This window comes from Cyrtonyx montezumae, unplaced genomic scaffold (assembly GCF_038088225.1).
Source record: "Cyrtonyx montezumae isolate F1298 unplaced genomic scaffold, pur_monq_1.0 scaffold_16, whole genome shotgun sequence".
Taxonomy (NCBI): domain Eukaryota; kingdom Metazoa; phylum Chordata; class Aves; order Galliformes; family Odontophoridae; genus Cyrtonyx; species Cyrtonyx montezumae.
Window position 1 is genome coordinate 6,268,231 of NW_027071892.1, and position 138,454 is coordinate 6,406,684.

At 56.3% G+C, this 138,454-nt stretch overlaps 2 protein-coding genes across 7 annotated transcripts; both read left to right on the plus strand.

The window, feature by feature from the left end:
* The first annotated feature begins 16,028 nt into the window (after positions 1-16,028).
* On the plus strand, positions 16,029-104,402 carry LOC136046154 (ankyrin repeat and fibronectin type-III domain-containing protein 1-like). 6 transcript variants are annotated; one of them, XM_065732537.1, is made up of 22 exons: positions 16,029-16,168; positions 18,536-18,765; positions 60,945-60,985; positions 80,931-81,059; positions 93,840-94,041; positions 94,295-94,502; positions 94,940-95,134; positions 95,314-95,427; positions 96,226-96,323; positions 96,737-96,827; positions 97,990-98,097; positions 98,291-98,390; positions 98,813-98,945; positions 99,403-99,522; positions 99,835-100,050; positions 100,202-100,368; positions 100,662-100,812; positions 100,898-101,066; positions 101,298-101,464; positions 101,901-102,111; positions 102,190-102,779; positions 103,635-104,402. In XM_065732537.1, exons 1-22 carry the CDS (start codon positions 16,096-16,098, stop codon positions 103,920-103,922), a joined length of 3,801 nt encoding a protein of 1,266 aa, XP_065588609.1. In that variant the 5' UTR covers positions 16,029-16,095; the 3' UTR covers positions 103,923-104,402. The 6 variants fall into 6 exon arrangements, with proteins under 6 accessions (XP_065588609.1, XP_065588614.1, XP_065588610.1 ...); XM_065732542.1 differs by lacking the exons at positions 16,029-16,168; positions 18,536-18,765 and adding an exon at positions 60,199-60,242; XM_065732541.1 differs by lacking the exons at positions 16,029-16,168; positions 18,536-18,765; positions 60,945-60,985 and adding an exon at positions 77,768-77,901.
* A 29,382-nt stretch (positions 104,403-133,784) lies between these two features.
* Positions 133,785-135,457, plus strand: LOC136046438 (noggin-2-like). Its single transcript, XM_065733024.1, has one exon. It carries the CDS (start codon positions 134,750-134,752, stop codon positions 135,371-135,373), a length of 624 nt encoding a protein of 207 aa, XP_065589096.1. The 5' UTR covers positions 133,785-134,749; the 3' UTR covers positions 135,374-135,457.
* Positions 135,458-138,454: the final 2,997 nt, after the last annotated feature.

A 138,454-nucleotide genomic window follows, 5' to 3' on the forward strand; every position in this document is an offset into this window, starting at 1 on the left:
GCCAGCAGCAACCGTGCGGCATAGGGCTGTGCACTCTGTGCTTTGGGGCTGGAGCTGCCTCCCCGTTCATCGGTGAGGTTTTGCTGCGAGCATGGGGCCGTGTGCCCCATAGCCCTGTGCTTGTGCAGGGCGGCTCTGCTGCTGTGTGCTCCCTCGCACAGGGGCTGTTGCTCACCATCATCTTCGTGCACATGTCACCACTGTGCTGGGAGCAGCCCGGGCTGTGCACGGGGTCACTGTACACCGTGTTTTCAGAAGGCATTGCAAATAGCTGGCCTGCAGCGAGCCGGTGGTGTTGCTGGCAGTAAGAGTTGTGCTTTTTTTTTTTTTTTTTGGCCTTGTGTTTTAGCAGAATCATAGCAATAAGCAGTAAATGATTTCATTAATAACCTGCAAAGAGCTGCTCACCAGCTGAGCTGTGGGATCTGTCTGTGCGCTCGCTCCTGGACTGAAGGGAGCTGCCAACAAAGTGCCAGTGCTGGAGCTGAGTGTTCAGCTGATGAGCGCCGTGCTGTTGGCATTGGCTGTGGTCAGCAGAGCCAGCTGTGGTGCTGAGAAGGGCTTTGATCCCAGCAGGGTGTTGCTGGGGTGTAGGTGAGCAATTGCTGTCCCCCCAAACCCAAAGTCCTGCTTCAGTGCCTGCCTGTGGGCTGCCCTGTCCCCCACGCAAGGATCAGTGTGCCTTAGGTATCTCCAGCCCTTCTGCCTTTTCTTGCTATAGGAGATCAGAGGAGTGTCTATGGAGCAGAGCTGAGACTCTTCAGTGCCCTTCCAGGGTGCCAAGCACCACAGCCCCAGAAGTGTGGGGGTCTCAGCTTGAGTTTTGAAGGGAAAACAGCGCCAGGCAAGTCATGCATGGATGGTTTTGCTACGCAACAAGCTCTGCAGATACAAACATAAGCTTTACCACCAGCTCTTCGGTCAAGTTGGATGTTTTACAGATCGGGTTCAGCTGCAGAGAATGCTCTCTGGGGATGTCGAAGCAGGATTTAATGCAGGCAGTGTGCTGCTGCAGTACACAGAGCAACACAGAGCTTGCCAGAAAGAAGGCACCCTGAAGAAGGCTATTAAACCTCAGGTATCTGTGGCATATAACAAGATGCTTGAGCGTAGGATGTCCCATTGGCCCTGAGTGAGCGTGCTGGGATTAATTCTTGCCTATCAGGAGAAGTGCTAGCTCATGCCTTGACTTCCTGAGCTCCTCAGGCACTGACATCCTCCCCTTCCCCCCTCTCACCCCGTGCTCTTTTCTGCCAGCCAGGGCCCCATGAGATATTGGAGGTTGGGGCTGGGAGGGCCCCTGGGTGCTCCACTCCTTCGGTGGGAGCAGGGCTGTCTTGCTCTCTGCAAACATGGCTGTGTCTGCACATACGTGTTCCTGCTAATGGAGCTGCTGCTTTACCCATTGGTTCCTCTCCCTGGAAAGGGCTCACGAGAGCAACTGCAGCTTTCCCTTTGCTCTACAGAGCCCATTTAGTTTGCACATATTGCTGCAATGATTGCGAGATTTCATCAGCTGAGCAGCGCATCTTTCTTAATAGCCTATATAATTTCTTCCAGAGGGACGCACTGCATTAAATCTTTAATCCAGCAATCTGCTAGGGGAGCACGCTGAGGTGCCCTGCGTTGCTACTGAGCTCATCCACGGCCCTGACGCCGTTTCGGAGGCTTTGCCGTATGCAGCAGCTGTGGCCGTGGCTGTGAGGGCCTTGATGGTGAAGGGCCACGTTGTTCCTGTGCTGGCAGTCACCTTTGGTATCTCTTTATGGGGACGGTGACCAGTAAAAGAGTGAAGCAAAGGCAAGAAGCCAGTGCCCATGGCCCAGCCCAGCACTGCGGGTTGGGCTGCTGCAGTGCTCGCTGACCCTGTGAGAGGCAGAGGGTTGGGGGTGCACAGCAGTTGTGGTGGGCTCTGGAGAGTGGTGGGGGTGTGACAGAGCTGCAGGGAGGTGACGTGGCTGCAGAGCCCTTGTCTTGGCCCCAAAGTAGGGGCAGCCTGTCCCGAGGTTGGGGAGCAGCCCCCTATAACTGTAGGGCTGCAGGGTGGGCCCACAGCAGGGAAGGAGCCCACAGAGACTCGTGCATGGGAGAGCAGTACGTGTATCCAGCCCCAATTGGAGATTGCATAACTGAGCACGTGTTGAGCTCTGCTTGCTTGGCTTTGATGTTCAGGGCCATCCCCGGGGCTCAGGCTCTGCCCTGTGTGGGGTTGGGAAGCACAGAGCTTGATGGGGAGCTGTGTTTACTGCTGTTCTCAGCCATGATGCTCCCTATGACCCCCACTTTCTGCCTTCACAAGCATCGGGTGACAAGGGACCAGCACGTCCTGCCTGGGGCAAGGGAGGCACTGTTGATGCTGAGGATGCCTTGCTGCTGCTTCAGGACCCTCCAGCTGTGCCAGCTGCTGCCCCACAGGTACCACTGCTGCCTTTTAGCTCCTGAGGACATGGAGTTGTGTCATGCAGCTCCTTGGTGCCCTTGTGCATCCTCTGGTCACCCTCAAGACATCTCTCTCCGGTCTGTGCCCGGTGGGGGCTTTTATTCTTCCTCATACTGGGGAGGGGGGTTTGGTGTGACCGGCTTTGGCCTGAATTAGTATGAGTGTATCTTTTCCCTTGGATGTTATTTGGGTTCTGTGCTCTGTTTGGCAGTCCTGCAGGTTTTAATTGCACGACGAGCGTTTGGAAGTTTTAGAGGTTTGTTTTTACTTTATTTTAATTAAATTGCTGGAACCTGGGGGGAAATCTCCCAGCTTAATTTAAACGAGCAGCCGTATGCCGAGTAAATCCAACATCCGTCTGATGACTGCGCCGCTCTGAGTTCCGACAAGAGAAGTTAAAATTTCACTCCGGGCCCTGAGAGTTCACAGTCCTCATCTGTGGAGGGCATGGCTGCGTCCATCCACCATTTGGCAGAGAAGCTGAGGTTTTAACAGTTGGGATGCAGAAATGATCCGTGTGTGAAAGGGAAGAGCTGCAGTGTCCTTCCCTCGCGTGGCCCAGCACCCTGAGATGAAGGTGCTGGGTGATGAGCAGGCTCAGCCCGGCTCTGAGCAGTGCTTGGCAGTGGCCCAGAGATGCTGGCAGGGAGGGGATGGGCTGTGGGGACTGCTCCTCACCAGACAGCACAGTGCTTGTCCCTGGGCTCAGCCGACCCCGTGGAATTCAGCCCTGCTGCTCTCCAGAGCCTTGCTCGATACAGATTGTTATTGTAAAGGGAGTTGGTGTTAGCTGGGCTGTAATTACCAGAAATAGACTCCATTTTCTGAGATCTTTGATTGTGTTTTATGATTTTTGAGCTGTCTGTTCCCAGGCTGGCTGAGGAAGGGGAGATGATGTGTCACCAGCTTGCCCCAGTTGGGCAGAGTCTGGGGCTTTGCATGAAGGCATGGGGCAGAGCCGTGGTGCCCACGTGTGCCCCTGCAAGCTATGGCCTCCTCTGGTTCTTCTGCCTCTGCTTCTCCTTTTGCTGTTTCCTCCCGTCACATCACTGCTGGTGTTTGATGCTTTCTCTCATCCTTTTGAACTCAGCAAACTATCTTGCTGGGGAAGGACTGGCTAATTTTCTCTTTTTTTCCGTAGCAAACCCCCGCTGCTCCTTCCGCCACGTCCTGCCCTTATCTTTCCCTGCAAGCTTCAGCAAGGTGTCTGTGCCATCTCCAAGGAGCAGGCTCTAGGGCAGGGCTCCAGCAGGCTGCAGGCAGGGCAGCTTCAGCTGCAGGGCACTGCGCTACATCTGCATTCCCTGATGTGGCTAATGCCCTCTCTTCTGTGCTTTGTGCGCAGGAAAGTGGCCCAAATTATGAGGAAAGCTGTGTCTTTGGAGCTTCTCTCTTCGGTGCTGTTCTCAGGAAGGAGGATGTTGCAACTGCAGCTTGTGCAACACATCTGGATTTGCTGCTGGAACTGGGGGAGTTGTGCTGAATGAGTTGCATGCGCCAGGCAAAGGAGTAAATTGACGCGGTGGTTGACATGAGGTATGGGCCCTGAGATTTGTGTGCAGTGCCATAGAACTGACAATTAAAGCAAAGTGCCTAGTTAGACTGAAATTATAGTGCCTCTTATACTCTGCTTTCTATTACAAGTGTATTAAAATGCAGCACTGCCATAGGGCTGTAGCTGCGCCGTATGTGTGCTGGGCCTGGGGCTGTGGCACTTGGCTGGGAGTGGCTGTCCCTGTGTCACAGCCCTGTCCTGCTGCACACACCACAGATGGGGGCAGTGCCTGGCACAGCAAGGTGCTAGGGGGGCTGGGCCCCTTGGGATGGAGGTTCCCCTTGGGGTTTTATGTCTTCTTTGTGCATTGTTTCTGCATGACATGCTGTGGTGTGCTGATGCTGCCAGTCCAGCTGCATGTAGGATGCTCACAGAGTTACTTTGACCCCCTCCTCCCTCCCCACTAAATGACTTTGGGACCCCAGAGCTACTGGAGGACTTTGCAAGGTGATGTTTTAATAGGGATAAGTGTGAGTGTACATTCAGTACAGAGATGTTTAGTAGTTGCCCGTAGTCTCCCGTGCACTCCTTAGCAACCCTAGGAGCAACCTTCATACTTTAATGTGCTTCTTCTGCTCTTGTGCTGCTTGGCTTTCTCATCTCATGGGTTCGTGTTCTGCCCCTTTCTCTGACTGTTCTGCAGCATATGATGCAGCCCCTGATCCCGTTGGCTTTAGGGCTGCGAGGGCACACTGCTGCCTCGTGTCCAGCTGCCATCCACCAGTACCCCCAGTCCTTTCCAGCAGGGCTGTGCTCCATCCTTACATCCCCCTGCTTGTACCACTAGCGGGGGTTGCCATGACCCACGTGCAGACCTTGCACTTGGCTTTGTTGGACCTCATGTGGTTCTCCTGGGTGCACTGCTCACCCTGTCCGGGTCTCTCTGGATGGCATCCCGTCCCTCGGGTGCACAGCTCAGTGTCACCTGCAAATGCTGAGGGTGCACTCGATCCCAGTGTCAGTGTCACTGATGAAGATGCTCAGGAGCACCAATCCCAGCACTGACCCTGAGGGACACCGCTCATCACCGACCTCCATGCGGACACCGTCGACCACCGCTCTCCAGGTGTGATCTCATAACCGGTCACACATCCCTCAAACAGTGCACCCATCAAATCCATCAGCCATCCTTGGGCTTTGGGGGCTGCAGCTCTTGGAGAGACTGAGGGGTGTGCAGCTCAGTTCTTGGCATGGGGAACCAAAAGCAAAGCCCCGCAGGAATGGTGCTGGCATCCTCCAGCGCCGCAGGAGCAGATGAAGCTGTCAGCTCTGTCTGAGCAATGCCCTTTCCCTCCTTCCCTAGCTGCTGTGGAGAAGAGATGTTGGAATAAAAGTTGCCCAGGGAAACAACAGAGCATCCAGCTGTGGGTTGCTCAGCAGCACAGGAATGGGGCTGTGAGGAGACCCCTGGGGCTGAGGCTGGAGCCATCTCCAGCACCAGGGATGGTTTCCAAGCCGGGCACCTGGGCACCCAGCGTGGGGCTGTTTCAGGCTGCTGGGAGGGAGCTTATAATGCTTCTGCCTGGCAAATGGGCTGTGGTTGGTTGCAAGCTGGGACCCGTGTCGCTTCCCAGGTCTGTGCTGCCTTCACCTTGTTGGAAGTGGGAGCTTTGAAATGAAAAGTGCTGGTCTGTTGCCCTGGCGTGCACGTGCACAGGAATGTGATGGGCTCAAATGTGGAGGCAAGCTTGTGGCTTTTTTTTTTACCCCTCCAGACACAGGTGTGAGATGCTGGTGCCGGTGTTTTGCAGGTTTTGAGGTATGCGTGTGGCTGAGCTCAACATCACCAAGACCCAGCCCCTACGGGCCTTCATTTCTGCTTTACCCACTGTCTTCTCTGCAGCTCTTCTTTAAAAGAATTGCAATACAGAATGAGAACTAAACGACCGATGCCCCCCCACAAACTTAACTACGATTTCACTTGAAGTTTCTCATTCTGCTGTTAAGTGGCAGTGGGAAGCTGCCTCTCGCATCACTGAGTACATGGCTGCACCCCCAGTGCAGCATTTTGCTAATGTGAAATGAGAGAGGATTCAGGCAGCATCTCAGCAGACTGTCTCTGCTTCATAAAAGGAGCAGCACTCGTCTGAGAGCAGGTGGCTGTGACTGCCCTGTCCCCAAGGGCTGACCCCACTGTGCCCTGAGTGGGGCCTGGGGGTGCTCCTCTGCCTCGGGGAGAAGGAAACGGCCTTCCCTCGGCCTGAGGCATTGGGGTGGAGGGGGAGCTCGAAAGGTGGAGGAGAGGTGGGGCTGCAGCTGGTCCCTCCTGGGCAGGGCAGTGGGACACGGCAGCAGGGGCTGCATGGAGCAATTCCCTCTGGTATCAGTTGTCAATTGCACCTGGAGAAGTTTATAGCTGTCCTGCTCTGAACTTTGCAACATCAGCCCCTTGCCCTCGCAGAACTGTGGGGTCCCAGGGCTGACTGCCCTCGCTCATCCTGCTCTCTTCACATTCCTCCACATTGTCCCCCCCGAAAACGACGCTCCTTTTGGCCTTTGCGAAGCAAAAACGCGATGCCATTTGCCAAGCAACGCAAAGCACAGCGGCTGGAGGAGCGGCTCCCCGGCAGCATCGCTCCGTCCGCAGGGAGAGGGGACGGCATCGCGCCCGGACCTCGCTCCGCTTTTATCCTCCGGCAGCGCTGGGATCTGCGGTGACCGCTCCCCCCATACCGGCGTTCCCCGTTCGGTTCGGAGCGATCAGTGCCCGGTCCGTCCCGCACCGCTCCCCCCTCCCCCCCCGCTGCCCTCCTTCGGCGTCTCGCCTTTCATCGCGAATAGTAATGGGGAGCCGATAGGAGCCGGGGGGGTGCGGGGCTGAGTGCTGTGCCTCTCCCCCCCCCCCCTTCTCCGCCGACTCGTAGATTTTTGGGGAGCCCCCGGCAGCGCTGGAGCCCCTCGGGGCGGGCAGGTGGGCGGTGCGGGCGGGAGGTTCCCCCCCCACCCCGGCGGGGCGTACCCTGCTGCGGGCGGCATCGAACTCGGAGCGGGGAGGCGAGGGAGAGGAGGAGAAGCGGGGAGGAAGGCGACGGGGCGGGGAAGCGGGCTGCCGGCGGCCGATGGCTCAGAGCGGGGAGAAGACGATGAACGATTTTTGTTGTTTATTTACTGGTTTATTTTAACATGGCATCATCCACGACGCGGGGATCTAGAGGATGTGAAGGCAGAAGGATTTGTCGCCTCGGTTAGCGCTGCTTGTCTTGGCTGCTTCCCCGAGGGTCTGCGCTGGCACGGCTGGGGGTTTCCGTCAGCCACCCCTGGATGCACCTCGCTGACTCGACCTGGTTTTGCTCTGCAGGGCTGGAGTGGTATTTTGAAGCCTTTTTTTCTTTCCCTCTGCCCAGGCTGCACCAGGCACTGAGGATGCAGAGCTCCCAACGGGGGAGCTTTGGGAGCAGGATTTCCCTCCAAGTCCGCAGCATCCCTCTGCCTGCTGCCAGCGGGAGAGATGCTTTGTGCTGGAGCTCGGGGAGCAGAGCCCAGAGGTGACCTCTAGATGGATCAGAGCTGCTTGTTTTAAATGTCTGTGCCTCTCCTCGTGCTCAGGTGTTTGGTGACGAGCTGGAAAATCGTGTTGGGTAGGTGCTGCTGGAGGCAAAGGGTTGGCTTCTGCGTTGGAAAACAGGGAGGGAGGAGAACTGGAAAACTCTGAACAGCCGCAAGAAGAGCAAGCGGGGATGCTCTGCCTCCTGTGCTGATCTCTGTGCCATAAGAACAGACCCTCTGGAAATCTGTCCGACCAGCTGATGTCCCAGGCATTCACTCTGCTGCTGCTGACCTGGCTGGTATCCGTCCTGTCACCTGGCTGAGGACTGGATCCCTCATCTTGGGTGCATGCTGAGCATCCACTTGCCACGGGGACATGCAGGCTTGTGCCACCTCAACCCAGGGATCCTTTCCAGAGGGCATTATTATTATTTTTTCTTAACTCAGCTCTGCAGCGGCTGCTACGTTACAACAGAGAAGCACGCAGCCCCGAGCTGCTGCCGTGCAGCCTGGTGCCCGTGGACGGCTCAGGCGTGCAGATCGACCTCAGCTCCCAGCTCCAGGGCTCGCTGTGACTCCTGCCTTGAGCTCGCTTCTGGACCTGCAGAGCTCCTTTCCTGGTCCCACACCTGATGGAGCGTGCAGGGCCGTGTGCTGGGGCATAGCATGCGGGAGCGTGGCGGGACCGGTGCCCACGGCTGCAGGCAGGCGTGCTCTGGGAGCTGGAGGGGAGCATGGCTTCGTTTGGGAAGCTGACGGAGTACTTCAGCCTGAGGAAGTCGAGGACAGAGCTGCGCTCCGAGCGACGGGGCCGGCGCAGCGGGAGCTGCTGCTGTAGTGTCACCGAGTGCAGGTACGGGGTGGTGGTGGCCCCTCTGTCCCGGTGTGGCTGCAGGGAGGGAGATGTGGTCCTTGGTGCTTTGCTTCCTTGTGCCCTCTCCTGTCACCAGGGGCTGGGGAATGAGCCGAGAGCTTTGTGAGCAGCATGTCAGTGCTGCCTGGGGTGCTGCAGCCTCGGGATGTCTGGTGTCCTGTGTCTCTGCCCAGGGCACGTCCGAGGTGTCGGCGGTGCATCTCGGGTGTCTGCCATGTGACTGCCTGCACATATACCTGCCTGCTTCTGTCTCCTGCTTTGTGCTGTGCCTCCTCGCCCAGTCCCTTGTTACAATACGTGCTGCAATTGTCCTTCTCTCTGTCTGCCCCTTGCCCTGTTGCACGCAAAACCCACAGCTACAGGGCCAGCAACAGGTTGCTCCATGGGTGGAGGTGGAAGCCTGTGTGCTGGGTGCCCTGCCTAAGCCCCTGCGTTGTGCAGGGAGGGGTGTGATCCCATGGTGCATGGGAACACCTCGCTGTTGTGGTTGTTTGTGGGGTAGGGCTGGTGCTTGAGCTGGCATTCAGCCTTTGTTTTCGCTGTCCCCGTGTGCCCAGGCAGAGCTGAGCCTGTGCCAGGTAGGGCTGACATGGAAAAACAGCACTGAGATATCCATTCACCTTCTTTGCTGGTGTCTGAGCCTCCTGGGCTCTGCTAATGATATTAAGGAGTTGGTGATCTGTTGCTGGGGGCCCTCCTGCTCTCTCCACACTACACCAAGCTGTCGAGACACACTGTGCTAGTGCTGCTCCCTTCTTCGCTCCACAATCCCAGGGACATCACCTCTTCCCTGCTCACTCACAGTGTTGCACGTTCTCTCCAGAAGCCTGGAGATGCTCGTGGCTGAGCTGAGAGCTTTGTTCTACTCTTCCCAGGCAGCGCAGTGACTGACATGGAAACAGTGAACCCTGGCTTTGGCTGTGCCTGTGTGGACTGTATGTGGGGATGGTGCGGGTGCTGCTGAGCACACACATCCCCGGGGTTTGCTGACATGTAGATGAGCACCTCGTGGGCAGCAAACGTGTGCCATATACCTGCTTGTGCCAGTGAGAGGGTGGCAAGGTGACGCTCCTGGGTCCCTGCACTGTGCCACCACCCATGCACAGGGTGCTGTGTTCCCGGATCTGGCTTCCCATGTGAAGGGAGATGCTGCAGTACATTGCTCTCTCAGGAGCATAAAGTGGCATTGCTGGTGTGTGATTCATGTACCAAACTTCCTGGGGTGTTGCTGGGTACAGATGTGCTAGTACTTCCCCAGCACGTGAGTGTGGGGCTTCCTGACGGAGCTCTGCCCCATGGTTCCTGTGAGTAGAAGTTTCCCCACGCAGCCCAGCATCCCCATGGCTCGGTGCTCTGCCCACTCCATGTGCTCTGCGTGGCCAGGCTGGCTCCAAGCACAGAGCTGCTCCTGCTGCTGCTGCGTCTGTGCCCCAATGACATGCAACTGCAGGTGGAAATCAAAATAAGCGCTGATCGAATCATGGGATGCTCTTGAAATCAGTGTTGCTCCCCTGGGTTGCCCAGGGTTGGAGTGGCTCAGGGTGATGGGCTCTGTCTGCTGTCGGGACACAGCAAGCAACTGCTGGCACATGGGGTGCGCTGCTTGGAGTTATTAAATTCTAAATATAGTGATCCCACTCATTCTCAGAGGATCTAAGAGATATTAGCAGCGTGTAGTTGTGGTATTAAGTAATATGCCTGCGTTTTTAAATGACACCCACAGAAAAAGCAGGGAGTAAGAGGCGGGTTGAGTAAGTCTGCTGGGTCTGGGAATTTGTGCTGTAAGCCAGCAGGGCTCCAACTTGTGCACAGACAGCTAACACAGCAATAGCACTTTCTTGCTCCATGCTGCTGGCCTAACCCAGTGCTGGCAGGTGTTGCTCAGCCTCCCAGTGCTCGTGCCCTCCTGTGTTATGTCAGCAAGTGCTCCTTCACCTTGAGAGATGCTCTGCTGTGGCATAGGTGCCCACTTCACTAAGCTGAATGGGCTGGCATGAAGCAGGCAGCATCTCCCAGTGCTTGTGATGGACAGAAAAAGTCAGCCAGAGCCACAATCCCCTCAAACAAGCGATTTATTCGCCGTGACTTTTTGCAGCCTAGGAGGAGTTCTATGGCAGAGCTGAACAGCTGTGGGGCTGTGCTGGTTTTGGTAAGGTGAGGGCCTGTGTTGTTGCAGAGGTGCATTTCTTGAGGCTGCAGTGCTGGGCACAGACACAAGCCCAGACAGAAGGGACCATGAGCTGCTGTGCAGGGCTATATCCTCTGCTTGGTCTGGTGCCAGCATTGGTGTGCTCACACCTGGCATGGAGGAGCAACGAAAGGAAAAGACACACGTCACACAAAATAGCTAACTTTCATTTCGGACTGGACAACCCCTGTCAAGTTCATGCTGCTTTCAGAAGTGGATCAAGAAGGAGGGAAGGCACAACCATAACTGGGACTCACTGTAAGTGCAAGGTAAAGGCATCTCTTGGGCTCTGTCTCAGCCCAGGTTCCTGGCTGGAGTCCCTGGGTGCTTCTGGCCCTCCTGGGAGGGAGTGGATCCAGCAGCATTTCACAGAGATAATGGGTTTTGGATGGTTTCTCAGCAACTGCCGAGGTTGGTCTGGACCTGAGAGCAGTGCTGCCAGGCAGGGAGGGGGGCAGTCAGTGTTCTGCTGGCAGGATTGTGCTTGGTTGCTTTGGGGTATGTAAAAATATCTCTGCAGCTCTGGCAGCATGTCTGTGCTCAGGCATGTGGTCGTGTTGGGGAGGAGGAGGAACTGGCACGTTTTGGGGCTGGAAAACCACACCAAAGGCACAAACCCTGTGTGAGCAGCATGGTAAAAATGGAAGTGGGCTTCCCACTTCTGCTTTACAGCCTTGAGAATCCCCTCGGACGTCATGACTGAGTCCTGCCAAGTTCCAGTCCCGTGCCCTTCCGTCAGTGCTGGCCGCCGCTGGCAGCGGTGGAGCTGCAGTTTGAAAGATGAAGTAAGTACAGCACTGGGAATTTCTTGAGTCTGAGTGAGAAGTTTCCACCCTGACACTGCTCGGAAGAAGTGTTTGTGGCAGCTGTATGTGAGATGTGGCTGCTCCCCAGCTGTGGGGGTGTGCATCTGCATTACTGCCGCAACGGATCGGTGTCACCTATGCAAGGAACAAATAGTAATAAAAAGAAGTGACGGACGTGTCCACTGCTGATGCGTGGAAGCTCTCCGTGCTGATGCTGAACCAAGCCAAGCTGGAAATAGCCCTAAATCCCGTGCCAGTGACTCAGCCACAGCCTGCTCGGCATAACTTAATCCTGTTGAAGTTCCTGCAGCAAACATCGGCGTCTTTAGGGCTCAGCCCCTCTCACTTGTGCCTGCGTAAGGCGTGGGTGCTGCCTGCGGTGCCTGCGTGGTGGCAGTATGCAGGGAGCTGTGGGGCCGTGCTCCCATGGCTGTCCTGTGCCTTTCCCACGTGGCAGTGGGTGAGCAGATCCTTCCTGCCTCCATCGCTGTGCTGTATGGCTGCCCCCTCCTGTGCCCAGGCACTGTGTGCGTGTCCCCAAGGTGCTGGGAAGGATTGCTGGGTTGGAAAAGCACTCAGGTGCTCTTAGTGTCATCCTTTTGGGTCTGGGGGTGTGTTACGTCTCAACCCAAGCAATGGTGGGGTGTGCAGTGGCTTTCTTCCTCTCTGCCCAGCTCCTGACCTCCTCTTGGAGCTAATTGTTGGGGCGGGGATGGGGTTGGGAGCTGGCTGTGTTCTGCATGAGCTGAAGCTCTTCTTAGCCTGGGTTAGGCATAAACCCAATTGTCATCCTTTCTTTTGGCATGACAGCTGGATGGGCTAGCAGGAAGGGGAAGTTACGCTGGCATTAAGGAGAATTACATATGTAGCATGACTGCAGCAAACTTCTCCGGCAGCGAACCCTGGCCTGTGAGTCACACTTGCTAGAAAGACTGCTTGGTGCCTCATTCACCCACTGTGTTGGCACTGAGTCACAACTGGGTGGGTGGGCAGGTAGGAAACAGGGCCCCAGCCATACACACCGGGGCAAGTGGCTCAGTGTGTCGGATGTGAATGCCGACGGCTTCTAATTAAAGCAGCGGTTGACGAGGGGGAGGTTTCTGAGTGGAGCAGGGGGCCGGGCTCTGTCCCCGTCTCACCCCTTGGCTGGGCTCACATGTCTGTGCTTTGGGAGCAGGGGGCTGGGGGGGCTCCGAGCAGGTTTGTTCAGTTTGCTTTTAGTTCTCGCTGCTCCGGTCCGTTGGCAATAGGTGATAAATTACATTAATCTCCCTCTGCTGAGGCTGCTCTGCCTGTGATGGTAATTGGCAAGTGATCTCCCTGTCCTTATCTTAACCCTGGAGCCCTTTTCCATTATATTTTCTCCCCCTCTTCCTTCAAGGAGGGGCAGTGGGACCTCTGCAGTGGGGATCAGCTGTCCTTTGGGATGGCGCAGATATCAGTATGTCTCGCTTTCCATCGGGAAGGAACATTAACAGAGCCCGAGAGCATTGTTCTGCTCGAGGTGCTGCTGACCCTTCGTGGCACTCTCTGTGATTATGTACAAAGGGCTGCACAGAGGAGAAGAGGCAACACAGCCTCAGTGGGTTTCCTTTCTTGTTGTTCTGTGCATTTCCTTCTCATCCGTTTGGTGGGAAACTCACAGCCCAATGCTGCCAGCCCCATGGGATGGGGGCAGTGCCATCCAGGGAGCACTGACCTCGACCTGTATCCACCCCCCTTCATTACAGAGCACTTGTTAGGGATGTTACTGCAGCATGTTGGGAGCATAAATCCACCCCTTTGGCCAGGCTCCTGGTCCACCTGGCCTCCGTGGGAATGCTACTGGTGCTCCTGGTGTTTCAGAGCGAAACCCAGCCCAGCTCAGGAGGAGAGGAGGGTTTGAAACAACAACACACTGTCCAAGACTGTGGTCAGGGTTATTTTTTCAGATAAAATATGAAATGATTACTTTTTGCTGGGGCTTAGCAGAGTTAGGGCAGCCCTGCTAATGCTGACCTCAAGGGGTGGAATGCTTGCTCGTGCTGCAGAAATGATGGGATTTAAAGCAAACCAAGCTTTCTGCACCAGAGCTTTCAGAGTTCCTGCCTCGCACACGTCACCCACACCTGCGAGGATCTGCAGTGCCCTGCATGAGGTGGGCTCAGCTCCATTTGCCTCCTTTGCCCAGAACAAAGCACAGCCCTGCCCCAAATCTTCATTGCCACAACTGGGGATGAGGCCATGGGGTGCTGGGCTGGGGGCCATGTGAGTCTGCCCTGCATGTGTGAGCAGGGCCGACTTGCCCTGCCACAGGTTTTGGCAGGTCATGGGATGTTTTATCTCAGCTCTCCCTGCCTCTCAGCATAAGCTGTTACGTGTCTGACTGAGAGGTTCATGGCTTAAAACAAAGAGCTTTGTGCTGGTTTGCTCTCCCCGTGAGGCTTTCCTGTTCTCCTGCTGAGCATTCCAGCTGCCTTCAGCATCCTCACTGCTGTGTGGAAACCGGGGGAGGAGGCAGGGGTGGGCAGCAGCTCTGTGTCCCACCATGGTTTGCTGGGGACGGTCCCAGCTGCCTCTTGTCATTGCCCAGGTGATGATCCCCACTGTGTGATGCTCATCAGCCCAGAGCAATGGCAGGAGAGGAGCTCTGCGAACCAGCTGGTGGAAATCATGATATTTACTAGCTCAAAGCAGAGCTTTGGGGGAGGTATTTTTATAGCTTTACATGTTGGCTGTGGTTTTATCTGTTGGGTTTTTTGTTGTTGTTATTTTTCCCCTGAACTTGTGAGCTGAATGCTGTTTTGTTGGGTTTTTTTTGTTGTTTTTGTTGTTTGTTTTGAATCCATTTCACAGCCAGCTAAAGGCTGCTCTGTTTTAAGCTCTTACCCTCTGCTCCTCAGCCCCTGGTAGCACCTAGCAGCACAAAAGCAGTTTGGTGGAGGCTCAGCTTGGACTGGGGAGGGATGCTCACTGCCTGCAGCTCAGCCCCAGCTCTGCTGACAGCGGTGTGGGGCTTGGAGTGAGCTGCAGTGATTTCTGAACACCTCTGTGCCCCATGGGGGCTGAGCTACTGCTGCTACATTGGGGAGGGTCACCTGGGTGCTGTACAGTTAACAGAATGAATAATGCCAAATAGTATTGTAGCTGAGATATTTTACAGGTGGTATAGTTAGAAAGATTATCGTGATAGAAAGAGGCAATCAAAATAAAGGAAAATGTTCACCTGTGTTCTAGGCTCACAGTAGGAAACTCCAAAGGAGTGATTTCCAGAAAGAGATCTTTCCTCAGTGTTGGTCAGCCCTTAAATGGGGTCTGGGGGAGGTGGAGCCGGACTTCACCCCTTCTGCTCACACAGTGCTTTACCTTCACCTGTGCTCCTGCAGCTGACTCAGTGCTCGCCTCAGGTGATCAATCAGTGGTTCAGGCCGTGATTCAACAGTTCCCATACAATCACATGGATTTAGAACTCCTGATTCACAGCAGATTTAGGGAGTGGATGGATGGAGGGTGTGATGAGCAATGGACAGAGCAGGCACTGTCTTTCCCTTGCCACGGTGGCTGCTTTGGCTGGGTAGTTTGCTTTCAATAAACACTGGAGAAAGCAGCACTTGTGCCCTGGGAGGTGCACGATAGGCAATGCTGGAGCAATCTGTGCTGTGCCACCAGCTTGGTGCCACCCGCCTGCACCCTCTGGCCATCCCAGAGCTGGAGGCAGGGACCTGGCAGTGATGGGGCTGGCAAAACTTGAGTATGTGCTCTTCTTTCCACCAAGCACTGAACAGCTGCTGTTTATGGGCTGTAACTGCGTTGATGATGGCTTTTCTAATTAAGTTGTACACTCCCATCAAGACTCTTTACTAATGGGATGTGGCATCCTTGGTAACGCACGGTGCTGGGGCCAGCTCACAAAGCACACGGTGCTGCACGGCATCCCAGCAGCAGTGCTGGCTGCTGGCTGTGGCACACAGCGAGGTGTGTCCCCAGCACTGGCTTTGCTTGGGGATTCAAGTCAGCTTCCAGATGGAAACAGGTTTGGGAGTCAAATACAAAGCTCCAAAGGTCTCCAATGGCACAAGTTCACCCCTTTGACCCTTGTGCAGTCCACATGAACAGCACAGTAGGTATGAAGTGACGTTAGTGTCCCGCAGGCTGATGGTGCTCGGCAGCAAACAGAGATGTGTGCAGGCACATTTGGAGAAGCACTGAGATTTACGTGCAAGAAGGAAGGCAATGCTTTGAGGCCTGATGGAGCGGCGTGCTGGCAATGGGCTAAGACACGGAGAGTGGGCAGAGCTTTCATTCTCTTGTTCACAATATATATCACTTCAGTCCTGATGCCTCTGGTTTGTTTATTTGCTGATTTCTGATTATCTGTGTATTTTGAGGTGGGCTGGCTTGGAGGTGCTGAGTGCTTGGTGTGCTGTTGGTACTGACTGTGGCTTGCAGCTTAATTAAAATGCAAAGGGAAAAGGCTTTGCCCAGACGGCTGCAGCCTTGATAACCAAGGGGAAGAACCTTTGGGAAGAACCGTGTGTTGCTGTTCCAGGGGCAGCACATGACGAAGTGTCCTGCAGAGAAGAAGGATGTGGCTCAAAGCAGCCATGCCAGGGTCTGCAGTGAGCCCTGTGTTCTCTCCCCTGCAGGTCCCTGGACAGAAAGTTGCAGAGGCCGCTCCTGGGGAAGTCCCGGACGCTGCCCAGCATCCCGCAGTCCCCAGTGCTGAGCAGGATTCCCCTCCTCGACTCAGCAGCGTTCCGGGAGGCGATGCCGGAGCAGAAGCCGTACCAGAAGCACTCAGCCCCCGACGGCCAGAAGGGCTGCACGGTCCCATCTGCCGGTGAGTGCACAGGGGCCTGCAAACCCCTGCCAAATGCTACCTGGTTCTCCAGGATCACCGCCAACCAGGCAGGTCCAGCACCAGCCTTTGCAGGGTTGTCCTGCCCCCAAATCTGACATTCTCAATGATTTTTTCTGTGTCCATTTCCAAACCCTTCCTTGAGGCCGCCGTTTAAATTTTTCCATCCTTCATGACCCTGGTGGTAAAGCTGAAGTGGGTTCAGGAGAGCACCCCTGGCATGGAGATGGTGCTCAGTTCCAGCTGAGCAAGCTGCTGCCCCGGGTTCCTTCGACCTGTGCAGGGGGCTGAGGTCCCTCTCTCCTCTGGCATACAGTGGGACACAGCTGGCTGCCCTCCCTGGGGGGCAGGGGCACAGTGGCACTGCTCTGCCTTCCTGTGCTCCTGCCCCAGGGATGCACTGTGATGGATGCTCCCCAGCCAGGGGCTGTGGGTTGGCCTTTTTGGCATCCGAGGGTTTTATCGTGTTCTGCTCTTGTGCTGATCCTGATGAAATACAAATACGGTTGGCCCAGCTGCTCTGAGCAAGTTTATTGGCAAAACCACTGATGGGCAAAGTGTTTCACGCTTCTGGTGCCAGCAGAGTCACGCTGGGGCCATAGGAGTGATAGGGAAGGTGATTAGCACTGAAACAGAGATAAGGCTCGTGAGCCAGGGCTGGCAATCCAGTGCAAAATAAACCCCCTACACAGCAGCTGCCTCTACCCAACACCCTTTGACTTTTTTAAAATTTTTATTATTACTATTTTTTTAATCTCACGCCCTCACTGTCAGATTGCTGGGAGCTACCCAGCAGCTGGCCAAGCCCTGGATTAATTTTAATGCTCTGCAGACTGTGCTTGGTTTCTTGGTGCTCCTCATTCTGACGCAGCAGGTCTGGGTGTGGGATGGAGGGCTGCTGGTGGCTGCCGTGCCCGTGGGGACACAGGGGACAGGACGGGATGGGCAGGTGGCAGTGGCTGAGCAGAGTCAGGGCTGCTCCCTCAGGAGCTCTAGGCCCACCGAGGAAGGGTGGGCAAGGACAGTCCTGGATGCACAGTGGAGATCTGAATCCTGGTAGAGAGCAAAGCCCCCGACACTCCCTGGGCAGCCCATGCCAGTGCATCACGGCTCGTTCGGAGAAGAAATGTTTCCTAATATCCAACCTGAACCTGGCAGAGATTAAGGTTATTCCCTCTTGTCCTCGTTTTGGAGGAGGTAAGGTCCTGACCTCCTCTATGTCTCCTCCCTACACCCACTGTACCCTTACACCTGAGCAGAGGACAGTTCCAGGGCAGCTCAGCGTGCTCCCAGCCATCCCACTGCAGGACATTGTGGGGTGAGGGGTGGATGGGACCATGGGATGTATGATGTCCATGCACTGGGAGCTGCCCCAGCCCTGCAGTCCAATCTGTGTGGGGCTGCTGTGTGCCAGCAGCTGGGACTGGTGCAGATTGACGTGTTTGTGCCTGGAGTAATCGCAGCTTTCAAACAGCCGCTCCTGTGTTGTACGAGCTGACATTTGGAGAGGAGCAGCACAGCTGATTGCATTCAAAGCAGGGGTAAAGAAAAAAAAAAGAAAATAGCTCCTAGGTATTGCACTGCTCCGGGTAGCCTCTGTTGGCAGCCGTAGCCTCTTCCTTTCTCTTCTTCACTCTCCTATTTCTGGTTGTTTTTCTCCTTAAGGCTTTTATCTGCTTTCAAACTCTGAAGGACTTTGCTCACCAGCCCTGGCTGTGGTATCATGCCCCCCAGTGCCAGGCTGCTCAGAAAGCCAACAAAGCAGTGCAGCCACAGGAGCAGGCAGCAGCAGCAGCCCCGCACTGCTCCCTTTGTGCTGCAGGACCAGCAGTTGGCCCGGGTTTAGCAGGGTTGAGCACGGGGTTGCTTTGTTTGTTCTCACTACTGAGAAGGGGTTGGGGCTGCAGGGGATGGAAGCAGGGGAGCTTGCTGTCTGCCAGGCAACAAGAAGCACGCAATATCCATACCCGGGATATGATGCTATGGAGATGTCACCTGTGGGAAATCTTTTGGTGCAGGGAGGGGGGCTGGGTGCTGTCCCCACATCCTGTGTGCTGTAGTGCTCTGTGAGATGGAGGCAGTGGCCTCAGCTCCTGAAGAGAGGTGGATGGGCAGCAACGGTTGGGAGGAGTTTGGTTCATTGGGTCCTAACGGGCTGACAGCTGCTGAATGAGGAGGGAACGTGTGGGGCTTGTGGGAGGGACATGAACCCCCACAGGGCAGCTCCTGTCCCTCATGCCCGGTGGTGGGATGGATGGAAGCAGTCTGGGTGGGTGCACCTGCATGGTGCACTCAACCAGGGGGTGAGCACAGCTGTGACGGGCTGTCCCTCTGTCCCTCTGTCCCCAGGGGACGCCTGGCGGCTGGAGGACGACGGCATGGACCCCCCCGGGGGTGCCCCACTGCAGCCTCAGCTCCGCACGGCGGTGGAGGACGCCCCGTTCAGCCACTTTCGCATGCGCTCCTTCTACATGAGGAAGAGCCTCTCTGTTGACAACCACTTGGGCTCGCTGGGCTACGCCGTGCACCCCGCAGAGACGAAGGCTGAGCGCGTCCGGACCCGACTGCGGCGGCAGTTTGTGAGTACTGGGGACGATGCGACCCAACCGCGTGGCTTTGCGAAACACTGTCACAGACAGAGGGTTGGCTGTGAGTACAGCGTGACGAAACAAGAAGATGTGTCATGCTCTAGCTTGGTGCTGCTCCGTTTGCCCACGCCGTGCCAGGATCCCATTTGCCATGCTGGGCATGTGGCTCCTGGTCACAGCTTTGTTGTAGGGTTGGGTGGCTGCTGCTCGTTGGGTGATGCGCAGTGTGGGCATCTCATCACCGCACCCCTGGGCACTGCTGCTCAGAACAAAGTGGGGCTCAAGGCAGAAAGGAGTGGAGAGCAGTGCTCTGCCTCAACACACAGCACTTGGGCCTTTCCAAGGGCTCGGGGCAGCCGTCCTCCAGCTGCTCTGCGGGTGCCGCGTGCTCCCCACTCAATGTTTAATGGGCTCTACGTCTTCGCTTTCCCAGAGACACCTGATACAGGGCTTTGTGTGGCCTTCCTCCCGCCTCGTTACTGGCTTGGGGTTGTAATGAGGGCTCGGGTGTCCCCACACTGAAAGGCACCTGGTGTTGGTTGGAAATGGATGAGGGCTTCATGACAATGGGAGCAGAGCAGGCGCTGTGTGCCCGTGCAACCTGAAGTGCTGTCAGGCGATCAGCCCAGGCCGGCCAGGCTCACCTGCTGTGGGGTTTGGGCAGGTGTAATGTGTCTTCATAAACCCATTGCTCATGAGTCCCTTCCCCCCCAGCCTTGAGGCTGCTGGCCTCAAGTTCCAGCCCCTCACACCCCATGGAACCCTGAAGGTAGCAGCTTGTGTGCTCCCCGCTGCTGATCCTGCCCGTAGCAGGGACTTTACAGGAGCTGTTTGGGATCCAGTGCTGTGAGCGGGGTCCTGGAGCTGCTCCCTGTGCTGGGGAAGGAGGTGACAGCATTGGGAATGGCACTGAGCAGCAGCAGCAGGATGCAGCATCTGAGGGTCTACAGGGCACAGCTGGGGCGGTCCTGCTGTGGGGTAAGGAGCGGGCACCGTGCTCTCTTCCAGCTCTCTGTGCTCTGTGCATAGTTCTCTTTGGCCTCTGACTCTGTGAGGGCTTTTGCCCATCGGTTTTGGGGACCTAGAGCTCTCCATGGTGCACCCATGGGGCTGCTATTTCCTTGCTGTGTTATGGTTGTGCAGCTGAAAGGTGTTGTTGCTGTGGGTGCAGGTGGAGCAGGGCCCCCATTCTTGGGCTCTGCCCGATGGAGGCTTCATGTTGCATCTATGCTTCTCTGTGAGAGGACTTTGTGGAGCATGCGTGGCAGTGCCTGGGGCCTGCACCCTGTGCCTGCAGGGCTGTGGGAGCTTTACCCTTCTGTACCAGTGCTGAGGGACCCCTGGGTCCTGCTTGGGGCCCCGTGCTGTCTGCAGAGCTGATGAAGGATGGATCTCTGTGAGCCGCAGCCAGTGGCATGTCTGCCATCCCACTGCTGGCGTGTGATGGATCCACACGTAGGGATTACTGGAATTTGCATAATTTGAATTTTAAATGAATTCCGATTCCTGTGATTGTCAGAATGAATTTTCTTTCTGACGAGCCTTCTTCCTCTGCACTGCTCTCAGGCTGCTGACGTTGGCACAGTCCCTGTCTTTGAGAGCTGGGAGCGTTTGGTCGCTGCTGTGCCGCTGTCACAGCTGCACATGTCCCTTGGCACAGGGCACGTGTAGGGCCAGGGGTATGTGGGGACCCACACAGTGTGGGGCACAACATGGGACTGCAGTTTCTGCATGGTGAGACTCATCCCTTCTCCATCCCAGTGTTACCTCCACCTCTGGATCTCGTTCCTAGGCATGCAGGGATCTGTGGGATGTCCACAGTCAGCCCTGCCCTGTTCCCATCTGCTGCCCAGAGCTTTGGGTGCCCCATCCCTGGAGGTGTCTGTGGCTGTGGATGGGCTCTGGGCAGCCCAAGCTGTGGGGGACAGCCATCCCACAGGGCTGGGTTGGAACTGGGAGATCTTTGGGGTCCTTTCCAACCCGATCATTCTGTGATTCTTGTTTGCGAGAGAACAGAAGGAAACAGAAGGGTTGGAGGCATTCAGCAGGAGGTCACCATGCACAGAAGGACTGAAGAAGGCAGCGAAGGCACTGCACACCCTGCAGAGCTCAGAGCTCAGTGGCAGTGTGCATGTCTCAAGGAGGCACGCGTTGAGGTGGATGAGCTGCATCATCCCATTGTGCAGGTCCGCCCTCGGCACACCGCTCACTTGCTGACTGTCGTTCATTGATGAGCATTCCAATAATAATTACAAACATAATCAATGATGCAATGCTTTGTGCTGGGGAGAGGCTCATTCAGTGCGTATCCAACAGAGAACAATCCTGGGGAGGGGGAGCGTGAATCACTCGGTGTTGCAGACCAGTGTGATGCGTCACAGCCAGCAAACAGGAGCAGGACCGGCTGGGCACAGCTGCCTCCTGCTCGGGCTGGCATGGGCTGAACTGCAGCAGCAGCTCGTGGTGCCCCAGTGCTGCAGGAGGTGCGGGGAAGCCCTGGGAAGTGGCAAACAACCTGCTGGGCTGCTCTGCCATCCTGAGCGGAGGGAAATGTCTCCCAAACCCAACTGTGGGTCATGTTGTGCTCCAGGAGGATGGTGCAGATGTGGAGCAGATGGAGCCTACCTCAGTGTGCGGCCACAGCTCCTTCCTTTGTGTTACTGGTTGCATGGAAGGATGGGTCTGTGCACCCTGGGGTGCTTCACTGTGTGCTGAACACCCACCTCTGAAGTGGAGCAGCACAGAACATTGCATGTGCATCCTGTGCACTGAGCAGCAGCACAGGCGGGCTGTGCTGCAGGCACTTTGGTCTCCTGCATATGCAAACACAGCTCGGAGCTTTGTGAGGAGAGGTCTGCTCAGTGGTGCCAGCCCACACACTGTGCTCATCAGTTGCTTACACACTTTGGTTTGGGGACTGTCATTCTGCAGGTGGGGTGTTGCTGGGATCAGTGCTTAGGGCTCCTACAAGGGCAAGGACAGGTTGGATTTGCTCCTCATTTGTAAAATGCTGGGCGTGGTCTTTAGGTCCCAAATGTCCCAGCCCCAAGAACAAATCACTCCATCTTCCGTGAGCCCATGCTGTTTGCTCCCTCTGCTGGCTTGGTGCTGTGCAGGAGCAGTGGGATTGCGGGGTGCCGGGGGGCATCAGGGACACCCAGCAGAGTGCACTGACAGGAGGTGGACGGGTTGGGGGAAGCTGAGCCCTTTGCCAGCTTTTTTTTACAGCACGTTTCCAGGCTGGACTTGCTAGGCAGGGCTGGGGGCTCTTGCATGAAGCTGGCAGTGCTGGGCTCCTGCTGGAGCTGGGTTTGCCTCAGGCTGCCCAGCACTGCACATGCAGGTGCTGCACTGCTCTGCCTGCAGGCATGCTGCTCTGAAGTGTCCCTGTGCTCGGGGTGGCTTGTCCTTGCTGAGCCCATGGGTACTGTGCTGGCGGGGCTGGAGCGGGAACAGGATCGGGTCATGATGAGGAGGTCCTGGCGTGCCCCCACTGCCTGTCCTTTCTCAGTGACTGTGCAATGGTGGCTGTGGTTGTGCACCTACCACCTGGGTCCCTCTGATGTCTGCTCCTGTGGTCCCGAAGGGCACAGCCGGGTATCTTTTGCCATCCTGCTTTCTTCTCATTTCTTGCTTTGGCAGCAGGAATGGCTCTGGGTTTGCACATCTAGGCATCCCAGCCTGCTCACTGCTCAGGCCAGGTGTAGTAGGCTGCAACTGCTGCTTGTCACAGGGTTTCTCTTGTTCCTCCTGTGGCACTCCCTCATGTCTACCTTGGTGGATGTGCTGATTCTTCCTCTCCAACCCCCATGCTGTTTCTCCTCCAGGCACTGGACAGCACACCTGACTGCTGCGCTGTCTTCACGCAGCTCAGAGCTCACAGTCTGCAGATTTGGGGCTCTGAGCACTGCCCCACATCCTTGATGAAATGGGGCAGCGCTCTGCAAAGCACTTTCCCTGCGAGCAGCTTCCCGCAGTGAGATGCTTGCGACCCTTCTGCACATCGCCGTGGTTTCAAGGATCAAGCCTCGAGTGTCTGCCAGGTGGATGGGCGGCAGAACTAGCAGCCGTTCAGGGCAGTGGCCATCCACAGGTGGCACTTTGTGTGTGCTGGATGAGCCAGGTACAGCAGCAGAGGAGCAGAGTGCTGCTTTCCCACGGCACCAGGCGGTGCCGGGCTGCTTGCGGGCGTGCAGTAGCAGCACTATGCTGCAAGAGGTCTCTGCAGCACTGCACTTCAGGGTGCTGCTGCACTCCTAACAGCAGCTCTCGGGCTGCCCGGACCCTTCCTTGCCCAGATCTGGAGGAAGGAGGTTTGTTTTCCTCATCCGTTTCCTCGCTGGAGATATCTGAGTTCTCCCTGCCTTCACACCTTCATGTTCCTGTGTCTGAGAGCAGCGAGGAGGGCAGGGATCGTGTGTGAACATTCCTGAGAGCCGTCAGGCTCTGCAGGGCTGTGTCTGCTCTTCCTTGCAGCTGTGCCTGGAGCAGAGCTGTGCCCTCTGCTGCTGTCTTCCAGCAGAGCTGTGGAGGTGGGACTGCAGCCACACAGCCTCGGTGCCCCCAGGAGCATCCATCTGCTGCTGCCCTCAGTCAGCCCTGCTCGGAGCCAAGTGGCTTTGGGGATGTTGTAGACAGAATCTCCAGCTGAACAGGGGGTTTCATTGCAAAATCACCAACTTAACTGTGCCTCCTCTGTTTGCTGAGCAGCAGCAGAGCTGGTTTCAGCCCCAGCTTTTGGCTGTCCTGCAGCATGATGGCAGGACAGCCATCACCATGCTGCACTGGCTGCTCGCGCTGCTGGCGACTCTGATTTGTACTGCTGTGCAGTGCTGTGCACCTGTACCCTGGCACGTGGGCACACTCTGGGCAGTGCAAAGTCTCTCTGGGTGCAGACCAGGGTCGGGTCAGCTCCCTGGGCAGAGGTGGCTTGCTGGGGACACCTCCCCAGCCTGCTGGACAGGACAGCGCAGTGTGCTCTCTGCAGCCCCTGCTCTTGCTGGGAGGTTGCCCCTGGGGAGCACAGGGACGTGGGGCTCTGAGAGTCCTAGAACCACAGGACATCCCAAGCTGGAGAGACAGATAATGGTCATTGGGTCCTGCAGATTCCTCCAAGGGGACATCGGAGAGTGGAGATTAGCGGAGCGTTTCCGGTGGGCACAGGACGATGTCTGGGGTCGGGTGTCACCTCGCTCTGACGGCAACAGCAGCCCTGCCCTGTTGGGAAGGGTGGAAAAAGAAAGGATCCTGAAACCTAAGAGCTGTTTTGCTATTTACTTTGGTTCTGTTTTTCCTCCAAGAATAGAAACAAAGACGGTGGATTTGCATCACCAGGAGCAACTTGAGGAGGAAGGAGGAAGCAGCGGGGCCTCATTAGCAGCAGGAATGTGCTGGCGAGGAGGGCTCGGTGACAGGGGAGGTGGTTTGACCCGGGGCTCCCATTAGCATTTCGGTCATCTCACTTTTCTGCTCTCACGTTTTATTTTTTTAATGACCCGTCTGCAGGCTTCAGAAGGAAGAGGCTGTTTCTACAAGGGAATGTTTGGAGAGGCAGAAATAGCTCAGGCTTCAGCAGCTGATGACAATGTTCAGCTTGTAGATCTTCACACTTCTTAGCAGTGGCTGTATCCTACATGGTAAGGGTTTTCCGAGCTCTTCTGGATACTCAGAGAAGGTGATATGAAAGCTGCTGTCCCAGAGCGACCCTGCGTTTGCCTGGTTCCCCCATGTGTTGGTGCTTCTGGTGGAGCCCCTGGGAGAGGAGGAGAAATGTTCCAGAGGGTCCACGTTGTGGAGATGTGCATAGGGCACTGTAGGGCTGCACTGAACCTGTGTCCTTGTTCAGCTCATCCCACATTCGACTACAGCAGTGATGGCATCACCAGGGGAAGAGGCACACATGTGTGGTCTGTGGGGCAGGGGTGGGGCAGAGCACAGCTGAGCCTGGCTTTGGTTCATGCTGCATCCCCTCAGGCAGGGGTCTTTCCCTTTTGAGAGCAGGTCTCTCTGTTTCATGGTTGGTTTCTTCTTTCAGACTCAAAAGGCTCCAGCAGCTCCAGCCCGTGGCTCAGCTCTTTCATTCAGGTTTTTGTTCATGGTGTCTAAATTTACTGTTCCTTGTGGCCACTGAAGGTACTTCCAGGGAGCATCTGCGGCATCAGCTGTGGAGCAGTAGGTCCTGCAGGCTGCTCAGGTGGTAGGACACAGAGTGTGGCCACTGAAATGTGGAAGCACTGCCTGGTGCTCAGTGCTGACCTGGGAGGGAGCTCCTGCTGCATGCAGACCTTTGTGTTTGGTACAAAGACACAGCTCCTTGGCATCAGAGTGGAGCTTGGGATGCTCAGATAGACACAGCCCTTTCTGCTGCCCTCCCACCTCCCTGGGGCCACCACTGGCACTTTTCCTCCAGCACTGAGAGATATTGGACACCCTGAAATATTGCCCCGAGGGCTCTGCCTGCACCGCCAGCCCTGCTGGAAGCAGAGCCTACCACTGCCAAGCACTCAGCCCTGCATGGGGCTGTGCTGCAGCTCATGGCAATGTTTTTCATTGCCCCACACTGGGACCCAGCAGCAAGCTGCCTCTTTCTGCTGCCACAGTCTGTGCAGAGTGCATTTAGATCAGCAGCAAAGTCCAATGATGTTGGACTGTGGACATGAGTGGCTTTATCAGCAGGTTCTCTTGGCGTAGGCTCCATCTTTGTGTATTCTTGGTTTTGTTCAGTGGTTCCCATCACGCATGAGCTCTGGCACTGTTGGGGCGGGGACATGGCTCCTTTCTCCAGGAACATCCAACGCTCATCACTCCACCCCCACCCCCCCCCCAAAAAAAAAGTGATTGTTCCTCGAAAGCAGAGCAGTGCTGCTGGAATGTTAATTGGGACCCTGAATACCCGTGGCCCCCTTCGCCTCTTAACGAGCAAATTGAATTTATTTGGGCACTGACAGCCGCTCGCCCCCTCCCCCTGGGCAAGACTGAAACGTCCATTGTGCACTCTGCATCGGGATTTGCTGCTATTTGTTTCAGGGACCTTTATTTAAGAAAGGCGATTTAAGGGGCTGAGGGGGGGGGGGGGATGGGACCCTTTCTCATACCGTGGGCCATGCAGCATGGGGGTGGGCAGGCAGCGAGGCTGCCACTGCTGTGGTGATGTGGGCATGGCAGCCCACGCAGGCACGAACCTTGCTGTTTTTCCAGCCCCTTCAGTTCTACGGGGTTCCCCATCACAGGGAGCCCCACCGTGGCCTGCGGCCGTCCTGCTGACCCCCAGCCCTTGGCACACCCTCCTCGTGCCTCCTGCCCTCCACCGTGCCGGACCACCAGCAGTGTGAGTGCTGTGTTTGGGTTGGATGCTGTGAGTGTGAGCACAACGAGGGGATCAGCTGGCGGAGCCTCTTCGGAGCTGTTTATTTTGACACTGAATTTGTCATACATGCTCTGGGCGCTGCAGTGGCCCCACAGTGCCCTGCTGCTGGTGCAGGGTCCCAGGCGGGCTAACCATGTCTCATCTGCTCCCTGGGAGCTGAGGAGCTGCACTGTGACCATCCTCACACCCACCCTGCTTTTCGTTGCACAAGTGAAATCGTCCCTTCTGCAAAGCAGCCCTCTAGCAAGCTCTGCTAGGTCCTGTTTCCCCTCCAAGAGGCACGAGGTGCTTTGCACTGCTCTGCCTCTATTCCTGCTGTGTGCCAGCTCCTCAGTGTGCCCACCCTGCTGTGTGTGAAGGGGCATTTGGCAGCAGCCACTACAGCCCTGTGGGAATGGGGTTTGTGCATGAAGGGGCTGCCCAGACCCCAGCAGCAGCCACCCCTATTCCCTCTGCCCACACTGCATTGTTGTCTTGTTGTTTGTTTGTATATTCGTGCCTGAACCTGTAGCTGTCCAGCGCCAGGAGGATTTAGAGTGGATTAGAATGACAAGAGATGTGGTCTTTATAAATAAAGAAATCATTTTCCCCCGTGCTTAGCATTCATCCCTTTTCAAAGGGTCTCAGTGTGACGCAGATTTGGGCTGGATCGTGCAGCCCCCTTTATTTCGATGGCAGACACGGCTGCGATGACGTGGGAGGAAGGGGCAGTGTGTTAAACGCTCTGAAAGTTTCCAATGGTGTCAAAGCCTGCCATTTAAATTGGGACTTTCATGCTAGAGAAGAATTGAAAAAGGGAAGATGGGCGTGAAAATCGGTGCTGCGGGCCTCTGTCCCTCCGCGACGTCCCTGTCACAGCACTTCTCCTCCTTCCCCGGGCGCTGCTTCTCGTCCTGTCAGCATCTAATCCTCAGCGATGGCATCCGGGTGTTGCCATGGAAACCGCGATCCCGCTCGGGAGCTGCGTGCATCGCTCCCGCGCCCCAGGGGCTGTGCAGCCTGTGTTCCCGGAGCTGTGTCCCTGAGGTTGGGTTCATTCAACAAATGATCCCCACGGATGGAGCCCCTGAAGTGGCTCCAACTGTGTCGAGTTCCAGAGAGGGAGACGCCCCGCAGAGCCCAGGGATGCTCAGGGCTGCTCCTCTGGGTGCTTTGCTGGCTCCTGGTCCTTCCCCGAGGCGGTGATCGGATGGCAGTGCAGCTTTGGGGTTGGGATGATGCTGTGTGGAGCCGGGGCTGGACTGCATGGTTTTCATGGATGCCTTCCCACTGAGGATGCCGTGATCCTAAAGGTGCTGTGCATCAGTGCCTTATGGGGGGAATAAATCTGTTTGCCTGATCCGATGATAAAGCAAACTACTGGATAGAAAGGCAAGCCACAGGGGAGGTGGGACAGCCTGGAATTGCACCTTGTAGTTGGAAACCAAGCGGGCAATGGCTGTGCATTCATCCACCTGATCTACGTGAAACCATAACACGTCAACATTTCACAATAAGAACTGTTGACAAAGCGTCTGCTAAGCCCTCAGAAGCAAAAACATCCCTTGAATTAAGATGCAGGGCATGCATTTTGGCAAAGGCGCGCTGAGTAATCCTATAAACTGATTTCCCACCTCCCCCCATCCTCCTTAAGTAGCACATATAGAAGGTAAAGTGGAAGAGGTGATCCTTGCTGCAGGTCTGCTTCTGGAGGCATGGGATGTGATGTCTCTGTGTGGGGCTGGGGAGCTCTGTGCCCACTTTGCTTGGTGAGGATTGCGTGCCCCACATGCACAGGAGCTGCAGGCAGAGCAAAGTTGGCTTAATTGCCGATCCAGATGAGATAAAGTCGTTTTTACAGAGATTTATGGGTATAATAAACTGTTCAGGGAGATTTATGACACGTCTAGCTGTGATCAGTGAACCTTTAAAAGGTTTATTGGACACGGATATTGCCTGCCACGGACGAGTCCTGAGTGGTGTTGGAGCAGTTGCATTCGTTCTGCTGCTGGTTTGGGATATTTGGGTTTGATCCTTTCGTTTGCCAGCTGTGCACCCAACCTAAATTTCCCCTCTTGTACTTTAAAGCCATTCTCCCTCATCCTATCACAATCAGACTGTGTAAACGCTGGTCCCCCTCCTGTTCATAAGCTCCTTTTAAGTACTGGAAGGCTGCAATGAGGTCTTCCTGGATCCTGCTCTTCTCCAGGCTGCACACCCCCAGCTCCTCAGCCTGTCTGCATAGCAGAGGTGCTCCGACCTCTGAGCATCCTCTTGCCTTCCTCTGGCCGTACTCCAACAGCTCCCATCCTTCCTGTGCTGGGGCCCCAGGCCTGGATGCAGGTGGGGGCTCCCAAGAGCAGAGCAGAGGGGAAACTTGCCCTACAAGAGCATTTTTCTCCTTGCAACAAGCAGTGAGTGTACGAGATGCTGAGCGTCTGGTGGGCTCTGCTGAGGTCCCAGCATGTGCCTTGTAAGGAAACATTGTGGTGGTTTGCTTTTCTCATGCTGTCACGTCTTCCTTCAGTTACAGGATAGATGCTAATCCCACACACACCCCGCAGCCAGGCGCTGCCTGCCATGTCCTATCTCCTGTCTCTGCACCCTTGGAACAAGCATACAACACCCTCAAGCTTAAAACACATGCAGGCAGAAAACGGTCCCTGTGGATGTATTAGAGCTGACCAGCAAATGTGCATTTCATTACCCAAAGTATGCTGCTAGACCCAGAGAAGGGTGCAAGCCAAGGGGAAGCGGACCTGCACGAAGCTCTGGTACATGATAAAATGGGATAAGTGGTTCTTGCCAGCCCTCCCCTTGCTCTCTGGATTCCTCCTGCCTCAAATTCCTGGGTAAGGACGCACATAGCTGAGGGAAGCCCAGGCGCCAGGGAAGGGTTGGTTGACATGCTGCTCCTCTCTGCTCAGTGCTTGGATATGAGTGCTGGGATGGGTGGGTGCTGTGCATGGCCATGCTGCACGGTCTGGATCCAGCGGAGGTCCCAGCACAGCGGAAACACAGCATTCCTCCCTTTGGATCCAGGGGAGAGGAGGAGGAAGGCTCACAGCACAGGGCTCCTGGAAGAAGGCAGAACTCGGTGGTGCAGGGGAGCAGTGGTGGTGGGGCTGTGCTGGAGGTGACCCTCTGCCACCCACGATCCCCAGTGGCAGCCCTACGTTCTGGGGTACAGCTCCTGGTCAGTCTGTCCGTGTGGCTGTGTCTCAGAGGACTGGGGGCGGCCAGAGCTCTGTTCACATGCTGCTGGGGCTGAGTTACATGCAGCAGGGCTCCCTCCCCATCCCTTCCTGGTGGGCTTGGCAGCTGCACTGCTCGCCTTTCCCAGTGGGATTTTGGAGGCGTCCGCCAGTTCGTGGTGTTGATGCTATCTCCTGGTGCCTGGCAGCATTCTGCTGGCCGAGTCCAAGCCCTGTGCTGGCCTTTGATGTGCAGAGCTGATCTCTGTGGGCTTCAAAGATCCACACAGCAAAGAGGTGTGTGAAGAGCTGTCTTCATTTATTTTTGTTCTTGTTAGAGAAAGGCCGGGTTAGCGGTAGGGTTTGGTCATAGGGAAAAACAAAACCAGGGAGCAGGCAGGGGAGCAGCGACTTGCTGGGCTTCAGGGAAGGCAGAGCTGAAGGAAAGCCCCAGTGCAGGTGTCTGCACATAGAGGGGTGAAAGCAAGTTGTGCCCCAGTCCCTTCCTGTGTCACTGCACTGAAGCCCCACTGCTGATGGCAGTGCCAGCCTACATCCACATGCACTCCTCTCTCTGCATCCATGTCCCCATGCTGAAGGGTGATGGGGGACACGGTGCTGTTTCCCTGCCTTCCCAGGAAGTGTTTCCCTCCAGGCAGGTCTCAGCATGACCTTGGCATCTGCCCCAACATCTGCAGGGACCCAGTGACCTGGGGCTGTGGGGCAGGGGTGCATCGGGCTGTGCTGGAGTTGATTTCTAGGTCCCAAGGGTGCTGCACACTGCTGAGCACCAAGAGCTGCATGTGGGGCACACATCGATGCTGTTGGACCATGAATGGGGATGTGCTTCATCTGCTCAACCTTCATTTACAGTGGGCCTGAGGTTTCTCTGTGCTAGTTCCCTGCTGCAGGTGGCTTTCAGCTCAAGTCGCTGGGAACTGGGTCACTTTTGGCCGCGTATAAACCGATTTGTGAATCCCGTGCATCAGCACAAACCCCATTGCTCCCCATTGGTGGCAGGCAGCGAGCGGTCCCACATCCAGCAGTTGTTAAACTGAACATTCGTCATGCAGGGTGCAGAGCTCTTGCCGAAGCACTTCTTAGTGCTCATCTGCAGAAAGCGATAAGGAGGCGATCTGCATTCCTTAGCAGTTTTATTCCAAGTCATTTAACTTCAGATTCATTGCGTATTTAAGTATATACCTCAGTGTATGCCTGTACTGCCCCCCTCAACTCCCATCACGTCCCCACCTGCACACACAGCGGTGCCGCTCTTGCTGGGAGCCTGGCAGTGCCAGCAGGAGGTGCTGTGCTCTTGCTTTTGCTTTTGCTTTTGCAAGGAGGTTTCCTGCCCAGGGGTGCTCAAAAGCAGAGTTTCTGGTTACTTTTCTGCTGTGCGTGAGTCAGTTGTGCCAAAATATGTAGGATAGGAATAGGAGGAAGAGGAAGGATGGGTTGCTTTCCCTTCAGTGGAGAGCAGAGCTGGAGGAGGGAGGTGCCCGGTGTGCTGGGGACTAAATGTGATGGTGGGAGCAGAGTGAGGTAGTGGGGCACTGAGGGCAGTAGGGCGAGCAGATGGCTTGTGGGGTCTGGTGAGGGTCCCACTGGCTTGTGCTGGGGAGGTGCAGCACCCCCGCTGCTGCTCTGGACATGTTGTACCTGCTGCTTCTTGTGCTGCCATGCCAGGGCCAACCTGCGCGATGTGGGTGCATCCCCAGGGGCTTTTCTATGGGCTCTCACTGTACTCCTGCATGCCTCGATGGAAAGAGGAAGGTGTAACCACTGAACTGGTCTGGGGAATATGCAACAAGCATCCTTCCTTCTTCTCCCTGTTTCCTCCTTCCCCATCTTCCAGGCCATCCCATCTCACTGGGGGACAACACTGAAATCACTGCAGGTCAGCACAGACTGCCTGGACTAATGGCAAACAGGGGCTGGTAGTCTGGTTCCTCCTATCCACCACCCCACAATATGGGCAATGCCACTGCAGCACAGCACAGAGCTCACCTTTCCTAAAGGTTTGTGATGAGGGCACAGCAGTGGCTGAGCCCTTTGTGGGCTGAACCAAGGTGTCCGTGCCTGCATGTGGGGAGGTCTTAGCACACTCTCCCTGGCTCTGATTCCCAAAGGCCCTCATTCCTCATGTTTTAATCCTTTTGCCTCCCTCTGCACCTCCTGCCATCTGCCCCTCCTTGCTCTGGGCAGAAAAGTGAACACAGAGGTTCAGCCACAGCAAGGAGAGGCAGAGGCCCCATGCCAGCTTGGGGTCCTGCCCATTGCCTGGAGTTTCCCCCCATGAATACGCTGCGCTCAGGTTCCCTAATGCGGTGCGAAGCTGGGGCAGGGTAGAAAAGGGATTTCTTCAAGGGACACCGGTGGCAAAGGCAGTCCTGGAGGCTCCATGTGTGCTGGCATCCCATGGGGAAGTGAGCTCAGTGTCCTGCCCAGACCACACGGACAGTGCTCGCAGACGCTGAGGCTCCAGGTGCTGCGAGCCCGGCTTTGACTCACCCGTCTGCGCTGCCGGCGGGGAGCTCCCTCTGCGAGTCTGTGTTGGTTTTAATTCATCATCCTCCCTTCGAAAGTTTGTACATAGCTGCCTGTGCTACAAGGCGGTGTTTGAGCAAGGGAAGCTGCGTCTCGCTGGGTGTGTTATCCTACAGAAATATCTTTCTATAAATAAACAGATAAAGGGATTGCTGCTGCGGGGTGGCCATGCAAACGGGCTCTTGGTGTCTGCAGGGCCTCTTGCATAAATGCCTCCATTCAACAGCTGAAGTGCCCGTCTGGGCTGTGTGTGCCCACGGGTTGGGGTGGGTGGTGCTGGCTTTGTCCCCAGTGTCAGGGACAGGGCTGGCACCAGAGCTCAGGCAGAGTGGAGCAGTGAGTGATAGCACGGTGCAGGGGGAAGGACATGTGCTGGCGTGTTCTGGTACACGAGGAGCTGTTCCGCTGCTGTTTTCCCCACCCCAGTTTGCAGAGATTTGCAGGCTGTGGTTTAGGGATTTGGACTGCCTGGGTCTGGTTGGAGGGAGCCCAGTGGTGATTCTGCCTGGCCCGTGGCTTGAGTGCAGTCGTGTCCCAGAGATACAAGGATGTCGTATTTGCTTTGTGGCCCAGTGGATGAAGGAGCGTGAGTACAGTGCTCTGTGCTCATCACTGCTGGTGGGTTGGAGCACACAGAGGGAAATCCAGTTCTGCACGGAGAAACAGCAGCATGGGGTTGGTTCTGAGAGGCAAAATGAAGACATTTCTTCTGGAGGTGCCCGAGCCAGTTCTGCTTCTCCATCTGTTCAGTGTTGGAGCTTGTGCTGCTGCAAAATGGAAGAGGTGCCCCCAACTCTGCCTGCAGCAGAGCCTGCACACTGGTATGGGGCAGCTCTGAGCCTGGAGAGCGGAGAGCTCCTGATCTGTCCTCACACCTATTCGTGTGGCTGTCTGTCTGTCCATGGGGCAGCACTCACATCTCACTGTTGGTGCTCAGGGTCAGTGCTGTGCCACGCTCATCCCACCCCAGCACATTCTGTCCTCATAGAGTCACCTCCCCGTGGGGTGGCATCGAGGACAGCTCTCCTCCTGCATCCTCCTCTGGAAGCAGCCATGTGGACAGACTGGATTATCAGTCTGTAACCACCGCCCCTCCATGGCTTCGTGGGCTGGAGTGGTTCCATCAGGTGCTCTTCCTCAGCTGAACATCTTTGGTTTGGGGCAGGGAGAAGAGGGCACATGGGGTGCTTGTGCTGCTCCTTTTTGTGTGATCCCAAGCACACTTGCATGCTCTTCAAGCAGTGGGGAGGGGAATATGAGTTTTTTTCTCATGTCAGTGTCATGTGGGGCAGGAGGGAGCAAGTTCTGAGCTCACTGCTGGTGCCAACAGTGCAGAGGAGCTGAGCTCACTGCCCTCTAGCTCACAGAGCTTTGGCAATTCCTAAAGGCAGAGGGGGCAAAGAGGGTGTGCTCCAGGGGCAGCTGGCCCCAGCCACTCACCTGCAGCCATGGGATGGGACAGGGGGAACCTTCTTGTCACCATCATTGAGTGGAGTAAAGGGAAAGTCAGCACTCCCCCCACCCCAGTCCCTTCCCAACGATTTAAACTCAGGCTTTAAAAGAGGAATAAAAAATAATGAGGACATGGGTAGATGGTTTCTTTTTATCTCTACAGCTGAAGAGATAAATGTGACATTAATTATGTGACATGGCTTTGAAAATCATTATATATCTTTTTTTTTTTTTTTTTTTTATGAAGGAGGGTTTCGGATTTCTGTCTGGGATTAATAAAGAGGGACAATTTCAAAAACAATAACAACAATGCGAGAGATGATCTGCAGGGAGACATCCTCCATCCATCCCGCCCTCTTAATCTGCACCTACCACCAAAATTTCCCACTAAACCATGTCCCTCAGTGCAACGTCAAAACGTTTCTCACACACATCCAGCGGTGGTGACCCCTCCACCTGGGCAGCCCACTGCAGCCCCTGACCACTGTCTTGGGGAAGTATTTCCTAACATCCAACCTGAACATCCCCTGGCACAACTTGTTGAACCTCTTGTTTTGTTGAACCTCATTCCATTGGCTCAGCCCAGGGATCCATCCTGTCCAGGTTGTTCTGTAGGGCTTTCCTACCCCCAGGCTGATCGACACTTCCTCCAGCTTGCTGTCACTTACAAACTTACTAAGGGTGCGCTCAGTGTCCTCATCCAGGTCATCAATAAGTGTATCAAACAGGAAAGACCCCAGTACTGACCCCTGGGGACCATCATTTGTGACTGGTCTCCATCTGGATGTAACTCCATTCACCACCACTCTCTGGGCCCAGCCCTCCTGCCAGTTTTTTGCCCAGCAAGGATTGTACCTGTCTAAGCCATGGGCTGCCAGCTTCTCCAGGAGAATACAGTGGGAGAGTTCTAAAGGCTTTGCTAAAGTCCAGGTAGACCACACCAACAGCCTTTCCCTCATCCACCAGGCAGGTCACTCAACCATAGAAGGAGATCAGGAGCAGGACCTGCCCTTCATGAACCCATGCTGGCTAGGCCTGATCCCCTGGTTGTCCCACACATGTAGTGTGATCTCCCTCAAGATGATCTGCAAGGAAAGTGCTACCAGGAAGCAGCTCAAAGAAAAGGAATATTTTCCACCTGCCTGTAGCTCCTGCAGTCACTGCCTGATCCCTTTTGCAGAATGAATGGAAGGTTCCTAGAGGATGCCTAGAGGATGTCTAGGGACTGACAAGCCCAAGAACCGTATTGGAGCCGTTGTCCCTGGCTGGGTTAGTGTGTGCACAAACCCCGGAGCTGGGAGCAGCTCGGCCCTGTCCATCAGTGAGCACCAGGTGGTGGGGCACACAGGGAGGCAGGGGTGCGTGCTTGGGGTGGGGGCAGCAGTGGGGAAGAAATCCACCCCCATCTGCAGTGAAACCGTCGTTCTCAGGGTGCCAGCCAGGCACAGTGTTGCAGCAGGGATGGCAGAGGGGACACAGGGGCTCTGTGCTGAGATCTGAGTGCTCATGCAGCCCTGGGCACGTGAGCAACTCCGTGTGGCCGCATGCAGTAGCAGTGGGAGGACCAGAGGATGCTGGCAGCAGCAGCAGCAGTGAGGAATGTCCTTGAGGGAAAGGAGGGGAGGGAGGTTCCCCACATGCAGGGTGCCTTCCCCCTGTTGTTGGCAAGAGGTGTGGAGAGACACTGTGCTGAGCTGGGGTGGGATGCTGGCTGGAACACATGGGGGCTTTGGGGGTTTATGACATCTATCTGCATGCTCGGTGACAAAACGCTTGATAGCTCCTGCATGGGACACCTCGAGGGGACTGCAGCTTGACTGCAGGGGTTGCAGGGAGAAGCAGCTTCAAGACCTCCAGCAGAAGGGTCTCTCCCAGAGCCTGGCACGGCCCAAACCTGTGTGAGCTGCAGGATGCCCGCAGTGGCACTGGGGGGTGCTGAGCTGTGTCCTGCTGCAGGGTGGCCCCGCTGGCAGCACCCACCCACTGGGACTCAGAGCAATGTTTGCTTTCTGACACACCTTTGATAATGTTTTGTGTGCTCCTGGCCCAGGCCCTGTAACTCAGCGGGGCCGTTTCAGCCAGCATAATTCGAGACCAACAATAACAAAAATAAATCCCTCCACACTTTCCATAAAGTATATATTTAGACGTTGCTGTACACGAGCCGCCACCAGAAGATGAGGCGTTGACTTGGCCCCCCCCCAGCCCTGGCTGCAGCCCCGGGTTCACCCCTCGGTGCTGGGCTGGGCACTCAGCTCCCCATGCCCTCACCCCGTGGTACCCCACAGCCCACCCAGAAGGGTCTGGGTATTCACGGGGACCACCTTTCAGCTGCAGAGTAAATAGGAGCGTGGGGTGCATTCATGCAGAGGCTGCACCCCATGGATGGTGGGTTGAGGTTGTGGATGTGCTCCTCTGGGCACTGGAGCTGGGCTGCCCTGCCCCTGCGGGCTTTGTCCCAGCCCCAGAGGTGAGCAGAGCCACTAGAAGCCAACATAAAGATTTCTTTTGGCATCAGGGGATTTCGGATAAGAACTGTAATTGCTGCTCAGTGCTGCGAAGCCAATCTCTTTGCTCCCGAGCCTGGCCTTGCCTGCCTCACAATGTCAGCAGTCTGTGGTGTAAAGCCTATGCCCAGTGCGATGGCTGTGGGACTGATCCTGAGCATGTACAATCAAATACCATTAGATCAGGGCAGATCATAGCCTGCCATCAGTGGAGCTGTTCAGCTTTGGAAATTACACTGCCCTGGGGTCTGTGCAACCACTTATATTCAGTAAAAGCTCCTCTCAAGCGGCTCTTTGCACCTCAGCATCTCTGGCTGGGTAGAGCCAGAGCCCTGCAGCAGAGGACAGGCTTCAGATCCGCATCGGTTGTGCAGGAGTGCTGCACTGGAGGAGCTCCATGCTTCAGCACCGAGCACATGGGCTCCCTCCTGGCATCAGAGCCCAGTGCAGAGGGAGCTGCTCCATCCTCCCCAGTCTGCGCTTCTGGAAAGAGCCAAGGCTGCACGCACAGCCCCAGAGGGTGCCCAGTATCTGGGCTCCTTGTAAAAATAACCTCTGGGGAGTTCCCTTCCCATACTGTCCCTGGGAGAGGAATTTATTTCGGATGTGCCTATAAAATTAGCAGAGAGGCCTTTTTTCCCTCTCATTCATACGAATGGGGCAATGACAAGTGGGGGGGGATGCTGCTCCCCTGGGGGGAGAGTTCACACAGGGGTCCACAGTACCTTTCCCATGGCAGCAGTGCAAGAAATAGACAGCTGCAGTTGTGCCTCTCCGGGAGGAAATAGATGCATTTCTGCCTCCAACACAGCATCTGAACCCCCTGGTGTGCAGTGAGGGGCTGTGCTCGGTGGTGTGCAGCAGTGGCTGCAGGGCAGCGTGTGTGTTATACACTCCAGACGTGGACTTTGATCTTCTGGGGTGATGAGAAAGAGCCAGGGGAATCCCCTTTTGATTCTAAATTTAAGGAATGCAAGGTTTTGAAAGTTTTCTTCCTAAGACTGGATTCATTGGGTCTGTTGGGATCAGACCTCTCCTGCCTACTGGTGACTGCCTTTCATTGCCATTGCTGTGTTGCATCCCTAGGTTCTTGGGAAACAGCACTTTTCTGCTGGGCTCCATGGCCTGTTTCTGTTGTTTCTACCAGGTTTGGATGTGTGGCTCTCCACAGATGGCAGTGAAATCTATGGGAGATGGAGACGTTTAAGGGGCTCTGATGGTTGCTTTGTGTCGAGGCACAGCACGATGGGTCCCAGCCAAGCTCCTGGTGTCGAGGTTTATGTGTCACAGTTTGTTTGAGAGGTGGATTTGTATATTTAATAGGTGCGTGATTGATCCCAGTGCCTGCAAGTTTTGCTCATTTTGCTGGATCGTTTCTTATTTATAACTGGAGCAGCTGGAGGTCTCCTCTGGGAGACACCGGTGCAATGATGGGGATGGGCCCCTCTACACTCCTGGCCCGGCCCCCTTGGGCCAAGCCTTCCCCACCCATCTGTCAGCCCCAAACCAGCTTCTGGGGCCCTCCAGACAGAGGAGGGCTGTGCAGGCTGTGGCTGAGGCAGGGCAGGACGGTTCAGTGAGCTGCACGGTGTCGGCCGTGGCCACTCTCAGCCAAGCCCTCGTCAGCTATCTCTTTAATGAAGCTGCCTCATGCCTTGCTCAGCTAATTAAGGAGCCCATGCAGTAAGCTGAGGCACTGAGCTGCTGGTGGGAAGCTTTTCTGAGCAGGATGTGAAGAGAAGAGGGATCACGCTGGCAGCAGCTGCTTGGCCGGAGCCCCGGACATTGAGCTCACCCCACGGAGCTACTGGAAATGGAATATCGGGTTTTAGGACCAGTTATAAATACGGGTGCAGGGGCTGATGCAACCCTGGCATACGAAGGCGAGCTGTTTGGAAATGGGAGCCCGGGCTGGGCTGCTTCCCTGTGTAACCCAAGGCGGCCGCAGGGCACTGGGCATGGCATGGAGCTGAGGTCAGGCATGGCGCTCGCTCCTCTCCTCCAGGTGATGAGATAGAATGTGGCAACGTTTCCTTTTAGTTGGTGTGGTTTGGTTTGGTTTCCCCTGCTCAGATGGGAGCACAGAGGCCGTGGTTTCTCTGCCCATGGGAAGGTTTCCAGATGGCAGTGCAGGAGCAATGCTGCCCCATTGCACAGCAGCTGCCAGGCACCCCAGAGCCTACAGCTGCTCCCAAAGTCCCATTGCATTCATAGAAATAACGTCTTGCACAGAGTGCCACACTCCCCAGGTCCCTGTGGATTTACATGGGCTGAGGCTCCTATGCAGTAACCTCTCCCACTTGGTTTAAAAAAAAACACAAAAAAAACCCACAAAAAAATCCAAACATCCCAGCTGTATTACTAATAGATCTTTGTTTGGAATTCAGTAAAGACATTTGCACCTGCCAAAGGATATTCCAGGCTGCTGTAGATGAAACACAGACAAAACCCTCCAGTGAATAAACTCTGTAGGTCTCAAAGCAATTTGTTGAGCAGCCCATTACTTGGACACCTGCGAGGTTCTGGGTGGGACTTTCCCACCAAGCACTCATCAGAGCACAGTGCAGCTTCTCACTGAGGGCCTGAGCAAGGAGGGACTGCTCCTGCTGTGCTCAGGGACACCTTGGCAGTGCTCAGGCAGCTCATGGTGTCATAAGGAGCTCAACTTGTGCCCGTGTGTCAGACCCTGCGGGCAGCCTGAGTGCTGGCAGGTTCAGTGCCCCCTGGCCCATCTCATCCTGGTGCTGCAGAGCTCTGGTAGAGCTGCAGAATCCTCAGCCCTGCACCAGTACAGAGCTGGTGGCAGCATCCCCTGCCCAGCTGCACTGCTAGCAGGGCCAGCAGGTGTGCCAATGCAGGTGATGCCTCTGGCATTTTAAGCCCAGCATCACCCAAATCTCAGGTGTTAATTGAGGTGAGCAGTGTCCCTCCTCTTCCTCTCACCTCTCTCCCATCTCTGAGGATGCAGAGCTGGATGCCAGGGGAGCAGCTGATACAGCCCCAGCCCATGAGAGCAGGCTGGATTCTGGTGGTGATGTGGTTCTGGGACCTGCAGGTCTGCCTGGTAAATCTGTTGCTTTACCTCTCAGCTTTTCGTTCTCACGAGCCAGCTTTTCACCTTCTCAGTCCTTTCTCCTCCTGCCCCTTCCCATCCCTGCCCCGTGCTTTGTGATGCCCAACAGCCACAGAGCCCTGGGCTGTGGAGCAGGGTGCTGCTATCAAGGCTGATGCATGAAATCTCTCCTCCTGCCTTCCTGCTCCTGGGTCTGCCCAGCCACCGTGTTAGGGACCCGGCCTTGCAGGCACAAGCTGCACCTTTGTCCTGGCTCAGCTATTTTCTGAGCTCGTTTGTTCTGGCATTGCTGGGTGAGGGCCATGGGAGGTTCGCCATGGAGCCACCGAAGGGGATTTGGTTGTGGGGCACTTCCTGAAGGATTGGATTGGGCAGTCTGGAGGTGAGGAGTGCTTCTGCTCCGAAGGCAGCCCAAAGAGCTCAGAGCTACATCCAAACCCTGACTATCTGTCTGACGTCTGTCATTAGTGCTGTGCCCCTCTGTGATGACGCACTGTCCTCTTCCCCATAGGCTCAGCACTTGGCAGAGAGCTCATCTCCAGGACCCATCCGGTGACTGGGAGCTGCGTGACATGGCCGGGGCTGATGACCTTGGTCCCCCTGACCCTTTCTTGGCCCCTGACCCGTCCATTGGCACTCCCTGGATGGGAGCAGCAACCTGATGCCGTGGCCCCTTTGCCTGTGGCTGTCCCCAGGTCCCCTCCCACATGTGCCCCATGTTCCTGGGCTCCGTGGGAAGCACACAGGCTGATGAAGGAGAGCCATGGGGATGAGCATGGCATGTGCCCCTTTAGAAGGTCCCCCCCAGCCATGTCCACAGTTGTGATGCTCAGGGGAGATCCCAGCAGGGCTGCCCTCACTGTCTCAAATCCAGTGCCACGCTTCCTCTTGGTTCCCCCAATCCCTGAGGGCAACAAACACCCTATAAACCCCTGCATGCCCCCCTCCCCTCCCCTTGGCACCAGCAGCCCCACGTCACCCAAATGCTGGCTCTGTGAAGCCCTGCCTTTGCTTGTGGTGGCATTGCTGAGCTTCAGTTCATGCCAGAAGGCAGATGTGGGACAGCTGCTGCCAGAGGCAGCACACGGGGCGTGCAAGGGACAGGCAGGTCCAGTTCGACTTTGCTGTTTTCTTCTATCCCCTCCCTAAAAGAGCTGCCATCAGCAGGACGTGCTGACACTTGAGAGGTGCCCGGCGAGCGTGGCTGGTCACAGCAGCTCTTGCTCCACGCAGTTCTCACCACCAGTGGGAGTGGGTCTGGGCTGGTTTCGTTAGGAGGAATGGAATAGGGCAGTAATGCTGCTCTGCGCATCCCTGCTGTATGGTGTCATGGTTTTGGGGCTTTCGGCCCCTTTCTGTAAGGCAGAAAATAACAAGAGAGGAAGGCGAGGCTGTGTGCGACCTGTGGGAAACGGGGGGGGGGGTGGGGGGACAGGGCAGGTGGGTGTCCCCCCTCGTCCCCCTGGCCCCAAGAGCGCGGCGCATTCCTGCAGGCTGGGCTCATGGAGGGTATTAGCCCCGCGATGAGCTCATGCCGCAGGCGCGCGGTCAGCGCTGCCGCTCCGGGAACGGGGGCACCGTTGCAGATTCTCCGGAGTTATGCGCAGTTGTCATTTCCACGCATTCCAGGGTTAACAGCCGATCGGGTTTCGCTGCTGCCAACCTCGTGGAGCACTCAGAGCGATGGCAAAGCGGAGCAAAATTCCCTGGCTGTCTGGCTCCCGCTTTCCCAAACTCTCTGACCCCCTCCTCCTCTCTCCCACGGAGCCGGACCCGTTGCAGGTCCTGTTTCCCTTCCTCCTAGCACGCTGTGAGGCCTGAGGATGGTTGTTGCAGTGTGCTGATGCTGGGAGGAGTGATCTTGGGGCTGTCCTGAGGGACCCGTGCAGATTGGGATGGAGAGGGGTCGCTGTGCCACTGCTCAGCTTGGAATTCGGCCTCCAGCAAGTTGCTGCTGGCTCCAGCCCCATGAGCAGGGGTTGCTTGTAGGATGTTAGCATCCCCTCCTCCCTCCCAGCCCCACATAGGATGTGTTGGTTCAGAAGCATCAGGCTCTGGTTTGGGGCTCTTGCTGTCTTCTTGCGGTGTGTTTTCGGTTGCTGTCAAAGGGTTAGAAAATAGGCTTAAAAATAATATATATATATATATATATGCAAAAAAGAAGTCACGTCATTAAGAGGAGTACAGGAAATAGAGTGGGAGCTGCATGGAAACACCCAGTGATGTAAGGGCTGTGCCAGCACTGTGTTGCTCTTTGAGGACATTTCACATGAGACGTGTACTGAGCGGAGTGGAAGTTAAGAGGAATGCTTTGGCATTTCTGTGCCCTCACCCCACCATGAGAGCTCGGGGCTCTGCCCTGTGGTTCCTCACTCAGGGGCACCCAGAAGTGTGTTAGTACATTGGGTGTGCTCGGGGGTCGGCAGGTGACATCCTGCCTCGTGTTGACCTGAATGCACGTCCCCAAGACCTGAACATTGGGAACAACACCTGAGCAACAGGAACCTGAACATCCATGAGTCTGTGGGTCCTCATGAGATGCATCCCAGAGTCCTGGGGGAGTTGGCTCATGTAGTTGCCAAGCCACCCTTGATGATGCTTGGATGTGGCCAGCTGCAGATCCTGGTGCCTGAGAGAGAGAGGGAGGTGAGATGGGGCAACCAGCATGGCTGCACTGAGGGCAGGTCCACCTGATCAACCATGTGCCTTTGTATGGTGGCCGAACTGCATCAAAGAGGGGAAGATCCACTGATGTCGTCTGTCTGTACTTTGGTATGGCCTTTGAGACCATCCGCCATAGCATCACTCTCACCAAATTGGAAGGATTTGATGGGTGCACTGTTTGAGGGATGTGTGACTGGCTATGAGATCACACCTGGAGAGCGGTGGTCGATGGTGTCTGCATGGAGGTCGGTGACGAGTGGTGTCCCTCAGGGTCAGTGCTGGGATTGGTGCTCCTGAGCATCTTCATCAGTGACACTGACACTGGGATCGAGTGCACCCTCAGCATTTGCAGGTGACACTGAGCTGTGCACCCGAGGGACGGGATGCCATCCAGAGAGACCCGGACAGGGTGAGCAGTGCACCCAGGAGAACCACATGAGGTCCAACAAAGCCAAGTGCAAGGTCTGCACCTGGGTCATGGCAACCCCCGCTAGTGGTACAAGCAGGGGGATGTAAGGATGGAGCACAGCCCTGCTGGAAAGGACTGGGGGTACTGGTGGATGGCAGCTGGACACGAGGCAGCAGTGTGCCCTCGCAGCCCTAAAGCCAACAGGATCAGGGGCTGCATCAGAAGGAGTTGTGTCCCCTGGTGTGGGACTGTTTCCTGGCGGGGGGATGCTAGCTGTGTTGTGCCCAGGGATGGAGTGACACAGCTCACAGGCACTGCACAGGAAAGTCCCTGCATGGGACGGGGTGAGCTGTGACCTCAGCTCTGTGCCGTGGCGTCACGGCAAGCCGGGAGGAGGAGGGGGCCGCAGGGGGAACCCACTGAACTCGGTCATCGTGGAGCGACGTCAAAACCTTAGGCGGCGTTCAAGATAAACTGCTGTAAATGTAATGGTTTTAAGTGTTTGCTTTTATGTGACAGCTGCTGTCAGAGGCTGGCGGGCAGCCAGGCGGTGCGGGCGGCAGAGCTCCCCGGCAGCGCAGCGTGCCCTTCGCAGGGAGGCTCTGCAGCACGGGGATGCATTTCTGTGGTTCCTGCGGTTCCTGGGGCTTTCTGGGGGAGGGGAGGGGAACCAGGAGAGCCCACGCTGCTTTGCTGCAGCCACAGGTGCTGGCTGGAGCCCGGCACGCGCTGCCAACAGCGCATTGCTCGGTGTCCGCTCATTGCAAGCACCAGTGTGCTCTGCCCCACGTGGCCAAGGTGTGCCAGAGGAGCACTGGGAGTCTGCCACAGCCACAGTGCTGGCCACTTTGGCAAGGGGTTGCATGAAGGCATCCTTCACCCTACCAGCAAGCCCATGGTGACAGCTACCGTGAGGGGCCGGATTGAAACCAGATGAACCCCTGTTTCTGCAGTGTGAGAGGAGCCAGACTGCCCTCTGGGGACAGATCGGGCATGGAGGGCGAGAGGGGCTGCGGTGTGGGACCTGTTGTGCAGCCCCACCACCCCGCTCGCTGGGAAAGGCGTCGCTAATTAGAAAAAGGAGCGCGTCCTGTGTTTGGCGCCGGCTTCTAAAGGGCTTCGCGTGTTGTCTTCGTTCTGGATGTGAGAATGCAGCTCGCCCTCTTTTTCTTTCAGGACAAATTAAGGACACATTTCGCCCATCAGGGGATGAAATAAAATACAAGCAGGGAGCTCGGTGGCTGGCGAGCAGCGGTCCCAGCAGCCTGGCCCCAGCCCTTACTCCGGGCAGGTGCTGCCGTCCGCTCTGAGCACCCTGCTGCCCCTGCAGTCCCTGGGCATGGCCTCGGGGTCCCACTCAGGAGCCCTCCCTGCAGGGTTTGGCCCCGGGCACTGGTGTCAGCCACAGAGCATCAGAGCTGCTGGAGCCTGAGAACAGCCTGCGGCCACCGTGCCCCCTTCCCCCGGGTAATCCCTCCTGTGAACGGGATTTGGGGATTCACAGCGGCATTAAGCGACGGGTGGGTTGTGCACCAAATGGGAGAGGTGGGGGAGGAATCCAAGTCTGGGAAAGGAGTTTGTGTGCAGCAACATAACCGTAGCGCGGAGGGGCCCACAGCTCGCGGTGTGTGTCTTGCTCTGCATGCCTCTGTTTTCCTCTTAATACTCGTGGACTGCTGGATTGTAACGTGACGACTTTTCAACGTCAATAATGTATTGAATAACAGCGTACGAGCTGAGCTGGGGGAAGCGTTAACTCTTTCCCCTGTCGGCAGCTCGCTGCCACAAGCCCGGAGGGGCCCCTTGGTTAGTGGCTGGGGCTGGGAGGTGAATGGCAACGTGTGCCCAAGTGTGAGCTCTAACCCCGTGCAGAGGGGCAGCCCAGAGGGCTCAGATGCTGAATGCACTCACAAAGCACACGGGGGCTTCTTGGTGCTTCACACCTGGATGTTGCCACCCAGTCCGCTGTATGGCCAAGCCAAAGCCAACCCTGCTTGGGGATGGGGTGGGCAGCAGCTAGGAGAGTGAACTCCTGCTGACAGATGGGATGGGGTGCTATGGGATGGCACATCAGGGGCTCAGGACCCCCTCCTGGTACCATGCCCCATGTGGGCACTGTGGGTAGCAGAAGCCTTCCCATAAACACACTAAAGATTTTATGAGATGGTAGGGGAGAGGGTGGACCCTTGAAGCTGTAGTGGGTGGAGGTGTCACTGTGGGGGGACACTCAGGCTGGGCTGTGTGTCACTGGGAACAGCGCTGGGAGCTGGCAGAGCTGAGCTGGGTCCCAGCCAGTGGGACTTGGGCTGAGTGCTGCACGGGTGCCCCCTCCTCCTGTTTGGCCTCAAGGAAAGGGGAAAAAAAAAAAAAAAGGAAAATGTTGGTTTTGTTTTGGCTGGGGAGCTGGAGCCACAAGGAATGTAGGGTAGACCGCAGCTCGAGTTACCCTCTTCCATCGCACGGCGTGACGCTCCTCTCATCTCTCCTCTGCACTCTCCCCACCATGCAGAGCACAAAGCAAACCCTGGGCTGTGCTGCAGGAGCGCTGCTAGAAGGGGGAATCCTGCCCCAGGCACGTCAGGGCTGCGTGCTGCAGGTGGCACACGGGGCTCCTGGGAGCTGGGGGGGCATTGGGACACTGCTGCGCTCACCCCTGTGCCGTGCATCTCCAAAAGTGCCCCCAGGTCAGCTTTGAGGGATCTGCTTGCAGATGGAACCCCAGAGGGGAGCAGAGCTATGGGGTGGGGCCAGGAGGCAGTGGGTGCAGTGCATGGCCCCGCCAGCCCCTCAAGTCCCTGTTGGTGGCAGCGAGGTGACAGCTTTTCTGCTCCGAGCTGTGAGTTCTTATCCCTCCGCAACCTCCATCCCCTGCTCAGTGGGGGGTTGAGGACTGGCACCTCGAGGGTTCAGTGTTTGTGCTTCAGAGACTTCAGCTTAGGGACCGTCTCAATGGCACAAAAGGATTTAAAGCTTGAGCTTTTCCATTGTGGAAACTTAATCCACACCTGTAGTACCTTACTGGTGTGGGCGTGATGATGAGGCCATGGTGGCTACACTTCTATGAATGAGACCTCACCTGCTGCTGCCCTTGTTGCCACATGGGATGGTGCGAGCTGGGTCCTGGCTTGGTTGCTCCCTTCCACAATGGTCAGGAGGATGCTCGGCCCCATGCCAGGGCACAACAGGGTTGAGGGAGGTGTCCTGAGCTGAGGGATGTGGCACCCACTTGGGCACGTCTGTCCCTGACCCTTGGGTGCCATGGAACCCTGAACTCTGTTGGAGAGAGCAGCAGTGAATCATGTTATTCCTCAGTCTCCAAAACCACTGACTTGAGATGGACAGTTAAGAGGAAGGAAGGAAAACATGAAACTGGAGCAGGAAGTTGAAATGTGAGAGCAGCCCTCATCCCAATGTGCTGCCCCTCTCCTCTCGTAACACTTTTGGCTATGCTCTGCATGGTATTAAATCCAACTCCAAGCTGTCCCAGGGAGTTTGAAGTTCACATCTTCCTGTGTCTGATAATTACCCTGACAATAGGTCCAACCATGGCAGTTGTTGAGCTCCTGGTGGGCAGGACATGGACTTTCTGAGTTTTCCACATCGTCTCGTGCTTAATTTTGGTTCTGTTCTGACTCCACATCACTTCAGAGCTCCACCAGGCACTAAGCAGAGCAGGACAAGTCCTGGTTCCTGGGTGCAGGGTGCAGGCACCACCCCACGAGTGAGACAATGTCTGGAGGTGCCTCGGCTGAGCACAGATGCAGAACCTGGGCACAAGCACTTGGTGCAACCACTGGGTGGGCTGCAGGGCAGCAGTGCGGGGCAGCAGGGCTCGAGTCGCCCACCCTGGGAGTGCTGGTCAATGCAGCCTGGTCCCAGCCCGTCCAGTTAGGCTGTTGCTGGCTTTGCTCTGTGCGGGCGCTCCCAGGCGTCTGCCCCAGTATTTCCCATGGCCGGAGCTACTGGCGGTGAGTGACTGTGGAATTAAAGTATCATTTGCAATTTTCTACATTCCGGCGTGGTGTCAGGTTCTGGCGGAGGGCAGGCTCGCTGCTTGCTCCCCGGATGTCTCGGGGGCCGCACGCAGTGCTGCTGTCCCTGCACACTCGTGCTGTGGAGGGCAGGGGTTGGCCGGACATCACATCACCACCAAAGTGAAACCAATTTTCCAAACAAAAGCTTCACCCCGGCAACATAGCTTCATTTTCCCAGGATTTGGAATGATTGGAAGATTGGAACCGAAGTAAACACAACTGGTTTCAGACATCTCGCTCTCACCCAGCATCAGGCGGGTGGTTGTCTCCAGAAAGGCGGGCCACAAAACGTAACCGAAATCTCAGCCTAAAACCCCAGCTAACTTGAGCAAAAAGAAAGAAGGAAGTTGTTGTTTCGCAGCAGCCAATCCATCTGCTGCTGCTCCGTGGGGCCGGGGCCGGCTGAAGCAGCCTGTGCTGCTGTGGCTTTGGGTGCCTGCCCCGTCTGCTCAGCGGGGTTAAGCAAATAGCAGCCCTGGGGTTGTATAGCAGAGGAGGATCTCAAGGCGGTTTGCAGGCTGTAATGAATTAAGCCGTGCTATGCTGCTGTGGTTGGGTCAGGATGGAGCTCTCAGCGTGCACTGGTGTCTGGGCTGTATGTCTGGGCTTTCTGCATGGGGGATGAAGAGAAGTGGGCATCTCCAGTGTGACGTAGGCTGCTGTGGGTGTAGGTGCATAAAGCAGCGGAGGAATTGTGGCTGCGGAGATGACTGGAGCCAATGCCTCCATTGCAGGCAGCTAATGGAGGAAGATGTGAAACCTGTGACCCAAGGGATGTAAGAAAGCTGCAGCAGGCGTGGAAGTGGGGCTTGGCTCTGCCATGACCCCTCTGGTGCTGTCTGCCCAACCCCCAAGGCCTTGGCTGGCCTGCCCTAGGCCTTGGCCTTGTTGCTGTCATGCTGCCATGGAGGCAGAGGAGCAGAGGGGCTGCTTCAGCCCTGTTCTGTTGTCCCACACATCTATGGTGCCCCCCAGACCTTTAAAGCACGTGGCCTGGAGCCTCAGATGAAGGCATCCATGCAACCCTATTTCTGTTGGTGGAAGAGGTACTCCTGAGTCATTTTTCATGGGAATCAGAGTGTGGCAAGGATACCAAGAGGTGAACTGAAGCAAGCAAACCCTTGTGCTTGTGCAGGTGCAGCTCTTGAGGTTTCCCATGCCTCATAGGAGTCATTCACAGATACCAACATTCACTATTGGCTTGTTGACTTCAGCATGGCTCTTGGATCCTTATGCAGAATCATTCAAACAGAGATGGACCCTCTGTAAAATGAACAGAGCTCCTTGAGTGTACATAAGGGAAGCAGACAGGATGAACGTGTCTGCAGCAGGCTTTTTTTTCCTTTGCTCATCCAGGGAGGCATCCCTGGAGCTGCTCCTGATTCTTCCCATCCACTGACTTTTCTTGAATGAGATGGGATGGATTGGGTGCTACATTCCTTGCCCTGCATCTTGGGGCAGCGCTCCACGTCGCAGCAGGTCCCCAAGGCTGATCTGGAGATGGAGACGTCCTTCATCACCATATTCCTCAGACAGACACCTCTGCTATTTGCTTAATGTGTTGCGTGGCTTTGAAGTAACGCAGATGGTATCTGCCATGGATTGCTTACCGTTGTGGTATGGCTAGTTCATGGGAGGGCTGTTGTGAAGCGTAAATAGGCACTCTGTGCATTTATGTATACATATAAATCAGTACTTGGAGAAGGAAGTAAAGAAAGACCAAGTGGACTTACCTCCTGGTGCTGAGATCTGGGAGGTGAATAGCTTCAGTGACATGGTTACCACCAGCATCCTCCCACAGGATCCTTCTCATTCCCATCCTGTCCCTGGAGCACCTGGAGAGGCAGCTGCCAGCCTGGCAGCCACGAGGCAGAGACAGGCACCCAGCTCACTTTGTGATGCTTCCCTCAGGGTATGCTGCTGGGACTCCCAGGATCCCTTGAGGTGTCAGTAGCACTTAATTATCTCGACGTTTTCCTCCAGAGGTGCCTGCTCAATATGGATATTAGCACTTGCCTCGACTCAGTGCACAGCACGATGCTTTGTCAGACACCAGTGATGGCTCTTATTCCTTTGGAATGACATTCATGGCAGGCTGATGAGTCGCTCTTGGGACATGATTTGGGGCAGAGCTTTGCTTGTGTCAGCCCCAGCCAACTTCCCAGGGCTGACACTTGCTTGAGACATCTCACTAAAACCCCCCACTGTGGTCCAATTCCTCCAGCAGCATGGTGAGCTCACAGCGTGCTTCTGTTGGGTTTGCCTGGTGCTGAGCTGGAGGTCTGAGCTCTTAACTCACATCCCAGGATTGCAGCACGCAGCCTGCTGCCTAACCCTGATGCCACCACATACCTGAGGTTAGGAGGGAACTGCAGGAGGAGAGGACCCTTGGGATTTCCATTCTTGAACTTCTCTTCTGCATTCATTTTTGTTCTCACTGTTTCTATTTTTAAATTTGTTTTCTTGTGCAATCTGTGTGGGTATGCACTGCTCTACTTAATTCTTTGCTAGTATCAGATTTTGCTTTGAAGGGCTTTCAGAATGAGAACAACAAGAATCAAATCCTCTTGCAGGAGGTCACTGAGGTGGAATGGCTTTATCCCAAGTGCTGACATGCTTTGAACTTCTCCCTGCTCCCTGTTCCAACTTCTTTCCCCCAGTTGAGAGGCCCCTGTCCCCACAGCTGTCCCTGTGCCCAGTGATGCCGATGTTGAGTGGAGCAGAGAGGGCAGGGCTTAGGCCATCGTAGCAAATCCAGCTCCAGCTCCTTCCTGGCACTGCTGGTTCCTGCTGGAGGATCTGCCCTAGGTGACAAACCACAGAGCCAGACTGATGGCAGTCACAAGCCACTGGCAATCCCAACCACTGGCAATCCCAACCATTGGAAATCCCAACCATTGGCAACCCCAAGTCATTGGCAATCTCAAACGGCCACTGGAGTTTCTGCAGCAGAGCTGGGACAGGGCTGAGCAGGATGGGTCCTGTGAGTGTCCCAGCCCATGGGGTCCCTGCATGTGGGGCACTGTGTCCAAGCTCCCCACTTGGCTGTGCAGGCATTGTGCACGTGGCCATGCTGAATGTTGAATTTTCCAAACTGGGTTACGCCGGGCTGAGGCTCCCACTGCCCTGCTATGTTTCTGTTAGTCAGACTATTCAACCAGCAGAATTGTTTGCAGAAGTAAAGAACTTTTGTCCTTGAGTCTCGGAGCTTCTGGCTTCCACTCACTCTCAGTCAGACAGCAATCGTGCTAAATCCCAATTAATCATTAAGAAGATATTTGAGGTTTAGCAGCTGTGTTATAAGATACAGTTTTTACTGGTTTTGACCTCAGTTAAATATGTTTTTAATAGTGGACGGTATTTAATTAAACATAAAATAACAGAGGCTTATTAAATCTAGAGAGACCTTCCTTAGCAATGGATATTGAATGTTAAGTAAATAGCAGTTGGTCATTAGGAGTGCATTCAGTGTGGTTTCACAGCTATGTAATAGGTGGGTATCTTCTTACACGTTTACTCAGCCCTGATGAATGCGCTCTTAATAATCGATTGCCTTTCATTCAATATATAATAACTGTCCTCTTAGGGCTGAATTGGATCCTTGTTGGAGAAAATGCGTCCTCTAGAGCTCGCCAGTTTGTTGAGCAGATTTTGTTTTGTTTTCAGTTGATGGCTCCTTCAGATTAGCTTCTTCTGGGACTGCTGGGTGGGATGGAGCAGTGCATGACACGTCGTGTTCCTCACCCCCAGCCCTGCAGTGACAAAGGTGCTGGTAGTGGGTGGGAGCTGCCCTGGGGTCCCAGCGCAGCGTGGGGTGGCACCATGAGTCACAGCATCCTTGGAGATGTTTTGGTCTTTCTCTCAGGCCTAAATCCATTAGCCAGGGCTGCAAGGAAGCGAGTGGAGCGCTGCCGTGGGGAAGTGCTTTCTTGTAGCAGATGGGGTAACCTGCAGAACTTGCTGCTGCACGGTATCTTCAAAGCTGATCTATCAGCTGGTGTTGGAGAAGGATGAGAGTCGTTGGTGGCTGATACAATCAGAAGGGATCACTTAAGGCACAGTGCATGTTTCCAGGGTATGCTCATGCTCTTGTACCAGGGCAGCCCAGCAGCTGACCCTATTTCCCAAACTGGGTGTCTCCTCTCTCTCTCTGTCTGCTCCACGAAGTCAAGTTCTGCTCCCCGCTCCCGAGTGCAATAGAGCCTATATTGGTGTACTCAGTACCTGCCAGGTAGCAAAGCATGAGGGCTGTCGAAGGTGAGGACATCAAGAGCACTCCAAGGTGCTCCACAGCAGTCATTCCTCAACAACAACAAGAACTCTGCCTGCAGGAGTCTCTTGCTCTATGCTGAGGTTGCGATGTACTTTCTAGACGTAGTTGCTATTTGCACTGATGATGCACCACTGTACTGCAGGAGCTGTTTTGGGTGGGAAATGGGGGCAGCTGCTCTTGGCAAGAGCAGACGGGGCTTTTGATGGCCCCCACCCGTGAGACACTCACTGCTCACTTAGGGCTCTTCCCCCAGCCGGGGCTGCACATGTCAGGTGCCCAGTGCAGAGGTGGTGGCCATGGAGTGCTGCCCCTTGCCTTGGGGCACTGAGGGGCACTGAGGGCACTGGGGGGCATGGCTGCAAAGAGGCAGCTGATGAGAAGCTGGAGCCCAGATCGTGCCTTTTCTGGGGCTCTGTGGGCAGTCCCATTAGCTTTCTTATAGTGGCACTGCCTTACAATTTCTCAGCGCTGTTGCATTTCGTAGGCCATCACTTTTAATTTCTGCCCTTGCTAACCTGCACAGCAGTACTGACTCAGTGCCGAACAATGCGTTGGACAGGCAGGCAGAGCCGTGATTCATGCTGCTGGTGGAGGGATGAGCCTTCTCCTGTGCGTGCTTATTAATTTCTCCCAGCATGTGAGTCACCCCCCACCCCACCCCCCCAGGCAGAGTGGCAGCCCCAGGGCTATGGAGTGCAGAGCTGGGGTGTGCAGGCAGCTCTAGGGTCAACAGAGGCTCCGGGATGGGTTTCTCCCACCTGCCTAGCATGTGGAGCTGGCAGACCTCCTGCAGAAGGGTGCTGGGAGTGTGGCTGCTGGGTGCCCTCAGCGTGTGCACCCCATGCAGACCCCGGGAGGATGCAGACCCCTGCAGGACCAGGAGCTGTGTGGCTTGGCTGCCTGCCCGGCCCAGAGATCCCCCCCCCCAGAGCCGCCCTGGCTACAGAGGTGCCCTGCTGCCCTCTAGATCTCTGTCTCTGCTGTTTCTCACTCCTTGGCTCGGTTTGTCAGGAGCATCCGACACCTTTTTTTGCAGAACAGGGTCTTCAGGACTCACAGTGTGTGCATCAATCGGGGAACCGATAGAACGGCAATGCCCCTTCCCACGCACCCAGCCCCACACCACCGCTGTCCCCTCTCTGCCGGCCCCAGGGCCGTCCTGGTGAGGGCAGCTCCCAGCACAGCTCCCAACGCAGTGCCTGTGCCCCACGCTGCAGCTCGGAGCTGTTTTGGAAAGGGCTGCGGCGCGGTATGATGTCACGCGGCACGGTAGTATCTCTGTCTCCAGCCTCGTTAGGCGCTTCCTGTGCTCTGGCTCTGGCTCTGGCGCGCCCGCCGTGTCTGCGCGCTTTCTTCTTTTCCACAATTCCCCAAGGATTTATTTTCAACTTCTCTTTCATTTATTTTTTTCCCCTTTTTATTTTTTTTCCTTCCTACATCCCTTACCCAGCAGCTTTTTTGTCTCTGTTCCTCGTTTCTCTTTTCCTGAGCCCCTTACTCCCCCCTGCTCCCCAGAGACCCCAAAGTGGCCTCTCCCCATTGAACCACTCTCGTCCCAACTCCCTTCTCTCTCCCTATCCCCACTGAAGCCTTCTCACTACAGACGTGTGGCGGTGCCATCCTCCTCTCTGTCCCTGTCCCCATCCCCATCCCTGTCTCCATGCCAGCCCCGGGCTCCCCATGCCCTGCAGCCACCGTGCTAACCAGCACGGCAGCTTCCTGCTGGAGAGGAGCAGATGCAAGGCTGAATCATGACTCTCGCTGCAAATGTTTACTGAGCACGAACAAAATATGATTTATTTCTTTAATTTCTTCCCTCGCAGCAGCCCAAATGCTGCCTGAATGCGGGTGGGCTTCCCCAGGGTCTGGGCACGAGGTGATGCACTTCCCCTGGAAGCCGCTCTGCTTCCAGAGCAGACACTGTGTGTGTATCACAGCTCAGTGTGTCATTTCTGGGGGGCTGTGGCTGTGCTTCTCACAGCCCCTGTAGAGGTGGGTACACTGTGCGTGCATGGATACTACATGGTGTCATGGTGAGACTCATGACTTGCCAGGTCATCTCATCCTTGGTGCATTTGTGTTTCTGTGCTATTGCTGTGAATCCTGTCACAATGCCCCATGGAGGCTGCTGTGCTGGAGCCTGCAGGGATGGGGCTGTTCACGGGGCCAGGCTTTGGGGTCCAAGCTTGCTCTCATCTTCATCCCAGCACTGATAAATGCCCATTGCATCTCTTTCTCCCACTGAAGTCTTTGCCCTTATCACCCCACATGGAGACAGATGTGTGCTTTTCTCTTGAAGCAGCTCTGCTCATTGACGGCTTGGGGCTGGGGCTTGGGGACCCTGTGGGGACCCAGTGGCATGGGGCTGATGCTTCTGGTCAGGACTGGGAGCTGCGGGGCCAGCAATGGAGGAGGTGAGTCCCTGGGCTGCCTTGGGACAGAGGGAGGAAAGGAAAGAATACGTGGTTTGTTGCTTGTGAGGCATTGCTGCATCCTGGGATGGCAAGGCACAGGTCAGGCACTGCAGCGTGCTGGTGTGGGATGCTCCTCCCAGGCAGATAAACCCACGTCTGAGCTGGGAGGGGACATTTCCATGGAAATTGCCTCCAGGTCTGTGATTGCCACCGCACCTGGGGTGGCTGTGCTGCCCTGTAATCGTGGGGAGAGACTGTAGAATGGAGCCGGAACGGGCGGCTGCTGTGCAGCCAGGGAGGGGACAAGGAGGAGGAGGAGAAGGAGGAAGAAGCTGGAGCCCCTGTGAAGACCAGAGCATAGCAGAGATGGTGAGCGGTGCACCTTGCAGAGCTGGGGTACTCTGGGATATCATTTGGGAGAAGCCTAATGTGAACCAAAGCGTCTGGCTGTGACGGAGGCCAGGAGGGTAAAGGGTCTCAGGGAGGTATGAGGTGAAGGGCTGGGCTGCAGCTGCTGCCAGGTGCTGTGGGGGCACTGGGCACTGCCCCATTCTTGGTAGGGTCAATGTGCCTGATGGGGCACAGGATGGAGCAAGCCTGAGAACACGGTGAGCCAGGGTGGGGGCTGTGGTGCAGTCTGTGTCTCATCTCCTAGAGATGTGTGGGGTTTGTTCTGGGGACATCCACAGGGGTTCTGAGGGCTCAGCTCTGGGGGTTAGGGCTCTCGCATCCCCATGGCCCCGAGGAGGTTCGGTAAGCTTGTTTGATGATGGGCTGAGAGCAGTCTGCAGGATGAGAGCTGCAGGAGCAGGGCTTGGGGCGGGTGGTGTGCGGGGTGGTTTGCAGCTCTGCTGTGTGCCCTGTGGCATTGCACCTGGTGTGGTGGGAATGCAGGAGCTGTGGGCTTTGCAGGGCTGCATGTTTACCAACTAAGAGAAAGCACAGGGCTTTTGTAAGAGAAGATCTGCCTATTTATCCTCTGTGTTCTGTGCAAGGATCCACCAGGGTGATATCATGTCATAAATGTATGTTTTGTTCTGCTTTGGCTTCCTGAGGCCTGCCTGAAGCTTGGTTGTTAGCAGAATCTCAATGCCATCTCAGAGGCAGCAGGTCCATTTCGAGCAGGTGTGAATGGGGGGGAGAACACTCTGTGGAGCACGTAGTGGGACCCCACCATGCCCCAGGCTCAGGGGGAGGCAGCAGGGGAGCACCAGGCTCCCCACGTACAGCTGGGATGTGCTGGTGCGTGATGCAGGCTCTTGGCTGATGGCTCTCGAGAGCACTGTCTTCTGAAGGCACAAATAAAAGGACCATCGCCGCAGGTCCCATGACATCACCAATCCCATCTGTGGTGTCTGAGCTGAGCAACATGTGCTGCACCTCAAGGGAGCTCAGAGGAGCCCCCAAGTGCTGCTGGGTGCAGCTCGTGCATGCAGTGACATTGGATCCAGAAGGGGTGGAAGGTGGACACTCTGTGTGCCATGCTCTTTCCTCCCCTGTGCTGACAGCTGTAACGCCAATAAAACAAATGTTTGTTTTCTTATTTGTTTGATGTGTGGCAGTGGCAGCACGAGGAGATGAGCCCCCACCTCCCACAGCCCTGCGGGTGGGTGACATGAGCTCTTGCCACCAGTAAATGGCATTCAGGGAGGAAAAGGGATAAAGGAAAGGTTAGTGCATTGCTCTTTGTGATGGATGAAAGGACTGTCAGCTCTGTCCTGCAGGCATGGATCCCCGGGTATTCCTGGGACAGCAGGGAGGAATGCATCTTGCAGGAGTTCTCCTCTTGGAACGACTGTTTGGCTCTTGTGGGGCTGAAAAATTTCACTGAGTAACAAATTAATGGAGTTATTAGTCACTGTCTGGCTTGAATGGAAACACTTAGCTGACCCGGTCTGTCCGTGCCTCCATGCCTGGGCCAGGCAGTCTCCCTGTGGGGGCTGTGTGCCATCCCATGCTGCCGCTGCCGTGCCCCACATTGCAGGAGCACCCCTGTCAGGAGCAGGGTCCTGCTGCAGGCTGCCAGGAAGGGCTCAGCACAGGACAGGGCTCATTGCAGCCATGATGCACCTGCAGAAATACAGGAAAGTTGTGCGTTCTGCCCCGCTGGGATGTAACACTGCTTGTGGGGTGAGGGGCAGGGCAGTGTGGGGCAGCCAGTGAGCGCTGCCCCCTCTGGCTCCATCCATGTCACAGAGGGCACCCAGAGCCCCGACACCCCCAAAACAGCAGCTCTGGAGTGGCCCTGTTCCCCACTGTGCACAGGGGAGAGCCCGAGTGGGACGGGCTAGGAGGATGCACACAGGCACAGAGAGCTGGGAAACTCCCGACCCTGAGCCGCTTTCTTCCCAGCGCCGGCCAAGAAACGTGATGCTGAGCAAACAGGAGAAAATAAAAGGCAAAACAAAACTCACACTGGATTCAGAGATGGCCCTTCTAACTGGCAGATTCGACGCTGTCTGCGTGCAGAAATCTTCATTTCGGATCCGGTCTTTAAATGCAAATGTCACTTTAAATAGCTGTTCCTGCGCACACGTTCTGGTGCCTTCTGCCACGGAGCTAATGGATTGTGCTCTCTGTCAGTACATTCTTGTCTCGTTTTGTATCCCCATACATTAAATTGATAGTTTGGGGGATTGGAGCTCGTTCCAAGATTACATGGGTGGAGTCCCCTTTATATGGCCATGCTGGTATGTAGTGAATTTGAATTGGCACAGCAGAAAACTCGAAAATTTGGAACAGATAACTGTCTCCTATCTTTATATGGGAACATCAGAGTTCTTAGCTTTATTCTGGGGTTCCTGCCATTCCAAATATAATTTATTCTTTTACATAACTGTTTTCATATGATACACTCTTCAGAATGGATAATGATTTGGGAAGGAATATAATCTTTTTTTTTTCCCCTCCAAGGCTGTCTTCCCAATTAATGAGATTGAGAACATGTTCCAAAAAGCTTTTTTCCCCCTCTGGGCTTTTTAAAACGCTTTCCAATTATTCTGCAGTGTGTCTCGCGCTTCCTTGATGGGGTTTGGTGCCTCAGCACTTAGTGGTGGTCGGGCAGAGCTGTGCGGGGCCACGCGTGGGGCAGCAGTGGTGTGGCATGGGGGGGCCTGGAGGAAACCATGTGTCCTTTGCTGCAGGGCTGCTGGGGGAGGGATGCTCCTGGAGACGTGTGCAGCACCTGGGGGGGTTTCCTGCAGGCTCTTCCGACGCACAGCCTCACAGTGATGGTTTGGGACAGTCTTCTCTTCCCCATGCTGCACAGCCCCAGCTCTCAGCCTGTCCTGTAGGAGAGCTGTTCCATCCCTCGGATCATTTTTGTGGCCAACAGCTCCGTGTTTCTCCTGTACTGAGCACTCCACATCTGGACACGGCGCTCCAGGTGAGGTCTCACAGTGCAGAACAGAGGAACAGATCCTTTCTCTTGCATTGATGGCTGTACTGCTTTTGTGTACCCAGGAGCCGGTTGGCTTTAGGACTACGAGGGCTCAGTGCTGGCTCACACCCAGCTGCCACCCACCAGCACCCCTAGGTCCTTTCCAGCAGGGCTGTGCTCCACCCTTACATCCCCCAGCATGGGTTGCAATAACCCACGTGCCATTGCGTCCCAGCAGAGGAGAACAGCAGGGAGAAGCTGCCTTGTGCCTTCCTTGCGTGCTGAACTCAGCCAGGCTGGGCACCAAGGGCTGGGCCCCTGGTGGAGGAATGTGGTCTCCAGTGGTACCTGCATTCTGGGCTCTGTGTGCACACAGTGCTGTGTATGGCTGCACAGCACAGCCCCAGCTCCTCCAGCACTTTCCCTGCGTGCTCAAAGTTGCAGTAACAGTTTGCAGGCTGCCACTGAGAAGGAAGAAATGAAGGTGGAAAACAGCACGTGCACAGCAGCACGCTGCTTGTGAGAGCCCCTGCCTGCTGCTGCCTATGGAGCTATCCCCCTGCCTGCCTGAGGCTGTGCTAAATGCAGACAGGGACAGGAGGCGCCCATTCTGGGGGCAGGTTTGGGTGGTGGGCTTCGATTGGCATCAGCCCACAAATTTGTTTTGCGGAGTGTCCTTCCAGCATGGAAAAAATAACCTCCCTCAGTTTTTGTCTCTCCTTTTGTTTGTGTGGGCATCAGTTATTCTGGGAGTACTGAGCCAGATTTTATTGGAATGACTGAGAAAGCTGCCACCTGCGAGCAGCTGCTTGTCTTTGGGGATCGTTTTGGTGTCGTTTCTAAACAATTGCATGAGGCTTCTTCTGCCCCGCTCATAATGTGGTTCTCCCAGGGACACTGCCCAGAAAAAAAAAAAAAAGATGAGCTCAGATCATGCTTGGCAACATTTCAGGGAGTAAAAAGTGCAGTGGTACTGATGTGTGTTGGTGGGAATAAATGGATCATGCAGAACTGCCTCGGCCCCCCTGTGCAGCCTGGTTCCCAGCCCTGTGGCTCTTCTTTCCCAGTGCTGCTCAACATCAGAGCTCAGCACTGTCCTTTCCAATGGTTTCATGTTTGATGCTGGCCTAAGTCCTGTCATCGGGCACCTTTTTCTCTCTTGGTGCTTCTGGTGATGCTGCACTTCCAGGCAGGCTCAGAGCATCATGTGGGGCGGTGCTCATTTCAGAGCAAGGGCAGCAGCAGCAGCACCAGCCCAGCTCTGTGATGCTGATGTGGGGAGAGAAGGAGAGTCCTGGTGGTAACGGCCTTGGCTGTACTCAGGACAGCACTTAGTCAAATTGGCCAGCAGTCCAAAAATGGAAGAGATTTAGGTCAGATGTTAGGGGGAAATCCTTCACTCAGAGGGCAGCGAGGCTCTGGCACTGCTGCCCAGAGCTGTGGGTGCCCCATCCCTGGAGGTGCCTATGGACATGGATGGGTCCTGGGCAGCCTGAGCTGGGGGGCAGCCTGCCCATGGCAGAGCTGAGCCTGGGGGCTGGGAGGGCCCTTCAACCCAGTCATGCTGGGATTCAGCCCTCCCATCTCATCCAGGCAGCATCCTCATTCCCAGCCACCATCTCCACTGGGATGTGCCATGTGCAGGGGCTGCTCCTTGCCCCGACGGTGCCCCGGGCTCTGTCCTGAAGCTGGAGCTAGGCACAAACCTCACTCAACGATTTGTTTTAAAAATACATGCCGATAAAAATGACTATCTCCATTATTTCATTAAGGGATTTCGAACGTGCTTCCTAAGCCCTGAGTCATCAATGAAATGAGCAAGCAGCAGGCAGCACGGCGGCCCCGTGGAACGTGACTCACGCTGCGGTGTGGGGGATGCTCTGAGCGCAGGGATGCTCGCACCTCTCTGTCCCCCACCACGATCAGGCTCTCCCTGTAGCATCAGCAGAGCCCTTCCAGAGCCTCTGTGGCTCTGAGTTTGTTTTGCCTGTGGATCTGCAGCTCCCAGAGCTCCTCACGTGGCATCGGTGTGCCTGAGCTGCCAGCATGCAGCTCTGTTGGCAGCCAGCAGATCCCAATCTCAATGCGTGTGAGACGGCCGGCATTCAGTTTTGTGTTGTGTAACTGCAGAGATAGAAACTTCCATAAGCTGTATCAATGCAGGAGAGGTTGATCTTTCCTCCCAGAATGCAGAGGAATATGATGGGCCGTCTTCTGCTCTGCTTTGGGAACTCTCTGCCTCTCTCAGGTCCATGGCACAGGCTGGGGAAGCAGAGCAGGTTGTTGGTACTGCTGCTGTTGGTAAAATGGGGCTGGGGCTGTTAGTACAGCAAGGGACTGGGGTTGTCACTGCCCTGGGGCGATGCTGTTCCTCACCAAGGGGCTTCCTATTGCATCCCACATAGAGGTGTCCAAGAGCACATCCTCACACTCTGTGCGTCCTGAGGAGAAAGAAATGAAATGTGGGGGGAGATGTGGCTGTGTGCTGTGCACAGACCCTCTTTCTTCTGGGAAGAGAGCGAGGAGGGCTGCATGGGGGCTCTGGGAAGGCACGGGGCGGGTGGGGGTCAGCCAGCAGGGTGCAGGGCAGCCAGGAGCTGAGCCTTGGCTGCTGGCCCCTCTCCAGGCCCAACTCCTTGGACATGGTGCTGGAATTCTGCTGTCCCTCCTCAACTGCTGTTTTCTTAATAAGGCTCCAAATGAGATGTTTTGGCTAGTCATTGTTACCGCGCTCCCCGCTTTCTTGTTTTGTTTTTCCTCTCTCCAAAGCTAGTGCCTCGTCCTTCTATTCCAGCTAATACCCCCTGAGTTTTCCATGACTCTTAAAAACCAGCTGCTCAGTGTGCTCGCATTAACCCATTCCCTGCCCCCTAGGGCTCCTGCTGACAGCTGTGGGGCTCCCAGTGCCAGCCATGGCAGACCCAGTGATAGCCATTGGGCTCTCAGTGCCAGCTGTGGGGCTCCCAGTGCCAGCTTTGCTCATGCCAACTTTGTGCTAGGCCACCCTGGGCTCTGAGCTGCCTTGGGACAGTGGTAGCCATCCTGAAGAGCTCTGCTGAGGCCAGGCTGTGGCTATTGGTGTGGAGTCCCCATGTGTAGGGTGGTGGTGCTGCCACCAGTTTTCCATGATCCTCGCTGGCATGGATAGCGGATGAAACTGAATTTTTCATGGCTTTAGAACCGCGCTGTAACCATAGTTCTGGATCCAGCACCCTGGGGTTTAGGTGTCAAGTTTTAAGGAAGTAATGACATATCCAGTGGGAGTGCTGTGCCCAGTGGACAGGTGGTGTTCCCAGGATGAGGACTCACTTTTGCCACAGCATCGATGAGTTGGTGTGCTTTGGTGATGGAATGGGGTGAGGAGGAGGCATGTGTTGGTTGGGGATGGTACAAGGAAGTTTCCCACGAGGGCGGTGCCCACAGAGGCTGCAAAGGAGACTCTGCCTGTGGGAGGCAGGAGGAAGGCTCAGTGAGGAGGAGCACTGCAACGTGGAGAAGAGGTTTTAGAGAAACCCACCTCATTTCAGGGAGCTGCTTGGTGCAGCTGTTGGCTGCAGTGCAGCTCCCATCACATTGCCTTGCGCTGTTCCTGCCCCATTCACTGTTCCTGCCCCATCATGCTGGGCTCCCGCTGTCTCCCCTCTCTGCCTCTGTGCCCCCTGAGCTCTGCCCAGACCAGGGCACATCCCTGTCTGCAGGGCAGCGTGAGGGCAACGCAGCCCCATCCCCATGCTCCCGGTGCTGTAGGTTTGGCTGCAACGTCAGGGCTGGGAACGGGTCAGTGCCCCCAGCCCCAGGGAAATGTGGCCAGAGCACGGACACCTGCGCTGGGTCATTGTGGCACAGTGCTGCCCTGCGTGCTGAGCACCCCTGGGCCTTCCTTGGGGCTGGGCAGGGATTGCTCCCAGTCCCCATTAGCATTCGGCCCCGCTGCTGCTTCGGCGCTCGCCTTCGCGATTGCCTGGCAACCACGGAGCAAAACTACAACAGCTGCCGGGCCCAGCGTGCCTCCCGCCAGCCGGCATACGCCCGTGGTGACGGGGACAAGGAGAGGACGGTGGCAAGGCCACCAAGTGCCACTGCCCGGGGCCCCCGTGCTGGTGGGCTGCGAGGAGAGGGCTGTCCCTGGGAGCAGGAGCAGGAGGAGGTGCGGTGGCCGTGCTGCTGCCTTGACTTGGTGGGTCTGTCTGTCTGTCTGTCTGTCTGTCTGTCCACCTGTTTGCTGTCTGCCCAAACACCTATCTGCCTGTCCATCCATTCATCAATCCATCCGTCCGCCTGTCTGTCTCACCGTGAGCATCACGCTGCACCCAACGCATCCCTCTGGTGGTTGGGGGTCTTCCCGTGCTCATCCCATCCCTTCATCCCCCAGGGCTGGGACGGCACTGGGCTTCCAGCAGGACACACTGGTGGCAGTGGTGGCATTTGTGCAGGCGTGGGTGCGTGGGAACCTCACGAGCGTCGGGCTGTCCTCGCTTTGCACGTTGTTGGGGTTTTTCTGGACAGAAGAGCTTTGTGGACCTGTCCCCACACCTGTGGGTCTCTCCATTGGCCCCACGCTCTGTCCTGCTTCCAGCCTGCCCTGATGTGTGGTACTACACTGCTGTGAGCAGTGGCAGATATGGATGTGCCAGGCTCAGACCCAATGCATCCTCGTGCTGCTGCCGTGATCCTTTCTCAGCACACCACTGGTGACTGCAGGCTGTGTCTGCACTGTGTTAGGGGCCAGAGGTACTGAACTGACAGCCTGGTGTGCCCCCAGCCTGCCTGGCCATACACACAGCCCAGGCATGGCCCTCCCTGCTCACATATCTTCCATCAATGCCACTGCTCGGCCATGGGTTAAAGGAACGTAACCGTTTTGTCTTCTGTCTTGCAGAGCCTGGGGTCAGCAGACAAGAAGGACTTCTACCAGCCCAAGTAAGTGCCAGTGGTGTTGGTGAGTAATTGCCTGGAAATTCCTGGTTGGTCCGTATCATCAGGCAGCTCTGGCTTGCTAAGATTAGACATTTCGGAGTACAGGAATAGCTGCAGCAATTACATGAGCAAGGATGAGAGTGAAGGGCTGTCAGTCACCTTGGCTTCGGGGCATACGCAGATCATTAAATCGGGTCAGGAGAAGCTGACAGCATGGCTGAGCATTGCTGGGACCCTGTGGGGCTGTGCTTCGAGTGCGCATAGCAAAGCTCACACTCTTGGGCTGCATTCCCAGAGCCTTGCTGCAGCGTGGCATCCTCCAGGCAGGAAGGTGGTCTCTGCTGGAGAGATGCCTGGCAGCACCATGAGCTGCATGGGGGCAGAGTCCAGTAAAACCCATAGTGAGAGCTTCGGTGCTGGCCCTGAGCACAGAGCAGCTGTGCGTTGTGATGCTGAGCATGTTCTCTGCAAGGACCCTGCAGTGCTCCTGCACGGTTTGGGAGAAGTGAAACATCCTTCTGTTATCATCTTTTTTTGTACTGGAGAAAACAATGCCATTGGCGTTTTGGAAACTGCGGAATAGCGTGCAGGACTGTCACTGGGAGGGGGTTTTTTGGAAGATGCAGAAGGGATTGGGTTGAGAGCATCTTTTCTCCTCCATAGTTCAGTGTATTTGCTCTTGTTCTTTCCTTGCTGCATTGCAATCCATTCCTGCAGTGCTGCTCCCAGCAGTGCCGAGCCCACAGGGAGCACAAGGCAGCATCCTTTGCCTCCTGGTCCCATTTACACTTAACATCACAGAGATACACCTGGGTGCCCAGGATGCTGAGGTGTCCCCAACCCTTACAGAGCTGCTGGGATGAGGAGTGCCAGTGCTGGTGTATGTGTCTGGGGTTAGCTATGGGCTCCTTTCTCCTTATGCCACTGGAGGCTTTTGACAACCCAGCATGAGTCTCATGGGTCCCAGCTGAAAGGCCTAATTCAGGGCTGCTCTGTCTGCTCTCCTGAAGGCAGGGCTGGCTACCAGCTTTCCAACACCACCAGCAGCAGGAGCCTGCTGAAAACTCAGCCAGAGACATTTCCTAGGCTGCTGCATTCCACCGAGCCTTCAGAGAGACCAGAGGAGCATCCCAGGGGGCTCATCATGCATGCAATGACACTCATTTGGCAAAGGATTTTAATGTTTGTGACCTCTGCTGACCGCAGTCCCAGATTTCCGTGCTCTGCTGTGTGCTTATGCAGTGGGAGCTTTTGTCCACCATGCTCAACAAAGACCAAAGCAGCTCTGGTGTCCAGAGATTGCTGAAGGTGGTGATGGCCATTCCAGCTCCTGCCCTATGTCAGAATTGTGTCCAGGAGGCAGCGTCCCCTGTTGTGCATTATGTGCAGGAATGCTGCTTGCATCAGGAAGGCTTAACCTTAAACAGTTGCATCACCTGAGAACTGAAGGAGCTGGAAAACACCTCGGGAAGAGCAGCACACAGAAAGCTCCAGAGCTGACATTCCCAAGAGAGGAATTGTGGCCATGAGCCCAGCACCTACCAGTTTTACCACCTGAGTTGGCTGTGCCAGCCATACTCTGCATCCCATGAGAGCAGCAGCAACCCCTTCACGCTGCTCTTCTGAGCATCCTGACCAAATCCCATCCAATCCTGTCTGGGGATGCAGCTCCCACCCGCCTTGCCTGCAGCCCCAAAGCTTGCTGCCCCCGTGTCCCCCAGCACAGAGAGCTGCAGGGTGGGCTGTGATGTTGGATGTGTGCTGGGACATCCAGAGCCCCTTCCACAGTTCTGATAGAGGCCCCATGTGTGCACTGTGGAGCTGCAGGACAGGCTCTGTCCACCGGGCACTGCGGGTGAGTTGGGACCAGGGAAGGCTGCTGCTTCCTGGAGGTGTTTCAGCATCGGGCACGGACTGGTTTCTTCAAACCAAGAGAAATGTTGGCTGTAATAACGATCATAAAGCCCCGTGCTAGTGCAGTGCAGACCGAAATACCTGGATTTAATTAAAGTGGCACTGATTTGCTGCGGGAGCTGCTCACTGCCTGTGTGTCAGGAGCAGCTTCGCTGGGAGCAGCTCATGTTTGCAGGCACTCGAGGTGTCAGCACCGACACTGCCCTTGTCGCCGTGTGTGCTCAGCTACTGCGGAGACGTAGCCGTGCTCAGAGCTCGCTCCTGTGCCCCTGGAGATCCTTCAGCCCTCCTGCGGGCGCTCCTCAGTGCTCTGTCTCTGTTCCAGATTCAAGGCTGCTGCCCACCTTCCGTGTGAAGCCTCGGAGGTGGAAACACACCACCAACCTCTGAAACCTCCTTATGTAACTGCAGCATCTCGTGTTTGTTTTGTCTTGCGGTATTCATTAAGGCAAGAGCGTCTGCAGCTAATTTGTTATCACCCTGCTCTTAAGGTGGATGGTCTTACACTGAGACCTCTCTGTGCCAGCCCAGGGATGAAAGTGAGTGTTTCATCGCTGAGTCATTATCTTGTAACTCCTTGGCATCTTTAAGGATCTGGAAACTGGTATTTACACCTCAGAAGCATTAAGGGCCATCACAATAATGTGCTCCTAAGCAGGGCGTTCATTTCGCTGCCTCCTTAAGTCAGACGTTACCATTGCAATAGTAATACCAGCAGTACACCTGAGTGCTGGGTTTGACTTCTTGGCAGTGCCTGAGAACCAGAGCTGGGATGCTGCAAGGAGCAGCTGCACTGCAAGGAGTCAGGCAGCAGGAGGAGGAAGCCCAGGGGAACGGAGGGATGGTACAGATCGGGATAGGGGAGGCAGTGCCCTCACCACATTGCCTTCGCTGAGCTGGAGGATGCATCAGCCTGCCTTTAGGAAGGGCTCTGAAGGCATGAGGGGCAGCTGAGGGGCAGCAGAGCCCAACCCTGGTGTTACAGCCTGGGAGTTAACTCCTCCACGTGCAGCATAATAAGGTGCAGAAGATTTCACTGCTGGGCAGGGTATCCTAGCAGTAGGGACTGAGCCACTGGAACTTTAAAAATGTACTTCCCCTGGGGGTTTGGACAGTGGATACAGAGCCTACATTGTGGGCAGGTGGAGAGCTCTGAGCCTCTCCAAGTGCTGGCAAAGGAAGGGAATCCTTTGGAGATAATTCTGAGAAATGTTCAACAAATGTCACTCCGGGGATGGAGAGCAGAGCAAGACTGGAGTTGATGGAAGAGGAAGGCTAGCAGGAGTGGGTGTGAATGGCAGGAGATAGGGATTGCCTTGGATGTCTGCTGAGAGCAAAGACAGGGGAGAAGATGGGACACAGCCTGGGGAAGAAGCAGGGCTGGTGCAGCTGAGGAAGGCACAGCTGTGCTGCTCTGCCCTGGGGTTTCCATGCTGTCTGCCCAGCCCGATGCTGCCGTTTGCTTCTGAAGCTGGGGAAGCTGGTGCCTGTTCTGTGTGCAGTAGTGCTGTTACGTAGCACATATTCTGCCAAAGACCACAGTTGGTATAAAGTGAGAGTTAATGCAGTTTGTACTCACGTTATTTTCTATTGCTTGTTGCATGGGGATGCTGTACTCCATGTCCCAGGGCAGAGTTCCCTCCTCTCACTGTGCCTGGATGGCACCAGCATCAGTGGTACCCGGCCTGAGACCAGGAATGAGGACCTGCTCCCAAATGTCCCAGCCCAGGGGACAAAGAGCTGTTCAGCTGCAGCCCACGGGACAGGAAGAGCAATGCTCCGTGCTGGCTCAGTGCTGCTGCCAGCTCTGGCAGAACAAAGTTTGGGGTTTAGTTATTTCTGTACAGCTTTCAATGTGTTAAGTGAGCTTTCGATGCAGGCTCTTGCTGTGCCGGTTGTCATAGAAACTTGAAGGGCTTTTTTCTCCTATCCCCCCAGCCCCTTTCTTTAAACCAAAGCCGTTTTTTTCCCTTCATAATTTCTTTTCCAATCCAATTAAACCTGCTCGGCTCCAGCTCCACCACTGCCACACCAGGAACTGGTGTCTTGTGCTGTGTCTCTTTTTGTCCTCACCCAGGGGTGTGTGTTCCCATGTGCTGGCACACTTTGGTAGTCCTGGGTCCCAGATCAGGGAGTCCAACACACCTGGGGTCCCATGCCATGCCCCAGGCCACGCAGGGGAACCCAAGCCCTGAGGGCAGCAGCAAGGCTCACTGGGCTGCTCTTGGACCAACTGGGAGCCCCCCGTGCACCCGCTGCAGCCCTTCCACATCTACCACGGCTGGTGTTAATCATGGCTGAGGAAGCAGGCGTAGGAAGACTGACGTTTTTTAACAAAATAACCAAGCCTGCACTCTCCAAGCAGCAGAGCAACTGCTTGTGGCTGTGAGCCTGCACCAGGACACCCATGGCACGAAGGATGCTCCGAGGTGGCAGAGAAGGCTACAGCTTAGTGCAGCCACTCCGTGCCCAGTGCTGCAGGCCCCTTCCTTCTCATGGGCTCCCCACAGCCTGGCACTCTGGCTCCCAACCTGCTGGGGCCAGCCCTGCTCGCTGCCTCCTGCCCTCCTCCTGCAGGGCTCTGCTCCCTGGGCACCCAACTCAGGGCTCCAGGGACCCTCTGGAACAGCCAGAGTGGGTTTGGTAGAAAGGGGATGTCATATCGTACCGTGTGGGCTGTGGATGCTCTCTGAGCAGCATCCCTTCCTCCCATCTGCTTGGAGAGGTCTGATGTGGCTCCATCCCTGTGCCAGCCTGCTGGCTTTGCCCCTCTGCATGGAGTAGGGCATTTTGTGGCCTTAAGTTGTGCCATGGGAGGTTTAGATTGGATAGAAGGAAAAACTTTACAGGAAGGGTCGTTAAGCACTGCAACAGGCTCCCCAGGGAGGTAGTTGAGTCACCATCCCCAAATGTGTTTGAAAACCATCTGGATGTGGTGCTCGGTGGGTTGTTAGAGGTAGGGCAGTATGCTTTGGTCGCGGTTGGACTCGATCATCTTGAAGGTCTTTTCCAACCTGAGCCATTCCTTGATTCTGTGTGCTGCTTTCTGCCTGACACGTGCTCTGGTCTAGGGGAACAGGGGCAGGATTTCTGTCAATGAGTACAGCTCAGGCTTTTAGAAGCAGGATGCTTTTCCAGCCCTTGGATTAATTTTAATTAATTAATAATAATTAATATGCTCCGGGACCCTCCGGCCCCTCTGGTTTTAGTGTCCCGCTTTAAGCATGGCGTCCTAATGGAAGGAGCACTCCCCTGCCACCCTCAGCAGCATCCATATGTATCTCCCCTCTCCCACAAGAATCACATCAGCCCTTTTTGCCACAGCACCACATCAGGGCCTTGTGCCGGGCTGTTCACCCGTGGTGACCTCTCTCTCTGGGACAAGCCCCTGTCCCTGGACACAGCTGGGATCCGTCCCATGGTGCTGGGCAGTCTTAGCATGCTTAGCTCAGCTCTACCAGGCAGCCCACATTTCTCTCTTTGCTCCTCAATATTTACCATCGTATCCATTTTTCTGTCATCCACTCATTTTCTCAGCGAGGGTTTTGTTTTCTCCCTGCTCACGGATGAAGCCATCACCAAACACACTCCCCCAGAGCTCACTGCTGAGAACACCTCTCTGCAGTTCCCCTCTCTGTTTGGGATGTGCCAGCCAGCTCCCAGCCTGATGGGGTGTTTTACTGGGATGGAGTAGTACTATCTTTTAAAATCAGAATGTCACGAAGCACTCAGCGCTCCGACTGTGCAGGCTGTCTGCGCACACAGTGCTTTTACAACTCAGCCTGTGTTCACTAAAGAGCAAAATCAGGTTCGTTTGACAAGACCTCTTTCCCATAAAGACCTGCCGGCAGGTTTTAATTACAGCCTGTGTCCTTCCATCATTTCTTAATTTCACTCTAGATGAGCTCAGGCTCTGGGTCTCAGCCCTGGCTGCTCTGCAGCTGACTGTGTCACCCTCCTCCAGGCTCTGCACTCCTCAGTGGGGCTGTCTGCCCCCTGGCCCCACAGCCTGAGCCGTGCCCAGGGCACGGTGGGACCCAGCGGTGGCTGTGCCGCTTTGCCTGTCCCAGCTGTGCATTTTCCTCATCAAGTTTCCACACATTGTAACTCTCCATTTAGACTGGCCTCTCTTTGTTGCACATTCCATTTCCACGCTGAGCCCTCAGTTGGCAAACAGGGCTTCAGGCCAGTTGCTCATTTTCCTACCTATGGAACTGGACTTTGCAGACATCCAACAAACTCCCCAAAAGGAATTCTGCATTTTTCCCCTGACTTTTTCAAAGCCTTTCCTGGCGGCGGGTTTGTCCCATCTTCCCAGGCTCTGGGAACAGCCATTCTGCAGCCCCAAGCGTGCCCAGCCAGCTGCCACCATCCCTCGTTGGTCTGCAAGGGTTGCAAGCAGCCTTGTGTGTGCCCAGCCCCGGCCTTGCATGATGAGGAGTTGGGCCCAGGAATGTTTGGAGATGCATATGCTGTCATGCTGCTGGCTGTGAGTGTCCTAGTGTGTGATTTGCAAGCCCCCCACTTCTTGCTGCCCGCTGACGTCATGTATCTTAGGCTGAGCTGGTGCAGTGCTGTGCTGGCTCAGGTGTGCTGTGCTGCTTCTCTTCTTGGTCCTTGGTTCAAAAGCATGTTTGTATTTCCTCAGGTGCAAATTCTGAAGGGAAAAGGCATGCATTTAAATTACACAGCGTCCTCCTCATACTTCCTTGCTCACCCCTCCTGTGCATGGTCTCCTGACCATGGCAATCGCAGCAGGTTTCAGTGGTGTCAACTGTGAGGAATTTCTGCCCATGAGCAAAGATTTCCAGTGCCTCACGCTCCTTACTCAGCCTTGCTGCCTTGTGTCATCACAGGGGCAGCACAGCAGCTTGCTGCAAAGCCAGATGCTGCCCACGCTGGTGGAAGTGACAGCAGTGGCCTTGAAAGCAGCCTGCCTCTGAGTTTCTGCCCTTGTGTGGTGCTTCTGGTGGGACCATTTGCGCTGGGAAAATGAGGGACCATCAAGCACAATGTGCTGTTTACCTGGCTGTGCTGCCCAGATGTGGAGATAGTGCTAATTTGCTCTGGAACCAGCGTGTCTGAGGACATGAAAGGAGGAAAGTACATTAGTTTTGCAACACCTTAACAGCAGCCAAGGGGAGATCTGACACTCAGGGCTTGCCCTCTGGTTTTGGCCGTTAGTAAAGGCAGGAGCCAGAGCAACATGCTGACTCTCCGGCATGTGGGGCAGAGAAGGAAGGGCGCATGTGCTTGACTGTCCCTGCAGATTCGAGGCACTGTGTAGGGCAACAGCACCTCCATCATTGCTGAGTGGCTTCTGGGGACACAGATCCCACCCTGTGAGCTCTCCATCTCTGCCCATGCTGCACATGGAGCCCGGCTGCTGGCCTGGGAGAGATCTCTGCCACATCCAGAAAGGGCTGCTTGGAGAGAGGGTGAACGTGTAATAATCACTGTGGGGTTACTGGGCGGTGATATTTTGACCTAACTGAAGACCTGATGGAGTCAAACTGTGGCCAGCATTGGCAGGTTGACTCTGAGGAGCTCCAAGTGTGCTTTACAGGTGCACTGCTCACCAAAAAGGGGCCATTTCAACTGTGGGTATGCAGGAGGTATGCTGAACACTTCAAATTCAGTTTATCCCAAACTGAAGGCATTCCTCGTGGTTCCAGCCCAGGGCTGTCACAGAGAAGGGAAGGGAACACAGAATCCACTGGGACCCCTCTTTATTGGGCGGGCACTGCTCTGTGCTCTGGTCCCACTGCCCTCAGCCCCACTTCTGTCCCCACACCAACCCACAGACCCACAGAGTGCCCAGGAGAGCAATGCAGAAAGGGGGGTTAAGAACCCGAGGGCCTCCCCCATTAGGGTAGTGTATGTTCCACATTTAAAAACAGGAAAGGCAGGCCTTCAAGAAGCTCAGATACCTCAAGAGAACCATTGGACATGGCAGGGGTTGAGAAGGGGCCGTTTATAGGTTTTTCTTTGCAGCAGGAAAGAAGAAGCACCCAGGGAGGGAAGGCTCAGCCGCATTCATTCTCCCCTCGTGTCAGGGATGCTTTGTTTTCCGGAAGTGCAATTATTCAGGCTGGTGTCTCATTAGATAGATGAAGTGCAGTTCAGGGCTTGGATGGGCTCTGCCCACAGCCAGGCTTCACCGCTCGGCCGTGGTCCTGCTGTCACCTCCCACTGCATCCCTCTCCTTGTGACAGCAGCTTCAGTGCTGGGGCTGAGGCCACCATAGTGTGGGCTTGGCACTGCTCTTCCCGGGGCTCCTTGCTCCATCAGCTGCCTTCCTGCAGGAGGTGCAGCTTGTGTGCTGCTGTCCCAGACGTTTCACCCCCTCCCAGAGGTTTGCAGTCAGCTCTCTGCCCACCCCTGGCATCCCAGCATCCTCAGGTCAGACTCCCCAGCCTGGCTCTGGGAGAGCCCTGCCCACTGAAGTCGTACTTTTCTCCACTCAGTGCCACGAGCACTGCTGTCACCACAAGGCACAGCTGTGTCCCTGTGCCTTGCTGCATCCAGCAAAACCTCTGCAGCAACCCATGGGGATCCCCAGAAGAACGTGGAGCCCTAAGTATGCCAAGGCCATGCTGAAATTCACACCCCAGCCCAGACACTATGGGGGGGGTCAGCTTAGATTTCCCAAACACAGAGAGAGCCCTTTCAGGTCGTCCTGCTCAGACACTGCAGCTTTAATGCCCGAGCACCCAGCATGTTTCCACTCCCCTCTCATGCATCAATCAGGTCTCGGTGAGGCACTGAAAGAGCTAGTTTGTTAAACAAACACACTTAGTGTAAAAAGTTTATTCCAGTTAATTAGGACTTCATTGCAATGGAAACAAATTACCCAGCTGTCATCTGCCAAGCCAAACAGTGCCAGGGCAGAGGGGGTTCTGGCCAGGAGGGAGACAAACAGCCATCTCAGGCAGCCTTATTTATGTCCTTTTTATACATTTTGGTATTAATTTGGACATTCCTGAGCGGGAGAGCTGGGCTAGCACCGAGCTGCATGTCCCAGCACTTGCACAGTGTCGGCTGTCACCGGCTGCAGGTTCTCGGCACGACGCGGTGCCCGTGGCCGTGGCCGTGGGCATGTCCCTGTGCCAAAGCAGTGCTGGGGCTGCCGGGTCCCCACCGGGCAGGGGGTGCTGCAGCAGTGCTGGTGGCCAGGTGCTGCCAGCTCCCAGCGTGCGGAAGCGACAGATAAACCCATGGGATTAGCAGCGGGTAACGTGTCAGGAGCCCGGCGTCCCCTTCCTGCAGCATTAGTCACCCGAGCCCGGTGCTGGGGCAGGGGGGTGGAAGTCATCGAGTTACCAGCCCCTGCTCGGTGCCTCGCTCCCATGGCCTGTCCTTGCTCCGTCCCTCTGGTCACGGCTGAGGGCTGCGTGGCATGTGAAGTGTGCGTGGTGCAGGGTGTCGGGCTCATTGGGCTGCAGCGTGGCGGGTTGAGGTGACAGCATGGGGACACACGAGGTGGCAGCAGGCTCCTGCCCTGACACCAGGGCGAGTGCCTGTATTCCTGTGTGCAGAGGGACCTGGACAGGCTCGGGGAGCGAGCACATGAGAGGCTTATGAGGTTCAGCAAGTCCTAGTGCGGGGCACTGTACTTGAATCGGGGCAATCCCAGATGTGTACGGACTGGGAGAGCAACTCACAGAGAGCAGCCTGGGGTTGGACCCCTCTGCTCTGCCCTCAGGAGCCCTCACCTGCAGCACTGCATCCAGGCCAGGGGCCCCAGCACGGGAAGGATGGGAGCTGTTGGAGCAGAGCCAGAGGAAGGCACAGGGATGCTCGGAGCTTGGAGCACCTCTGCTATGGAGACAGGCTGAGGAACTGGGAGTGTGCAGCCTGGAGAAGAGCAGGATCCAGGGAGACCTCATTGCTGCCTTCCAGTGATTCAAGGGAGCTTATAAACAGGAGGGGGACGAAATTGTCCAGTACAGTCTGATAGTGATAGAATGAGAAGGAATGGCTTTAAACTGAAAGTGGGCTTGGATGCTAGAGACAAATTATTAGAGACAAATTATTTACCCAGAGGCAGTGAGGAGCTGGCACTGCTGCCCAGAGCTGTAGGTACCCCATCTTTGGAGGTGCCTATGGACACGGATGGGCCCTGGGCAGCCTGAGCTGGGGAAGGCACAGTCCATGGTAGGGCTGGGGGCTGGGAGGGCTCTTCTGACCCAACCACACTGTGATTCTGTGTGGGAAGGACAGCAGATAACGGGTAGGGTTAGGCTTTGACTCTGTTTCTGGGAAGGGAGCATGAGAGGAATCAGAGTTTGGCATCTTGGTTCCAAGGAGTCAGCTGGTCCATCTTGAAAAGCAATTGGGAACCACATGGAATAAAAGCCATGGAGACCTGTGCTCTTCGCAGACATGTGCTGCTCAGGAGCAGGTTCTGTCCCTGTCACAGGTGTGTGCCCTGCCCAAGTCCTGCTGTCCCTTCTGGCACAACCCTGGGGCCCCACAGCCGTACCAGGAGCCTAGCAACACCAGAGTGCAGGGTGCCACGTAGCCCCTCTGCTGACTGGCAGTCCTCTATTCCTGGGGATCCTGCTTTGCTCTTCCTACATCAACTTGTTGTCAACGCTTATTTTTAGCTCCTCCAGTGCCATATCCCTCGAGGGATTCTTCCTTTCCCTCTCCCTCCTCCAGGTTTCTGTAGAGATTCTCTGTGTCAGTCCCAGCCATGAGCAGGAGGGCTGGGCACCACACCACCATCCCTGCACCGTGTGACCCCACTGGGGCACTTCTCGGGGCCACCATAACCACCCTGTGCCGTGGGGACCGTGGCACAGCCGCAGCACACTGTGTGGCCACGGGCACTGCCCCGCTCAGCGCTGCCCTCCCGGAGATTTCTCTCTTTTCAGCTGCGTGGAAACAAAACCAAATGTGACCCACAGCACAGGGTCCCGCCCCACCCCCCCACCTCCCCCCCACAGCAAGGTCAGATGGAAATTTTTAAGCATCTCAAAGCCGTACGCAGAGCAATTCAAAACAAGCCTCGAGTGTGTTTTGGACTCCATCAAGCTGTCGTCGTCGCCCGGCTTCGGCTGCTGTCTGTCCGGGACAAGGGCTCACTTTGAGCCTCCCCTTCTGCTGAAGGGGGAATGTTTTCTTTCCTAATTTAGCGCATCCGTTCCGCCGGGGTCCGACCCGGCTCCCGCAGAGCCCGCGCAGCGCTGGGAGCTCCCGCAGCACCGCTACCTGTCACCGCCGCGCTGACGGGCTGCGCGCAAACCTGGCTGCCCTCGCACTTTGCCTCCTTTCTCCAATCCCAGGCTTGTGCTCGGTGGGGGATGTGTGAAGGCACAGTTTGTGCTCTTGGTTTTTTTTAATTTTTTTTTCCAGACTTTTTGTTGTTTTGCAGAGAAGGGCGAGCTTGTTTATTTTTGAGCACCTAAAATATAGGTTGACGCGAGGTGTGGGCTCACTGCTGCTCCAGGAGAGAGGCAGCTCTGGGAAGTCCAACTCAGCTCCAGGCTGTGGAGGTGCACTTCATGAAGCATCGCTCTGCTGGGCTGCGCTCATCCCGGGCAATACCTGCCTGCTTTGGGATGGTCCCTCCAGCAGCTGATGCCAGCTGAGGCCGCAGGAGTGTGGTCCCCACGGGGTGCAGGGCACCTGGAAGCCAGCACACCTTTCCCCTCTTCTCTCACCCAGTGTGCTGTAGGTCTGACTGCAGCAGTTCTAGGGTTGAAGTTGTCACTGAGGTCTTCTGATCTTTATTTTTACGATGTTCATTAGCACAGTTGTGATCAAAGAACAGCACGTTCCCTCCCTGTCCTCATTTTCCCCTTGGTTAATAACCCACTGCTGCTTTGGCTCATTTTGAAAAAGAGACAGTAGCTTTGGGAACGGCTCTGGGTATAATAGATGGACGTCAGCAATTCCAACCTGGTCTTTAAAGCGGCGTTAATTCAAAGAGAGGCACAGTTCAATGACTGTGTTTTAGGTTGTAGAGGCTGCGTTCTGTGTCTGGGGGGGAGTGCTGAGGCAGCCTGCCCTGAGCCCTGGCGGCTTGGGTTGCTCTGAGTGTGCAGCAGCATCCTATAGGGCTGTGTGGTGGCATCCTATAGAGCTTTATCAGTCCAACACACTGTGCTGTGGCTTGAGATGCCCAGTACTGGGACTCTGCTTGGACTTTACCCTGGGGCCAAGTCACTTGGGAGCAGGATGAGAGGCTGTGCCCATGGGGTGCTTTTGGTAACACCTGGGGCTTGGATCCAGGGATGGCTGTGATGGCTTCGTGCCTTTGGCAGCCATGGGGAAGAAAGCACCGGATGCCTGTGAGATGCCCCAGATCTTTCTGACTGCATATTCCATCCCTTCCTTGCCCATTTCTGAGCACCTACAAGTCACCTTTCCACCTGCCTGTGGAAGCACAGCCAGCACAGACTCACTTCCGAGTGCTGCTCTGGCAGCCAGACCCAACCCAGCAGGGCTTTTGCAGACCCTCCAGCAGCCCATGGCTGCAGCACTGCGTGGACCTGCTCCTGGGATCCCAGGGGGCTGCATGCTCCGTGGAGGAGGCTGCAGGGCAGTGGGAAGGTGCTGTGTGTGGGGCGGTGGGGCTGCTTCCCATCACATCCCACCTGTGTTTGTCATATGTGCTAAGATGTGGTTTTGGCAATGAGCTGCAGTGTGCTCTGTGCTGGAGGATGGAGCGGGGTGGAAAGCATCCGTGGTGCTACTGCCAGTGCAAACAATGTGCCTCTTCTCAGCTCTTCAGGGTATGAGGTTTCTCCATGGCAGAACCCTCCTGTGGTTTATCTGTCACTGCTGGCTGTGTTGTCTGAAACAACCAGCTCATGCTCTCGGCAGCAGCTCTGCCAGCAGCACGATGTCACATGTTTGTTGTCTGCTGCGTGGGACGGGCAGGTGCTGCCCCACATCCCTGCGGGTCCACCCCATAGAGAGAGGTGGGGCCGGGCAGTGGGGGCACGCTGCGTGCTGGTTCTTTGCCCCTTGGGATGTGAGTCCCTTTCACAAAGAGGCTTCTGTGTCCGAATGAAGTACCTTTCAGCTGCCTGGTGGCCCAGGAGCTCAGCTCTGCTGAGTGTTGAGTTAGTGATGCCAGTCAGTGCAGCCCTGAGCAGCACAAACTAATAGGGGAACGGAGGCACCAAGTTGTTGGCTCACAAGTGCTTGGTTTATGCAGCCTGGACTGTGCCCTTCGGTCCTGCAGGACCCAGGGAAAGCCAATGTGCCATGACTTTGGGATCCCACAGCCCCCATGGCCCCTCAGTGCCCTGGTGGGGCCGCAGCACATCCCTCCCTCGGGATCCAGCTTTCAGCTCTCATGGTGCTTGCCTGGAGCAGTGGAGTTGGTTTGGTTCTCTTGGCCCTGGGTCCCTCCCCGCCGCTGCAGAGCTGCTCTGTGCTTGGCTGCAGAAACGCGCTCAGCATCCCAGAAATGCGGCTTTCATCCGGGAGCCAATAGTCACACAGCCTCCGTCCAGAAACTATCATTATCGGCCACTTTCTTGTTCTTGGTTTCTTTGAACTACAGCTCCCAGGATGCCTGAAGATATGCAGACATCCGAAGACAGTGGTTTCCCATAAACTTTTGGGGTTTCATGCTTTGTAGGCAGGAATGTTTTTATTGCATCGCAACGTCCCTTCGAGTCCCTCAAACCTCCACAGCGGTTCCATGCTGTGGGGAGGAGCAGGGGCTGCCCAGGGCTTTTCTCTGGTGCCTTTTTCCCCTTAGATCCCTTCTCCAAGGGGAACCTTCACATGTCGCTGAAAGGAACAAGTGAGGTAGAGTGCTGCAGTGGATGCACCGGTAGCAGGGAGCCGGGCAGGTTGTGTTTGCAATGCAACATGCTCACGAGGGCTACTGGAAGACTGGAGAGGAAAATCTTCCTGAAGGCTCTTCCTAAAGAGACAGGAGATGCTGTAACTGTGACCGAGTGGGTCCGGTGCTTGCTGCATTGCACCAGCCCACGGACCTGGCAGTGCATGAGCCCCACAGCTCCTCAGCCTCCTGCTGCCCAACCCGGGGCCGGGCTCTGTGGTGTGGGGCTGAGCTGGCCCAGGTGACTCCGCGTCCTCTGTGGGTGGGGAGGTGCCGAGGGGAGGCCGTGCTGTGCCCCTTATGTTGCCCCACAGCTCCCTGCACCAGCATTCCTTTGTGCGTTGCACACTTGTGTACACCAGTGTGCCACGGGCACCAACGCACCCACGTGCACGCGTGGCTGCTGGCACCTGCCCGCTCCGGGAGGTGCCTGATGGCGTCGGTCGGTGTGGTCCGCTGCAGGTTGACACCCGTCCAGAAAGGAAAACCATGGAGGCTCTGCGGCCGGCTCGCGTTAACCACATCACTCCTCTCCTGCACTTGGAAAACCCGGCTGGTCGGGCAGCCCAGAATAACAAGTCTTTCCATTCCTGCACGCAGCGTTGGACGCGGGGCCATCGAAAACAAGGCTTGGCTCCAACGCGAGTGCCGCTGTCAGACTAAACAACAGCAGGTCCCCGGGCGGTCGGTGCCCCACAGCGGGTGGGGGGCTGCAGTCCTGGCTGCTGGGCAGCACAGGGGCTGTGATGGGGCTGAGCAGCACAGGGGATGACACCGAGTGCCCGCATCCCTTCTCCGCTCCCCTGGGTGTGGGATGTGCCGCGTCCTGGAGTGCTGCTGTGGTTCTGTGGGGAGGGAATGCTGAGCCTGGGAGACCTCATGCTGGCTCTGTGCGGATCGATGGGAGGAAAGGGAGAGATCAGGGTTTGCTTTGCTCCTCGTTCTCAGTTTTCCTAGGCTCTCGGTATCCTGTTAGTTATGATAAGATCTTGATTTGTTGCAGGGAATGTTATGAAGACCAAGTGCCACAACTGTGTGTGGCAGGCTCCTGTCCCCCAGCAGGAAGAGATGCACACATGTGGCTCTGCGTGGCATGAGAACTTTCCCTCAGCCACCACGGGACAGCCCAGGCCCCATCCTGCTGCCCTGAACAGCCCAGTGCTGCGTCCCATAAAGGGAGATGGCACAGTCCTGAATAACATGCCAAACAGCAAGGATTTGACCCAAGGAAGACAGTTTCTACCTGTCTTGCATTATCTGCAGTTGGCTGGAGTTTTGTCCACGTGGCTCATTTTAGGGGTGAAGCACACTGACACACACCTACATCTGTTTCGTGGCAGGATCAGATCTCTGCTCCCATTTTCTTTTATCTGCTTCACAACACCAAGAGGAGTCCCCAGCCCAAGCTGACAGAGCTGACTGGAGCTCTTCTGGGACCTGTAGGGCAGACCCAGATCGTCCAAGGCCAGCTGGAGACAGCCCGTCTGCACCAACAAGTTGGGTTTGGGGCTCTCTGTGGTCTCCATCCCCAGCCTACCCAGCCCTGCTGCTCTGTGGGCAGACAGCTGCTGCTCTGAGGGCAGAGCTGGTGTCGCTGGGGAATACAAATGAACCAAATCACTGCTTTGGTAAAGGATTTGTAGGGGAACGACATGCAAATTTACCTTCCATTGCGAGTGTGGATGGGCATTAAAATACAGCGTTTGAAAGCCAAAACAAAGGAACGTTTTAATTTAGGACTCATGAGGCGGTCCCTTCTGCTTGGATTTGCATCAAATCCTTTGCAGCAAAACTCAAAGAAAACAAGAAAAAGTTCTAAAAATGCCATCCAGTTCCAAGGATTGTCACCTCTTTCATGCAGCAACCGGCTTGGTCCTGGATCCCACAGAGGCCAACAGCGTTGTGCGTTGTGAAAGGCAAAAGATGGGCATCAGTTTCTTGGCTTTAACAAGGGCTCCAGCCCGGGGGGCAGCTGGGTCAGGGGACCTCGGGGTGCCCCCAGAGGTGCGCAGACCATGGGCAGATGGGCAGCGGGGCTGTGGGGCTGCACTGTGGGATGTGTCAAGCCACTTGCCAGCCTTCACCGTCAATACCTCACATCTCAAACCTGCACTCGGAAACAGCTGTGCCACTCGTTTGACCACGCACGGAAGGTATCTCAGTCCTTCTCCCTGCGCTTCCCTTCTCCTCTCACCCTTTGGGGCTGTCAGCCTGCCTGGTGTTGTGGGTCAGAAATAGGCAGCGTCCCCCGGCTCGCTACTCGTCGTACATCCCGATAATGCCAGCTATAATTAGCAGCATGTACCAAAGCTGTGCTGCTGGCGGAAGTTTTCACTGCCCCATTGCCGTCCTTCAAATAGAGGATCTCACACAGGGCCTTGTCCAGCCACGCTCTGGCTGCCCCTCCCCGTGTGCCTGGGGGTGAGCTGCCCACGGGCGGCCCGGGGCTGCAGTGCCATCAGGCCTCATGCTAATCACACTAATCACATTAATCATGGCTGAGTCAGCACCACCAGGGGAGCATGGAGGGAGCGGGGGGGATGTGGGGCTGGAAGGAGCTGTGGAGCAGTGAGCGTCTGTCCCTGAGACTCTGAGCATCACACCGCAGCATGTGTGTGCAGCACTGGGGGCTCAGGAGGTCCCGTGGGCAGTTGTCACCTGTGAGGTCACCACCATTGGGGATTACTGACCGCAGCCATTCCCTGGGCCACGAGGACAGCCCAGCAGAGTGAGGGGCTTTTGGCTCACCCTGCCCCATGCTGTGTGTGGGGGTTTGGTGCGAGCTGGGGCTGCTCTCAGTGCCACAGCCCCTTCTGCAGCTGAAGGAAGCGGGCAGCAAAGCAGGGCCTGAAGGGAACAGGGGCTCTGGGGGGCACATCATGGCACTGGGGTGTGTGTGGTTAGCTCTGGCCCCCCGCCCCGTGCCCGGTCTCCATGCCCAGCCGCGCAGGCTCCCTGTTATGTAAAGCACACAGGCGCGACCAGGAGATTCTTCAGTGTCGGAATCTGAGTCACATGGGGCTGTTTTATTTCCCCCTCTGCTAATCTCGTTTCTATAGAAACAAGATTGGGAGGAAAAAAAAAAAAAAGAAAAGAAAAGAAAGAAAAGAAAGAAAAAAAAAAAGGAAAGGAAAAAAAAAGAAAGAAAAAAGAAAAGAAATAAAAGAGCCGAGCGCAGAGCCAGCAGGAGCCTGAGGTGATGGGTGCGGGAGGCGGAGGTGGCAGATGGGCGCGGGGCAGCGGGGCCGGGGTGGGAGCGTGAGTGCGGCAGCGGGCGGTGAGGGGATGGGGATGGGGATGGGGATGGGGATGGGGATGGGGATGGGGATGGGGATGGGGATGCTGCCGGGGAGCTGTGCGCGAGTGAGCGCTGCTGGCTGCTGGCAGAGCGCGCGGGGACGGCGGCGGAGCGGTGCAGGTGAGCGCGCATCCCGCGGGCATCGCGTCCCTCCCCGCTCGGTACCGCCGGGTCCGATCCGTGCCTGCCGCTGCGGGGACGCGCTCGGTCGTGCCCGGGGATTGCGGGGCTGCAGGTGGGAGTGGGGTCTGCGCGTGCTGCGCTCGTGTTTGACGCTCGCTGGGGGCTGCGTGCGTGCAGCCGTGGGTCTGTGCGTGCTGCCTCTCTGAAAACTTCTGCTTGCTCGGGAGGTACTTCTTCCCCCCCCCACCCCCCGTTTTTTTTTTCCCCTTTTTTTTATTCTGACTGCACCTGTGCAGATAAAGCGCTTCCGAGAGCTGAGAGGGGTGCGGGAGTGGGAGCTGTGCCGGCTCCTGCCCTCTGTCTCTTCCCCAGCATGAGCTCAGCTCCGAAGCTGGTTGTGCAGGGACCGTTCCAGGGAGGCACAGCATAAAGCTCTGCTTGACGGGTGCTGCAGTGTGCCCGCGGCTGCTGCACACCCCGTCCTGGGGCTTGGCTCGCCCGTGCATGCTCAGGGGGATGCTGGCTGCCTTGCAGGAGCAGGGTTGGTTTGCCTCCACGTCCAAGCACGTGCTGTGTCTCGGGCCAGCGAGTGCAACAGGTGGGAGCTGCTCCTGTCCTGGCTAAAATGTCTCCCTCCCCGCTGCATGGCTGCCTCGAGCCCTTGTGCAGGGTGCTGGTGAGCAGGGGGTGCTGCTGGGGCCACCCTTGATGGCTGCTCCCATGGGGTGTAGGTGACCTGGGTGCCTTGTAGCCTTCCTGTGATGGCTGTGCAGTCAGGGAACAGTGCGGGCACAGGAGCTGCTGCTGAGAGGTGCAGACCATGCATGGCCCTCATGTGCATCGTGCTGAGATTTCATGGGGAGGGGGGAAGCTGCTCCCCCCCTCCCCCCCATGCATCCCCAGTGCCTTCACTGCCAGCCTGCTCCACTGCGATGCTTTGAGGGAAAGGGCGAGCCGCAGCTCAGTGGTGTTGCTGCAGGAATCTCCAGGGCTGATAATTATTTCTGGGAAAAAGATGCTGTGTTCGGACTTAAATGCTGACATGGGACTCTGAACATGTGTAATCTGGCTGACAGATGGCAAGTCAGAGAGGTGTGATTTATGATACAGCACAGTAGCTGAACAACCTCCTCTGGTTGTCAGGAGACGGCTCTCCCCATCGCTGCGGTTGATGTTTCAGTTGATGATGGCTCTCCCTGCACGTTCCTCACTGGTGGCAGGTTTTCCAGGAGCTGGGGCTGGGCAGGAGCTGGGACTGGGCTGGTACTGGTGCTGCTGGGAGAAGCACACACCTTGCTGGCTGGTGCAGCCTGCAAGGGAATGGGGCTGACAGCCAATGGTGAGCTGGCCTCACTGCATGGCCTTGGTGCCTCGGTTTCCCTGTCATTACCCTAATGTGGATCAAGGGACAGGGGCATCTGTGTTTGCAGAGCACTTGGGGAGTGGATGTGTGGGACAGCAGCTGCTATTACCCCAGAGCCAGGCTCAGACCCAGCAGTGCCCAAGTACTGGAGCTTGGGGGCTGAGGGTGCACCCATCCTGGAGCTTGGGGCAGAGGGGAGGGGGCAGAAAATCTTGGGCATGGTGTGCATGCAGCCAGGGCAGAACAGGTATGATTCATTCTCTCTTCTGCAGCACCGTTTATGTAAAGCAGTGCTGTATAAATAGCCAGATGATACTGTAATGTGCTCCTGGATTTCTAAATAGAAAAGGAAATGAAGTCTCTGCTGTTGGGACTGGTGGCCTCAGCACATGTGGTCACCTGGCTCCAGCATGGCTCCTCGTGTCCCCCATGGACACAGTGCCCCCAATGCCAGCAGCATCCCTGCATGCCTGCATCCTGCTTCCCGTGGTGCCTCCTGTCTCCTGCTCCCAGGCTGCCCCTGTGCCCCTGTGTCTCTGCTCAGAACCCTCAGGGCACTTCTCCCTGTTCTCCCCATGGCCACACACACACACCCCTCAATCTGGGAGAGGATGCAAGCTGAAGTACTGGCTGCATAGAGCCAATGGGAGATTATTTCAGGCAGGTCTCACAGCTCACAGACCCCTCAATAGCAGTGATGGGCACAGGGCATCGTTCCTCCTGGCTGTGACATGGCCCCAGAGAGGCTGCATTTGCAGCAGCTCTGCTCCCAGTGCTCCCATGGGTGCTCCTCACCCCATGCAGCGCTCTGAGGGGGAACACTGGGGTTTGCTTTTCTGGTGGGGTTTCTTTAAAGGCAAACCTCATCCTTTACATCAAAGTAGCATTTCTTCCCAAGAATGTGAGGAATGACCCTGGAAGGGCTGACCAGCTCTTTCCCGGCGGTGATGGAGGAGACGAGCGCCTGCTCCAGAAAGCTGTCTCCACCCCGTCCCAAGCAACAGCAATTCATAAGCTGAAAAATAAATCAATAACCAGAGTTAATGAAATGAAGATGTCTGTGTTTAAAATGTATCAGGAAAAAAACTGTTAGCTGCTCGCAGTTTATTTAATTATCTTAAGGAAAGGGGAGAGCTCTCGTTTCTGAGAAGTACCTTTTCTTTATGTTATTGTGTTTTAAGAGATATTCGAGTAGCACATCTGCTCTGGACCCTGGAGAACAGCAGCATTGGCTCTGGCAGCTCACGGTGGTGCTGGTGCTGGGCAAGGGCTCAGCTTTGTGCCACTGCTGCATCCCCATAGGGCTGGCACTGGAGCCAAAGCACTGCTGCTGTGCTGCTGTGCTGCCCCGGTCTGGTGCCCCTTGCAGCCCCCTGCCCCCTGCAGCCTCCAGCACAGGTAGCTTCAGTGATATTAATGCCTTTCCTCTCCCCTTCCCCAGGTCGGAAAGCAGCCTCTCTAGGTTTGCCCACCGCTTGTCGGTGAAGCAGAAGCAGGAGAAGAGAAGGAAAGCTGAGTATGGCTCGGCCGAGCTGTCTGCCTTCCGGCCCAGGTCTCTGAGCATTGAATGGTAAGAGCTGCAGGACAGGGCTGGGGGCAAGCAGCCTCCCAGCCCCCTCCTGCCCCCCTGTCCCCACTCTGTCCGTGCACTGTCCCATGGGATAACACCCTTCGAACTGTCACCCCCGTGCAGGAGCGGCAGGCAGCCCCAGATGGGCTCCTGCTGCGTGGGGTGAAAGGAGAGCAGTGGAGATGGGCATCCATCAGGGCCAGGAAGCCATGACCCCATTGCACCAGGTCCCAGCCCCGGGGGCTTGGAGCTGCCCCTTCCCCACGCTCAGCCCGGCGGCGGGGAGGGATCCGTGCCGGCTCAGTGAGCTCTCCTTCAACATCCCTGGAAGCAGATCACAGCCTGCCCTCCCCGCACTGGAGGCGACCTGCTAAGGATATTTCAGAGAACTGGAAATTGCATTACTCTCTGCTTCCTTAGATGGAGAAAGGAGGGTAAAGAAAAGAAAAATGTGAAAAGAAGAAAAAGAAATGCTCAGAAATTTTAAGAATGTCAAGTTTGGTTTTCGCTTTCCCTGCTTTCTTTGGAGAACTTTCTGGCATTTGTTGTGTGTTCTCACACTTCTGCATGAAGAGATGGGGGCCTTCTCTCCACTCCTCCGTCCATGAGGTTATTGGGCACCAAAGCTGTGCAGGTACGGAGGCCAGGCAGGGAATGTCAGCTGTGTACTGGCAGACTGCTTTCCTCACCAGTCACACAACTTTCCTTTCTGCTGAACCGATGTCATCAGAAAGCTTCTCCTCAGTCACTCTAAATCTTCCAAACACAAGACTTTGGAACATACCAAACATGAAAACAAGCAAAGTGCTCGTTAAAGCCCATCAGCTTTTAGTTCTTCACTCATCGTGCACACATGAGGGAAGTCAGTGGGTCCCTTCTCCTTCTGATGCCACTGTCAGCCCCCCAAGGCTGCAAGACAGGAGCCCATCTCTCAGCAGGGCTTTGCACAGCACCTTGCACAGCTTGGTGCTGTCTGTGGGGTTGTAGGGCGACCTGCACACAGCTCTGGGGGGGATGGGTCAGCTTCCAAGTCGGCTTGCATGAGCTCTGGGGGCACGTGCTGTTCTGCTGCACTGAGTGAGCATGGTCTGATCCCGAGCTCAGCAGCGACCGAGCAGAGCCCTGTTAGTTCTGCCTATTACAGAATTACTGAGAGATGGCAGGGAAAAAAGTGAAGTCTTGAGAAAACACTCATTTCATTCATACGTTGTTTACCGAAATAAATACTTCATTATTAGGAGTTTTTTTTTTTAATTTTTAGGGTATTTTTTTAAAGGCAGCACCACAAAGTCCCCACTGTTGGGGCCCTGGGAGCTCGCTGGGCATGGAGCAGTGCAGCATGAGCTGGGGGGAGCCCGGTGTGCTCATGGTCATGGTCCTGGGGGGGTTCTGCTGCTCAGTTCGCAGCCCCTGTGCTGGGCAGTGGGGTGAGATGCCGGTGGGCAAGGGCAGGACTCCAGCTCTGCTTTCTGCTGCTCCCTGCTACCAATTTAGCTCCAAACTCTCAATGAGGCGAAGTCTTAGAGACGCAAGTGCTCCATTTGCAGCTCAACACCTTCTGCTGTCTGAGTTCAGAATTAGAACCCCAACTGCACCCGTGGTGACATCCCAGTGTCTGCAGAGCCCCTCTGGGAAACGTGAGCATCCCTCTTTCCCCTTGGGCTGAGCTGAGGTGAGTGGGAACCTCCTCTCCACACGTGACATCTCAAGAGTGATCCTCTCTCCCCTTATGTGAGCCTGGAGCAGAGAGGAGGGCTGTGCCCCACTGCTCCTGTTGGCTCTGTGGAGACCCTGGGATCCTCTGTCCCCAGTGTCGCTCCTGTGCCCAGCTTCCATCCTGCAGCCCAAGGGCATGCAGGGTTTGCTCTCTGCAGATGGTTTGCAAGGCTCTTTGCTCAGTGATTGTGTTTATGCTAAGGGAATTAGCAGTGACTTTTTGGGAGCCAGGGAGGAGCAGCACCATGGAGGACTCTGTGCTCCTCTGTGTTGCATGGCCATACCTGAGCAGTCCTTCCCATTACATTGCATGTCCAAGAGGAGATCCACTTCTCCCAACCCTGGTGGCTCTCAGCATGGTCAAGGAGCAACAAGAGGGAGAATCAGGCCACGAAGCACTCAGTGAAAGCATTGCTGGGGTCTGTAGGGCCATGTGAGCACTCAGAGCTCAGGGATGCTCACGGCAGGCAGGGAGGCATGGGTCCCACTGGTGCCATGGGGCATGTGGCCGTGCTAGGGTTGCTTGCACCCATCCTGACTCCCAGCTTGGTGCTGCTTCTGGCCGGGCAGCACAGTGTTGGGACGAAGGATCTGCGCTTTGTCTCTGCTGGGAGAGCTTTGAGCCATCGCTCAGGAACAATGGCCAAGCTATGGGGTCATTTGTTCTGGTATTTCAGCAGCTCCTCATGATTTATGGGATGTTTTGTTCTGCTGCTTGTCTTAGCTTCCCCCTCTCCACCCTCCCCGTCTCTCTCCCTTCTCCATTTCGACTCCTCCTCCCCCCGTTCCCAATTCCCCTAATAGCTGTGGAGCCTCTCTGCCGTATGAAGTAATGGTATCTGGGACTTATTGAATTAGCCGTGTGGAACCGGACTACAGCACTGCACTCTGCTCATGATGGCACGGCCCTGCCCCAGGGCTGCGGTCACCCACACGTCCCCACATCCCCATCCCCACAATTGGGGGTGACAGAGGGGTGCCCTCAGGATATGGGAGAGCAGGGGCTGCCCCTGGGGCTGGGGCTCACCAATGGCTGGGGGGGCTCGCTGGTGCCACAATCACAGAATGGCTTGGGTTGGAGGGGACCTTAAAGTCAACATTGTTCTGATCCCTGATTCTGGTTCTGATTCTGATCTGTATCTCCCTGAATGCTGGGGATGCCCTTAGGAAAGCATTTGAAAGGAAATATCGGCAGTAGAGAGCCACGGGGGAAGCAGCATGTCACAGGGTCTGTGAGGACGGCAGAAGGCAGCTGGCACTTGTTTCTCATGCGGCCTTGGTGGGAAAGAGGCAGCCCTCTGGAAAAGGGATGGAGAAAAAATGGTCAGGGGAGATCGATGTGCATGTTTGGAGGCGTCAGGCTGGTCCCTGCCACACTGAGGGTGCAGGGAGCAGATGGCATTTATCGAAAAGACAAATGTGAACTATTTACACCGGTGTGTGGTTCTGAGCGCTTCCTTCTGCTGCTGGTTGGCACATCCAAGCCTGATCAGTTTATTTCTCAGTGCAGCATATCCATTATCCTCAGTGCAAGTTGACTCCAGGCCGTTTGCCATCTCATTTCTTTGCCATCTCCCATGGCCTGGCTCTGCATAGCAGGATGGATGCCTTAGGTCCCCTTCTGGGGATCTCCAGTACTCTTTCTCCATGGATGCAGCCGTGCCTGGAAGGTGCCCGCTGCTGGGTTTGCAGAGCAGCACCCAGACTCCATGGCTGTGCTGCAAGAAGATGAAGAGATGCCACAGTCTTTGTTGTGAAGGGAAACCTCATGGATATCTGGATCTCACTGCCAGACAAGTCTTTCCTGTGTGCTCTGTGGGATCCCCTGCACTAGCTGCTGGATAGTGCCTGTGTACTGCATTTGTGGTGGGGTCTCAGCTCTCCCAGCCCTCAGCCTGCACACAAAATAGACCTCAGTGCTCTTCTGTAGTGGGAATATCAAGAGAAGTCCTGGCTTCCTGATGGCAAGACTCTGGAGCCATAGGCTCTGAGCATGCCTTCCCCAGCACTCAGTGGGGCAGGCAGAGGGAACCGGGTGGTGGCCAGGGCAGACAGGGTCCTGCATCACTGCTGATCTGCTGGGAGCACTGAGATGTGGGAGCAGCACTCCTCACCTCACCACCACCTCCCCAACCCCATCTCCCTTCAGGGTAGTGAGTGCCTGTAGTCCTTCCCTCATCTTGCAAGCAGCAGCAGTCCATGTTGCATGGTTTTCTCTGCTCTTCGATATTTTCCTCCTGGCTGAGACATTACTGCCCGCCAGAGCTCCAGGAACCTCCTGTTTGTCTTCCTGGAGAGCATGTCCAGGTGCCAGCTCGGTGCTGGACCTCCTTGGCTGCTGTGAGATGGCCGAGCAGTGCCCTGGGTGTGTTGGGGTCCACCTCGCCTCTGCTCCACGCCCTCCCCTGTCTGTGTGCTCACTCTCCTGCACTGCTTTCATTCACATCCACTCGCTACCACTTTGGGGGGGCTAAGGGAACCCCCCCATCCCACTGAGCCTTGTGCCTGGGGGATGTCAGGAGGAAGAAGTTCCATTCCTATCTGCTGCTCACTTCCAAGTTCCTTTTTTTTCCCTTTTCAGCATCTCCATTCTCCCCACCACAGAAGTACGTGTCCTTCTCCCCTGGTGCACCCTGCTGTAGCTCACTGGGGCCTTTCCTTCCTCCTCCCTGACCTAGTGGCTGGCAGGGGTTGGAATTGGATGATTTTTTAGACCCTTCCAACCTGAGCGGTTCTATGACCCTATGACCCCAGTTCCCTCTGCTCCTGTATTCCCAGTGTCGGTGGGGAAGGTCAGGCAGGGATGAAGGTCACAGAGAGCTGCTTAGCAGTGTCAAGGAGGTTGTGCTATGTGGGCAGTGCAGAGTAATGCAGATCTGATAGAAGCTGCAGTTTCATGCAGAAATGACCCAGATGAGGAGAGAAGATCTCAACCCAAACTTTCTGAGCTTCACCCATCACCAAGGAGTGAGGCTCAGGCTGAGGGCTCGGGGCTGAATTGCTGGACTAGGGTGTAGGGACGTGGCTTCTCCTGGGCAGCCCCTCCTCGTGCCTTGGCTCTGCCATTAGCAGCGGTGGCTGGGCAGCAGGTGCTATAAAAAGCAAGGCTTATTTTTCTCCTGAGTGGTGTTCTCACTCATCAGTGTCTTTGTGTGGAGGAGGAGGCAGTTATTCTGATCAGAGGCAGTGGCAGAGCGGAGGTGGGTGGATGGTTCTTGCCAGGTCAGAGGAGATCCGGGCAGGTATAGCCTTCAGTTATTTCCTGGCTCAGTTTTCGATGTCCCTTTGCTGGATGCTGGCTCCAGCTGCATGCCGGATCCTGGGATGCAATGAGGATGCCTCTGGGTGCGGCTGAGCTGCTGTGGCACTCAGCTGATGCTTCTACTCTCCCCAGGGTCTTGCAGCTGTGTCCAGACTGTCTGAGAGAGCCTCAGCCATGTGTATATGCTCAGAGCCCCAAGTTCTGAGCAGGAGGAGGCAGCTGCTGCCAGGAGCTCCTGTCCTCCTGTCCTGGCCCTGCTCTGCCCCGGTCACAAGGTCCCAAAGTCTCATGTCAAGCTGAAAAGCAACTCTGCTTGTGCAATGGAGCGCCACTGATGTGAACCTCATGTGATGGTCCTTTTTTACCCATTTCCCTTACTGATAGTGCTGGCAGGTCTGCAGGGGGATGCTCCCAGGGCTGCTGTCCTCACCTCGTGCTCCCACTGTCCTGGGGAGGGGGTTGCAGTGCCCAAGCAGCAGCTCCTCATCAGGAAGAGGAACACCCGCAGCCTGGCAGAGCCATCCCCAGGCAGCGTGGGGGCCCGTTCAACCACAACCAGCACATCCCAGCCTCGGGACCGGCTCCGTGCCTGCGGTGTCCATGCTGCAGGAGCACCGTCCTCGTGTGCCCCACAGCGCAGGGGAAGGGGCGTGGAGGGCACACTGAGCTGATTGCGGCTGGAGCCAGCAGGCGCTGTTGTTGAGGCTGTACAATGCTTTCCAGTGGAAGTTTGTTTGCTTATACCTTTGCCAGACCTTAACTGTTGGGGCTGAGTTTTTCCATGCTCACTCTGCCTCGGGCTGAACTTTCTCTTTCCCCTTTTTTTTTTTTTCTTTCAAGTTTCAGCAGAAGGTTGGGGAAAAACGGTAGCTTTGCCAATGTTATTCCCCCCCCCCTACCCCCCCACCCCGTCTCTTTGTTTAAGGACTTCTGGTGCCTCCATGCTTTGGAAAAGAGACTTGAAATTTGGCAGGGCTGGGACATTCCTGATGGAAATCAACCCAGATTTGGTCAAATTGTTAGCCTCTGGGAAGCGTGGCTGTGTATGCCAGGAGAGCTCCTCAGAGTTCCCAGTGGAGGCAGGGAGGCTCCTGGCCACGGCACTGAGCACAGAGAGCCCTCTCCAGCCCATGTTGGTCCGAGTCAGGAGTGGTGACTGTGAGGACCCCAGTACAGTTGCTGGGAAGCTGCAAAGCACTCCACAAATGATGGCGTTGTTTCGATCCTCGTGGCCGTGAATTGAGGCCCTGGCTGCAGGCAGGAGCTGCCCTCTGGGTCTCCTTGTGAAGCCTGGAGGGGCACACTGAGTCCCCTGGGGTGCTGTGCCCCAGGCTCTGGCAGCTGGGAGAAGCTGTGGTGATGTGTGATGGGAGGAAAACATCCCCATGTGCTCCTGCACCCTGGGAATCCTTGGAGAAGGGCATTTGCCCCCATGTCTCCAGTGGGTGTGCTTTGGCTACACGCACTGTAATGCATGGGCAGATGAGCGTGTCCTGTCACGTGGAGGTGTGACCTGGTGGTTGCTGTGGCTTTTGGCATTCTTCTTTCATATTAGAGTGGAAGGTGGACCTTTTCTACTTACCATGCTTCAAAAATCCCTCCGTACTCTCTACTGTCCTTGTGCTCCTCACCCAATGGTGGGAAGAATGGAGGCTACAGGAGAGCCTCGAGCCTCACTGCAGGACACATGGGAGCACTGGGAGCGCTCATGCTTTAATGAAGTGACTCCTGAACAGGCCAGCCCAGCTACAGAGCCCCGTGCACACAGTGCTGGGAGGTGTCCTTCAGGCCAGGGATGTCCCCATGGACAGTGGGGATGGTGGCCACTCTTGATCAGTGCCAGGACTGCCGTGTGGGTCACGGCCAGTGTGCCCAGTGGTGCTGGCTGCATCTTGCTGGTTGTCTTCCAGCAAGAAAGGGGTTTTCTGACTCCAGTAACATTTACCAGCTGGGCAGCAGCTCTGGAGCCGGGTGTGTGCGCTTGTCTGTTCTTCCATTGTGCCTTGGCCGTCGTCTCCTCCTCCCCGCCGAGATCAATGTCTGTGGCCTGCCTTTTATAACCCCTTTGGGTGCAGCTCTGGAAGTCTTCAGCCAGTGCTGGTTTTCATCGTGCAGCCTTGGCATGCACAAGCATCTCGGTCCTCATCTCGCTGCACAACTTGGGTAGGGCAAGGGACTGGAGGTGGCCTTCCACTGGCGGGGAAACCACAGTGAGGGCTGGGGAGGTCGCGTGGAGGACGGCGGTGGGGTGCAGGTTGGACGGGCTGGGCTGGGACTGAAGGCCAGTCCCAGGTGTGGGGCAGAGGGCCTCCCCACATCCTCCTGCAACCAATTTTCCGCAGTTTCATGATTTGGGAGAAGAGGTGCTTTCCAATGGGAGCCAGCCCTAGTCCGCGTATTCGTCCTGGTGGCACCAGGTGGCGCAGGAGATTAAAGGATTTGCTGCGCATCCCGCAGGCTTGGGTTCAAATGGGTGCCTGGCACTCCTGTGACAAGTCTGCAGGTCTCAGCCCAGCCTGCAGGTCTGCCTGCGAGGGGCTGGGGGGTGGGCTGCCTGCCACCTGGCCCCACGGCCCCATATCCCAGCGATGCAGCGCCATGAGGGAGCTGCTGGCCCCACAGCTCCTCCGGCCTCGCTGGGTGCTGAGCATGGGATGGCACCAGCTGTGGGTGCACATGGCTTCGTGCCCTTCTCACCCCTCCCAGCACAGTGGCCATGTGTCCTCAGTTCAGCATCCCGGTGCTTCCCCTGGGGGGGCCCAGCAGGGGCCCGGTGACCCCACAGAGAGAATATTTCCCCTCCTTTTGCCTTCAGTGATCTTTGAGCCCAGGCGTCGTATGACTCAGCTCCTGCATTTGATACCCCCGAGAAGAGTTTGCACACATGCATCTGTGGCACAGAGCGCTGCCTGTTCCTGGCAGGCCGCGCGGGGATTGGGTTTCTTCCTGAAACAGGCACTAAGTCCCCGCTCCTCATCCGCTTTTGATATGCGGAAGTCGGACTGAGCCGGGATGGTGCCAGCGGGTCGGGGCGTCCCCCCAGCACCGCCGCTCGCCCCAGCATCCCGGCACCCACGGGAGCACAGGGAGCACTGTGCAGTGCGAGGCCGGTGCTTGGCTGGACCCTGCTCTGTGGGAATCCCTCCGTGCCCCATCCCTACCTGTGCCAGAAGCGCTGCGTACGCAGAGTGCTGGAGCCTGGCAGTCGGTGCTGGGCAGTCAGCAGAAGTTGATACCGACGCCGATCCCATGAAGGGCAGTTTGGGTGCTGACCTTTAGGTCCCGCCTGCTGCCTGTGAGCTGCTCGGCTCTGCTGCAGCTCCTGGAGGGGCTCGGAGGGCTGTGGGGTGCGTGGGGTGGCTGTGAGCTGCCCTGTGCACATCTGGGCGGTGCTGTGGGTTCAGGTGGCCGTGGGACTGCTATCCCCATTTGGGTTTCCCAACGTGTGTCGGCCACAGCCCGCGGATGCCTGTCCTGCTCAGCCCTGTCCCCATCAGGTTCCAGTTAAAACCAAATGCGTCCTCCAGCCTAAGCTGTGCCGCAGCTTAAGCCCTTCCAAAAATGAAACAAATACCCATGGACTGCAATTCGAATTGCAGCTCAATTAGGGCTCGTTCCCAATGCGATCATAAAACCTCCAGTACGAAAACAAACAACCCAACCAAACCACATCGAAGCCCGACAGCATCCTCCGGAATGCCTTTTAAAATAACAAGGAGGGGTGGGGGGGGAGGCAGAGGGAGATGAAAGCACTGCGCCCGGTGGGCATCGCGAGGGCAGCAGGTGTGTAACAGCAGTACGGGCAGCGATGGGCACGAGGTGGGGGGTGCTGCAGAAGGGCAGGAGGGCCGTGGGTGCAGGACGTGGAGCGAGGGGTGGGAGAGCACAGGATGCATTTCAGGGCGGTGGAGGTGCCCGGAGCAGCGCGGGTCGGAGCCGGCCACGGCCGCTGGAATGCATCCCTCCCGTCCCCCTGTCCGGCCGCATCCAGCCAGGCTGGTGCCGCGCTTCGGGTTTCAGCGCGGCCGCTAAGCCCGGCCATATTTAGCGTGTGCTGCTCGGCCCGTCGGGGAGGGGAAGCCGCAGCGCAACTAATAAAAAAAGCCAAACAAAAACAATGTAATTAAAGAGACTCAGCACTGTGTGTTCCCATAGCAAGAACATTTACCCAAGACTTCCTTGCTCAGATACTTAATGTCAAGCAGCAATGAAGGGCCGCGCTGCGGGAGCGCAAAGCGTTTGCCCTCAATGGAGGCAGGACGGGGCCGAGCTGCCCCCCGCAGCCCCTCGGGGCAGGGGCACCGCACTCTGCAGTACCCACACCATGGGAACTCAGCTATGCCAAAGCAAAAATGCAGCTTTTCCAGGCACAGGAGCTCCCTGTGCCACTTGTGCTCTGCAGAGGATACCCTGCCCCGCGGTGCCTGGCGTGGAGGGGCTGCGTGTAGGCACACAGAGCAGCAGCACCCGCTGCCTGCACGGCTGCAATGAGAGGCTCTCGTGGGTGACCAAGCAGCTGGAAGCCTAATTGCAGTCATACATTACCAGGAGTTGAGCCACAGGCTCCTCCTGGGCTCGTTTAAAAGCCCCGATCAGAATGCTTAATTAAAGCAAATAAATAAAATAAACAACACGGGGGAAAAAAACAATGAAACGAACAAACAAAAAAAAAAAACAACAAAAAAGAGCCCCCCCCGCCCCCCATCCCCATCAGCAGTGCGATTGTGTTGCAACAGAATTTACTTGAGTGTCTCGGCTCCCTTCCTGCCCCAAATTTACTGCTCGGCTGGCAGGAGCGGTGTGTTTTATGGGAGGCCTCCTGTGGCTGCCAGCAAGTGATCTACTTGGTTGGCTCCAGACCCTTTTCAGAGTCCCAGCGTTTTTGCTGACCTACAGTCTCCATCTCTCCCGGCCTCGGAGCACAGGCCCTGGGAGGTCCCAGGCATCCTCACCGCGTGCTGTGCTCCGTCCTAAGGAACACAGGAGCTCCAGGGCCATGTCCTCGTGCCCAGCCCTGTGGCTGCACGGGGACACCGTGCTCCTCCCGGCACTGCTCTGACAGTGTTGGGCTTCTGGAGCTGGAGCAAAAATGTCCTGGCGAGAGTGGGGTCTGTATAAGTTAGTTGTTACTGCTGAGCAAAAGAGGCATGCTTGTTTCAGCTCCATCCAAAACAAAACGCGGTGGGTTTGCCAAGTGGGAAAAAGAGAAAAGCTGTAGGAAAGAAACTAACAAAGCCCTGTTACTTGTTTGCTGCCTTTCCCTGGACCCAGGTTGCAATAAGCAAGTGCATTTTCCAGGCACGCAGATGTTTCCATGGCACATGGCAGCGTGGTCCAGCAGTGAAGGTGGAGGCAGCCTGGCCACTGGGGGTGCTCCCTCCTTGCACGACCTGGTCACCACCCCACATCTGTGCAATATTTAAATGGCTTTGGGGTGTGTGCACCTGGGAAAAAGGGCTTCGGAGCAGCGAGCACCATTCCATGGGGTTCAGCAGCAATGGCAGCACTTGCAAATCGTCTGGGCGATGCTGGAGCAGCACCTTGGCTCTACGCTGGAGCCCAGAGGCGCTCCAGGTGCCTGGTTGTGAAATGCTCCGTGTGCAGGTGGCTGGGGCACGCCGTTCCCAGCAGCGGTGCTGCCGTGCAGGGATGCCAAGCACAGGGCTGTGTCCTAGGTTTGAGGCTGCCTGTGGGTGGGTTATGAAATCCCACTGTTTTGGACAGACACTCGCGCTCCAGTTTAGATCCATTCTCTGTTTCTCCAGCCTTGAAAAATTGCTTGTGATCAGGCGATGAGAGTGGAAAAGGCAAGTGCTCCCTGAGTCCTTTGGCAGTGATCTGCACACACTGCCCCTGGGCAGTGTTCTGGCTGATCCTCTGGTGCCAGCTTGCAGTTTGTGTTCTGACTGATCCTTTGGTCCCACTCTCCCAGTCTGGGGTGAGATCAGCCATCAGGCTTTTCCCTGACAGCTGCTCTTCAGTGTTTTCCCCCTCTTTGCTTGCTCTTTCACTGGGTAACCTTGAGCTGGGTTGGACTGTGGTTCAGGAAAGCAGCCCTGGCACCCCATGCAGACATTCCACTGTGCCTTCTGCACCGGAGCCTTCCCCATGCCACACAGCCACAAGAAACTCTGCAGGGCCCCAGCCCCTCTCTCTTTGCCACCCCAAGCCACGGCATCCCTTCAAAGAGTTAACACCTCCCGACCTGTCTTCTGGGCTCCTTCTCAGGATGGAGCAGCCCCATCTGACACAGACTGGTTATCTGCTGGAGCCCACATCTTTCAACAAAGCGTACTTAAATTTGTATAATTGCAATAATTATTAACACTGCTTGCTGGGCTGAGATCTGCAGCACTGCAAACAGGAAAACCCAGAATCTGCAGAAACTACAGCGCTATGAAGCACCCAGCAGATTCACTTGCATTCATTATAGAAGAAGGGAGGGATAAAATGGAGTTGTATTGAGCATATCCCTCCTCACGCTCTTGGAAAACCATTGTCACTGAACCCACAACCTGCCGAGCCTGGGGAAGCCCTCAGCTGAGCAGCAAGAGCTGATTGCAGCCGGGATAAATGCAGCTGAGCTGCAGCAAGGAGCTCATTGCTGTGGCCCTGACCTGGTGCTGCATGCCCACGGCACGCAGCCTGGCCGCTGGGCACGCTGCTGCGGCCGCCTGGAGCTCGTGGGCGTTGTTTGCAGCTATCAGTTGCTCCACCACAGAGTTTAGCTCTATATAAATCAAGGCCCTTTCACTGAGTCCCGATGACTCACAGCCACAGGGCACGGAACCCTTTTATCTGCGCAGCAGCCGGTTTCAGATAGACAGAAGTTCACTCCGGAGCTCGGAATCATTTCCGTCTCTTAACTTCTCATTAGAAGCAAATCGGATGAGGGAAAGCAGGGAGACGTTTCCCCGTATCACCTCTGTTTCTAGCACCCCTGAGATAACTGCCTCCGATCTGCGCATTCTGCCTGCACTGGGTCATTTGCCTTCTGTTTTAATTGGCAGAAAAAATGTGCTTTTGCTCCCAAGCGCCGTTTGTTTTACACCGTGGTTCTGCCGGCGTGGATGCCCGCTCAGCCCATGGGGGCATTTCAATCCGTGGGCTGAGGCTGATGAGATGAGAGGTGGGCAGGAGCCAGCTTCCCCATCACGCTGCTTTTAGATGCTGTGATCATAAAAGGTGAAATGAGAGCACTTTGGCAGCCCACTGCACCTCCGGAGGAAGCAGGATGGCGGAGGGCACAGAGTGGTGTCGGTATCAATATCCTGCCTTCTTGATGATGGCTTTGTAAACACCAGTACCACTGTGCCATGACCTGCCAGACAGCTGCCAAGCTTCTGTCGTGCTTGTTCCTTGCTTGGTGTTTAACCAGTGAAGGGGTGCAGGGAAGGCCCACAGATGCCTCGTGCATCAGGCCATGAGGTCACAGCTGAGAGAGCGGTGTGAAATGCAGTTGTGTGACACCAGTGCAAGCCTCCGGTGCTGCTGCAGATGGGCACAGCCCCACGTGGGGCCAGGCACTGTTTTTATGTAGGGTCCCCATGGCTGCACCTTGGTGAGAAAGGGACCAGGTGGCAGCCTTCCTCGGGACCTGTACGTGTTTATTATGACTCTTTAAGTAAGAATGGCAAAATCAGAGAGGAGAGAAGGTCACTTGGCTCTGTTAGGTTCAGAAGCTGAGGAATGGCTGTTGAGTGCCAGAGACGGCTTGTGGCACCAGCCCTGGTGCAGGTCCCGGTGCCTGCTTCTGTGTCCTGCTGGCCAAGTGCTCACCTCCTCTTCTCCCCTGGGCCCAGGTCGTCGTCCCCTAAAATGACGCAGCAGATGCGGGACCTGCAGCTGGCACAGGCCAGGAAGCCGCCGGGCCCGTCCTCCCCAAATGCGGCCAAAAGGCTGTACCGAAACCTCTCGGGGAAGTTCCGTGTCAACTACACGTCCTTCGACGAGGGCAGCCTGGCGGGGCGGGGCGAGAAGGAGAAGCTCCGCAAGTCCTACCTGGTAAGTGCCACCGTTGCTCAGAGGAGGGGAGAAGGGGATGGGAGCAACTGCGGGGGCTACGAAACCCCCTTCAGTGTGTGAAGTGGAGCTGTCAAGGAGTAGGACTCAATGGGACTCAGTGTTGTCAGCTGAGTCTCCAAGGGCTGGTGGTCCCAAGCCCCTGGCCTTGGGCAGCCTGCTGTTGGGATTAGGGGTGTTGGGGTGCAGGAGGCTGCTCTGTGCTCAGCTGACCTGTGCATTTCCCTCCGCCCAGTTCCAGAGCAATGCTGCTCTCTTTGAGGCCGTGGAGCTGCAGGACCTGGACAGGGTGCAGGAACTGCTGAAGCAGTACAGCCCCGAGGAGCTGGATCTCAACACCCCAAACAGCGAGGGGCTGCTGCCCCTGGACATTGCCATCATGACCAACAACGCGCCCATTGCCAGAGCCCTGCTGCAGGCAGGAGCGAAGGAGAGCCCACATTGTGAGTTGCCTGGAGACAAGCAGAGGCAGCAGGGGTGGTTGTGAGGCTTTGGGCGAGCTGGGGAGTTTCCTCCCCATCCTGGGTGTGTGTATGTGTGTATGTGTGTATGTGGTGAGCAGGAGTGCCCTATGCTGCAACCCAGCACTCCAGCTTGGGCAGCAGAGCCCATTTTACATGCTGTGCATGCCACGGAGAAGCTGGGAATGGTGCTGGCCCCACATTTCAGAGCAGGGAACCAAGTGGCAATGGTGCTGTGGGGGCAAGGAGCCCAAATGCATGCTGAGGAGGGACCTGGGGAGCAGCACTGCCCAGAGTGAGATGCTGCTGCCCAGACCAGGAGCCAGGGCTGTGCTTTGGTGCCAGCACAGAGGTGCTGCTCCTCACTGCTCTGTCCTCACCTCCTTCCCATCCCTCCTGCCCACTCTGTGGCCGTGCAGTCGTCAGCCTGGAGAGCCGCTCGCTGCACCTCTCCACACTGGTGCGGGAAGCAGAGCAGCGCGTCAACGAGCTGACAGCACAAGTGGTGAACGAGGCGCCCAACGCCGACTGCTCGGAGAAGGAGAAGCAGCTGAAGGCCTGGGAGTGGCGGTTCCGGCTGTACAAGCGCATGAAGGCAGGGTTTGAGCACGCCCGTGAGTCCTGCAGGAGCAATGGGGCGAGAGCGGGACCGTGTGGGGCCGGGGAGGAGGCGTGGGGTTGCACTAGCTCACTACATGAGTGCACAAGGGGTGGATGGGGATCCCAGCGGGGCACTGTGGGGTTTGAAGTGGCCGCCCTCACTGTAGCGGTGCCCTGCGCTCTCTGTCCCCAGGAGTGCCAGACCCTCCTGCTAACGTCCACCTTTCAGTGGCCAGCAGCTCCTCGGTGCAGGTGACCTTCTGTGAGCCCCTCAGTGTCAACTCGGCTGTTGTCACCAAGTACAAGGGTAAGGACCCTGTCCCCAAGCTGTTGCTGAGCACATGGTGACAGCAAGCACCCCGGGTGTGTGAGTGGGATGTGATGGGGGCTCGCTGTGCACGCCATGCTGCCTTGCTAGGGGTTGCTGAGCCCCCAGTGATCTGTGGCACAGCCCTGCCACACTATGGCATGTTCTCCAGCCAAACAGCCCAAGCCAGATCAAACCACCCACCTGGACCAAAGCAAACTTCAAGGTGCTGCTTGTTTTCCACCTTCTCGTTCTGCAGGCACAAGGCTTTGCCATGCTTATGCACCCCAATGGCCTCTGAGCCATAGAACCACAGTATCACAGCACAGTTAAGGAACCTTGCAGCACCCCCCAACCCCAGCCCTGCCATGGGATGGCTGCCCCCCACCCCATCTCAGGCTGCCCTGGGCCCATCCATGGCCATTGGCACCACCAAGGATGGGGCACCCACAGCTCTTGGCAGCAGTGTCAGTGTCCCATTGCCCTCTCGGTAAAGAATTTTCTCCTCACATACAAACTACATCTCCTCTCTTTTAGTTTAAAACTGTTCCCCCTTGTCCCACCACTATCAGACAGGGTCCTGCCAGAGCAGTGCCCAGGTGGGGTTAGCATCTGCTCCTCTGTCCCTCACCCATTTAAACAGATGCTTTGGCTTGTGGGAAAATCCCCCCTCCCCCATCAGCTCATGGCCCCCCTCACTCACCTTGGCTGGGTCCCCTGGCTTTGGCTGGTCACCCCCCTGTCCCCTCTTGCCTCTGGTGCTCCATGGATGCAGCACCTCAGGGTCTCTCGTTGCAGTGGAGTGGAGCTGCTCGCCCTCCTTCTCACCACTGGTTGGGGAGGCCGTGGTGGACAAGCTGAAGAGCCTGCACTACACCATTCGTGGGCTGACCTCGGTGAGCTGGGAGCTGGGCTGCGGGGATGGTGGCAGAGTGGGGGCTTGGGGTGGGGATGGGAGAAGTGGAGATGTGGGGGAGCGTAGAAAGGGGGTTCAGCATTCCCTGCTCTGGGGTAGGGAGGCACTGGTGGGTTCAAGGAGTGGGATGAAGCCTTCTATGAGGTATGGGGTCGCAGACAAGCCAGGAGTGACGCAGCCTGAGAGCGCCTGCCCTGCTCCACTGAAGGAGAGCATGGGGCAGAGCCCTGGGCAGGGAGCATGCCTCTGCACATGCATCATGTGTGCAGTGGTGACCATCAGGCTGGGGACCTGGCTGTAGGGTCCAGTTTTGTGCTCCTTGCCATGTTCTGGGGTTCCTCCTCACCTACCTGCCCCGTATGCTGAGTACCACAGTGCTGTTTCCCCCCGCAGGGCACAGCTTACTATGTCCAGGTGTCGGCCTACAACATGAAGGGCTGGGGGCCCCCACAAGCCTCGGTGCCCCCATTTGCCATCCCTTCCAGTAAGTACAGCATCCAGCTGTGGGATGGGGCAAGATGGGGGGCTTCGGGGACGCAGTGTTAGGACTCGTGGAGCAGGGATGGATTCAGAGCTGGATGCAACATCTGGGGCTTGCAGATGGTCCCTGGAGCAGGCAGAGTGGCTGTGGGGCTGAGCCACAGGGTGCTGCCTTTTGGGGAATGCTGCCTCCAGCTCGTGGCATCTCTCACATGTTTGCACACACATCAATGCATAAGTGGGTTGCCCAGCTCTTGTGGCAGGTTTCTGTGCCCTGCCCTGGCAGTGGGTGCTGTTGATGTTTGCTCCCTTGCAGCCCCTTTGCTGTCCAGCACAGGTCAGATCTGCGCAGAGCAGATACAGAGTGCAGCTGAAATGGATCAAAAGTAACTGATTTTTCTTCTTTTTATCTCCATTAATATTCCTCCCCTCACCAAGGATCCCTCCCCAGCCCAGCAGAATATAGTTAGCCACCTCCTGGAGTGTTTTTAAAGCTCCTAAAAATAGTGGTCAACCTCAGCTAAAGTTAACAGAGCTGAACTTTCCATGGAAAACAGCAATGAGCAGGACAGGGGGGTGTTCAGAGCAATTAATATACAAGTACATTGCCTTGTCCTGATCCTGTGGAGCTCAGCCATGTTACCTGGGAGCCCCACACTCAGCTGCAGCTCCAGGGAAGACCTGGAGAAAGGCACTGGAAAGAATTTGATTTTTTAAGCCTGGTGAAGAGTGGCAGCAACAGACGGGACCTTGTCCCTGACCTCTGCCATCCCCCTGCTGCATGGCAGCTGGTGGCCCTGGGGTGCCACTGGTTCCTGCCTCTCTGTCCCATCTGTGGCAGTGCTGCCCCCAGGGTGCCCCTTAGTCCCCAGATATGCTGCATGTCCTGGTCCTGTGGCCTGGGGGAGGACAGTGGGTCCTCAGCATGGTTTGGACTGGGATGGACCTTGCAGCCTACCTGGTTCCAACCCTGTGGGCTCCCATAGAGTGGGTTGTCCCCATGTCCTCCTTCCCTGTGGCAGGGCCGGAGCTGGATTCAGTGCCGTAGGTAGGGGCTCAGAGTGGAGCAGAGGGGACCACCTCTCCCTGCTCTGCTGGGGTGCCAGGAGAGGGAGCAGCCCCACAGCTAGGGCTGCATGAGGGTGACACTGTCCCTGTCCCTGCAGATTGGCGGGAGTATGATGGGCGGGCTCCACGGCGGAGGGGCCAGGCTGAAGCTTTGGACCATCTGCTGGGCCAGGTGAAGACCGTCCACCAGCACTGCATTTGCCACGGTGAGCCTGCAGCACAGCATGTCCCCCAGGATGTCACCCACTATGGCGCAAAGGGTTGAGATGGTACATAGGAATGGGATGGGTGCAACAGGGAGGCAGCTCAGGCAGGGGAGGCACAAGAAAAGCCCACGACTCTTTCCCCTGGGCTTCCAGTGCTGCTCTTGGTCTCATGCCTCTGCTTCCTGCCACTCAGAGCCCTGCAAGAACCAACCCCAGAGCAGGAAGCACTCGGTCTCCAGGAGCCTCAAGCACCTCTTCCACCCGGGCAGCAAGTTCCTCAAGACACTGAAGAGGTGAGAGGCTCATGTATAAGGATGTCGCAGCCCTCCCCCCCACGGGGAAATTGGACTACCCAGCCAAGGCTCAGGGTGGGCCTCATGACATGGGGACAAATCCTATCTCACAGAAATCAAATATTTCCATTTGAAGTGTCCAAGCTGCTCCTGAAACCAAATCCCTATAATATCTCTGGCATTGCCCAACACCTCACCATCTTCCAGACCCTGCTACCCTCCCATGTTCCTGCTGCAAGCCTGACCTTGCTGCCTGTGCGAGTTCCTGGTCCTGCTGCCATTCTCCCACTGCTGCACTGCCTATGGGCTGCTGAAGATGAGCTCAGACCCTGGCACACCTCCTCTGCCCTCTGGGAAGACCCTTTGGGAAGCAGAGTCGGTGGCCAGTGGTGACCCCACAACCTGTCTGTCCTCCCATGCAGGGGTCTCTACCTAACAGCCATCTTCTACAAGGATGATAACATTCTGGTGACCCACGAAGACCAGATACCAGTGGTGGAGATTGATGACACCTACTCCTGCCTGCTCATGCAGGACTTTCTGTGGCTCACCAAGGTAGGCGACCCCGTGGCCCCATGCTGTGCAGGCCTGGCAGTGGTGCTTGCAGCCTGTGTCTCCTCCCCCGACTGCCACCAGCCCAGGCCTTGGTTGAATGTTGGCAGCCACCGCAGTGGATGCTGCTGTGCTCTGCAGGGGTGTCTTGACTTGCAAGGTGCCTTCCTTGCAGCTCCTTCCCTGCTTCTGCCTCTCCCATGCAGGGCAGGATGCTGTTGCCCTGGAGGGTCCTAATCTACCAAGAAAGAAAGAGGAAGTGAACCCTCTTGGCAGAAACCCTCTTTAGGAGGGGTGCCTTTGGTGTAAGAAAACACACTTCTGCTGCTGGAAGCGATCCGTGCACATGCACCTTCCCAGCCCAGTGTGAATGGCGGGGAGGTGGCTTTCCTCCAAGCACCTTTGGGGGAGGTATCTGAGTGGGGTTGGCTGTCAGTGATGGCCTCTGCCTGTGCTGCAGGTGTCGTGCATGTGGGACGAGATCCTGTGGCTGCGGCAGTGCGTCACCGTCTCGCAGTCTTCCTGCTCCTGCATCCTACAGACGCGCTTCAAGATGCTGCTGGCCATCTCGCAAATGCAGGTGAGGGGGGGGGGGGAGTGGGAGTGAATGTAGCACCTTGTTCCTGCTGCCTTGCACAGTGCTTTTTAGGGGTGCTGGGAGCCAGCTCTTTTGGAGCAGCATGTGGGAAAATCCCCCGTGCTGCCAGGTTGCAGCTGGGTTAGCAGGAGAAGGTGATGCCACCACCTTATCATCATTGGTGGGTCTCCTCACAGGGACAGTGACATGTTAGGCAAAGGGAAGGGACCAAGGACTGTTCTGGGACTGGTTTCCAGCAGCAGAGCACTGTCCTCTGACCTGTTGCTTTCTCCTGTCCCTCACTGTCGTATGCAGGGGCTGCTGGGCATCCAGGACCTGGGGCAGGTCTTCTTTGAGCCCATCAAAGACAAGCAGGGCAACATCCTCATCGTCACCTTGAAGGAGGTGAAGACCAACCAGACCTTTGAGAGTGTGCGCTGGGTGCCCATCTGCAAGCTGCAGACGAGCCGCAAGTCCGTGTCCTCCCCGGAGGAGCCCACTGCCCTGGACACACTGCTCATCTCCGTTCAGGTGCTGCTTCACAACGAGAGAGCAGGCTGGGGGCATGGCCACTGGTCCAGACCAGCACACCAAGGCTGTCCTGGCCTGTCCCATGGGCACAAGGGCGGGAGGGCACCCTGCAGTGAAGGCTGGCTCTCTCAAGCATGGCCTGTCTCCCCAGGACAAACTGGCTTACCACCAGCGGAGCAGCCATGCCCTCCCTCCTGGCCTCTACCTGGGCTACCTGAAGCTCTGCAGTGCTGTGGACCAGATCCGGGTGCTGGTGCCAGAGCAGCTCCCTAACATCCTGTGCCATGTGAAGATCCGCTCCAACCCCAACATCTCCAGGTGAGTCTCCAGGGGCAGCCAGGCCTCACTACCTCATCCAACCCTAAAGCATCCTTGGCCGCTGCCTCTTGCTCATGGGCTCCAGGAAGCAGCAGCATCACCTTTCACCCCCATCCCTGCCATGTGGGCACAGAGCAAGCCAAGGTCCCCTGCTGCCACTGCAGCTCCTGTGTCCCTTGGAAAGCAGTGCCATGCAGGGTGGAGCAGCTGAACCAGCACAGCTCTCATTGGGATGGCTTGTTTGAGCCACCCAAGCTGCTTGCTCCAGCATATTTCTACCTGCTGTCCTTCAGAGAGGAGTGGGAATGGCTGCAGAAGATGGTCAGCATGGAGGAGCCTGTTCCTGTGGAGTCTGAGAATGAGACGTCACCAAACCACTTGTTTCAGGATCTCCAAGTGGCCATCAAGGAGCTGATGGCCCTGGTCAACATCCCATTGCAAGAGGTATGGATGGGAGCCGAGGTCCGGGGACATGGGAGGTGACATTTGCAGCCATTACTCATGATGTCTTTTGGACAAACTCTCGCAGGCAAAAGATTTCCGCCTGTACAGCCAAGAGGTGCTAGACTTCGGGGGCCAGGTCTCCTTCTTGCTGCTGCTGCCTCCCTCAGATGACGTCTGCACGGCACCAGGCCAGAACAACCCCTACACCCCACAGTCTGGCTTCCTCACGCTGCCGCTGCAGATATTTGAGCTGGGTGAGAAAAGGGGTGACCCACACAGCCCAGACCCGTCCGTGGTGCTCTCCTCCGGGGATGGGCTGGCTTTGTTCACCAGCCCCCCCCTCAGACAGAGGCAGGGATCCTGGGGGACCCCGCTGCTCCAGGCCAGCTAGAGGAGAGCATTGCCTCTTTGGTGCATTGAGCAGGAGGGGAGGCACCCATCGGGACGTGATATTTTTCATTCCCTTCCTCTCTTTTATCCCTCAGTGCACTTCTTCACATACGACCGGGAGTTCATCACGCAGTACTGCCAGGTGTCTGCTCTCCTGGAACTGGAGTCCCTCCTCTCGCAGCAGAGCCTCAGGGAAGCCTTCTCCGACAGCGAGCTTTCCACCGCCAAGCAGAGGCACCAGCAGGTTCAGGAGTACATCCAGGTACTGGAGCTGCAAGCTGGGCTGAGGGTGGGATGTGTCTGGGTCTGGCATGTGCTGGGAGAGCTGCAGGATCATCCCTGGGGGACTGCGTGCTGCTCTGCCTCAGCGTCTCTGTGTTCTTCCTATAATAGTCGAGTCAATGTCCTGGTTAGAGAGCTGCATGCTTCCACTGGGCCTGGGAGTGCCTTCGGGGGTGGGCTTGCAGAGGAGCACCTCCCAGTTCCCCTGTTCCCAGCACCCTGCGTCCCACAGAAATGAGTGTGTGGGTACATCCCACTGTGAGCTGCATGGGGATTCCTCATGGGAATCTCCCTGAAGTTTGGCCTCTCAGGAAAAGTGTGTGGGGATAGGTACGGGTTTGGTTCAGGTTTGTTTTTTTTTTTTTCTGGTGGTGGTTTGTTCCATGAAAGGGTTCCTTTTTTTCCTGCTCTGGCAGCAAATGGAGGAGATCTGGCGTGAGATGCGCTGGATGATGGACGCCCTGCAGCATGCCCGCTACAAGCAGCCCTCCTGCGGCGTGCCCCTCAGCGGCTTCCTCAGCACCTCCAGCAGTGCTGTGAAGGAGAAGACCCGCTCCTCTTCATCCCACCTCGACTTCCTTCCCTCCCCAGCACCCTCACCAGACAGCAGTCGTAAGCTCAGCTCCGGTAAGGGCCTGGCTCCTCACATCTCCTCCACGCTGCAGACACCCGGCGGCCAACAGCCCCTCTGTGCTTCCCCCGCAGACCTACACGGGCTGTCGGACGAGGAGGGCTCCTCCGAGGTGTTCCTGGCCACCGACAGCGACTACGACTCCAGCAGGGCTCAGAGCCCCAAGGAGCTCGACCTGGTGTCCTTGGCGCCCGAGTGCTGCGGGCGACGGGCTGCGCGCAGCCTGCGGGACAGTGCCCCTGACGTCCTGCAGAGCCACGAGCTGCAGCCCGCACCGCTGGAGCCCCGGCTGCCCCCTGAGCTCTACGACAGTGACTTCGTGCTGCCCAGCCGGCAGATCGAGCTGCTGCGTGTCACGGAGAAGCGGCAGGCCTACTGCGTGCGGACCAGCAGCCTGGACTTCCCCAAGCCGCTCTGCCCGGTGGCCAGAAAGTCGTGTCCTGGCTCCGTCGACAGCTCCCCGACGGAGAGCAGGACCGGCAGCCAGGGCAGGCCAGGGACTGGCTCCACACACAGCCCCGAGCGCGGCCGCACACGCTCGGCCGAGTGGACTCCGAGCTTCCAGGAGCCGCCGGAGCAGCCCGGAGGGAAGAAAGCGGGCTCTGTCACCTTGCGGGTCTGCCCTCAGTATGAAACCGGACTCTCCAAAGAGACCAGTGTCAAGGTACTGGCACCCACTGAGGGCAGCGGTGCTGCTGTGCCGTGCCCAGGCAGGATGGGGGGGGCTGGCACCTTGCCTGGCTCCGCCCTCTGCATCCTCTGCCATGCCAGGGATGCCCTGGCTGCTGCCCCAGCTCCTGTTCACTCCTGCTGCAGGGTGGGGGTCCCCATGGCCCCGGCAGCTTTGCTCATGCTGCTGAGAGTCTGGGCTGGGTTGTAAGGAGGGAAGACTGCGAGGTGTTGCCACGCAGGGCAGGCAGCTTGGGCTCCACAGCCTCTGCTCCTCTCTCCCTCTGTCCCTGTGCACATGCCGTCGGTGGGGCAGGAAGAGCGGTGTCCCACTGCAGGGCTCTGCCCTGCTCGGTTCCCTGCAGGCGGAGGGGCAGACAGGAGCTCTGGTAGCTGGGTTCTCTTCACCCCCTGGGGATGGTAGAAGCAGAGGGGAAGCTGACTCACAGTATTTATTTTGCATTTGAGAAAATACCCTAGATTTCTATGTAACTGAAGCACAGCCCCGGGTTCCTGGCGCGCTGCCCACGTGGTGTTTGAAGTCGCAGAGCTCAGGACACGCCTGCTTGACAGCGTTTTACGATGTTCTCCTCGAAGAACCGAGTTCAAAGGAGAGGCTCCTGGCTGGCATAAATCAGCAGAGCCCCGCGATGAGCACTCGGAGCCACGGGGTTCATATGGGCCGAGGGCTGGGACCACCCGGCCGGGCAGCACTCTGCGGCCCTGGGAGATGTACCGAGGGATCCACCGCTTGGCCCAAGTGGGGACAGCCCATCCCAGGACCGTGGATGCAGCCGTCTGCCCCCACTCCCCTCCTCAATGCCCATCTCCCACCTCTGTCTTTCCGCAGCTGCACGTCACCAACCAGACGTCGGCCGGCGAGGTGGTGAAACTAGTGGTGCTGCAGATGAACGACGTCTCCCACGGCACGCTGGGCGGCTCAGCCGCCTTCTGCTACAGCGAGGAGCAGCTGGAGCACTTCGGACTGGTGTTTGCCTCCGAGGAGGGCGAGCGGTGGCTGCCGGATGAAGCGCAGCCCCTGGCCCTGCAGGCTGCCCGGCCCGAGGGACGCTTCTACGTCCGCATCAAGGAGACGTCGCCCCTGGTGCTGCAGTTCGGGCCGGCCACCACCGTATGAGCGCGGCCCGTGGCACACGGCGTGTCTCTGATGCTTCCTTCTTCCACAGACCCCCTCTCATCAGGCGTCCGCGGGGTGGGATGGGATCACACTGGGCTGCGTGTTTCTTGTTTGTGTCGTTTCTTTCTTTCTCTTTTATTTTTTTTTTAACCAAAGAGACATTGAGACTCAGTTTTTCTGACTGCAGAAGGGGAGGGTGGAGCGCGAAGACCTCAGAGCTCGGGAGGAATCTTTGCAGGGATGGAATTTTTGAAAGCAAACATTTCTAAGGGGAAGGTTTTGTGTGTGTGTGGGGAGGAATGAGAGAGGAAAAAAAACCTAACGAGAAGAAGCAGCAATACACTTTTTATTTTTTTTTTCCTCTTCTTTTTTTTTTTTTCCTTCTTTTTTTCTTCTTTTTTTTCTGGAAATCCTTGCCCAGGGTTCACGGAAGGAAGAGCCGCAGAGCGCTGCTGCGGGGGCTGGGGAGTCGGTGCAGAGGGGCGGCACTGGGACGGGGGTTCGTCTCCTGCCTGTCCTCGTCTCACTGCACGTGGAGAACAACTCCTGCGCATCCTGCTCAGAACAAAACGCTTTTTTGTTTTTTGTTTTGCCTCTGAAACGAAAAACAAAACCTGTGCTAGAGATACTGGAGTTGTGTATGTAGGAGATGTGGACCCTTTTATTGTTGTAGAGGCAGAAGGAAGGCACGCCCACAGCCCCACGCACGTGTACGCAGCTGTGCCCACGCCGCCGCGGGACTGCCCTTCCTCCTCGGTTGCCGTTCTGTCCTGGTGATTGTGAGTGGCCTCTTGTATGTCCTACAGCATGACACTTAGCACCTAGGTCTCTTGTTCCCAAGGTTATTTTTCTGATCTCCTGTGGTCCATAGTAAAGGTGACTGCTGCTGACCGTGTATGGCTCTCTCCTTATGTCCTGATGGCTCTTCCTGTTTTGCTCTTCCTGAGTGTCTTCATGGGCACGTCACCACACTTTCTTACCAATGCATCCTGAAGCCTTTTGGTTCACTCCTGACCTCACCACAGGGTGGGAGTTGGACGCTGGGTTGGTCCTGCATGGGGCAGGTTCTGGGGTAAACTGGAGGTGCTCAGGGATGTGGGGGCTGTGGGAGTTGGGACCAGCCTGGAGACAGGCACTGTGGGGGGGGGCACTGGTGTTACACCTTCTGGGGCTGTTACACACACAGCAGGGTCTTGTGGTTGGAACACAGCACTAGGGCACGGCGGCTCCTGGCACTTGGAGCCACCTGGAGGCAGATGGGCCAGATGTTCTGTCTTCATTTGACCCAGGTTAGTTCCCCCTGCTCAGTGCTAATGGAACAGGTGACAGCAACTCAGCAAGCCACTTTCCAGTGGGCTCCAGCTCCATATTTATGCTGTCATGTGTGCCATGGAAGCAGATCCCAGGAGCACCTGTCCTCAGCTCTCCTTCCTCCTGCTACTGGGAAGCACTGGATCTGGGAGAAGCATTGAAAAACGATGCTCACTGCTTGTAGCAATCCCTTTACTCTGGTATGTCAATGGAAGGATGCTGAATTCCAGGAGGGGCCCTGGGGCCTGTTACACACCAGTGTTGCCAGGTGTAGATGTCCCTGTCCCTACAGTACCCTTGTCACCGGCACAGTGAACATGTCCCAGATGAAGCACTGCACCCAGCAAGGCCGGCACTCACCTATGTGCCCCGAGCCCAGGAGAGCTCCTTGCACTGTGGTCATCAGCTGCCATCCCTCTGGCATTGTGAACATGTACACAGACCTCACCTGGCCCCACATCCTGCTGGGGGCCTTAAACATCTTAGACACCCTTAAACATCTCCTCCAGGTGAGGGCAGTTGTGAGCAATACTCCCCGGGGTGAGATGGGGAGCGAAGTGCTGGGGGGTCACCAGCAGCTCACTGAGCACCGACCTGGACTCAGGAGAAGTGTTCCATTGGCAGCACGGCTCAGCTCCTGCTGTTCAGCCAGCGCACTGTGTGGTCCGGGGTTACCCTGCAAGCAGTTGGGTGCTCCACTCCCAGGCACCCCAAGCACCAAAAGGTGATGCTGCAGAACACTCTGTGCTTGGTGAGGGTGCCTGCATCCCTAGCGGCATCGCTTCTGTCGTCAGCAACTGTCACAAGCAGATCGGTGCAGGGAGAAGCTTGGCCAGGTCTGCAGCCGGGCTTTCTCCTCTGCTTGGAGGTAGACCCAGGAGCTCAGCAGGAGAAAAACTGGCATCATTCCACACAAGCAAATGAAGCTGTATTAATTCTGAGTGCCAGGAGAGCCATCACTCTGCAGTGCCTTGCTCGCATCACGCAGATTCGTAGAAGCAAACCTGAACTGTGACACTCTCACTTCCCCCCCAAAATCAGGAGCTTGTTGGCACCAGTTCTGAGGCATCTGCATTTCTTTCCTCCCATCCAAGGGGAGTTGCTCAAACAAATCCAGCTTTGTGTTTCCCAAGGTTTGGCTCTCTGAGGCTGAGGCGTGGGGTTTTTGTTGTTGTTTGCTTTGGGTTTGTTTTCCCCGGGACACTTCTCTCTTGTGTTCCCACTGAGGAATTTCTTGCCTTGGTTCTGGTTCCTGGGGAAGGTTGAGGAGTTTCCCTTCCTGTTAAGGCAGGAGATGCTCAGAGCCCGCCCCAAGTCACACTGCAGCAGAAGAAGCCTTCATTCCAGCTGCCTCAAACAGAAGGCGAGAAAGCAAGCAAGAGCCACAGCAGCACCTGAAGGAGCAGGGCAGTTCTAGGGCTGTTCTGGGGCATGCAATGACTTCATTATTGCTCTATCAGCCGCAGGAACTCTGCAATTCCTGATGCAGCGACTGCTTACCCTGCTCATAAATAGAATCACTATGTCATGGAACTGTGGGGTGCTCGGATGTGTGCCGGGGGGCCGAGGGCTGCTCAGCATCCACACTTTCCATGCCGGCACAGATACCCACAAGGACAGAGCCCGACGTTCCTGGACGGGCTGGGTTTCTGCGGGAAGCCACACACTGCCGCGCTCTGTACACTGCGGGCAAAGCCACTTCCCATGGGCAGCCAGGCTGGACAACGCCGGTTTTACACCGAGATTGTAATTTCCCAACCACAGAGATGCTTGGGAGGGTGGAGAAGGGAGTCCTGTGGTGTCAGCACCGGTGGGAAGCCCCGACTTGGTTCGATGCGTCTGGGATTCCTGGCCTGAGGTTCCCCAAAGCCGCCTGAGGGCTGGGCAGCATCGGGGCTTTCCAGGCCAGGAAAGCTCCTGAGATGCAGGGAAGTGGTCTGTTCCCAAAGCATCCTGGAAACTAAAACACTGTGCAAACAGCGGCCGAAACAACAAAGTGAAAGCTTGGGAGGAAAACATTTATTTTTATATTTTCTATTTTGTTTTGTTTTCATTCATTTTCTCCTATCATTTTCTGCATTTAAAGAAGAACAACAATTAAACGGACTTATTAAACAGACTCATTTTCATATATTAAAAAAAAAAATAAATCCACAAAACTCAGGAATAGGACAGCACGAATACTGACAAGTTGATTCTAGCTCATGAGTCTGGCAGAATACTGTTTGTTGAGACCAACAATCCTTTTTGAACATTTATACCATGGCTGAAATGGTGGCTTTATTGGGAAGAAAAACGAAGCACCCCACAGATGATGTGTCGGAACAACCTTTTATTTTTTGCTATGATTTTCCCTCAAGCTCCAGATTAATCATAGAATCACAGAAGGGTTTGAATTGGAAGGGACCTTCGATCGACTTAGTCCCACCCCTGTTGAGGGCTGATTATGTGGGACCATATCAAAGGCCTCGCACAAGTCCAGGCAGATGACATCAGTTGCCCCTCCTTTGACCACCGATGCCGTCACGCTGTCAAAGAAGGCCACAAGATGGCTCAGGCATGATCTGCCCTTTGAGAAGCCATGCTGGCTGTCTTGGATCACCTCCACATCTTGCTTGTGCCTTGACATCTCTTCCAGGAAGATCTGTTCCCGTGATCTTCCCAGGCACAGAGATGAGGTTCACCAACTTTTAGTTCCCCATATCTTCCTTTCTACCTTTCTTAAAAATGAGAGTGATGCTTCCCTCTTCCCAGTCACTGAGATTCTCACCTGACAATCATGACTTTTTGAATATGATGGAGACCAAAGCCCAAACATGTGCTGCTGTGGTTTGCAGCTGAGTGTCGTGGCGGGAAAATGTGTGGGGATGTCATTTCCCCAAATGTCACATCATTCCTGGCCCTACACTGCCATTCCTGCTGCTCTATGAGCATTAGGAACAACTATGGTCCCATTTCCATTTGTTGGTGCAGACAGCGGCTGGGATGCCAGCAGGACAGGGCTCCTGGAAACCCATGGATGAGGTAGAGGCAGAAGATGTGTTGGAGAGCCCCTAGGAAATATCCATCTGGACAAAGTTGTGGTCGTTTCTTTCCAGATGACTTTTCCAGACATCATGCCTGGCTAGGTTAACTCCAGTTCAAGCCTCAGCAACTCAAAGGGGAGATGCTCTGGGCACCAGCAGGTCCTGAGGTGGCCTACAGCATGCTGCCAGGCGGGGAACCCTCAGCAAGCACACATGCAGCACGTCCCACACTGTGCACTGTGGCTTGGGTCCCGTTTTCTGATCTGGACTGTGATGGAAGGACACTCGCTCGCTCTTTTCACAGCCTTCTCCCGTTCCATGTGTAGCTAGTAGAGGACAAGCCAAGCCCTTTCTTAATTTGTCACCAATTGCAGGCAACTTCACAAAGCTGAGCTCTGTTGCGCCGTCATGCTCTGGCTGGAAGGGGCTTTGATCTGAGTGTTTAATGAAGACGTTAATTGATAGCACGTGGAGAGGAATTTGAGCTGCTCAGAGCTGTCTTCCAGCCCCTCAGATCCCGGAGCCATCATCCCCTTCAAAACAAAACAGAAGAAGAGTTATTACAAAACAAATCATGTTTGTATAGGCGCTTAAAAAAAAGTCCTCTCCAGCTCTGCTAAGCTCATATTCCTGGCAGTGCTGAGCCAGAGACACCATGTGCACTGTCGAACGCCTTCAGCAAATGAAACCAGCATCCACGTGAGGAGGAACAAGGCGCTGCTGTTCCATTCCCATCCTGGCTGAAGCGGGATGAGACGCACTGTGGGGCCACGGGGTTGCTCCTGGCGGCGTGCATCCTCCATGGTCAGGATGCTGAGGAGCCCACAGCCCAGCACACTGGGGAGCTGGAGGCGTATCAGCATTCTGACAGTCATGGCTCACTGCAGATGCTGTCCTCCCTGCCCAGACGTGTGCAAACCCCAGGCACGGCCAGGCCCTGCTCAACTGGAGCGTGCACCCTTCCGGACACGCTGCTTCTCCCAGCACATAGCACATCCAGCTCTGGCTGGAGGATGTGCTCCTCACAGTCGGCCTATGGGTTGCCTCGTGGCGGCCCAATGTGGCCCTGCTTCCAGAGAGTGATCCTGCGTGGAAGATGCTCCAGTTCCCTGCCTCACCAATCTACCTGCAGCCCTGCCAGCCCTACCTGGGAGGGCATCACGCTTTGAGACCTCTCCCCCCGCCCCCCCGTCAGATTGGGTTGGAATTGGCTGGTGGACTCAGAAGTTATTAGGAACAGACACCCCCAGACAATGTGATTGCACAAGCCTCATTTCCTTAGAAAATCAGGCCAGCAGAGCAGGATCCTGTCAGTAAACATGTTGATTCCAGGGGCTCTTCTGCGGCGCGCAGGAAGGAGCACGGTGCTGGCACCCGACCCACACCTGTGTGTGCTGCTGAGCATGGGGACGGCAGGGTGCAAAAAGACCGGCCGTGTTCTAGCCAAAGGTGCCCATGGCTCCTGGCAAATCCCAACTGCCCGCGTGCATCAGGGCAAGCAGGGCGGGTGGCACAGCACGCTGATATCTCCTGTGGCACATGGTGTGCAGGGAGCAGAGCTGGGGTGAGCTTGGTCCCACTCGGGCACTCCACCACAGCCTGAGGTGGCTGAGCCGCAGCACCGCAGCCACAACCCACGCTCACGCCCTGAGTTCTCCATCCTCTGCACTCAGTAAGGTGCAGGAGAAGCAGCTCGCGGTGGCTCTGCAGCCCAGCCCTGCTGCACAGCCCACTTCCACCCGAGGCCGAGAGCCATGGGGATTTTCTGCCCATCAGAAACACCGGGCCCCACACCTCCTGGCCCAGCGCTGCGGTCTCCCCTCCGCCGGGCTGGAGGACAATCTCTTGCAACACTGGAATGCTCTGAAGTCATTACCTCCCTCTCTAGAAATTTTTGGGGTCAGAGGACATGAGTCTCAGTAATCGTCCAACAACGTCAATGGAGCTCCGTTGATTTACACCAGCTGAGAATCAAACCCCTCCCTTTCCTCTCCCATATTTAAGATATTTTCCAGACTTCAGACACATTCGGAGGAGGGAGTTGATGACTCTTGGGTTGTTGAAGAGATTCCAGCTTTGGTCCTGGCCTGGCTTAGCACAATGGTGGCTACCCACATTGTACATTGACTGTTGTTTCCTCCATGGCCCTCTCGAGGACATCCCTGTGTGCCCTGGCACTGCTCTGTACCACACTCTGGACCCTCCTGGCTTCTCTGCCCCTCCAGCCATGATGAGATCTGGCTCAGTGCAGCCTGCAGGGCCATTCCAGCCCTCCTTGACCTTTTTCCCAGCAGGACCTCACAGTCATGGAGCAGTGCCAGGAAAGGTCCCAACACACCAGCCCAGCATCAGCAGCCCTGCACAGCATCACCAAGCTCAGGATGTGCCCGGTGGAGAAGTCCAAGCTGTAGGCCGCTGGGACATGGTGCGAGACAAAAGCATCCGAGAGCACTGCAAAGACCTCAGCTTCAGCACACAGCAGTGAAAGTTTCCTCTGAGCCCAGTGTTATGGTCCGGGTGGCTGAGCCAACGTGGAGGGGAAGCACAGTTAATATTGCTGATAGCTGGATCCAATTTATAAGGCGCTCAGCAGAGACAATCATCAGGGAAGGAGACAAATAATCTTCAGGCAATTAAATTTAATTGTTCCATCTGAAGATTATTTATCTCCTCGCCTGATGAATGTCTCCTCGAAGCGCCTAATAAATTGGATCCAGCCATCACTGATAGTGGCTGCTTTCCCCTGGCAGAGGGGAAGGGTGTGGAGAGCAGAGCAGCGCTCAGCTCTGTGTGTTGCTTAAGATCTGTCACCTCGAAACATCTTTTTAGCAGACTTGAAAGTGTCCGCAGGCTTTATCAGTGCTCTGCCTTTGTGGAGAGAGCTTGGCAGCCCTGGGCTGGAGCGTGCAAAAGCTCCTGGACAAGGCGCAGGGTGGAACGGGATCCCACAGGCTGGGTTTTAATGTCAGGCACCAGCAAGGACTTGGAAAGTTCTCTGTGTCTGTCTGTCTCCACTTCACTATGCTTAGGCCTGGCTCTCAGAAAGAGGGCTCCAAGGAAGCCCCAGCCTGTGCCCTGCCTGCCTGCGTCCTCCGAGAGGGGCTCAGAGCTGGGTGCAGGCAGCCCTCCCACCACCAGCACCCTGCCTGCCTTTCCATTCTGGCTGTTTACAGCCACTGGCTATTGGCTATTTGGAGATGTGCCTGCACTGCTCGGTGGGCCTGACGTGCACTCTAGGGTTTCCCGAGGGAGGAAAGTCACCAAAAGCAGCACAGCTTTCAGGATGGGTGTCAGTGAGGGCTTAGAGCTCCCATCCCAGGAGCTGCAGCAGAGCACAAAGCCTTGGTTTGTGATCCTGTTGTCACCTGGTCCTGGAGCACCCAGGTCTGGGCCCCAGCACAGCTTTGCTCTCAGCTCAGGGCCGTGGTCTGTGGGTGTTCTGCGGGCGCATGTAGAGCTCCACAATCGGGGCTCTATTCGCCATCCAACGGCTGAATAGTTCAGTAGTATTTAATTACCATACAATAACTGTCCCATTGAATTTGATGGAATACATCATTTTGGAATGCTATTTACAGTGCTAGTTTTCTTACAGAAATCCATGTGTCAGAGCTTTCACCATTATTATAGACTTTAAAATAGGCAGATGTGCCTTTCATGGCCAACTGCATGTTTTATTAATGGGCTAAGACTATCAGATGTGCTGTAAATCATGGGACTTAGCCACCAGTCTGCTGCTTCTCTCCCCCAGAGCTCCATGGTGAGTGAACTCAGCTCCCTGGAGGGCGGCAGTGGCCGCTGGGCACATGTTCCCATCCTGCCAGATTCCCAACTCTCCTGGAGCTGCCTGACTCAGTGCCAGTGCTGCCCTCCTCCCACCTCCCCAGCTCTCTCTGACCCATTGCTGTCCCTCTCTGCCCTCTGCAGCCGAGGGCAGGTGCAGTGGACCAGGACTGCTCTGGCAGTCATATCCCATGGCCCTTCTCACACTGCCCACAGTGTGCTGGCTCAAGTCAGCAGAGCAGTGCCTCAGTTCATTCCAATATTCACCAACAACTTCAGCACTTCTGGTGGGTCTGGGATCCCCATGCGGGTGATCACACCATAGGAAATACCCAGCAGAGGAGGGGAGGGCCATGTGAGGAGGAAAGCCAATGTGAGGATGAAGATTTTGTTGAGAAGTACTGCTGCCTGTGGCCAGCGTTTTTCCCAGCAAACACAGCCATGTGCTGGTTTTGCATCGCCATGCTCCTGCTTGGATCAAGAACCCTCCTGCCCCACACTGCCTGGGCAGTGCTACCTTAGGTGCCAGTGCTGCTCCTACCAGGCAGCAAAGTCACTGCCAGTACTGTGATCTAGCACCTGGCACAATGTTGGTAGGTGTGCTCGACAGGTTTGTGCCCAGCTGATGACAAGTGCCTGGTTGCTGGTAGCAGGGAGAAGAGCCAGAAAGCGGGACTGTCAAAGGTTAGGGCAGCCTAGGGTGCAGGTCAGGGGCAGTGATGATTTAAATGTTGGCAAAGGAAGAGAGGAAGATGGTGCTCTGGGCTACCCTCCAGCAAGTGTGTTAGCTGCAGTGCTGCGCAAGCAGTGGACGGGGACGATGCTGCCTGCTGGACTGCTCAAAGGCAGCTGCAGGATGGCTGAACACTCTGTGTGTCGCCCCAGCACTCCTGCCCCGCTGGCTTCACAGAGGTGCAAAGCACCAAGCCTTGGGCAGGCTGCTCCCAGCACTATCAATGCACAGGAAAAGGGATGGAGAGAGAAAAAGAGGCAGATTTGTGTGTGAATGCTGCCTCTTGGAAAGTGCTCAAGGGCCCGGAGCTGCCCACTGTCACGGGGAGCCATGGTGGTTGTGGGTGAGGATGGTGAGGGGAAGGAGTGAAGAGCTGTGCGTGGCCATCTCCGCTCCGTGCATCTGTAATGATAGCACTGGACGTGAGCACAATGCTAAAATCCTAGATCGGTGCGTAATGCTCCTCTGGGGACAGATGTCCTCTCTTGTTTTGTACACTGTAAATGCAACATCAGTCCCAAACCCAAATGATTCCCCCAGTCCAGCACTGTCCCCCCTCCCATCAGCTGCAAATGGCACAGATGGCTGGAAAAAGAGAATAGCTATTTTTAAAAAACAAAAAAAAAAAAAAATCCCCAACCCTGTTATTTCTGCATTTTTTCTGCGTGAGGACACTTCCTTCCTTCCAGGAGAAATCAATCCAGAACCAAAGTGTTAACCTCTTCCCAGCCGCTTCCTCCACACAAGGTGAAGCCACACCGGCCCTGGTGAACATCCCACCTTGCCGGGTGCTCCTGGCTCTACAGCACAGAGCTGCCCGGCTCCCCAGGGATGGTGATGGAGGAAGGCAGTGTGAGTGGAAGGAGGGGATGCTGGAGTGGGCTCCGGTCATCTGGCAGGAGCACAGAGGAACTCAGTCTGTGGTTGACTTCCCAGGGGGTCAGGAGTTGGATGCTCCAACTGAGTTGGATGCAGGGACAGCCTGATTGCAGTATCAGGGGCTGGAGTGGATGGTGGCCTCTGGGATGTGCATCCCACACTTGCTGGAGTTGAGCATCACCTGCTCCTGCACACATCCTCCTGAGCCCAGCTCTGCAGTCCCTCAGATGCCTCAGGATCTTGGTGGGGGCATTTGCCCTGGAGAAGTGCCATCACCAAAGACAATCCTCTCCTCACCTGATAGACCCACATTTCCATGCAGACAGTGGGACAGAAGGGGCAGCACCCTGGCTCTGCTGCAGGACCTGGCCCTGAGGGCTGCGTGGTGATAGGGCTGCCCAGGAGCACTGCAGGGTGCAGGAGTAGGTGTGAGGTCAAGCGCAGAGGGATACACGTGGACATGGTGCAGGGGGACAGGATGGGTGCAGAGAATGTAGGGCAGAGGTGGATGATGTCTGGGAAAAGAGGGATGCTAAGCAGAAAGGATGCTGCTGTCCAGATGGAGAGAGGAGGCTCTGGTAATGCTGTGCCATAACCCAAATCAAAATCCTGCACCCACGTGCCTCCACTTCAAGCACAGCCACACCATGTGCCTCCCCAGGTACTGAGCCTTGTTGTGTCTTGGTGTGAAGGAGAAAGGGGAACCCCAAGTGATCCTGGTGCTGCATGGGATAGCTGGAGGCTCACAGTCCTTGTGTCCTCCTCCTGCTGCCCCAGTGGGGTCCCCCAACACCTGAATGGCAGCAGTCTGCACCCACTGCCGGGAGAGCACATGGACAGCTCTTATATCCCTGCCCTGCACCCTGAGTCGCCTGGTGCCGAGTCCCTGGGGACAGGCTTAGAGCGAGGGGGATGGAGGTGGGGGGCTGGGAGGAGCAGGGGACTGTGGGATTTGGTCCATGTAGGGTCACAGGGGCCAGCGCTGGGGGGGACAGGAGCAGGACCTGCGGTGGGATGCAGGGACAGACCGAGGTGCACCCAGGGCTTTGTGTGCGCAGCCCGCACAACAGCTGCCGGCAGTATGGTTGGCTCCAAAGCTGGTGTTGACAGTCCTTCACTTTTATGGGAACTAAATTTACCCAGACACACGCAAAATCAAAAAAAAAAAAAAAAAAAAAGGAAAGAAAGAAAAAGATGGGGGATTGGAATTAAAATAAATCGCAGCAGTGCCAGCATCTGCTTCTTTGTGGCGCGGTCTGGGTTACGGAGAGGGGAGGAGAAGTCCCCGAAAGGGAGTAGCACTGGTGTTTACTGCAGCTCTGAAACATCCCCTGTTTGCAAGCAGTGTGTTTGCACCGTGTTGCCTCAGGAATGCCTGACATCCAGGATGCCAAGGAAATGTACCCTCTGGGTGGAAAATGAAAGCCCAGCAGTTTTCCACAGCTTGGTCAGAGGGCGTGTTTGCTACTGTATGGGGGCAATACAGCTGTAGGAGGAGAGGGGTCTGCTGGGGGCACAGGGGCTGCGATGGTAGGGTGGTGTCATTGCCAGGGCCTTTCAGCTCCTCCTTTCCAAAGCTGCCCTCGTGGCTCTGCTGTTTGGGTTTCCCTCTGGTTGATTCCTTGCATTTCATCGAGCTGCCTCCTCCATGTGCAATGCTGCAGACACACGGGCACAAGGCAGGGCTGGGTGCTGCGCTGGCACTGCTGTTTTGGCATCATGCTTCCAGGGGGCTTTTACTGGAGGGCATGCTGGAAAACGTGTGCTACCATTCTAAAACGTGACCACGCCACATGGGCACCTCTATCTGCACAGGTGCTCCAGGAGTGCATGCTTTCCCAAGGCACTGCATACTCACCGCCATGCAGCCGATGGAAACACAGCATCTCTTTTCAATATCCCAGCTGCTTTTGTGGCCGTCGAAAGCTGTGAACAAACTTTGCAGCCATGTTTTGTGCTGGGACAGGTGGCTGCAGCGCTCACCCGCAGCCCCCGGAGCTGCAGATGCGGTGCTCCCTGCGCTGCCAAAGTGAAGCAGGGCCCGAACAGCAGTGGAGGGAAAAGCAGAGATGGTTCTGTGTGCAGCAGAAGGCGAGCGGGGTGAGTGGGCACAGCCCTGGGGAGTTGTGCAGAGCTCTATTTTTAGCCGCCTGCCGTCTGATTTTTCCAGATGACAAGTGCTCTGCTCCTTCTAAAAACTGAATTCTTCTCGGGTGTTTTCATTTTTTTATCCCTAATTTTTTAATTGAAAGGAAGATGTTGAAAACAATTAGTCACTTCTACAAACTGGAGCCAGTGTTTATTTTGCTTCCCTCAGCTGCGATGTGACCGGGGCCAGCAGTTCTGCTCAGGGCGGAGGTGGGGAAGCACGGCGACTGGCGCTGATTTGGCATTCAGTGGGTGTGTGAGATGGGTGAAAATTGCCCCAGTGTGGCCATTACTCTCCCAGGAGCTGCAACAGCTCTGGCACGAGCCACAAGGTCAGCGGGAAGTGCTCCCGTCCCTTGGTCAGCCTGGGGCCACATCCTCAGGCTTTCCCCATGGGGTTTGTGGGTGTTGGGTTCCAGCAGCTGGAAGCAGCAGCCCTATGGATGCCTGGGGAGCACAGCCCCAGCTGCACAGAGAGCGGGACAGGCGTGGATGGTGCAGAGCAACGGGTGCTGTTGGATGGGACTCACACCGTGCACTGCGTGGGAGAAAGACTGCATGCAGTGTAGATGTGGCCTGGTGCGTAGAGTGCACCTGTAGATACACTCCACGTACAGATATGGATATAAAGCTGTCATGCTATATATATATTTATTTACATTTGGAATAAGTGTAAGAATAGGTAAAGGTATAGATGTATGCAGTCATAGCTTTAAGTTTTGTAGCTAGCATTTAGTTATATATTACAGAACTATAGGATTCAGAAAAACATAGAATTGTTTGAGTTGGAGGGAACCTTTAAAGGCCATCTGGTCCAACCCCACACCATGAGTGGGGGACACCTACAGCTCCATCAGTGCTCAGAGCCCCATCCCACCACCAGCATCCTGTGCCAGTGCCTCCCCACTTCTTTACTCAACAAACTTCTTCCTTATGTCCAAGCTAAACCTTCCCTCTCTCGGTTTGAAGCCATTTCCCCTTGTCCTGCCACAAAAATCCCTGCTAAAGAGTGTGACCCCTTCTTTCTTACAGACCCCCTTTATATACTGAAGGGCTCGTTTCTTTCCTGCTCTGCAAGGAGCTGAGGGCTCTCGTGCTCCAGGCTGGCTCACGGCAGTACTGTTCTCAGTGCACAGCTCCATGACAGTGTTATCCCACCCAGTCCCAGCTCCCAGAGCCATGCAATGTTGCAGGAGTTTCATTTTCTCTTGGTCATCTCCCAGGCTGCCCTCCTGGCCCAGAGATGAGAGGGACTCAGAAGTGTTTAACGCGGCCAGTAATGGGACCAGTGGCCAAGCAGCACTACAGGCTGTGGTCCCCGAGCATCGCTGGCACAGAGAGACTCCTGCAGCCCCTGAGACGATGCCCCACATGTGCTCTGAGCCTGGAAGACCGGGGATGCCAGGGGCACCAGGAGCTGGCATCCCCATCCCTCTGCACCCCACGGGGCACAGGGGGTGCGTCCCTCCCGTCTGTTGGGCAGGGGACACGCAGCCTGTGGGCAGCAGGCACGTTCCTGCGCGGGACTTCAAAGCAGAGTCCTTTGTGTGCGTGCGTGTTGGCTGCTCTCCCCTCGGTGCAGCCGCTCTGATAGATGTGACATCACCTAGAGACGACGCAGAGGGACGGGACCCCGCCATTGTCCTCTGCTCCAGGCGGCGATGTCCGTCTCCTAGGAGGTGGGAGCCGGCTCTCGCAGGCATGCTTTCATCTCTCTGACCTGCCCCGCGCCTCGAGGGCGCTTCCCAAGGCTCCGGCCTGGGGACAGGCATCCTCACAGCACAGCAGAAGGAACACGAGTGAGAGACAGACACGCTCACAATGTTTAAAGACATCATTAAACGTCCCCGGCACCCCCACCCCGCGAGCCAGCACTTGCCAGCTACACCCATCTGCTGCTTTTCATCAAAGGGAACTGCTCCTTCCCGAGGTGCTCATGGTGCCTCCGAGGTGCAGTCATCACAACGGGGACATGGGACAGAGCGTGGGGAGATGGGGCATGCCGAGCCCTGAGGAAAGCAGACCTGCACTCTCACAGTGCAGTGAAGACTGGAGGGCAGGAGGAGGAGGACTCTGCCTCGGGGGGGGGGTGAGGGAGGAAGGCGAAGGAACCTCTTTCTTTCTGCAAGCACCCAAATACTGCAGCAATGCTATTCGCAGCTCAGGTAGTGGCTGGGCACCCTCTGACTTTCATGTGCCACAGTGGGACCAAAGGCAGAGGGACAATTCCCCATCACCCTGGCCCCTTTCCCACCTTCTGTGGGGGAAATTCCCCAAATCCATCAATGGAAGACCTCCTCTCTTCTCCTGCCTGTAGATGGGGGGACCTGGAGGTCCAGGCAGAGGCAGCCCTATCACATCCCTGCCATGGGAGTGCAGGAGGTGCACCTTTGCCCAGAGCTGGGAGGAGGAGGAGTTGTGGGCTGGAGAGGGAGATCTGTGGGATCACCAGGCAGGTGGTGGGGCTGGGGCAGGGCATGCACCCAGCATCATGTATGCATGCACACAAGAGGTAGAAGGAGAGCAGAGAGGGAAGGACAGGGGTCTGAAAATTGAAAGGCAAAGGGATTCCTGCCACGGTTTTGGACCATCCCTACAGACCTGCTGCTGCTGCTGGGGCCCTTCCCAGTCGCACCAGAGCAATGCTTTGCAGCAGCAGCATCACTGCAGGCATGTGGATGTGGTGTGGGCTCTGCCATGCTGCGAGTTGGAGCTCCCCATGTGCCTTGCCATAAATTACATAATCACAGAATCATTGAGGTTGGGGAAAACCTCTAAGGTTATCTAGACCAACTGCCAACCCATCCCCACCATGCCCACTGATCCGTGGCCCTCAGTGCCACATCCCCATGTTTTTGGAACGCCTTTTGGGACAGTGACTCCACCACCTCCCTGGGCAGCCTATGTCAACACATCACCAATCTTTTGCAGAAAAACAATTCTTAATAGCCAACCTGAACCTCCCTGGGCACAAACTGAAGCCATTCTCTCTCCTCCTATTGCTGTTACCTGTGAGAAGAGCCTGACCCACACCTCGCCAGTCTCCCTTCAGGGAGTTGTAGAGAGCCATATGGTCTTCCCCGACCCTCCTCTTTTTCAGACTGAACAATCCCATTTTCTCTGCTGTTCTCCATCAGACTTGTGCTCCACCCCCATCACAGCCCCATTGCCCTTCTCTGCATGCACTCCAGAGCCTTGGTGTCTTGACCTGTAGTGAGGGACCCAGAACTGAATACAGCACTCGAGTGAAGTATTGCCCCAATTGCCGAAGCTGCTCACATCCAGAGCAGGGCAGGGAGCAAGGACAGGAGAAATGAACTCCAGCCCCACGCTCATGCTGCTGCACTCTGAGTCCTACTGCTCGTGGGATGGCCAGAATCCCAACTGAGCTCACGTCTTCCTGAGACATTTTGCACCTGGCCCCCAGTGGTGCAAAGGGACAGCTTGGGGCGGGGAATGGAGATCTCATGGGATAGAGGTGTCAGGGCTGGGCAAAGTCAATCTACAGTGTTTGCTGTTGGGATTAGCTGGTAGGGGAAGTTCTCCCTGGGGAGGGCTGGACTCAATTATCAGCACATCGCTAGCTAGCAAGAAATACCCTAAGCTGGGAAGCTCTGAGCTGGTACCACAGTCACTGCTAACAAGGTGGGCTGCAGCTTGCCCAGAAGATTTGTGGTTCCTGATGGGCAGAGCAATTCTCTGCAGCATGAGGGAATTGAGCAATTGCTGCTATGTAACACCATGGACATCTGGCGAGGAGCAGAGGGCTGGTGCCTGCTCATGGCACTGGGGAGGCCACAGTGCAGGCAGTGAGGAGGAGTGAGCCAGGCACAGCATATGAACTTCAGATGGATTTGCTCAAGGGTGCAAATGCGTGGGACTTGGCCAAGCAACTCCAACCATGCTGACACTATGAGCTGGGAAAGGGGACTATGCATGAGTTCCTTAGATGAAGAAAATGCACTGTTGCACAAAGTGCTGGGTGTGCTTCACAGAGGGAAATGTTTGGTTATGAAGCCTTGCTCCAGTGATGGAGAACACAAGTGGAAGCCCAGGTGAGATGGCCTAGGGTTGGGCACTGCTGGTAGAGCATGTGGGCGTTCCATAGCTGTAGCAAGCAGCCAGATGCAGCTGGAGCAGGGCAGGACGAAACCTCACCAGCCAGGATGAGACCTCCTGGTTCAACATGGCTGGGACAGCAGTGGCTGGGTCACTGGACTCCAGAGAGCCCAAATGACATCTCAGCAGCAAGAGCTCTCCCAGCTTGGCCAGAAACGGGCCATACGGGATGGGGCAGCACCTTCCAGCCTCAAGTATAAGCATTTAGTGCTGAGAAGATACCAAGACCATGAGCTTTATCCTTACAAGTCCGCACAGAGCTGTGGGTGCTTCTGACATGGTTGCTGTGACAAAATTACAGCTGATGAGTGATTTGTGTTTATTCCTCCTTGACAAGAGAACTATGGGTCAGGGGAACCCCTCAGAACCCCAGAAACGGGGTCATCACTGCACTGGGATGCATGCTGTGTTCCCTCAGTCTTTGGGAGGATGCTGGCATGGGGCAGAAACCAGGAAAGACCCCATGTTTTACATCACTCCAGCGGATGCCTACCTGTGCAACCTGGTCTAGGGAGCTGCTCTGGCAGGGCGGTTGGACTCGATGATCTCTAGAGAACCCTTCCAACCCTTACAATTCTGTGGGATATTGGGAAGGGAAGCAGCTGCTTGGGCGGTGCAGGGCTGCAGTGTGGGGCTGCAGTGTGGGAATGCGGGAGCCACCCGGGCTGCAGCAGGCTGTGAGGCAGTGATGCTGAGGAGGCTGCAGCACGGCGGAGCGGGGAGAACGCACTGGCAGAGCTGAGCCGCTGCCCTTTGAGGTGATGATGTCTCTGGGTTTTGATTCCCAGCAGGATCCCGAGCCCTGGCCCTGCCTGCAACAGCTCGTGCCGCTCTTCCTTCCCGCTCCTCTCCATCTGGTCTCTCCTGAGCTTCTGTTTTGGACACTTCTGCACTTCCCATTGCTCCCCAGCCCTGAGCCCTGCCCTCCCGGGATGGAGCTGCAGGGGTATGTGGCAGGGAGGGGTGGGTTAACTGCAGCACAGCCCTAATGCAAGCCAGTGCCTCTCTGCAGCGCGGGTACTGCTGGCTGCTGCTGCCAGACTGAATTGTATCTGTGCTTCAGGAAAAGAAAAAAAGCCTATGCTGCCTCTAGAACTGGCTTTAAAAAGGATTACACATCAATACCAGCCACCCTGCTCACCCCCACCCTCCACCGCCATTGTTCTCTCGAAGGCGCTCCTCTGACTTTGATGATGATCACTGGCAGAGTTTCAAAACGATGTATTATAAAATCTTCAAAAAAAAAAAAAATCCAGTTGCCATAACGTAATGCAGATTTTTGTCACCACTCCACAGCTTCTGCTTTCAATTTCCAGTGAGGGGGAGAGACTCGGTCGCAGTCAGATGGAGACCAGCTCGCATCCCCACTCTGTGGGCCCCCAGGCAAAATCCCTGGAATTTGTTCCTTACTGTTTGAAGGCAAAGCTGAGGGAGGAGAGTGAAGAGAGGAAACATGGGGAGCAAGAGGAGGTGCCAGCTCAGGGTGGATGGGTATGACCCCAGGCTGTGCCCCTGAGCTCCCACCATGGGTGAAGGTGTGGCCACTTTCCAGAGCCTGGCCAGCACAGCACACCTGAGCAGGGACTGGGGCCACTGCAAAGGAGCGGACTTCCACTGCTGTGGCCGTTCTGCATGGTTCTGAGCCGTGATGAAGCATCTCAGCCTGGACTTTTGATGTAGTGTGTCTGTCCATCCATGCTAAGCACATCTCCATCCTCAGAGCCAGCATCCATCCTCACGCGCACCAAGCACCTGACGTGCTGTGCTGCTGAGCACAGCATTCCTAATCCTCAACCTGCAGCTGTCTGCTCCATGCAGGCTGGGGACTAGGTATGTCAGCTTGGAGCAGGGCAGCTGCTCTGATTTTAGGGGGAAGGCTGGAGACAAGCCCTGCATCCTGCCCTATTGCTGCTGCAGGTGCCTGCAGCACAGCTTGGGTCCCCCAGATGAGCTCCAGCTTCAGCCAAAGTGGGTCCCTGGTCTGCCAGCCTGCCCAGAGCTGCTGTGCTCCTGCTCACTGCCACTGGGATCCACACGAGGAGTGGCTCAGGTGTGCTGCTGAGGCTCCCATGGCACTGATTGCCCTGTAAGGCTGTCACATTCTGTCGCTGCTTTGTTGGGAGGGACAGTGAGCAGCTCTTCAAGTGAGTCAAGCCTCCAATTTTTGGAGAAAAGGGTCTCTTTCTAAATAGCTGAGGAGTTTCCAGGATTAAAATCCCAGTGCTAAAGGAGCAGGCAGCTGGGGTCAGACCACGTCACAGAGTGGAGGGGGCTGGCAGTGCCCAAGGGCTCGATGCGCTCCTGCCATAGCAGTCACATCCATCAGGAGCTTCATGGGCTACAGAGGTACCATATTTCTCTCCTGGGCACCAAAATCTCTGCCACATTTCTGGGGTTTTCTGTCCTGTGTAGCACTCTGTATCTACGCAACTTGCACCTGGTAAAAGGGAGAGGTGCTGAAGTGTAACAGCATCTGGAGGGAAGCTTGCTCCTCTTCCCAGGACAGACCTCACTGGTCTTGCAGCTTCCCAGTGGGAACTGCATCCAAAGATAAGATGTGAGCAGATTTGGGGAAATAGGGGAGAAATCTCATTCTGCTCTTGGAGAACATCCATGACTTCTTTCTGTTGTTTTGGACGACTTAACCACCTCCCACTGAGAAAAGGTGAACCCATAGTATGCAGTGTGCAAACACGGCTCACCTGCAAGCTGCTGGCAGTGGCAGCTGGCTGCCATGGGCACTCCAGGGACAGCAGCACACTGAGGATCTGTGCTCTGAGCAGCTTCAGTGAGGGAGCACTTGGTCACCCTGTGCGGGATGGAGCTGTGTGTGGCTGGCAGGCAGCTGGGCACATGTAAAAACACAGAGAGATCACTGACCACAGTCAGTGTAAGGCAAATTCTGGAGGCTTCACTCCTCGTGATTCAGGAGTGTTTCTGTGTTTCTCCTCCCTTTCCTTGGGTCAGTGGCTGAAACCTCCTCATTACTGGAGTTGTTTGGAAGGTCACTCTGTGCTCATTGCCTTGCTCTCTACTGAGGAGCACGGGAAACTCCCCATTTTGGCTGCTGCTGGCCTCGGCTGGTGTTGCCCATTCCTCTTTCCCTGCTTGGCTCCCGAAGCCATCCTCACTCTCTAATCCTAAGACAGAGCACTTTTTCAGAAAGCTCTGAGCCTCTGCAAATGGGGTTTTATAAGACAGCATCGCTAGCAGTGAGCATAGCTTTCCTCCCCACAAACATCCTGGAAGCCTTCCTGGTGTCAGCTTCACTTCGTAAGCCAGGCCGATCTGATCAGGAAAATCCTGGGGAGAAAACTACTGGGAGGGATCTTCCCAGTGTCAGAGCTCAACAAGGACATCATGGGTATGCCTGGGCCAGCAGCTCTGCAGGAAAATGCAGCCAGGAGCATGGGCAGAGGACACCCCGTGCCCCCAGCAGTACCCGTTGTGCCATCCCCAGCCATCAGGTGGCATTTCATGGTCCCTCCGTTGGTGCCAAAGGCTGAAGACAGCCCCTGTACCCCTGTCCCGTGTCCTCCTCCTCCAGCCACCTCGTCTGCAACTCCAGGCAGGGGGGACAGGGCTCCTTTTTCTAAAATTATATTCCCCTTCCCCTTCTCAGCACTGCCGCAGCCGTGGCCATCCCGTCCTCCCCCCAATAATGAGCTGTTGTCTTGTGCAGCATTGAGAGCTAAGTAAGCATGAAAAATTGGAACAATAAAGAAGCAGTTCTGGGACAGCAAAGCCCCTTGTTTGACAAGGCTAATTCCACACCCCCCAGTCTCATTTTCTTTCAGCCACCTTCCCCCTCCTCGCTCCTCCTTTATTAAATGAACTGGCTTTTATTGGGGTGGAAGCTGGGTTTCCTTTTCCCCTCTCGCCTCCCCCTCTGTTCACATGTAATTTGGAGAGTTAATCTCCTCAGGCAGGAAATGTTGTTTCTTTCACTCTTTCTCTCAGGTCCTTTCCTTTTGGCTCTTTTAATTGGGGCCTGGACCGAGGCAGCGGCCGCACCGTGCCCCTTCTGCATCCCCCCGGCAGCCGCCCATGGGCTGAGGACGTTGGCTGATGTTTCCCAATAGCTGATGATGTAGCCTGAAGGGTTCAAGATGGAACGGCACCTGAGCATCTCTCTATCTCTCCAACAGTGCTCGCTGAAGGCACTCCCCCCCCTATTTCCTTGCAGTCACTTCGAAGGACACGAAGGACTCATGGAAAGTCTCCAGATTTTTCTCGATGCTTTTCCCTCTGTTTCTTTCAAAGCAACTAATTCAGTTTTAATGAAGAATAGAGAGCTGGGTCTCTCCTCCCACCCTCTGCCTGTCCTGTCCCTCAGGCTGACAGTGACTGAGAGCCAGCTCTGTGCGCGTGGGGCCCGCGGTGGGCACGGTCTGCACTAATGCTGATGAATGGACCCGCAGTGCTGCAAACCGTGACAGCGCAATGGGATCCGATTGCTCAGCATGTGCCAGACGAGGACTTGTTTGGAAAAGACAAGTCAAATTGCCATCGGTGCTTCAGCAAGAGGCTGAACAAGAATAGAATGATAGCGAATTCTTATGGACAAGGAAGCTGAAAGAAACTCATAGCTTCACCTGCTGCTCCACCTGCAGCATCCCTTCGCCTGCACCCTATGCACAGCTCGGCTGAGCCCAGCCTCTGCCTGAGTGCAACATCGTGGCTGCTGACCACAGCCAGCACAAGCTTCCTCTGAGTCCTGCTGGTACTGGGACATTCTGAAGACAAGGGGCAGTGCTGGGAACAAGGCTCCCAGTTGCTCCGCTTTGGGCAGGCAGTGGGGCAGCCCAGCACCACATTCCCCCTAACCACAGCCCGGCCCCGGTGGCTCTCTGGCAACCAAAGCTTTTGGATTGTTCCTTGGCACAATTTGTCACTCCCAACAGGGCAGTGGTTCATGCTGGGAGGATAACTGTCCCCTGCAGGTAACCTCTGGCTCCTGCTGGTAGAGGACAGGGACATGCTGGGGCTGTGTGTCCTGCTGTGCCTGCTCTGCCAGGCACATGTCCTGCAGCAGAGGGGATGCAGAGGAAGCCCGGCCTGCCCTCCTGGCTCCTGCCCCACATTCTGCTGTGAGCACTTCTTCATGGCAGCCCTATGTGGGGTGGGATTTTGATCTAGACACTGTGTAGGATTAGGGTTTGAAGACAGCAGAAGCACAGCCCGGTGTGACATCACGGCCTTGTGTGTTCGCTGCATAACCTCTGTCACGGGGACACCACATGGGGATGCTTGTGGTGTTGCGTGGGCTGACATGTCCCACCTCTGGAGCAGAGCATGGGGGTGGCTGGGCCCAGGAGCCCCACAGTGGGGACATCCCACCCAGACCCACAGCATCCGGCGGGTGGGCAGGGCGGTGTCCCAGGGCAGGGACAGTTGAGCGCTCAGGGGTGTGATGCTGGGGACAAGCCAGGGCCAGTGCGAGGAAGTGAAAACATGGCAAGCAGCACTGGGGCTCCTCCTTGCAGACCCCAGCCGAGGGCTGAGAGGGTTAACCCGGCGGGCTCGGGCGATGCCACGCTCCCAGCTCACCGCCTGCCGCTCCCCCGGCCTCCCGCTGCCCAGCAGAGGGCTGAATGGGGAATTAGCCGTGCCGGCGCTGAGACCTCTTAATTAGCCATTCTTCTGGCTGCGCTGGGGCCGGGGGGGTGTGGGGAGACCCTCGGCACCCCCAGCTGCAGCCTGGCCCCACTGCTGGCGCAGCACAAAAGGACCCAGCGGGCAGGGCCGTCAGAGGGCACTGGGGACGCCAGGACCTGTCAAAGCTTGTTTCCCACCTTCCAGAGCCAACCTTTTCTGTGCAGGCCTGGAGACAGGCTGCCTTAATTGGGCTGAAAATCTAATCATTTGTACCTCCGGGCCTGGGAAGGGGGCAGGGGGATAGGCCTGGGAGGGGGGCAGGGAGAGCTGTGAGGAGAAGGGAGCGGGAGTGGGCACAGCTGGGGGGTGTAATGGGGAGAGGTGGGTGGGATGGGGGGCAGTGGGGATCTGTGGGTGGGGGTCTGTGGGGTGGAGAAGGGGTTTGAATGTAGGTCTGATGGGGATGGGTTAAGGAGGGGGATGAGGATGGGGATGGGGATATGGATAGAGTGGCGATAAGGATGGGAGTGGGGGGTAGAATGAAGATAGCATGAGACAGGAATGGAAGGGGAGCGAGGTGGGGGTGGGGGTGGGAATAGAAGGGTGGAATAAGGAAGGGGTCAGATGGGGATGGGATGGGAATGAGGCGCGAGGGGTCCAGACGGGGTTCTGAAGAGTGCAGAAGTTTATGGCGAATTTGAGATGACAAAATTATTATTATTTTTTTAATTAAATGTCATTAATTACAACAGAATAAATAAATCAGTGGATTCAAATAAATAAACAAACAAATAAACAAAAACTAAAACCCACAGAACTGAGTGACTGAAGGGGAAGAGAGCAGCAAAACACACTGGTCTCCTTCCTCAATCTGCCTGCACTGATAGCTCAACCAAGGCGGCAGTTCTAACCTCTCTCACCATCACACAGAGCTGGAGGTGCTCCCAATCAGCCCACGCTGTCTGCAAGGCCCTGCTCCCATCTCAGTGCACACCTTCTTGCTGAAGCTGTGCTGCTGCTCCCCTGCCCCTTGGGTGTGGGACACCCACCTCTCATGCCTCAAAATGACAAATCTGAGCCTTTTCCAAAAGCCAAGAGCAGAGAAAACTCCTGAGCAATAGCACCATGGAGTCTGGACACCACTTGTGTGGTGGGGGAATGACTGTGGCAGCAGCTGTGCTCTTTGTCTCATCTGAAGGTTCCCCCTGCACAGCCCGCCCTGCCCTCTATCCCCAGTGCTGTGCCACCAGCCTGGCTGTGACACGCAGTGCCCAGGGCTGGATGCAGATGGGGACCAGCCCCACACTACCTTGCATTATTTTTTCTTTGCATGTGCTTGTAGGGAAGAAATGTCACTCGTCCTTTTGGGCATGCACAGAACCTGGGGTAAATCTGCAGCTATTGCTGCCAGGTATCAGCATCTCCAAGGGGGAGCAGAGCCCCAGCTTCAGGTCAGAGCTGCTCAGGGGGAGAAGGCTGCAGGAGCACACTTGGGGTGCCAGGCTTCCTGGGGCTGTGCTCCCTGAGATTATGGGGCAGCTGTGGGCACAGCAGCAGAGCAGGCAGGAGCAGCACCCAGCTCAGTTGAGGTGGTTGGTGACAGTGACAAAGTGCAGGCAGACACAGGACAGCGAGTGTCCTGCCATTCCTGGGCAAGCGAGGCCGTGGTGGCTCCGAGCCGCACAGTCTGCGCAGTGTGCAGGCCGCCCCTGTGCCGGCTGCCGCATGGCCCGCCCTCTGTAAATTTGCCTAATCTCAGTTCAAAGCCGTGTGTATTTTTGGCCGACACGGCATCCTGTGGCAGCGAGTCCCACCATTTAATTACACGTCGTGTCGGGTAGCGATGCCTTTGGCTCGCACGGAGCCTCGGGTCGGCTCAGCTCGTTCATTCATAACTTCTCCCCGTAACCTCAGCTTCCTGATTCCAGTGGAAATCAGCGATGCTCCGGGCTCCCGCGGGCTGTGGGGTACGACTCTTGGTTTTACTGCATTATCTCATCCAACATGTCATTTGTAAGTCAACTTGGATAATCCGAGGGCTGTCGGTGCCTCTCATGGCGAGATGCATCCATCTGAGGCACGTCCATTACTCACCCACTGGGCGAAAGCTGCAGCTCACAGAGCTTTAGCTCCAGGTTTCACATCAGCAGAGTGTGGAGTGGAGCGTGCTCCCAGGGCTGCTCCCACTGCCCCTCCCCACCCTCCCCTCTGCTCAGAACATCCCTGCGGGCAGCAGGAGTGGGGAGGAATGGATGGAGCTGAGTGAGATGTCTGAGATGAGCAGTGTGTTGCTTTTCCTGTGAAACACAAAGGCTTTTCGCAAATTTAGATTGAAGCAATTCATGGTTCTCCTCTGGAGAAAACAAAATGAAAAGAAAAAAAAAAGGATGGGAAAGTTTCATTTAGACATTAAAATAAAAAAAAAGAAGAAGAAATTATTCATATTTCTGTTTCAAAACAATATTTTGAGACCAGATCTAGCTAAATTTTGTGTGTATATTTAAATTAGAAAATTGAAACCAGAACCTTAATGGACCGTTTCCATGTGAAAAAAGCCTTTTAGAGGAAAGAGAGGAAGTGCTCGTTTCGATGAGAAAACCCAGAGCTCTTCCACCCGTGACTTTGTGTCTCACAGTCGCTGAGCTCTCAGTGCAGAAGGACGATGCCATGAGAGCCGTGCTCTGCCCGGCCTCACGCCGGCCTTGTGCCTTCCCCATGCTGCTGTCCCCGATGTGCCTGCCCAGACAACGGCCCCGTGGCCGTGTCCTCGTGTCCCCGCTCGTGGGCTGGTGACAGCCGGGCCCCGCTCTGCTCGCGCTTTCACCACTGCTGCTCGGGCTGGAGGGAATGACTGACAGAGACTGATGGTGCTCCGTGTGCTGTAACCCAAGCTCCGGCTGGATTTGGGAAATCTTTCAGTGCTTTAAAAAAAAGTAAGCAGCCGACTAGACTGATGGTTCCCGATTTATGGGTGAATACGGGCAAAATGCAAATGTCTTCCATAGGACTGCTCCCATCAGCGGGGCTGGGTGTCCCGGGGGTCACAGAGAGGAAACCCCAGTGCATAGGGCAGCTCGCTTTGGTCAGAGCTGATGTGATGCGGAGCTATTTTTTGTGGTCGGGATTTTTCAACCAGGAACTTGAAGGAAATTTGGTGCCTGCCCCCAGAGCTGCTGTTGGCTTTGCTGCTCCGTCCCCAGGTTTGCAGGAGGAGCTCAGCCCCAGGATCATCCCCTGACATCACCGGGTTATGGGGTTACAAGCTGAGCTAGGAGCAAAACAAGGGAAAGCAAATCTGCACGCAGGACATGGCTGCAAGAGAAAGCCACATGGGCGTGATGCTGCTGGCATGGTCTGAGGAGCACCAGAAAGCTGCAGCCCCAAGGGGTCACCTCGGGTTGTGCTGGTGGGCAGCTGGGGACAGTGCACCTATAGGGGATGTGATCACCTATGGGGACTCCCAGCTGTACCCACCTGTAGGAGCTCCAGCTCGTGCCCAGAAGGCTGCGGTGCTGCTGTCAGACTTGCTCTAGAAAGATCTTTGTAGAACATATATTCTCATCTTCCTCTGCTGAAGTAAATGGAATTTGCAGACTGGAGTGAGAGTACCAGGAGGAGCACCCACAGCAGTGAGCTTCCTGGTAGTAGGGCTAGGGAGAAAAGCAGGAGGCAGGAGCCTTGTGATGCTGCTTTCTTTATGCAGCACGCAAAGGACCAAAGTGTGCACAAGCCCACGTGAGATGCTCTGCCATAGCATAGGGTTTAACTGATCCTGTTTAGGTAAGCCATCACACTTCACTCATGATGAGCTGAGGAGAGGAGATGGGCTACAAACACAGTGTGGCAGCTCTTCCTGTCCCCTGTAACCTCAGCACAGAGGTCTCCCAAGGTAGTGCCAGCACTGCTCAGGCTCTGTGCAGCTGAGTGCAGATGGCCGAGCCCCCCAAGTGCACCACAGCACTGCTGGAGCTCTGTCCTGCTGTGTTCCGGCTGTCACCAGAGCTGGAGCTCCCTTAAGTGCCTCTCCGTCACACAGTGTTTGTAGCTAACCCAGTCTTCCCAGGAGCATCATTCAGCAATGACAGCACCGGGGTGGCATGGGGCAGGGCTCCTCAGAGTGGTGCAAGCAGGGAAATGAAGGAGCAACAAATCCAGCAGGGCCTTGTGCCACCTGGCTGCCCCACAGCAGATCGTTTGCATTTGCTTGACATTGGCAGCAATGTGCTCTCCCTGCAGAGTGGCTCAGGAGTTCTCCAGCCAGAAGGACTGCCTGGCACGGCTGCCCTCTGTGGTGGGCCACGTCCCCCAGGTGTGCACTGACCCTTTTATTTGGGACATTTTCAAGAAATAGCTGCTCTGAGCAGTTCTCCCTGCCTTGGACTAGTGTTGACAGCGACTGCCACGTACACCGTGACGTGGCAGCATTGCTCCGTGTCAACACATGTGCTGACAGATGTATGCCAAGCGGGTAGAAATCTCTGAGCTCCGTGTTGTTGTTTTTTGCTGCTGGAGCCTGTCCAGGGGCCATCCCAGGTTTCTGCACAGAGGACTGTCTCTGAGGAAAGGAGGGCAAGTGACGAGGACTCGTCTGGACAGCCCAGCTCCTGAAGGCTGCAGGGGAACAAAGCTGTCCCACGGGGACCTTTGTGCTGGAATTGGTTCACAATTGGTGCCAGGTGGCTGTGGGACTGTATGGCCCAGCTGCACAGCAACGGGCTGAGAATGGTCCAGGAGAACAGCCTGGATCTCAACTGGGTGAGCCAGTGAGGGATGGGGCACAGCATCCCATTGCCAAACAGAATAAAGGCATCACAAGCTGGAAAAAGCAGAAAAATGCCTCATGATATGAAAAAAAGGATGAAGGAAGGAAGCTCAGAATAGATAAAACACCCTACCTGGTAACTACATGTATTTCTGAAGCACAAGTAATCCCCTCCTGGAGCTCCAGGGATGCTTTTCTCTCCCAGTGCACTCTGGTACTACCGCACTTGGTGTGAGGGAGATGTTGGGGCAGCTACTAGGCCAGAGTGTGGAAGAGGTGTCCCCTGGAAGGGCACCCAGTGCCATCAGCTCAGCTGTCCACATCTCACAGAAAGGACACCGAGGAAACCGTGCGTGTTCATGTGTCCCACCTGTGTCTCAGCCACTTGATGCTCATGGTGACATTTTTACCCTGAGGCAATCGGGCCAACTGGAAACACCTGATTCTTACTCCTGACCTCTGATGCACAGAAGCACAGCAAGGCACAGCTGGCCCCAGTGGGGCTCCACTGTGTCCCCTGGCCCCAGGCTCTGGGCAGCCGCTCCAGCCGCTGGGTCCCTGCTGCTGTTGGGGAGCTCTGTGGGTCTGCTCCATGGCCCCCTGCCAACCACTTGCCATGGCATAGTTTGGGAACTGCTCTTTTAGACACACTGACGAGAGCAGGGTAATGTATTTCTACTGGAAAATAAACATATCTCTAATGAAAACCTGGTGCACCATCGAGTTCTTTTTCTTTTTTTTTTTCTTTTCCTTTCTTTAAGTGAAGATTAGGGCTTTCGTCCTGTCAGACCCAAGCCTTTCCCCACGTTTGCTGTGACAGCTCATCAGCATTATTTCTCAAGCATAAAGAGAGCCTGACAAACTTAAACAGGCATGTAGAAAGCAACAGAAAATCCAAAAGAGGCAAAAGACATTTGACTGGGAGTTGGCTCCCTTCCTTCCCTTCCCTTCCCTTCCCTTCCCTTCCCTTCCCTTCCCTTCCCTTCCCTTCCCTTCCCTTCCCTTCCCTTCCCTTCCCTTCCCTTCCCTTCCCTTCCCTTCCCTTCCCTTCCCTTCCCTTCCCTTCCCTTCCCTTCCCTTCCCTTCCCTTCCCTTCCCTTCCCTTCCCTTCCCTTCCCTTCCCTTCCCTTCCCTTCCCTTCCCTTCCCTTCCCTTTCCCTCCCCTCTCCCCTCTCCCTTTTCTCCTCTCCCCTCTTCCTCTCCCTCTCCTCCACACTTGAAGCATTCCTGCCCAGAGCTGAAGCAGCAGGAACAATTTCCCAACAAAGACAACTCTCAGCTCTACCTCTTTACCCTGATGTTTGAGTTCCACTGGTGCGACCTGAAACAAACTAAAAGATGAAACACTTGTCAGTGGAATAATAGTGTTGCCAAGACAGTATCTCTGGTGTTTTGCAGTCACTAGGAATGCTCTTCCCCGTGGAGCCTGCCAGAGAAATCCAGGTAGGCACTGTTTTAAGTCTCAAATGTTAACAAAAATAGCTCAGGTCTTCTTTAGATGGCAGAAAGATGCCGAGTCGGGGAAAGAAGCAAAAACAAAGTTGCCTGTGGCCATTTCATCCTGAGAAAGGTGCCTTTAACATCACGTCTTTATAAGGAATGACTTCGATAAAGCTTTTCTGTGGGTGCTATGTGGCCTTCCAATATCAGATCCTTTAATTGATTGCCAGATTGTGAGCTGGACTGCACAGACTGCAGAAGAAGGGAGCAGGAAGGAAGGGATAGCAGCGCTCAGCCCATCAGCCGTGCACACAGCCGTGAACAGGACTGTGTCCCAGGACCCCCGCTCCCAAAGGGGAAAGAATGGAGTAGAGCTGCAGCAGCTGTCTGGGGCTGTCCTGGAGGAGCCCTTCAATGACAGTCCAAGGGTCTGTCACTAGTTCCCCTCACTAAAAGCTGCTGGGAGGGGGCAGACCCTTCCCTGGATCTCTTCCCCCACCTGGGATGTGCCGAACACCACTTTCTTTGGATTCTGCCTGCAAAAAGGGAAACTTTTCCAAGACCCCCCTTCCCCCCAGAGTGCTGCCAGCTCCCTGGGGGATGTATCAATGGGACATGGTCATACCCAGAGCAAAGCCACCTTCCCCTGCTGCGAACGATGGCAAAGCATGTTTATAAAGTCCGGGAGACAGCTGAAGGAATTAAGTTACTCGAATGCTTTGGGATCCTTCAGGATGAAAAATGCTGTATACACATCGGATTTTATTCTTACAATTACAGTCAGATGTTAATCCCCTCACCGGGGTTTGCTAACACAGCAATGCCAACAGCAGTACATCTCGCTGAGTAATTGCCCCCTTCCTGACGCTGCTTCTCGGTGCTGTTTGCTTCAATTCCGACACCACTGGGCCCCCCCTCTGTGTTCCCACCCCGCAGTGCTCGGTGGAGCACACATCTGCTCTTCCAGGAGGGTCGGGTTCAGCCACCACCTCGCGCTGGGCTCAGGAAGCGGGCAGTGGGCACGTTTTGCTGGTTGTGTACTGGGGCTGAACGATACCAACCGCTTTTGCAAATTGTTCGGAGTGCAAATGGGAGCTCTGCGTTGGTTGGTCCCCCTAAAGTGCACCTGTGTGATCCAAAGGTGCTCTGCAAAGCGAGGCAGGAGGGAATGAGGGCTGAGCAGGTCCAGGCTGGGGGCTTTTGCCTCCCAAGCTGTGAACACCCCTGGGCGCCCTGGGCCCGGCTCCCAGCCCAGCACATGAAGCTCTGGCTCTCTGCAGGCTCGGGGCTGGGACTTCTAGCTGTCCTTAGGGGATTTTGTTCTCTGCTCTTGCCTGTTTGTGAAATTGGGCATTTCTAGGAGGACAAAGAGCCGTGACCAGCAGTGGGGTGTGTTGGTTGGCACCAGCACGACCTCAGCAGCAGCTGCAGCCCCCAGTGCACCCAGTGGGTGCCAAGCATGCCGTGGTGAGAAGCTCGCGGGGCAACGTGCCGTCCCGCTGCCCCCGGCCCCACGGGTCGCTGGTTATCTCACGCCTCTGGGAGAGAGTGACTGGCACGGGCAGGAATGTTCTTACACCGTCAGCCCGGAGGAACCAGCTGTGTGTCCAATTTCTGGATGGGGTTCAAGTGTGAGCTCAGCGCCGAGCAACGTGGAGGTAAAGGAGGTAAGAAGGGTTTGGCTTTTCGCCACACCGACACGCACCGGCTTCCCACCCCACCCGTCGCGCCTCGAAGGCCACGGGCGCAGAGAGAGGTCCCCGAGAAGTCCCCGTTCCCCCCGCCCCGCGCCGCGAGGCGAGAACCCGCTCGAGCACCGCGCCGCGCTCGGGGCCGCGGTGGGAGGGATGCTCGAGGTGGGAGGCGACCGCGGGGTCGCCGCGCTCCGCTCCGCGCCGGACGGCGGCCGTCCCGTCGGTGGGGCGGCGGCAGGTGGGGCTGCCGGGGGACGCCGGGACCCGGCGGAGCTCGCGGGGCCGCGCCGTCACTCAGCGCGCGGCGAAAGTGACAGCGGGGGCGGAGCGGCCGCGCGCCGGGCGCGTATTTAACTTGGGCGGCGAACGGAGAGCGGCAGTGCGCGGCGGGCGGGCGAGCCGAGCGGAGCCGAACCGAGCCGGAGCGGGAAGCGCCGAGCAGGCAGCGGGGAGAGGGGAAGGCGTCCGGAGCTGCCCGCGGCTCGGATGCGCTGAGCGCGGCGGGGGCCGAGCGGAGCGGCGGCATGGGGTGCTGAGCAGCGAGGACGCCGCGTCGGGAGCCGGGAGCGCGCCGTGCCGCCGCCGGGGAGAGCACCGCGCAGGATGCCCCGAGGGGCCGCGGGCCGCCCCGGCCGCCCGCTATGAGGAGGAGCCCCGGGGCGCCGCGGGCGCTGCAGCCGCCGCCCGCCGCCGCCTGAGCCCCGGCGGTGCCCGCGCAGGGGCCGCCCGAACGGGCCGCGCCGCCGTGACCCTCCTCCCCGCCCCCTCGGCCGGCTCGCCCGGCTATAAAGGAGGGTTTTATTCTCGGGCTCCGGTCTCACGCCAAACGCTGTCACACCGTCTAGACGAGCTGTCGTGGGGCTCAGCCCAGCTGTCACCATGGCGATGGAGACGAGTCCGCTGTGAATTTTGGGGGGAGAGCGCGAGCGAGCGAGAGCGGCGGCGGAGGAGGAGAAGGAGGAGGAGGAGGAGGCGCGGGAGGAGGAGGAAGGCTCGGCCGCCGCCGTGCCCTGCCCTGCCCTGCCCTGCCCTGCCCGCCGCCGCCGCCGCCGCCCGCGAGGGAGGCACGGACCCCCCGGCGCTGCGGGCCGCGGCTGGAGCCGGCCCAGCGGGGAGCCCCGGGGAGCCAGCGGCCGCCGAGCGCCTCTCAGATGCGTCTGTCACACAACGCCGGCCGAGCTATTTAAAGTAACGGGCCTCGCCGGACTTTGTCTCTGCCTATTTATGAGTCCCCGGGAGCTGGCCGGCGCCGCCGGGCAACGCTAGGAGCCGCGCCGCAGCGCCAGCCCCGCGGGGACGCCAGCGCCGAGCCGGGGGCCGGGCTCGCCCGGAGCATGACGGCCATCGGGGCGCTCCTGCTCTGCTCCTGCCTGGGGCTGCTGCGGCCGGGAGCCGGGCAGCCCTTCCTGCGGCTGCGGCCCTCGCCCAGCGACAACCTGCCGGTGAAGGACATCGTGGAGCACCCGGACCCCGAGTACGACCCCAAGGAGCAGGACCTGGACGAGCGGACTCTGCGCAAGAAGCTGGGCAGCCATTTCGACCCCGGCTTCATGGCCGTGGCCGTGCCGGGCCCCGCCAACGCCTCCGCGGGCGCCGAGGCGGCGGCGGGGCGGGCGCGGGCGGCGGAGCTGCGGCGGCTGGAGCGGGGCGGGCCGCGGCTGCGGGTGGGCAAGAAGGCGCGGCGGAAGGTGCTGCAGTGGCTCTGGGCGTACACCTACTGCCCCGTGCTCTACACCTGGAAGGACCTGGGCGTCCGCTTCTGGCCGCGCTACATCAAGGAGGGCAACTGCTTCGCCGAGAAGTCCTGCTCGCTGCCCGAGGGCATGTTCTGCAAGCCCGTCAAGTCGGTCACCAAGACGTTCCTGCGCTGGCACTGCCAGGGCTGGTCCAGCCAGAAGTACTGCACCTGGATCCCCGTGCAGTACCCGCTCATTTCCGAGTGCAAGTGCTCGTGCTAGCACGGCCCCGCGCAGCCCCGGCCCTCGCGCTGCTCTCTTTGCTCGTCCGGATCTTCCGAGGGGGGTTTCGTCCGCCCTCCCCCTCGGGGCGCGCGCGGGGCGTGGGGGGGGTGGGGGGTGGGGGTCGGGGGGGGAGGAACCGGTTCTGACTTATTTTAATGTTATTTTATTTGAAAGGGGGAGAAGCGAACCCAGGAACTGCAGGGCAGGCCAAAGGCACAGTAAAGCACTACAATCAGATGTCTATTTTTATACGTATATAGCCTTCTAACGAAAGGAAAAAGAAAATAATAATAAAAAGAAAAACCCTTAAAAAAATCCCAGCCGTGTAAATAGAGAGATTTTAAAGGAAAGGGGGAAATCGCAGCTGTTCTTTTTTGTTGTTGTTGTTTTTAATTATTATAATTATTATAATTATTGTTATTATTATTATTTTAAAGACGTAGGACCACGTTTTAAACCCATCCCCGCAGAACCCGAGCGCTCCCCCGAATGAAAGGGGGGGAGGGGGGGCACAGATTTCCTGTAAAGATGGTTTTAACAATGGGAAAGAAAACCCGAGGGAAGAGCGGCAGCGTCCCTGATGATGGTCGTTCCTCTGTGCTGTATTTCTCTTTTTTTTTTTTTTTTGTCTTCTTCAGACGTTGTCATTGGCGTTCCGGCTCATTCACCAGGCTCTGGGGTGGGGGTGGGGGGGGCGGGAGGGGGTGAGGGGGGGGGAGGGGATGGGGGTTAAACGAATAACAGCGAATTAAGGAGGAAGTTTTAAAGAGAAGTACAAACCTGTGAACGCGTGGAACTGCTTTGTTGTGTGGGTATACGTTTGGGCTCGTAGAGATGCTGGAGGAAATGTATACAGTTTTATTTATTTTTAACGTCTATGTATAGGGGGAAAAAAAGGAGAAAAAAAAAAGCTAGAGATTATGGCAGAAACTATCAGAAATGTTTACGTGAATATTCCTTTAAAAATGAACAACCAAACATAAAAAAAGAAAAGAAAAAGAAACATAACGATGTAAATAGGAGCTATCACTGATCCAAACACTTTTAGCAATAAACTCTATGTTTGAAGAACGCTGCGCTGCCGCCGCCCGGAGCCCCGTGGGGTCACAGAGCCATACTGGGAGCACTGGGCTGCTCCAGGCCATGGGAACCCACTGCCGGAGGAGAGCCAGAGGGCAGCAGTTGCAGGAGCTGTGCTGCTCGAGGCAGGAGGTGCCACCCGAAGTCCTTGGGAGGTTCCTGCTTTGTGTCGCCGTCCGGGGCTCCTGTGTGCACTGCAGGTCTGGCTCTAGGCGAGGATTGGGAGAAGCTTGCCTGACTCTTGCCTGGCTGCACGGCCCCGAGCCTCACAGCAGACCCAGCTTCAGGAGGGAAGGATGGATGGCAGCCCCATGCCATCACACTCACATCTCCCCATCAGCGCTGGGCTCTGGAGCAGCACCCGCCCCAGCTGGGCACTGGCACCGCTCTGCCCATGCTCCAGTGGCAGCTCCCAGAGGCTGGCAGGAATGAGCCCGGGCACTGCGGAGGCCTGGAGGGGCCGGGATGCACTGCCAGCTGTCTCCACGTGTGCTCCAGGGGGGCTGCTGGTGGTGAGGGGAAGGTCTGTGCCGTTCTTTCCACGTGTGCGATGTGCTTGGCGTCCTGGAGGAACAAACCACCACCAAGACGCCTGTGGAGAGGCAGCAGGATGCTGCCTGGGGTCCCTCCAAGGGGACTGGGGTCTGCTGAGCCCACCAAGGGCTGGCAAGGCCTGAGAGGTCGTGCTCGGAAGGTGAGAGGTCAGAGCAGGGAGAGGGCTCTGGTGGTGGGCAGAGGCGAGAGGTGAATGGCCGCCCTGCAGCTGATGTCCCAGCAGAGCCTGTAGCTGTCTGCGCGGAGCGTGTGGCTGTCCACGTGCTGTGTGGCCATCCCTCTGGAGGGCACGGCCGTCCCCATGGAGCAGGCCAAACTTCCCACGGGGCTGCCAGCCAGGGAGTGGGGACGAGGGGATGTGGAGGGCAGGGTGGAAAGGAGACCTCGCGACGGCAATGTGCAAAACATCAGGGGCATTTGGGAGAGGAAGGGGAAAGCTCATTTTGCAAGAGGAACAACATCTGTGGTGTGGGGGCCGAACATCTGTAGGAGGGAGCATGGGGGGAGGGCATTCTGGGAAAATATTTCTGACATAATCCCAACAGTATCTGGTGTGTTGAGATTTGGTTACAAATGGCCCTCGAACGTCTTTGTGCGTTTTGTTCTGCTGGTTCCAGGGGCACACAGAGACCCCGGCTTTGTGCTAACCTGGGAAATAAACCATTCGCTGGACTCAATGGCTGAGTTCAGTTGTGTGGGGAAGGGGGGCGGGAGCGGGGAAGGAGAGATTTGTGTGAACGCCGGAGAAAACCAGCCTGAAAGCCTCCGTGCCATGTGCTGCTGGGAGGAGGGGGCTGCCCGCGTCCCAGGGGAGCGCGTGGTGGTCCCGCTCGAACCGATGGGATGACTGCGGGCAGAAGGCAGAGCACCGAGGAGCCCCACGGCTTCTGCAGGGTGTGGGCAGGGGCCGGGGGGTGCGGGCAGGGGCCGGGGGGGCTGTGCCAGGATGCGGTGTCCTCGTGCTGCCCGCTCACTGCCCGGGGATGCGATGAGTCGGACGTGTGACAGCCGGGCTGTGGGAGTGATGGCTCACCCGTCCGCAGAGCCTCAAAGAAGCGAAAGACAAAGGCGAACGAGCCCGGCTCTTTGGTGCGGTCGCTTCATTGTCTCACCAAGCTGCTTGTGATTAAGGGACCGGCTGGAGGGGAGAGGGGGCACGACAAGCCTCCGTGAGACCCGCGGTGCAGCGGGTGCCAGCTCTGCAGACGTGGTTCTTTCCCCCCCCCCCCTCCTTGGGACCGTGGGGTGGTGACCCAGAAGGAGAGGGGCCCGGAGCACCAGGGGTAAGGGCATCCTGTAGGTTGGATCATGCTTGTCATCGTGTGGACAAGAGGTGCACACGGCTGTGGCCACACACGTGCAGGCATGGGCACCCCGTGTCCGACACCAGGTGTCTGACTGGCACCTCTGACTGCATGGTGCCTCGTGGGCTGATGCTGGCCT

Excerpts from the sequence above, each read along its gene's own strand:
- LOC136046154 (XM_065732537.1), top strand. The coding sequence starts at position 16,096 with ATGCCGGAGCAGAAGCCGTACCAGAAGCACTCAGCCCCCGACGGCCAG. Across the intron at positions 96,828-97,989 it reads CCCATTTGCCATCCCTTCCA|ATTGGCGGGAGTATGATGGG; the intron begins GTAAGTACAGCA and ends CTGTCCCTGCAG. Across the intron at positions 98,391-98,812 it reads TTCCTCAAGACACTGAAGAG|GGGTCTCTACCTAACAGCCA; the intron begins GTGAGAGGCTCA and ends CCTCCCATGCAG.
- LOC136046438 (XM_065733024.1), top strand. The coding sequence starts at position 134,750 with ATGACGGCCATCGGGGCGCTCCTGCTCTGCTCCTGCCTGGGGCTGCTG.